General features: G+C 39.4%; 1 protein-coding gene and 1 pseudogene across 7 annotated transcripts; both read right to left on the reverse strand.

Annotated features, from left to right (window-relative positions):
• Positions 1-14,203: 14,203 nt before the first annotated feature.
• LOC129526957 (histone-lysine N-methyltransferase 2C-like) lies at positions 14,204-92,155 on the reverse strand. Of its 7 annotated transcripts, none has more exons than XR_010129837.1 (6): positions 92,098-92,117; positions 90,468-90,629; positions 35,742-35,816; positions 27,054-27,225; positions 25,086-25,200; positions 14,204-17,052 (listed from the first exon to the last, which is right to left on the reverse strand). XR_010129837.1 is itself a non-coding variant. In XM_063695481.1 (6 exons), the coding sequence occupies exons 5-6, from the start codon at positions 25,090-25,092 to the stop codon at positions 16,325-16,327; spliced, it is 735 nt and encodes a 244-aa protein (XP_063551551.1). In that variant the 5' UTR covers positions 25,093-25,200; positions 27,054-27,225; positions 35,742-35,816; positions 90,468-90,629; positions 92,138-92,155; the 3' UTR covers positions 14,204-16,324. The 7 variants fall into 7 exon arrangements, 6 of the variants coding, with proteins under 6 accessions (XP_063551551.1, XP_055218934.1, XP_063551552.1 ...); XM_063695481.1 differs by lacking the exon at positions 92,098-92,117 and adding an exon at positions 92,138-92,155; XM_055362959.2 differs by lacking the exons at positions 90,468-90,629; positions 92,098-92,117 and adding exons at positions 37,325-37,415; positions 39,619-39,713 and having other exon boundaries at positions 35,742-35,904.
• Positions 92,156-137,875: 45,720 nt separating this feature from the next.
• Positions 137,876-139,106, reverse strand: LOC129526874 (putative vomeronasal receptor-like protein 4; annotated as a pseudogene).
• Between the last annotated feature and the right edge of the window lie 5,073 nt (positions 139,107-144,179).

Here is a 144,179-nt window from a genome sequence, read left to right on the forward strand (position 1 = left end):
AGACAGCAGGGCTTTTACATGTACAGGAAGGTCATGGAAGGCTCAGTGTTTTGTTTCAAAAACTGAATCCCAAGCCCACATATTACTATGCTGTGCTTCTTGAAATAAGTTATGAGATGGGAAATAGGGCACTCCAAATATACATATATAAATACATATATATGTGTGTATGTGAAAATATATATATATAAATATATATATGTGTGACTGTGTATATATATGTAATTATATATCATGTAATATATATAACATATATAATATGTATAATATATAAAACTTCCCTTTACATCCTGCATCCGTATATTACATATAATATATGATGAATAATATAATATATAATTATTACATAATGATTATAACATAATACACATAATATGCAATAATATACTATGTAATATATACTTATATAATTATATGATTATATAAATAATTATGCATAGTATATATTATATAACATATAACGTATAATATAAAATATATAACATGTTATATAATGTATAATATCTAAAATCTAATACATTATATGATACATAACGTCTAATATAGACTACATTATATAATATATAATCCATTATGTAATATATAAGATATATAAGATATTTTATATAATATGTAACGTTATATGTAACATGTTAAATAATATGTAATATATTATGTCATAATATAATATATATTATATTATATAGGACACATATGTAATATGATATATAATATTATAGTATGTGTACCAATAATATAACATATATTATGACATATTATATATAATCTACTATGATATATCATATATAATACTTAACATAATCTTTTACAGTACACTGTTATATAATTATACATAATATATAACATATATATGTATCACATATGAAACATAACATATATGGTATATGAAACAATATATATCATACATGATATATTATATTTCATATATGATATATATCATATACCATATAAAATATATTAAATATCAAATATTATATATATAGTATATATTAAATATATGATGTTATATATCCTATATTACATATAATATATATCATATATTATATATCATATATTCTATATAATATATGGAATATCTTATGTTTAATATATATCATATATATATTATATCATAAATCATGTGTTATATCATATATTATATGTAATATATATCATATCTTATATAATCTGTATCGCATTTTAATATATATCTAATATTATATAGCATATATAACGCAAGATATATATTATATATCATATATTATATATCCTATATTACAGAATACCTACCATATTTTATATAAGATGTATCACATATTAAATATATATCAGATACTATATAACGTATATCATATCTTATATATTACATGTGGTATATTTTACACATGATATATAATTTACATATCATGTAATATTTATATATTATATACTAAATAATATATTTTCATTAGTATATGTTATAGGTAATATATCTCTCATATATTTGGTATATACAATATCTAATATATATTAACATTTTATATATTATAAACAACATATATAATATCAATCATATATTCAACATACATAGTATATATTAGATATGTAAGACATGTAATATATACAATATACACTATCTACATGTCAGGAAATATATATATGTCGTTACATAATATATTTTATGTAATAGATTTTTTCATATTTTATCTATTATATATTATGTGAAATATAATATATTATATATTATATGTAATAAATATATATAACATATAATGTGTAATTATATGTAATATATTATGCAGTATATGTAACATTATATATAATATACATTATATATGAGACAAAATATATATTAAATATTTATATTAAGATATATTACATACTATATATGTATTATATACGACATCTATAATATATAATGTATCTAATATATATTATATATATTTAATTTATTTTTAGACAGAGTCTTGTTGTGTTGCACAGGCTGGAGTGCAATGGCTCCATCTTGGCTGACTGCAACCTCTCCCTCACGGGTTCAAGTGATTGTCCTGCCTCAGCCTCCCAGGTAACTGCGACTACACCGCACTGGGACTACAGCAGCTGCCACCATGCCTGGCTTATTTTTTGTATTTTTAGTAGAGACAGGGCTTCACTGCATTGGCCACGATGGGCTTGATCTCCTTTCCTTGTGATCCTCTTGCCTTGTCCTCCCAAAGTGCTGGGATAACAGGCCTGAGCCAAGACACATATTTTTTAAATGAAGAAAAATTTCAAAGGTACTCTGCTTGGTACAATAATCAAATATATAAATTCAGGAATAAAACCTAACCATGAAACATATTTATAACTGCAGATGGAAAATACAGAGGACAATTGTTTAAATAACATCTTTGGGAAGCATTAACTAGTAATTTGAAGAGTTCCCATTGGACAGGCTAGTATGAACATACCTTGAATGCAGCAACACAGGTTCCCCAGAAGAAAAATCTAAATCAGGGAACATGAAACCACAAAGGTTCAATCAGCTCTGACCTTCCAAAAACTCAGCACAGACAGTGGCACTTAGGACCAAGGGCAGGAGATCCCTAACCCCATCACCATGGCGATAGGGCATAAACATTCCAGGGTGAAGGTACAATGCACATTGTGAGGTCCAACTGCTGCCAGGCAGACAGCAGTGCTTTTACATGTACAGGAAGGTCATGGAAGGCTCAGTGTTTTGTTTCAAAAACTGAATCCCAAGCCCACATATTACTATGCTGTGCTTCTTGAAATAAGTTATGAGATGGGAAATAGGGCAACCGCAAATATACATATATACATATATATATGTGTGTATGTGTAAATATATATAATTATGTATCACGTAATATATATAACATATATAATATGTATAATATATATATCTTCCCTTTACATCCTGCAAACTTATATTACATATAATATATTATGAATAATATAATATATAATTATTACATAATAATTATCTATACCATAATACACATAATAATATACAATTATATACTATGTAATATATAACTACTTATATAATTACATAATTATATAATTATGCATAGTATATATTATATAATATATATAACGTATAATATAACATATATAACATGTTATATAATGTATAATATCTAAAATCTAATACATTATCTGATACACAACATCTAATATATAATACATTATATAATATATAACCCATTATGTAATATATGATATATAAGACATTTTATATATGTAACATGTTATATGTAACATCTTAAATAATATGTAATATATGATAATATAATATATATTATATTATATAGGACATATATGTAATATGATATATAATATAGTATGTGTACCAATAATATAACATATATTATGACATATTATATATAATCTATTATGAAATATTATATATAATACTTCACATAATCTTTTACAGTACACTGTTATATAATTATACATAACATATAACATACATAATATGTATCATATATGAAATATAACATATATCGTATATGAAACAATATATATCATACATGATATATTATATTTCATATGTGATATATTATATATCATATACCATATATAATACATTAAATATTTATCAAATATTACATATATTATATTATATATTAAATATATGATGTTATAAAGACTATATTACATATAATATATACCATATCTTATATAGTATACATCATATATTCTATATAATATATATCATGTTATATATAATATATATCATATATATTTTATATCATAAATTATTTTTATATCATATATTATATGTAATATATATCATAGCTTATATAATATGTACCGCATGTTATTTAATATATATCTAATATTATATAGTATATATAACGCATGATATATTACATTATATATCATATATTATATTATATATCATATATTACAGAATACATACAATATATTATATAATATGTATCACATATTAAATATATAACATATTATATAATGTATATCATATATATTACATATGGTATATTTTACATATGATAATTAACATATCATGTAATATTTATATATTATATAGTAAATAATATATTTTATTTAGTATATGTTATAGGTAATATATCTCTCATATATTTAGTATATATATCTCATTTATATTAATAGTTTGTATATAATAAATAATACATTAAATAGAATATTTATCATATACTCAATATACATAGTATATATTAAACATTTAAAACATGTAATATATTATATACAATATACATCATTAACATGTCAGGAAATATATATATGTCGTTGCATAATATATTTTATGTAATATATTTTTTTATATTATATCTATTTTATATTATGTGAAATATACTACATTATATATTATATGTAATAAATATATATAACATATAATAGATTCTATATTACATGTAATAAATACATACAACATATAATGTATAATTATATGTAATATGTTACGCATTATATGTAATATTATATATAATATACATTATATATAATGAGACAAAATATATATTAAATATTTATATTAAGATATATTACATATTATATATGTATTATATACGACATCTATAATATATAATATATAATGTATCTATGATATATATTATATATATTTAATTTATTTTTAGACGGAGTCTTCTGTTGCACAGGCTGGAGTACAATGGCTCCATCTTGGCTGACTGCAACCTCTCCCTCACGGGTTCAAGTGATTGTCCTACCTCAGCCTCCCAGGTAACTGTGACTACACCGCACTGGGACTACAGCAGCTGCCACCATGCCTGGCTTATTTTTTGTATTTTTAGTAGAGACCGGGCTTCACTGCATTGCCCACGATGGGCTTGATCTCCTTTCCTTGTGATCCTCTTGCCTTGTCCTCCCAAAGTGCTGGGATAACAGGCCTGAGCCAAGACACATGTTTTTTAAATGAAGAAAAATTTCAAAGGTACTCTGCTTGGTACAATAATCAAATATATAAATTCAGGAATAAAACCTAACCATGAAACATATTTATAACTGCAGATGGAAAATACAGAGGACAATTGTTTAAATAACATATTTGGAAAGCATTAACTAGTAATTTGAAGAGTTCGCATTGGACAGGCTACTATGAACATACCTTGAATGCAGCAACACAGGTTCCCCAGAAGAAAAATCTAAATCAGGGAACATGAAACCACAAAGGTTCAATCTGCTCTGACCTTCCAAAAACTCAGCACAGACAGTGGCACTTAGCACCAAGGGCAGGAGATCCCTAACCCCATCACCATGGCGATAGGGCATAAACATTCCAGGGTGAAGGTACAATCCACATTGTGAGGTCCAACTGCTGCCAGGCAGACAGCAGGGCTTTTACATGTACAGGAAGGTCATGGAAGGCTCAGTGTTTTGTTTCAAAAACTGAATCCCAAGCCCACATATTACTATGCTGTGCTTCTTGAAATAAGTTATGAGATGGGAAATAGGGCACTCCAAATATACATATATAAATACATATATATGTGTGTATGTGAAAATATATATATATAAATATATATATGTGTGACTGTGTATATATATATAATTATATATCATGTAATATATATAACATATATAATCTGTATAATATATAAAACTTCCCTTTACATCCTGCATCCGTATATTACATATAATATATGATGAATAATATAATATATAATTATTACATAATGATTATAACATAATACACATAATATGCAATAATATACTATGTAATATATACTTATATAATTATATAATTATATAAATAATTATGAATAGTATATATTATATAACATATAACGTATAATATAAAATATATAACATGTTTTATAATGTATAATATCTAAAATCTAATACATTATATGATACATAACGTCTAATATAGACTACATTATATAATATATAATCCATTATGTAATATATAAGATATATAAGATATTTTATATAATATGTAACGTTATATGTAACATGTTAAATAATATGTAATATATTATGTCATAATATAATATATATTATATTATATAGGACACATATGTAATATGATATATAATATTATAGTATGTGTACCAATAATATAACATATATTATGACATATTATATATAATCTACTATGATATATCATATATAATACTTAACATAATCTTTTACAGTACACTGTTATATAATTATACATAATATATAACATATATATGTATCATATATGAAACATAACATATATGGTATATGAAACAATATATATCATACATGATATATTATATTTCATATATGATATATATCATATACCATATATAATATATTAAATATCAAATATTATTTATATAGTATATATTAAATATATGATGTTATATATCCTATATTACATATAATATATCATATATTATATATCATATATTCTATATAATATATGGTATATCTTATGTTTAATATATATCATATATATTTTATATCATAAATTATGTGTTTTATATCATATATTATATGTAATATATATCATATCTTATATAATCTGTATCGCATTTTAATATATATCTAATATTATATAGCATATATAACGCAAGATATATATTATATATCATATATTATATTATATATCCTATATTACAGAATACCTACCATTTTTTATATAAGATGTATCACATATTAAATATATATCAGATACTATATAACGTATATCATATCTTATATATTACATATGGTATATTTTACATATGATATATAATTTACATATCATGTAATATTTATATATTATATACTAAATAATATATTTTCATTAGTATATGTTATAGGTAATATATCTCTCATATATTTGGTATATACAATATCTAATATATATTAACATTTTATATATTATAAACAACATATATAATATCATATATTCAACATACATAGTATATATTAGATATGTAAGACATGTAATATTATATACAATATACACTATCTACATGTCAGGAAATATATATATGTCGTTACATAATATATTTTATGTAATAGATTTTTTCATATTATATCTGTTATATATTATGTGAAATATATTATATATTATATGTAATAAATATATATAACATATAATGTGTAATTATATGTAATACATTATGCAGTTTATGTAACATTATATATAATATACATTATATATGAGACAAAATATATATTAAATATTTATATTAAGATATATTACATACTATATATGTATTATATACGACATCTATAATATATAATGTATCTGTGATATATATTATATATATTTAATTTATTTTTAGACAGAGTCTTGTTGTGTTGCACAGGCTGGAGTGCAATGGCTCCATCGTGGCTGACTGCAACCTCTCCCTCACGGGTTCAAGTGATTGTCCTGCCTCAGCCTCCCAGGTAACTGCGACTACACCGCACTGGGACTACAGCAGCTGCCACCATGCCTGGCTTATTTTTTGTATTTTTAGTAGAGACAGGGCTTCACTGCATTGGCCACGATGGGCTTGATCTCCTTTCCTTGTGATCCTCTTGCCTTGTCCTCCCAAAGTGCTGGGATAACAGGCCTGAGCCAAGACACATATTTTTTAAATGAAGAAAAATTTCAAAGGTACTCTGCTTGGTACAATAATCAAATATATAAATTCAGGAATAAAACCTAACCATGAAACATATTTATAACTGCAGATGGAAAATACAGAGGACAATTGTTTAAATAACATCTTTGGGAAGCATTAACTAGTAATTTGAAGAGTTCCCATTGGACAGGCTAGTATGAACATACCTTGAATGCAGCAACACAGGTTCCCCAGAAGAAAAATCTAAATCAGGGAACATGAAACCACAAAGGTTCAATCAGCTCTGACCTTCCAAAAACTCAGCACAGACAGTGGCACTTAGGACCAAGGGCAGGAGATCCCTAACCCCATCACCATGGCGATAGGGCATAAACATTCCAGGGTGAAGGTACAATCCACATTGTGAGGTCCAACTGCTGCCAGGCAGACAGCAGTGCTTTTACATGTACAGGAAGGTCATGGAAGGCTCAGTGTTTTGTTTCAAAAACTGAATCCCAAGCCCACATATTACTATGCTGTGCTTCTTGAAATAAGTTATGAGATGGGAAATAGGGCAACCCCAAATATACATATATACATATATATATGTGTGTATGTGTAAATATATATAATTATGTATCACGTAATATATATAACATATATAATATGTATAATATATATATCTTCCCTTTACATCCTGCAAACTTATATTACATATAATATATTATGAATAATATAATATATAATTATTACATAATGATTATACCATAATACACATAATAATATACAATTATATACTATGTAATATATAACTACTTAATTACATAATTATATAAATAATTATGCAAAGTATATATTATATAATATATAACGTATAATATAACATATATAACATGTTATATAATGTATAATATCTAAAATCTATTACATGATACATAACATCTAATATATAATACATTACATAATATATAACCCATTATGTAATATTTAAGATATATAAGATATTTTATATAATCTGTAACATGTTATATGTAACATATTAAATAATATGTAATATATAATATTATATTACATTACATAGGACATATATGTAATATGATATATAATATAGTATGTGTACCAATAATATAACATATATTATGACATATTATATACAATCTATTATGAAATACTATAGATAATACTTAACATAATCTTTTACAGTACACTGTTATATAATTATACATGATATATAACATATATAATATGTATCATATATGAAATATAACATATATCGTATATGAAACAATATATATCATACATGATATATTATATTTCATATGTGATATATTATATATCATATACCATATATAATATATTAAATATTTATCACATATTATATTATATTATATATTAAATATATGATATGTTATAAATACTATATTACGCATAATATATATCTTATATATTATATATCACATATGAAATATACATGTTATATATAATATATATCACATATATTTTATATCATAAATTATGTTTTATATCATATATTATATGAAATATATATCATAGCTTATATAATATATATCATATATTATTTAATATATATCTAATATTATATAGTGGGCTTGGGATTCAGTTTTTGAAACAAAACACTGAGCCTTCCATGACCTTCCTGTACATGTAAAAGCCCTGCTGTCTGCCTGGCAGCAGTTGGACCTCACAATGTGGATTGTACCTTCACCCTGGAATGTTTATGCCTTATCGCCATGGTGATGGGGTTAAGGATCTCCTGCCCTTGGTCCTAAGTGCCACTGTCTGTGCTGAGTTTTTGGAAGGTCAGAGCAGATTGAACCTTTGTGGTTTCATTTTCCCTGATTTTGATTTTTCTGATGGGAAACCTGTGTTGCTGCATTCAAGGTATGTTCATACTGGCCTCTCAAATACAAACTCTTCAAATTACTAGTTAGTGCTTTCCAAATATGTTATTTAAAAATTATCCTCTGTATTTTCCATATTCATTTATCAATATGTTTCATGGTTATGTTTTATTCCTGAATTTATATATTTGATTATTTTACCAAGCAGAGTACCTTTGAAATTTTTCTTCATTTAAAAAATATGTATCTTGACTCAGGCCTCTAATCCCACCACTTTGGGAGGCCAAGGCAAGAGGATCACAAGGTGACGAGATAAAGACTATACTGGCCAATACAATGAAACTCTGTCTCTACGAAAAATAAAAAAAATTAGCCAGGAATGGCGGCAGCTGGTGTAGTCCCAGTGTGGTTTAGTCTCAGCTCTCTGGGAGGCTGTGGCAGGACAATCGCTTTAATCCGTCAGGCAGAGTTTGCAGTGAGCCAAGATGGCACCATTGCACCCCAGCCTGTGCAACAGAACAAGACTCTTTCTAAAAACAATTTTATATATATAATGTATATTATATATGGATTATATATTATATATTATATATGTAATATATAATATATGATATATAATGTCATAATATACAAAATATATGTAATATATATTGCCATATAGATTATATATTATATATATTACATATGTAATATATATAATATGACATACAATGTATTTCATATTATATATTATTTATATATTATATAATATAATACATGTATTATATATAATATAATATATAATATGTATATTATATAATGAACTATAATACTTATATTTTATGACTTCTATATAATATGTATTATTATATATTATATATTATATATTAAATACATAATATATAAAACATATAATATTTAAATTTTATATATGTTAAATAAAATATATATTATATAATATATAAATTATATATTATGATATGTAAATAACATGTTGTAGATAATATATATCATAAGTATATGACATATAATATATGATATATATAATGTATGTTATATGATATATGGTATGTAATGATATATGATATATATTATATAATATATGCTATATATTAAATATGATATATTGTATAATTTATGCTATGTATTATATAATGTATATTATATATTACATATGCTATATATTGTTGATAATATATGACATAGCAAATAATGTATAATATATAAAATATATGATATATATTATATATAATGTATGATATACATAATAAATTATAGATTATATATAATATATAATATATGATATATATTGTATATGATATATGATATATTATATACGTTATATATTATATGAAATTAAATAATCTATTATATACGATTATATTATATATTATAAATATCTTAATATATTATATATATTATGTCATATATTATATACAATGTATCAGTATATTATGTATTATATTACTATACGTAATGTGATATATTATATAATATTTAATGTAATATGACACATATACATTTATATATATTATGATATAGTATATGTTTTATAATATATATCTAAGATATAATATGTAATTTATAATATCCAATATATATTATGTGTATTACATATTATGTCATATATAATACATTATATATTATATATTAAATATTTTCTATTATATATGATATACATATATTTTATATTATATAGTATCTTAAATATTCGATATATATTATATATTGTTTTATATATATTATATATTCTTATAGTATATATAATTATATATATAATTACATATTGTTATATATAATTGTATATTATATGTATATTTTATATAATAATATATCATGATATTTTATATTATACATATATATAAAATAAGGATGCAGGATGTAAAGGGAAATTATATATATTTTATACATATTATATATGTTATATATATTACATTATATATAATTATGTATATATATACAAACATATATATATATGTATATATTTCGGGTGACCTGTTTCCGTCTCATAACTTATTTTAAGAAGTGCAGCATAGTAATGTGTGGGCTTAGGATTCAGTTTTTGAAACAAAACAGTGAGCCTTCAATGACCTTCCTGTACATGTAAAAGCACTCCTTTCTGCCTGGCAGTAGTTGGACCTCACAATGTGGATTGTGCCTTCACCCTGGAATGTTTATGCCCTTTCGCCATGATGATGGGATTAGGGATCTCCTGCCCTTTGTCCTAAGTGCCACTGTCTGTGCTGAGTTTTTCGAAGGTCAGAGCAGATTGAACCTTTGTGGTTTCATTTTCCCTGATTTAGATTTTTCTTCTGGGGAACCTGTGTTGCTGCATTCAAGGTATGTTCATACTAGCCTGTCAAATGCAAACTCTTCAAATTACTAGTTAGTGCTTTCCAAATATGTTATTTAAAACATTATCCTCTGTATTTTCCATATGCAGTTATCAATATGTTTCATGGTTATGTTTTATTCCTGAATTTATATATTTGATTACTGTACCAAGGTGAGTCCTTTTGAAATTTTTCATTTAAAAAATATGTATCTTGGCTCAGGCCTCTAATCCCAACACTTTGGGAGGCCAAGGCAAGAGGATCACAAGGTGAGGAGATCAAGACCATCTTGGCCAATACACTGAAATCCTGCCTCTACTAAAACTAAAAAAATTAGCCAGGCATGGTGGCAGCTGGTGTAGTCCCAGTTTGGTGTAGTCCCAGCTACCTGGGACGCTGAGGCGGGACAATCGCTTGAACCCGTGAAGCAGAGGTTGCAGTGAGCCTAGATGGAGCCATTGCACCCCAGCCTGTACAACAGAACAAGACTCTGTCTAAAAACAATTATATATATATAATATATAATATATATGTGTAATATATAATGTATAATATATATTATATAATGTCATAATATATGTAATATATATTATATATATTGTTATATTATATGTAATATATATATTTATTATCTATATTATGTTATATTATATATAAAATATATTATATTTATTATATATATTGTTATATTATAATATATATTTATTATATATATTACTTATAATATATAATATATTATATTTATCATATATATTACATATAATATATAATATAAATATAATATGACATAATCTATATTACATATATATATTATTTATATTATATAGTGAACTATAGTATATATTTTATGGCATGTATATAATATATATATTATATTATATTAAATATATAATATATAATATATATTATATATTAAATATATAATATATGTTAAATAAAATATATAATACATTATATAATATATAAATTATATATTATATGATATGTAAATAATATATTACAGGTAATATATGCCATATATAATAAATATAATATATGAAATATATTATATAATGTATGATATATGTAATATAATGTATGATGTATATTATGATATATGGTATATATGTCATATGATATATATTATATAATATTCGCTATATATTATATAATATATGCTATATATTATACAATATATGATATATATTATATATAACATATGATATATATATTTTTAATATATGATATATCTCAGCACTCTGGGGGACCCGAGATGGGAGGATCGCTTGAGGCCAGGACTTTGTAACCAGCCTGGTCTACACAGCAAGACCCCCATCCCTATAAAAAAAAAAGTATTTTTAAATGCTGAAAAATGAAATACTAAATTATTTATGAATATATAACTTCAATAATAGATGAGAAAATGCAACTAGGTCATTAGGACAATTTGTATGAAACAATATTCAATTTGCTGTCTGTTACTTCTCCTACCTTATCATGTCTAATTTTTTCTCATCTTTGTGAATTCCTGCATCTACAGTAGGCAAAAAAACAAAAATCAAAAGGAATCTTATTCTATTCACAGCCATCAGAAAAATGTGTTACTATTCCTGTAGTCAGTTAGGTTCTAAATCATACATTTGAGATATATTTGAAACACGTCATAAAGAAAATAAGCATCATATTTCTCACTAAATAGCACCTGAAATATTCCATATGAAAGGAAAAATACAGAAAACTAAACTTTTAATTACTAACCTCCTTAAAGAAAAATAATTCTATGCCATTAGATATTTGATAATGGATGTCCAATACCTGAGATATAAATTCCATTTTCTGTGTCCTAACATCTCACCTTCAGAAAATTTCCAATATTGGGTTATTTGGATTATATATTTAAAACTGAATATACTTGAAGACGTGAATGATTTGTTGCTGCAACAAATGGTTTAGCAATTATCTGCATTAAAATGTGTTCCATGAACAACAGAAAAAGAATATTTCTACTTCAGTCCTTAAAAATTGTGAAAGCACAGCCACAGTCTTAGTTTGTCAATCTTGAATTCTTTTGGTATTTTAATTTCACCAATAATTCTGGAACTGCTCTTTTTGTATTTCTCAAAATGTTTTGTCTTGCATCGTGCAATAAGGCAGCCACCATCATATGTGACCACTGAGCACTTCTAATGCAGCTAGCCAGAACTGATGTTTTAAGTATAAAGCATCTTGTTCATTTTTATACTAAATCCTGAAATATTGTTTTGAATATACCAGGTTAAATAAAATAGATTAAAATTTATTTCACCTGTTTTTTTTTTAAGTGTAACCACTGGAAAATTTAAAATTACACATATGGTCTTCATCACATTTCTATTAGACAGCACTGGCTCACCGTTCTACTGGTTGGCTAGCTTGTACCTCCAGATAACATCTGATAATCCAATCACTAACTATCACAAACTAGATCTTTCAGATGTTTCCTATTAAAATGTTCGTTTAATTTTGAAATGAATTCCTACAAAACTCATATAATACTATTATAGAAAATCATTAAAATCAACTTAATAATTTGCCCAAGATGAAACAGAACTTAAGGTAAATCTACATTTCTTTGGTTAGTATTTATTGTACTGGTAAAGACCAAAGAATTGGTAATGTTCAACAAAATATGAAAATGCCAGTGACGTTAACAAAAAATAGCTGGAAACCAAAGAATCTTGCTTACATCACAATCACAGCCAGGAAAATGCAGCTTATTTTACAGCCAGTCCCCAATGTGAAGAATATGTAGAAGCAACAGTAAATAAAAAAAAGAAGTATAATACAGAAATGCCTAATATCAAAGAAATTCATGTAACAGAATACTGAACTTCAGTATTTCTAATACATGTATGTACACATTCCTGCTAACTGTAGAATATTTCCTGCAAGTTATGGTCCCAGTGCCTCACCAATGGAAGATCTATCTTGTACTATTCAATTCATACTCTCCCTAATAACAGCACTATACTAGCAGGTTCATCATCAAGTGAAGGCTGTTTGCTAGATAACCAAAACCAAGATTGGAAAACTAGAAAGCTGGAGGGAGGGAAAACACAGCCTACAAAATGCTTACAAGATTAGCAGCAAATGATGAAGTAGTAACAAGAGGGGCAGAAAAATAGAAAGATTATCATCGGATTTGGGAATTCAAAGACAGCTCAGCAAAATACTAGGACATGGCTCATATAAGATGGAATAAGCCTGGAAATACACCCCGCTCCCCAATATTTCAGAATATAAAATCTACAGAAACAGAGTCCTAATGTATTGAACCTGGTTTCTCAATTGAAACAAAAGTCTTCAAGGAAGGAGAGATACATAAAATTTAACAGGAATACATATGAAGCAGTATCTTTAAAGAATGTAAATATATCAACCAAAAGTAAATTTGAGATTCAAATTTCCATTGCTAAAGTCTTTTCAGAGTCAGAACGACATAATTATTATATAACTGTTCAAAACAAAACAAAAACTTACTGGAAAGGAGAACAACTGGTTTGAGAAGAAAAACTTTTCATGGTAGAGCAGAAATAACTGTCAAGGAAAATACTTAGAAAAAGGCATATATAAAGAGTGGCCTAGTTTTACTGCACACGTCTTTGCCATGCAGAAACAGCTAAATCCCATCTGACAACTACTTTCCCTTTCGTGTACCTTGTCTTTAGAGAATAAAATATATCTGGGTTTGATATACAGGAGACTAATTTTCACATTAAAAAATGATTTTCTTAAAAGCCTGGCCTTACAGTTTAAAAATTATACGATTAAAATCAAGATATTATTCCTATAAAAAGCCAAACTTTAATCCATTTAAATCATGAAACTTAAAACTTAACTTGAAGCAATTTCAATCATGAAACTTAAAACTCCAAATTACTATTGTGAATTAACACTTCTCCACTATCTATCTTGCAATTTTAAAAAACACTTCAGAAAGTAGCAAATTTGTAAAACAATAAATAATTCATACCTATAGTATCCTCATTTTGCCATGCAGTTTTATTTAAATCTCACTTAAAAAGAAATGGAACTCATTCTTAAAGGGTAGAATGTACATGATGTAAAGCACACACAGGAAGATTTATCTTTACTTACTGAAAATCAATAGTACAATTCTAAGATTTTTTCCATGAAACTATTGAAATAAGTCCTACTTGAAAAAAGAAATCCCACAAGAGTTAGCAATTAATAAAAACACCAAAATGAGAAATTCCCCAGCATGGAAAATTCCTGTCATAAATGTTGATGTTTATCCAGTTAAAAATATATACAATGAATAATATCAATAAATAAATGTATTAGAAGGAAATAATAGATGTTAGTTATGTATACCCAAAACTATATGTATTTTAGGCTCTATATTTACTGCGGCACAGAACTAAAAGAATTTTTAAAGTTCTTTCTATTAGAAACTATTATCAATAGGTTGAATCTTTATGGCCCAACTGAGTTGAAATTCCAAATAAGATCCCTTCAAATTTAATAAATGGCATTCTTCATTAACAGCTTTTAAAAAATAATGGCTGAAACACATAATCAACATTACACTGAAGTTCTATCTGAAGACAGAAAAAGTTGCCATCCACACCAAAACTACACATATACCTTCTGATTTTATAGAATTGTTCCAATGTCTTTTCTGTCAACATCATTAAAATCACCCTACCTGTTTGGACCGAGGTCTACCAGGAGAAAATTTTCTCTTAGTAATAGCTGGTTTACCCATGCCAATTTTTGGAGTGACTGAGATGTAAGTTGTTGGCATGATGTTTCCAGCAGAGGAACTAAGAGCTGAAGTGTAATTATGCAGCATGTCATGTGAAGGCAAGTCTGAAGAAGGTGTTGGGGAGGAAGACACATCTGCCTTGCTTATGTCTGCTGATGATGAAAATGATGACTCTGTCTCAGATGATAACTTTATAGATTTGCCTCCTTGGTATGAAACATCTTTCAAACAACCCTCAATTTTAGGAGTCATTTCAGAGTCCATCAATCCAGTAGAAAGTTCAGAATTTTCTTTCTGTTCCTTTTCTCCTTGTAGCCTTTCTATAACCAACTGTTCCTCATGACATAATGAAGTGCTTTCCTCATGTGGGGACAGTAAGGTTTCTAGTGGAAGAGTGACAGATTCAATGACTAATTTTGGAGGCCTTGATTCTTCTTTGGATACCACTGTTTTAGGTTCCTCTAACAACTGCAGTTGCTCTTGCTTCACAGTGATCTGGTGTGTAACGACTTCAATGTTTTCTGTCACTTCCATTTTATCTTCAATTTGATCTTCACCACAAATATGCTTCACTTCAGAAGACATTTTCATTTCTTCACTATCAACCTCATTAGAAATCTGTTTTTCCAATTCGGTATTCACTGTATGTTGGGATGATACTACAAAATTCAGAACATTTGTTATGGTAATGTACAAACAAATTTTAAATTTTCTAACTATAGATATATAAAACATTTGGCTACACTAGAACTTAAATCAGAAGGTATTCATCAAAGCAGACAATTATTAAGTGAACGAAAGCCAAAGTATACAAGGATTTATGGATTAGAATTAGCCACACACCAGAAAACCTAATGAAAACATGTTTTACAACTTAAGTACTTCCAAATGGATTGAAAATTACACAGGAAAAGTTCTCATACTCATTTTTTAGTTAAGAAAATGAGGATCAATCATGTTATGTGAGGTACCTAAGTTAAAAAGTAAAGACTGATCTAGAATGTGTAGGCATTTTCTAATAGTAGATACCCAGATGTAACAAAGTTACTATAGACTCAAAAGCACAGACAGAAAAGATTTGCTAACCACCAATATTTATTTTGCTTAACCATACCTGCCAACCTAGCCAAAATATTCTTTGGATATAATCCTTGCTCCTCATCATTGTCTATAAATTAAAAGACTAATCTCAGGAAATCTATAAACTTAGATATCAGAAACATAGTCACTGGTAAATTTTAAATCAGGATACCAGTATGTTAAACCTTTAACTCAATCTCATCAAGGTAATTTTTAAGTTATAGTAAAAAGACACTGCTAGCCTCATTTACCAATCAGTGACTAAAATTTATCTATTTATCTATGTTCTTTTTTTTTTTGAAACAGGATCTCAATCTCACTCTGTGACCCAAGCTGGAGTGCAGTAGCACAAACATGGCTCACTGCAGCCTCAACCTCCTGGGCTCAAGTGGTCCTCCCACCTCAGCCTCCCAAACTGCTGGGACTGCAGGCATGTGTCACCATGCCCAGATTTTTTTTTATTTTTGTAGAGACAGGGTCTCACTATATTGCCCAGGCCTATACATGTTCTGATACCAAACTGAAATCTCATCTTCTTTCCCACTTTATTGAAAGACTACAGGTAAGGATAAAAGAAAACTACCAAATAACAGATCTGATGGTACAAAATATTTTTAATCATGACCTCCCCCCTCCAAAAAAAAAAAAAACTTTCAAGAGAAACTAACCTACTTTAGATCCATTGTCAATTCTTTTCCAGAATCTCTTAACTAAAAGATTTAGTTACTGTAATGTATATACATACAGCAATTGCAAAAATGTCTTTGGGATAAAGACATTATCTTATAACTCAAACAAATCAGACAATATGAACATACTGCTTACCAGCAATGAGAAGACTATCTGTGTCCTCTATACCCTCAGTGTAGGGAAAGGCTTTCTGAATATGACTCAAAAATCCAGAAGCAAAAGAAGATTAATAAATCTAACTCCATAAAAAAGAAACTTTTTCATGGCAAAAAAAATAATAAAAACAAAGTCAAAAGACACATAATACAGCCTGGATAACATGGTGAGACCCTGTCTCTACAAAAGTAAAAAATTAGCTGGGCTTCATGGTACACATAACTCCTAGCTAACTCAGGAGGCTGAGGCAGGAAGATTGCTTGAGCCCAGGTCAAGGCTACAGTGAACTATGACCATACCACTGTACTATGGCCGGGGTGACAGGGTGAGACACTGTCTCACACAAATAAGCAAAAAAAAAAAAAAAAAAACAAGAACAAATAAGCTAGCAGAAAGTATCTGCATCATGTAACACATATAAAGGCTTACATCCCTCACTTATAAAGAACTCTTAAATTTAGGGAAAAATGCCAAAATCTTCAATAACAGGCAAAACACATGAATAGACAATTCATGAGAAGAAATAAAAACTGACCCTTAAACACATGAAAAAACGATCAACTTCACTCTTAGGATAAACAAAAATTAGAACTACATTGATACACTACTTTTCATCCAGAAGACAGACAAACATTCAAAAGCTGAACAAGTCATCCTGTTAGCAAAGACGTAGGAAAAGTTCTCTCACACATCTCTGGTGGCAATGCAAAGTACCATAAGCCCCAAAAAAGGGAATTTGACAGTATCTCACAAACCTACATATGTGTACACTCCTGAGGCAATAATCCTAGGAATTTACCCTACAGATTTGTCCCTGAGAATTCAAAAACACACATGCACAAAGCCAGGGAGTGTAAAATCATTTATAATGCAAAATATCATAAACTACTGAAATACCAAAGCACAGGCCACTGGTTGAGTAACCCATAGCACAGATACACAATGGAGTGCTATGCAGCTGTTTAAAAGGAGAATGAGATCTCTTGAACTTGCCTAACTTGCCTGGAAGTGATTTCCAGATTTTATTACACGAAAAAAGCAACATGCAAAAGAACATATACAACATGCTACCTTCACTGAAAGAGCAATATATCCTCTTATTCTTAGATGAAAAATAACAGGAGGTTTAAAACAGAAAACAATGAAGTTAGTTACTTCCAAGAGGCTGGGGAAAATGCGGTATAAGTAATAAACAAGAGACTGTGACAATTCTGAGTAAAACTTCATATAGTTTTGAGTTTTGAAAGTATACTAATACCTTCTATATTTAAAAAATTAAATCACTAAGAAAAGAAAGGGGAACAAAATCTATTACTGAGAGCAAACTGAAGCAGACTTGCTTTTTAGATTGAGCAACAGAATAAATGTGCTGTTCTACAACCTAGAATTTTTATTGTAGAAGAACAGACATGCAAGAATGAAAAGGCAAAGAACTCAATGGAGAAAGATAAGAACTGGAGGTGCTGGTATAAATTCATTATTTCTAAGTTATGTATATGTATATGAATATTTATGTGTATATACATAACATGTAGGGGTGTTCAATCTTTTGGCTTTCCTGGACCACATTGAAAGAAGAATCGTCTTGGGCCACACACAAGATACACTAATACTAATGATAGCTGATGAGCTACACACACACACACACCCACACCCACACCCACACCCCCCCAAAAAAGAAACACCTCATAATGTTTTAAGAAATGTTATGAATTTCTGTTGGGCCACATTCAAAGCCATCCTGGACCACATGTAGCCTGCCGGCCATGGGTTGGACAAACTTCTGTAAGTGTATACACATGCATGTATTTCCTGACACCACCTGCTGAAAGGGTGAAGAAGCAAACACCCTCCAGTAGCAATGAGCACACCCAGCACCCATTCCCCACTAAAGGAATCTGGGTTACTTATTTAACAATGGACTTATTCCAGGACTGGGGCACGGGAGGTATAAGATGAGCTTGTAACATCTTGTTACACCAAAAAGTATGAAGTGTTCAAATAAGCAGTCAGGGCAGAACACCAGTGCCAGCTTGAAGGAGCAACTGACAGCAAGTATGGGACTATTTGAGCCAAAAAATAATTAGGTAATGAGTTGTAAATGATTGAAGATAATAGGAGTTCATAAGCCAATATTAATAGTAAGCAAGTTTAACATGTGAAAGAAGTGTTCTTGCTTACAAAAGAAAGCAGAGGGCTAACTGGTAAATGTGGTGGGAGTGCTAGAGCTGGAAATGCATCATTTGCAACCAAAAGAAAGCATGTTAAAATGGCATCATCAGGCAGTAAGTTTGTTGTTGTTGTTGCTGTTGTTGTTGTTGCTGTTTTGTGAGACAGAGTCTATCTCTGTCACCCAGGCTGGAGTGTAGTAGCATGAGTTCGACTCACTGCAACCTCTGCCTCCCTGGTTCAAGCGATTCTCCTGTCTCAGCATCCTGAGTAGCTGGGATTACATGGCACCCACTACCATGCCTGGCTAATTTTTGTATTTTTAGTACAGACAGGGTTTCACCATGTTGGCCAGGCTGATCTTGAACTCCTGACCTCAACTGATCCACCAACTTCAGCCTCCCAAAGTGCTGGGATTACAGGTGTGAGCCACCACACCCGGGCTAGGGAGTAAGTTTTTCAAATCTAGAAGGAAATTCTGAGGAAAAGCAAGATATTTGCATGGTCTTAAAATATCCTCACATACTGCTTTATTAGATACAAAGGAGTGGGGAATAGAAATTGGGCAACAGCCTGACCACATGATTCTCATGAGGGAAAGTGGAATAATGTGTGCTTCCAGCTGTGATACCCTGAGGATGGATCAGCACTTTGCAGTATTCTGGCCAATAATGCATGCCTCTCATCTAATTATAAGGGGTTATCGAAAACAACATGGGGAAATTTCTGTTTGAAAAAAGAAAAAAAGAAGTATATCGAGAAGAACTCTATTCTTCAAAAATACCAATGACAAAAACTAAATCCTAGAATCTACTTGGAGGAAGGGGTAGGCTATGAAGGACATAAGATCAAATGACATAACTGGAATATGGCTAGTACATTAGATAAACATACGACATTGATGTAAGTTTAGGAAGTTGATAGCAGGATTGTGATTTTTTTAAGAATATTCCTACTATTAAGAAATACATACTGAAATGGTGGTAAAAAGGCACAACGTATGTAATTAACCCTCAAATAGTAGGGGGTTGGGGGAATAAAGACACACACACAGACACACACAGATACACACACACACACACACACACACAGAGAAAGCGAGAGAGGGCATGCCCAATGATAATGAAATGCTAACAACTGATAAATCTAAGTAAATGGGATATGCGTATTATTTTCATTTTTTCCAACTTTTAGAGTTTTAACTTATTTTCAAGTAAAAACTTTCTAAAAATGCATAACATACCAACGAACAGACATTCTTGAGATAAAAATAGGAAAAAGAAACCCATCTGACAATGACTGTTTTACAATAAAGATCCTGAAAAGGTCACCCCCACTCCAGCTCACCAGGGAGCAGCCCCAAACTAGACTGACAGCCCTGTGGGGGCACACTGATTTGCCCCAACATCTCCAGCCTTCACTACAGTGATGTTCGCACACAGTAAACACTCAAATGTTAAATGCAAACAAATGAGCAAATTATGACTCAAGACTACAGAGAGAACTACAGAAGAATTCAACAGCAGAGAAAGATGATCATTCTTCAAATGGTTCAAAGGACAAACGTTTCAATCCATGAAAAACTCTATGGTAACTGTTTCTGTACTTACTTTGTGTTAGGCATTGTGCTGTGCACTTTATAGATACCACTTCGTTAAATCCAACATCCCTGTGAGGTAAGTACCGTTAACCTTCTATACACTGACTTAGGGAAGTTCAACAGGTAGCCAAAGATCATCAATTTAGTAACTGAAAAAACTGCAGTTTGACTCCACAGCATAAGCTTTGAACCACCACACTATAGTGCCTTCAAAGAGCAGAATAAAAAGATTAAGTATCCAATAGTATTCCCAGAAATTATGTAATTCTGTCACTCTCAAAAGAGAATAGCAGATTACAAAGAGCAAATCGAAAAGAAGCACACCAAAGGGGAGACAGAACAAGCTGAGAAAGACACTCAGAATTCTCTACCAGTTCTCAAGACAATGAAAACTATAATAAAGAAGATTAAGAGCAAGAGACAAAAATTATCCAGTAGTTACTAGATATTATTAGAGAGTGTAAAGAAGGTAATTTTTAAGTAAATATATATTTTTAAAAAGGTGCTTGGGTGGGGGGTGGGGGCGGGGATGGGGATTCACACATCTCCCAAAGCTTTCAGGAAGAAAAAAAGGATTATGATTAAATTTTTTCAAGTTAAGATTTTTCTCGTGACAGCATAAACTGAAAAAACTGAAGAAAATGTTTTCAGAGTATAAAAAAGAAAAATTTGTAATATGAAACATTATACTGTGCCAAGTTCTTATAGCCTAAAAGGAACAGTCTCTTTCCGACATGTAGGGTTTCAAAAAATTTATAATTATTTTTAAAGGATCACAACCAAGACTCCGAAAGATTGAGGGTAAAGTTGGAATTAACAGAGGCAATATATTTTTGCAAGAAAATTGTGACAAGGTTTACAATCTAGGTTAATCGAATCAGAGAAAAGGGGAATAAAAACTTCATTTTCAGTGGGGAATGGGAGAAAATTTTTATCTTTAATATTTATAATCATTTACATTCACAAAATGAGATTCTGAATTATAAATCATTGCAGGAAGTAAAAGAAGAGAAAAATAGAAAGAAATTATAAGAAAAATTTTGCCTCAAAACAGCCAAGCATTTCAATTGCAACCATCAATCCAAACAGTGACCTCTATTAAGCTTTCAAAAGATACATTTTTATAACACAAAAGAATCCAAAATAAGATGGGAAAAGATAACCATTCAACTGTTAAACTAACACCCTACGTGGCCATAGTGTCAGGCAACGCAAAATACCTGCCCTTCCTGATCCCTCAACAAAAAACACATTACATAGAATAAAGAACAATTTTATACTGGTAAAAAGCACAATATATTAACACTGTTGCTAAATAACAGCCACAAGTTATTTGTTTAAAAATATGATAAATTGATAGGAACAATTAATAGTGGTCAGTTGTAACTTGCTGAATCAACAAGTCAAAAAATAAGGTAAAAGGACTTCATCTAACTAAATGAAATTAATAAACACAAATGCTACACCTTTAAAAAGTCAATACTTCAAGTATCAAAACATTTATTTTAAAAAACCTACCTTAATTAAATTCTCTGATTAAATGAAATGAAAGCATAGATTAACATACTTCAGCACAACTTAAAAAAACATAAAGTTATTAGCTAAGGTATATACATACATAAAGTTACAAATACAATAAACTTGGCTTCAGCCAAAGCTATAGCCTAAGGTAAACTTATAGTCTTAAATGTCCTTTTTCCTTAGGAAAGAAAATGAATTACAAATTCAACTTCGTATTAAAGTAAAAAGGCAAGTAGAGGAACTGAGTGAAGATAAGAGTGTAAATATACAAATCAGTCAAACAGCAGAGTTTTTTCTTTCCAATGATAAGTCATTCAGCAAGAGAAGGAACCTGAACTACCTGAGGAAGCAAGCCAGAGTTCATCACAATCCTTCAGCCCTCAGGCCCCACTTCCCAGGTAGCCACAGCTGAGCACAGTTACCCAGCAGCTCTTTTTCCCCCCAGGAGAGAAAGCCCCTCCCCTCAACCCCCACCACTCAGGCAGATGCCTAGTAGAACTTGCTGAAGACCACAGCAGAACCTGGTAATACTGCTTGCAGTTCTAGGTGCCAAACCTCACTGGCGAGGACAGGGTGCAGGTACAGAATCTCTCTGCGTCTGCTCCCACCTCCTCCCCACGCCAGGGACCTGGGGTTCTGGCCACATCACCCTCCTTTCCCAGGCCCTCCACCTCCTCCCTAGAAAAAGCAGTTCCGAGAAGGGCAATGACAATGCTGTGCCTTCCACTCCCGCACACGGGCCATCACGCCCTCTCCAGCTCCAGGGAAAACCCGCTCCAGGCCCATGCAGCACCTGAGGGTCATCTCCATCCCTCAACCTCGTGACACCAGCAGCCCAGGAAGACTAAGCTTAAAAGCTAAACCGCACCTTGGATTCCAAGGGCTATCTCCACTACCCCACTGCCCCCAACCCGGCTCTGAACACCTCACCCTGAAGGGGCAGAAGCCAAGTGAGGTAGGAAGTTAGTTAATGAGTTCATCGGCATTTTTTATAATAGCTCAAAATTTTAAAGGAACCAAATGTTCACCAACAGGTGATTCAATACACAAATTGTGGTATCTCCAGCACTCAGTAATACAAAAGAATCACTACTGATCTGTGCAGCAATAGGGATGAATTTCAAAATCATTACACCGAGTTAAAGAAGCCAGACCAAAAACGAGTATATACTATATGAAGCTTTTATTAAAAATTCTAGGAAGTGAATACTAATCTATAGTGAAAAAGCAGACTAGGAAGACAGAGGGTTTGGGTTTGAACAGCCACAAAGCAAGCCAAGAGGCACCAGGAAACTTTGACGGTGATGACTATGTTCATTATCTTGAAGAGTGTACAGTTTACTGTATGTCAGTTATATGTCAATAAAGCTGCTTTCAAAAAGGTGATGGTAATGTATAGATTTGAATAGATATCCGATTTTTCTGTTCTCCATATAAAACATACAGAGGATTTAAAAAAGTAAATAAACAACTTACTTTGCATTTCCAGCCATTGGTTGGTACAGATTTCATAATTCGTTGAAGACAAAAAGTATGATACCCTTTGTCACACGTGTCACACACTAGCATCTTGCTATCTTCTCCCGACTGTCTAAAAAGTAAGATAGCATTAATGATGGCTTATCTTTAAACTTATGTTTTGCAACATAAGTAATCATGAAAATCATCAGTCCTGGGAACTGCACAGTTCATAAATACCTCAGTATCTGTTTTGTCTCTGCAGATAGTAACAGAGGTAACCCTGCTATAAGGACTGTCTCCTAAATGGTGATCTTTACTCAATGCTCACCTGTGGTTAACTTACTCTAGCCATTTTAGGATTCCTGCAAAGGAGGAAGGGTTGAGGCAAGATGAATAGCCTCTGATCTTTACTTTTAAAATATAATTTTTGAGAGGAAGGCGGTATAACTGCGAGGTGCTACTGTGTGGAAAGAACAAATCTTGGCACAGCAAATTGAAAAGACTGTCATATAACGTAAAGAGGATCAAATTTGGCATCAGATCTCTATTTGTATTCAGGCTGCTGTTTTCTAGCTGTGTCACTAAACAACTTAGACTAAAGCTCTCTGAGTTTCAGGTATAAAACGGGAATAATAAACTTTACTGTGATAATTAAATGTAATTCAGTTTCAAGTGCTTAGAATGTCTATTAAGCAATTAAACGCTGAATAATTATTTCAAAAGATGAACCTTGTCATAATTATTAAGAATTATAATTGAAAACCTAAAACCTTTCTTTAAACAGTCTTCTGCCCCCAAAGATTGGGCCCCTGTCCTACAGCGTTATCTCTGTTGAGACTTTTGACTATAATCACTTTCAGATACTATGATTTTAAATTCAAGAGGAGGGGAAGAGAAAAAACGGGGAAAGCAAGAAGAGCTGAGAGACGAATCTCTGAATGAAATCTGGGGGATAAACAGAAGTCAACAGGAAGATGGGTCAGTTGGCCTCCAATTATTATTCAGTTCAACCTCTCCATAAACAGTCACATGTTTTATCTCTTCAGCTACATGGAAAGATCTTGGAGGACAAGTACTCTTCCTTCAAGTTCTTTTAATCCTTCCCAAGAAACTGAGTGCAGATACAAGGTATCGAATAAATGTTTACTGAATATTTTATCTAATTTTTACCAAAATACGAAGGTACATATTCCTATTTATGTCACGTAACTCTAAGATATTGACGCTTATTTCTTATAAAACTAAATAATAAAAACAGACTGATCATGGCAGTTGGGCATAATTCTTGCTGGTTACAACAAAAATTCTCAGCCTGTAAATGAAGATGCTGGTAACATCCCCAAATTATCATGCTCATTAGAATCATGGGGGTGCAAGCGGAAATCACAGAAAAGACTGGAGAAATGACCAAGAGATGAAATACAATAGGAAAAGATAACCCCCTTACAAATTTTTAAATGCCACATATTTCATTTTCGAATTATGCTGACCAGGATCTACTCAAGGTGGCTTTTAGAGAGATGCAGATGTACATTAAAATAATAGTAGAAATTGTCCTTCCTGGAATGGAAATTCAAACACATGACTGACGTTTTGGCTCAACTCTAATTCTTCTACGTCTGTAGTAACAGGTTTAAATCCTATCACATCCCCTCCCCGGTGCCCCTGAAGACAAGCTACTTTATTCTTCTCATGCTTGTTTTAAATTGTTAATATCGCTTATTTTTTAAACTGTTGGTAAATTTAAATTAGCTCTTTAGACGACCAGAGCAATTTAAATGATTAAAATCAGTTTTGTTTAGACTTCTTTCAAAATAATATAAACGTTAATATCCAGTAATTTTTTTAAGTATGATGAAGTCACTCTGAATGAATACAGCCAAAATATGAACAACCTCTATTATATTACACAAACCTTTAGCGCCTAGTAATAGGGTCCCTCTTAAACCCAATACACAGCTTTGAATTGAAATGAAAACTTACTTGCAGTTATGGCACACTTTGCACTCAGGACATTGCCAACCTGCACGTTTTAATGGAGTAACCGCTATATCCAGGCACATTCCATGATAGTGCTGACCACAAGTAATACAAAAGAACTGATCTAAGAGGTCTCCCGGGCTGTCGCACACTGCACAGTTTGCATCTTCCTTCGCTATAATTAACAGTAAAACAATGAAATTGTTGTATAAGAATTTAAATTTTTTCTGACTATACAGTAAAATCATTTGAAAGGATTTGCATCATGAACCTTTCAGACATTTGAAGTTATTCACCTTGGATTGTCATCTAATCAGAAAGAGGTATCAATAAAAACACTGTAGAGTATTTAATCTAAATGTAACCACATTAAATTTAATCGTATAGTTTTGCAATTATTTGTGGCTATATCTACTTGAGACCATAAGCAGGTCTTCTTTAATTTTCTATTCCTAATGCCAATGATAATGCTGGACACCTAATTAATGCTCAATATATGCTCACTGGAAAGAACCAAACAAGGAAAATACCAACTAAGAAATGCTTTGCAGTGTAACATAAACATTTTCTTTGAATGTTAAATATATTTTGAAATTACAAAATCAGACAAGAGACAAAATTAAGAAACGTTAATATCAATTAGACTAAGATGCTTCTTAAGCATAAACAGACTATTCAAATCACATAAGGGCTTTTTTTTAATTACTGGAAAATGTCTTATGTGGAAGAACATTAAAGACAGAAGCTACATATTCATACACAAACACATTACTTAATATACTAATTATATATTCTTCTATATTAATTTCTAGTTATAAAAGCATTAAAATCCACATAATTATGGGCATCATCCATCCCTAAATGTGGATTAAAAGAAAATGTACTAACAGTTCTTTTACCATATAAAACAGAAAATATAAGGATAAACTGACCTGCCAAATATACAGTTAAACTTATGCATATTGCAAAATAAGAAGGAATATAATGTATTCTAAAATCATACCAATCTTAGATAATGTATAAAAAATATGCCTGTATATAACAAGTATCACAAAGTATATGAATCTTTTCATTTTTTGAAGGTTTGATCATTCCTATCTACTATTCTGACTCATATGTTCTTTCTTTTCCAGTCAAGCTTATCATACCAACCTTTGATAATATATATAAATATGCCTGTATTTAACAAGTATCACAAAGTATATGAACCATTTTTTTTCCTTTTTTTTTTGAGACAGTTTCACTCTGTCACCAAGGCTAGAGAGCAATGGCGCAATCTAGGCTTACTGTAACCTCCGCCTCCCAGGTTCAAGGGATTCTCACGCCTCAGCCTCCCCAGTAGCTGGGATTACAGGCGTGTGCCACCATGCCCACCTAATTTTTATATTTTTAGTAGAGACGGTGTTTTGCCTCATAGCCCAGGCTGGTCTCAAACTCCCGAGCTCAAGCAATCCTCCTGCCTCACCCTCCCAAAGTGCTGGGATTACAGGTGTGAGCTACCGCACTCAGACTTTTTTCCATTTTTTGAAAGTTTGGTCAATCCTATCAATTTCTCTCTGACTCATACATTCTTTCTTTTCCAGTCAAGCATCTTGAAACAGAGTAAAAATATATTTCTTTTATTTGTACTGGAGTCTGCAAACTTTTCCTGAAAAGGGCCAGATAGTAAATATTTTAGGCTTTGTGAGCCATAGCAGTCTCTGACAAAAAGACCTTTTGTTTTTATTTACACTCTTTTAAAAATGTAAAAATAATTCCTCGCTTGAGGGCAGTACAAAAACAGGCTTCAAAATGTGGACGCTGGCTGGACCTCTGACATACTTCACGAAGGCTGGCTTAGCACCTAATACTCATCTGAAGCTACATTAGTGAGGCTGCCAATGCCCATAGGAAACCCGATTTAGTCTTTGGCTTTTTTGCACTTTGCAGCATTTGCGTTGCTAGCCACTCCCACATTAAAACGCCCCTTTCCTTAGTTTCTATCATGGCAACTCTCTCCTAATTTCTCCTTAGTTTTCCCCCACTTTCATTTCATCCTCCTTTGTTGGCTTTTGTACCTATACAATCTTTCTAAATGCTGGAGTTTCTTAGGATTTCATCCTTTTCCTTCTTTCCTAATCCCCCGTAGTTTCCCTTTGTGATCACATCAACTCTCATGCCATAAAATGCCACCATGATTCCTAAATCTGTATTATTGGCCCTAGAATTCTTTCATAAACCCCAAACCTTTATTCTTCAAGTCTTACTGGATCTCAATAGCCAGGTGTTCCAAACACTCAATCTCAACTGCTCTAAAGTGAAACTTTTTTAAAAACCCGAAACATCATCCATTTTTCTCAAGAATAGATAAAGGCAGAAACCTTAGTATCACTGTTGACTCTGAACTCAGCCCTGACCCAACACATCCAGCCAGATCCCAATTCTTATGTATTAAACTTCCTACACATCATTCTTCCTTATATGTTTATAGTTTAGTCTATCATATTAGGTTGGTGAAAAAGTAACTGCAGTTTTTGACATTACTTTTAATGGCAAAGACTGCAATTACCTTTGCACCTACCTAATACTCTGTCTCGCTAACTGCAGTATCTTCTGCATCAAATCATCTCTACTTACGGTTCTGACATCCTCTCTAAATCATTTTCTACACATCCAGAACAATCTTTCAAAAATGTAAATCTAATTGTTAACCTCTGTATAAATTAAAACTCCACCAATACCTCATTTTTCACCTAAAACAAAATCAGAATTTTCAAGTATGAGGCAAAAAGGTCCTTATCTCCCTTTCCAACTGAATCTCAGAACCACTCACTATTTCATGGTCATGGTGGGTTGTCTGCCATGCACCTCACATAACATGCTATTCACGTCTGTGTGCTTTTACACATTCTGTTCCCTCTGCTTGAAATTTTGTTTTTCTGCTGTGCTCCCAGCCTTCAAAACTCTGCTCATGGCTGGGCACAGAGGCTCATGCCTGTAATCCCAGCACTCTGGGAGGCCAAAGCAGATGGATAACTTGAGGTCAGGAGTTCGAGACCAGCCGGGCCAACATGGTGAAACCCCATCTCTAATAAAAATACAAAATTAGCAGGGTGTGGTGGCACATGCCTGTCCCAGCTACTCAGGAGGCTGAGGCAGGAGAACCACTTGAACCCAGGAGATGGAGGCTGCAGTGACTAGAGTTTGTGCCATGGCACTACAGCCTGGGGGACAGAGTGAGACCCTGTCTCAAAAAAAATCTCTGCACATTATTTCCTGAATACCTATTACCACACCCAAATACCCATTTAGTTGTTGAATATTACTTTTACCCATATGCTTACAAGAAACTTCTGTTAAATAATCATTTATTTACAGCACAACTCTGTGAATCCTTGAAAGACAGGGGCCTTAAGTTTTTTAAATTTTTATCCCCAACTGCCTAACATGAATCAAGTCTTATTGAGCATATTTTAAGTGAAGGACTTACTGCTAAAATAACTTTTAAATGGCTCTTTAAGTGATAGGGATTTAAAATAAATCATTAATCTAACAATGGAAGCATCATAAATTGGTTCATTTTTGATAGAAAAGACATAACTGGGATGTTATGTTTCTTAATATTAAGAGATTACTAGTATTTATCTTTCAAAATATGTACATTGAAAAATTGATCTCTTTTTGCTCACCGTAAAACTTTTAAAAATTGGGGGAATACTCAACTAATTATCAGAAACTAATTATCAGATAATCAATTCATTTTTCTATTATACTCTCCTAGGAACACTAAAATGCTTCTGTGAAACTTTCTAGAGTTTGCTCCCCTGACACTTCAAGTTGCCATGGTAGCTACTAGCGACATGTGGTTTCTGAACAAGTGAAATGTAATTAGTTCAAATCGAGGTATGCAGTAAGCATAAAATGCACACTAGATTCCAAAATCTTAATGGGGAAAAAGTATCTCAAAATTTGAAATATTACTATTTTGGATTACTGAATTAAATAAAATTTACTACAATTGTTCCCAAATGTTTCCTTTTCCTCAAATTTTTAACATACCCACTAGAAAAATTACTTATGTTGCTCACATTATATTTATACTGCACAGCACTGTTATATACAACAAAGTTCACTCTGCAACAAGACAACTGTCATTGTCACAAAAATCACTTTTTAGACTATGATGATCTCCACCAATTCCTTACTGACAACCTTGCTGTCTTATCTGATTACTATGGATCATTGGTAATAAATTAGTCAAAGAAAAACATCCATGTAATACATCTGGTGCAAAAGCACTTAATATGCCTTATGTGGAAAACAATATTATTTTTAAAAGCACTACACAAAGAAATGAGGTTGGTTCCAACCCTCCCAGTCAGGGAGAAGATGTGTGGGAATACTGAAACAACCTTATGGAGGTCATGTATAAGAAGATTATCGATACTACTGGATAGGTTTGGTGCCATCACAGAAATTAAATATGAATATTTAGACACACATGTCTGTAAGCCAGAGACATTAAGTTTAAAGCAATAATCAACTAAGAAATTTTTCTTTAAACAGTTGAAAAAGCAAAAAGACAGGCTATAACTAAAGATAATTTAAGAGGGGAGAGGAGTAAAATCCAGGTCTATTTGGCTTCTAAGATCAGGCTCTTGACTACTAATCAAATTGACTCCTCAGTAAACTTTACTAGTGATCAATGAAAGTGATGAGTATTTGAGTATACACAAAAGTAGACATGAAATGCCAACAGTGGCATACAATGAAGCTAAATGGAGTAAAGGGAGCAAGGTTCTTATGGCAGGAGAAAAGTGAGAGGAAACAAAATGATCATCTTTAGAGAAGGTCATTTCCTAAGAGACAGCTGTAAAAAGAGAAGAGATAAATAAAGAAGACAAAAACATTGAGCTTAAATTAGAACAGAGCTTATCACAGATCCTTAAACTTGATGAAACTATTGCTTAAGAAAGCCCAGACAACACATAAGAATAAAAGCATTGGTGAACAGCAAGAAAAGTCAAAATAGCTGTCATATAGTGTAAATTGAAGAAGGACCAAATCAGCATTGCTTTCTAATTTCCATCACACCCTACCATCTGCCAATTTTCATTACTGGCAGGACACTGGGCTGAGTGATTTGTCTATAAAAGAGAATCTCTGGAAAGAAAAAATAAATCATGGATGTCATCCAAAGAGGCTAGACCATATCATTGGCAGGTAGATAAGAAAGGTCAGAAGACTGACAGAATTTAGGGTAAAAGAAAAGCAGCAGGACTTAATGCCAAGAAATACAAAGATAACCAAAGAAAAGAGGCTGGAGTTAAAGCTTAAGTGAAGTAAAAGGAATTAAAGCTAAATGATGAGTAAATACATTGAGGAACAGGGGGTGAATTAAGATATGTAGCATTTCCATGTTTAAACCTTGCAAAAACTTCTCATTGCAGACTGAACAGAACCCAAACTCCTTCCCTTGCTTACAAGCCTACATGATCTAGCCTTTGTTCACCTTGATGATGTCTCTACTACCCCCACCTAGTAGGCTACTATGCTCCAAGTAAAATGACATGCTGTCTGTTCATGAATCATGCCAAGTCCACTCCTCAAGGTCTGTGTAGTGGTCTGTTCCCTCTCCCTGGAATGTTCTTTCCTCTTATCTTGCATGATTGGCTTCTTACCATTCACTTTTCCTATTCAGGAAGTATATCTGGTTGTATCTCCTAGATGGATTTTTAGTGTAAAATTTCCAGACAAGGTTAATGTATCCTTGTATCATCATGAAAATAATGTTGCAACAATGACCAGCCATTTACCTATGACAGAGCACCCTAAAAGTGTTTCCTGATGAAAATCTTGGCCTTCTTCACAGATGCTCTCTTTAGTGGATTGCTTTATAATGAGATGCATGATTTTGTTAAATTTCTCAACTTTTATAAAAAGATGTCAACCTTACTCCTAACTCAGTCAACTATCACAGCTACTGCTCTGCCCTTTAGGAAGCAAGAGAAAATACATATACTCAATATGTAATATCATTCTCATAACTTAAGCCTTAGATAGGAGGTAAAATAACTACCCTTTTTAAAGCAATTAATATATACAAGGCACAATGTTATGTGAATTCCATTCATTGTTTTCATTTAACCCTCATAATAACACTATGATTTCAGACAGTATCATTTTAAAAGCATAAAAAGTAACTTCTGCCATGACACACAATTAGGATAGGAAGAAATATTTATAAAAGATGTTAAAAAGGTGACAAAACATCCTATCTGCAATATTCTTTAAATTATATCCTTGGAACTTAATCCAAGATTATGATCGTCTTAACAGATGGGTCAGAACGCTGTGTAGTTAGAATGCACTGTTTAAGATCCCCAAGGAGGCCAGGCACGATGGCTCACACCTCTGTATCCCAGCAGTTTGGGAGGCTGAGACGGGCAGATCATGAGGTCAGGAGTCCGAGACAAATCTAGCCAACATAGCGAAACCCCGTCTCTACTAAAAATACAAAAAATTAGCCGGGTGTTATGGTGTGCGCCTGTAATCCCACCTACTTGGGAGGCTGAGGCAGGAGAAATCGCCTGAACCCGGAAAATGGAGTTTGCAGTGAGCCAAGGCCATGCCACTGCATTCCAGCCAGGGTGACAGAGCGAGACTCCATCTCAAAAAAAAAAAAAAAAAAAAGAAATCTAATTTAGTCATTTAGGCCTTGATTTTATACCACTGACTTAGTTTGAAGGCTGCTATAAGAAACAGCCCTATGAAACTGGTATTTTTCTACTGCAAGTTGGCTACTTTAAGACAATTTTTCATTGCATTCTATCAAGGGATGTCTTATTATTATACCATTATATCAAGTGATGTTATAAATACTAAGAATCAGATTAAGGGCTCATATGTCCTTCTTTGTATTGACTGTTGAAAAGGTATGGGGCCAAATTTGTGGTTTGTCTGGAATTACATATTTTTGGGGGGTCTCTCTATTGTCTTCATATTTATCCTATCTAAATTTTCCATTGCCAAATTTCCTTACTTATTTTTAGTTTTATCCTATTGCTCATGTATTTTTATGAGTCTCCATAAGTCTATTTTGGAAAAAGGCAGAGTACTCATAATTTTAGTATATCTTTTAGCTTTATGTTGCCATAAACCTTTCATTATATACATGATCAACAACAGCAAATTATCTCACCTCAGTATTTAGTTTATTATTTTACAAACTGATTTATGATTGCTAACATGTAACTGAAGGTATACACTATTAGAACACAGTTTTCAGTAGAAAGTAGCACTGCCATTGAGTAAAAAAATGTTCTAACATTAGAGCAACATTCTTATACAAGTTTGCATGTTGTTTACTGAGGTCTAAAGCATGACTACACAAAAGGCTGAATAAAATTCAGATTCTTACATACACATAAAATTGTTTTATTGAGATGACAAAGTATATTTATTATGCCACCCAGAATATAATCCACTCTGATAACTGCCAGTTTATGCACTTGATGAAGTAACTCAGTACATAAATAGTAGCCACAACAGTTGCTGTGCATGAAAGTTCTTCTCTTCCAGATTGAAGAGTGTACAATCTAAAGCATTTTAAAACTTTAAATCCCTTATTAGCTTAAATATAATTTAAAATTTTAGTTTGCCTTACCTATAATTTGTCTGTACACTAGGTTACTAAGGGTGATATGATTACATATGTGGACACAAAATAATTTTAATGGAAAATGAAATTAGGTACTCAACAAAGATAAAGGGTAATGATCATGTACACTAACCGTATTTGAGATTAGTTTAAGCCTGGGGTAGCTATACTTATGTTTCACAGACCTGGAGAAGATAGTAAAAAAAGCTTTTATCAACATTGCTAAGGAACAGGTAAAAGCTAACATTAGGTAACTAAGAGGTGACATAAAAAAGACTGAATAAAATATCATGGAGGTTTCATAATAAGATTGGAAATTCAATAGACTAGGAGAAAAAAGATCCCAAAATATACATGCTCATTGGGAAAACACATAGTAAGAAAAAGGAGAGATCTCTATTTAATGATACAATAGTAGAGTTATAATTTCCTGTATAATGTAAATTTCAAGCATTTAAACATTTTCATTGAATTATAAAATACTATTTGGAAAAGAAAGAAAAACAGCACAACTGCAGATTACAGATGACTAAGATAGATGAATCATGAAAATGTGCCAGCAGAGATTTCTATCACACCTATCAGGGATACACAATTTCCAAGAATTTCAGAAGTATTTGGTGTTCCTATTAATGTAAATCCTGAAATAACACCTGAGTGAACTGTCTTCTAATTCTTCAACTGGATGGCTTTTTAGTGTAAAAGATGTTGAATACTGATTGGCTTTTTAATAATTTTATAGTATATGTCAGAAATACTGCACAGTCCCTATTTACATCTTTCTACAGTGGTTTTTAAAATGTTTTAAGAATAAAAAACTTGCAAACTTTATTTGATTTTTCTGAGGAAATAACTTTTTGGATTTAATTTCAATGAAACCGTTGATAACATTTCCCTCCCCAGCAATCTCTGGCAACGATCCCTCAGATTCTAAAGATTATGTATTATTACCTTTTAATACAAGTAGAATAACACTCAGGGAATTTACAACATTTGTTATTTTCAGTAAATATATTGGTTGAAGTTTGAAAGTCTATCCGTAGTAAACTTACATCTTTCAGGAGCTTGGTCAATGTGTTCTGGACAAAGCAGGAAGATGTGACTGAAATCCTGAAAGGAGCCGGCTCCTGCAGCACAAGGATAATGATACATCTGGGTACATTTCTCTTCACAGCATTTGATAGTGGCCCCAAAGTGCTTACAAAATGCACATCGCTGAAAGGGGTAAAGGAGAGAAATCTCTTTATAAAACCTTGAAAAGGAATATTCAAATATAAGCTGGGAAGGTATAAAAAACTCTCTGTACATCACAAGTAAACAAATTGAACCTGCAAAATATTAAACAAAAGATTCGTTAAAAATAATAAAATCTACATTACTCAATTTAGTGCCTCGTGTGCTACGAACTCATCCTTCCATTCAAATTAGAAAGTTAGAATTTCGTTCCTTATATTTTCAAAAATAAATTGTGAAGCATTTTTGAAACAAAACCTAAAGATTTTTTTTTTAAAGCAAATAGTAATATGGTTAAAGGGGCAGGTTTCTATATTGAGGATTATTATAAAGTTTTTAAATCCCACCAAAACTAGTAATAGGAACATATATTATTTATGAGACATATTACTATTTTTTACCCTGCCTAAAAATAAATACAAAATAAACTCATCAATTATAAGTTAACAGGGACACAAATGGTTAAAGACTCACAAAAAAAAAAAACAAAAACAAAACTACATACTTCAGTGTAGCAATCAACTTCAAATTTCTTAACAAAAGATGGAAATGTGGGGGAAAAAAATTAGTCATCTGGTATCTTTCCCATTTCAACCTGCCTCCATTATCTTGCAAGTGGTAAAACGCACAGAAATAAGCCCCAAAGAAGAGGGGCAGTCTAGGGCAAGTGAACACATAAGAAGTCAGAAGAAATTATGTAAAATGTTGCATTTACTTATTCAGTTTTCCCTTAGAATGATTCACAAACTCTTCCTCATTCTCCCAAGCCCATTTTGAGCAGCATTTTCTTTGAAGAGAGTCGGATGGGCCCTGTACTATACAGTATTAAATCTCTCTGTGGGAAATGACTATCTAACATAAATTTTTGTTTACACCGTTACATGGTACCTACTTGCTTATGCCATCACATGATCAGTTTACCTTTTTCTCATCCTAATCCAAGATCCTTCAATTGAGGCACCATACTATCTTTGTATCCAAAGCACCAAAAATGCTGCTTCAAACAGGCCCTAATAGATAGGTGTTCCTATACATATACCAAAAAGACTTAACTTTTGGTGATCTTGTTTGTGAGTGTGGCTCATAAACAGCTTAGCTGAGATAACTGGAGCCTCACGTAGCAGAGACAGTTGGACCCTGCTAACATTACTGTGGATATCTTCACATGTTACTACACTGACTTTATATTCTGCTAATTAACCAGGGACTACAGTAGTTAAAATTATAATTGTTTTCAATGTTTTATGTGTAAATCTGTATCTCACATACTATCAAACTCTTCATCACTGTCATCAGTCTACTGCATTGAATCAACGTAACAAAGCTAAATGACTCCTGAGGGCTGAATCAGAAAGAAGAAAAGAAAGAGATACAAAACTTTGGCCGGCCTGGTGGCTCACACCTGTAATCCCGGCACTTTGGAAGGCCAAGGCGGGCGGATCACGAGGTCAGGAGATCGAGACCATCCTGGCTGACACAGTGAAACTCCATCTCTACTGAAAATACAAAAAATTAGCCGGACGTGGTGGCGGGCACCTGTAGTCCCAGCTACTCAGGAGGCTGAAGCAGGAGAAGCTTCTAAATAACTCATAAACACTAATTACTGTTGTGACACTTTAATTTTATATAATATTTATAAGTATACAGAATAACATTTCAGTGCTATTTTGGCACTCAAGGGTATTAATGCATTAGAAACACAGAAAAAAATAAATATTTGTCTTCATTGATAAAGTGTAATAACCAGCTTTTACAAAACAGGTAATTTTTTATATTGTAACTCCCAAGGTATCTAAATATGTTTAGTGCATTAACAGAACCCAGAATTAACTGCAAATACAACACCTTGGTAGTCTAAATGTCCAAACAGAAAGGTCACGTAAATGTCGAAAGAAAAAGTACAATCTGTTGAAAAATGTTTATAACAGCTCATTAACATAACTAATTTCTGCTAAATTGTTAAAATCTAAAATCGCTTATTTTGATACCATATGGCAAGTTTTGCAGAAGCCTTTTGCACTAAAAATAATCTTGGCAGATAAAATATAATGAGAGGTAAGTATATAATAACACAAAATAATTTAAATTGACCAGCTTCTCAATGTCTTTCTCATTTTAGAAACACCAATATGTTCTCTTAATCATATCTGCAATGAAAAATATTATATTAGCTAAACTATTATGAAAAGTACTGGAATATATCTAACATACTAATTTACAATATCATATAAAGATATCAGCGAATAAAAGAAGGAAAATAAAACATTACATTTAGGGGAACGCCTCAAACCAATATGTTACAATTAAATAGCTAATGAAGAGCACTCAGCATTAAAAGAAAATGTTTACTATATATACACAGTCTGGAATGTATTTTCCTACACCAAATAAAAAGTACTTGTAAAATCATAGACAATATCAAAGAATAGATTTCTACAGGGAACTTCTCAAATGTCAACACTCTTATACACTACACATAAAAGAAATCAAGCAAGTTAAAATATTAATAATATAATAAGTAATATATAATACATAAGTAACAATTACAAAGCAAATTAACATTTGGGGAGGAGGGATAAAGTAAACAGCTCTTGGCCGGGCATGGTGGCTCACGCTTTTAACACCAGCACATTCGGAGGCTGAGGCAGGTGGATCATTTGAGCTCAGGAGTTCGAAACCAGCTTGGGCAACATGGTGAAACTCCATCTCTACAAAAAATACAATAATTAGGTAGGCATGGTGGCATGCACCTATAGTCCCAGCTACTCATGAGCCTGGGGTGGGAAAATTGCTTGAGCCCAGGAGGTTGAGGCTGCAGTGAGCTGTGATCATGCTACTGCACTCTAGCCTGGGCAACAAAAGTGAGAACCTGTCTATAAAAATTTAAAAAAAAAAGCCCTTAAATGGTTTATCAACTAAATGGTTTATTTGAATCAATAATGAAAATTCCTAGACAGCATTTTTTCTTTTTACTTCTATTCATCATTAAAAAGACAGGGAGTAAGAAAAGGAAAAAAAGTAACATGTTATAATAATATTTTCCCATATTAATCCAAGAACACAATAACAACAACAAAAAGTCAGTGAGAACTCATATTACCAATTTTAAGAATGAGTCTGAGGAATTTTGAAAACTTTTAATAGATTGAAATATTCTGTCAAAATGTATCTATAAAACACAACAGAATGAACAAAATTTCTGAGATTAAAGTTGTATCATAAAAAAATACCAAGAAGTTAAATATTCCACAGTTCATTTAATTAATTATCCAGTATTTATTCTGTACCAACTATAGCAATGGTTTTAGGCTACGTGCTCTAATAAATAAGTATTGTAAGGCTCCCCATGCTCCAAATTTGTTTTTAATCTTCACCAATCTGTTTTCAGTGTTAGGCAACTAGGATTCTCCCAGGATGCAGTAATAAAGAACAAAGATGGAAAGCAAGAGAAAGAGGTAGAATGACATGAAAATCTGATCCAGAAGGTGCAACGTCTGTTTTACATGAGTACCAGAAAGGGAGAAAATAGGAGGGATTATAATCACCAAAATTCTAAAGGAAAAGTTATGTATATATCTAATAATAAAAGCTAACATTTAATTAAGCATAATCCTCATTCAACAGATGAGGGACCTAAAACCCAAAGAGTCATTATCACTGTTCCACTTATCTCTATATCCCTACAAAAATACTCACTCTTGATCTGTAACAATGCCTCCTTAAACTCCCTGAATGGCAGCTTCAGGTAAAAACTTCCCAGAAAGTTTGAAATAACAAGGATAAAAGGAAAATTCTTGGAGCCACATAAAAAAGAAAACAGATCATTACAAAAAAAGAAGAATCGGGCATCAGTTCTCATTACCAATACTGAATTAAAAAGAAACCCCCAAAAAATCATTATTTTCCTAGGTCTATAAAAAATTATCTAAAACCAAAATTTTAATGTCTGTTAAGCTAACATTCAAGTCCATGGATAACAAATGTAAATAGGTTAAATTCTCTAGTAAAAGGCAGCAACTTTCAAAATATGCAAAATATACTACTTAACACATACACATATTTTACATGTAACTATACTACAGACTTCATTTATGTATGTGTGTGTGTGTACACATATATAACATAAAATGAATGAAATACTTTGGATATTTGTCCCCGCCAAAATTTCATGTTGAAATGTAATCCCTGATGTTGGAGGTGGGGCCTTATGGGAGGTGTTTGGGTCATGGGGGCAAATCCCTCATGGCTTGGTGCTGTCCTTGCGATAACGAGTGAGTTCTCACAAGATCTGGTTGTTCAAAAGTGTATGGCATCTCCACCCGTCTCCTTTGCTCCTGTTCTTGCTATGTGAGATGCCTGCTCCCCCTTCTCCTTCCACCATTATTTCAAACTTTTTTTTAAAATTTATTATTTATTATTTTTTTTTCTTTTTGAGACAGAGTTTCACTCTGTTGCCCAGGCTGGAGTGCAATGGCCCGATCTCGGCTGACTGCAACCTCCGCCCCCCAGGTTCAAGCGATTCTCCTGCCTCAGTCTCCTGAGTAGCTGGGATTACAGGCACCTGCTACCGCACCCAGCTAAATGATTTCAAACTTCTTGAAGCCCTCACCAGAAGCAGATGCCAGCACCACACTTCCTGTACTGTCTGCAGAATCATGAGCCAATTAAACCTCTTTTTGTTATCAATTACCCAGCGACAGGTATTTATTTACAGCAACACAGGAACGGCTATATATATATATATATATATATATATATATATATATACTCATACATATGCACAATGCACAGTGACATACACAATTCAAAAACAGTCTTGAGGGGAAAAAACACAAACGCTATCCAAAAAATGCAGGTACAGCAATAATTTCAAAGAAACAGAATTTAAACTAAAAAGCAGTGAACAAGTCAAAGATAATAATTCATAATAACGTAAGTTTTATGTTACAGTGTAAATTCCAAAAGAAGCCATAGTCATTAAAATTTATACACCTAATAAATATATGTCACATGTAGAAAGTAAAGCTGAGTAGAAATAACATGCATAGATTAGACTTTAACATAGCTCTCAAATCAGGATATTAAGTAGATATGAAATAAATAATAACAATGATCGGGTTTGATTCAAACAGACACATAAAATACACACAGATCTCTGAATTCCAAAAATAGAGAAAACATTCTATTCAAATGTACATAGAATTTTCAAAAAAAAATTCACTTGTATGGTCATAAAGAAATGTCCACATATTTTAAAAAGCAGGTATTTCCTAGGTTATATCCAGTAAAAGCAGATGCGTCCCTAGACCTAATACAATAAAAATTAGAAATTCTCAATATAAGGATAAACTTCCAAATCTATCCACTGGCAAAATTTAAAAGTCCTTTCTATATAACGGCAGAGTTTCAATCAAGAAGAAAAATCATGTATTATTTTTAAATGATTAAGAAACATCAAAAAAATCTCTGAGACGTGGCAAATGTGGTATTCAGAGGAAAAAAATATAGCTTCAAACATGCAAAACTGTAAGACTAAAGAATTACAATAAATAATGCCCGATTCAAAAATTAAGCCAATAAGAATCAACATATAATCCATGAGATTCGCAATCTAGGGAAGTAAACCCACCCTAATACTGTGTTTATTAAAATGCTGTTAATGAGATCCGAGGTTTAAACAACTGTTCACTTAGGAAAGTGAAATAAAGCTGACTGAAATAAAACCTAATCTATGAAATTATTCTGTATATGAATTGACCTGAAGTAATGAACAGTTCAATGACTGACTCATGACTCTTGTTCTGGTCCAGGCTAATCATTCTAGTTGGCATACTATTAAACACACATTTCTGATTGAAACATCTGCTAAAAAAATAACATCAAACGACATTACAAAATCAAAATGGAGACTGCTAAGAGTAGGATTTTTCTCCTGCCAGTATCTTTCCTTTCTGCCACATCCTCCTCCCTGCTGCCACAGCAATCTTTCTAAAGGAATACAAATATATTCTGAATCACACGCAAACCCCTCAATACAGAATGTGTGGTAGGCAGTATTCTAAAATGCCCGCATACCACCAACCCCACCAAATTTCCTACCCTAATACAGAGGCTGTAAATATGGTGAAATATCATGGCAAGGATAATGCCATTAATATATTATATGGCAAAGGAATTCTGCAGATGTGATTAAAGCCACCAATCAACTGCCCTTCAATTAATCAAAAGGGAGATTTGCCTAATCTAATCAAATAACCTCTTTGAAAGTGGAGTTTTCTCCAGCTAGTAGCAAAAGGGAAATTCATAGCAAGGGAACATTTCAATACACTGTTGCTATCTTTGAAGATAAAAAGAGCCAGGAGCAAAAACCAAAGAGTGGCCTCTAGGAACTGAGAGTGACCCAAGCCAATAGGCAGTAAGAAAATGGTGAGCTCAGCACGGTGTGGTGGCTCATGCCTGTAATCCCAGCACTTTGGGAGGCCAAGGCAGGCGGATCACGAGGTCATGAGATCGAGACCATCCTGGCTAACATGGTAAAACCCCGTTTCTACTAAAAATACAAAAAAAAAAAAGAAAAAAGTTAGCCGGCGTGGTGGTGCACGCCTGTAATCCCGGCCACTTAGGCGGCTGAGGCACGAGAATCACTTGAACCCAGGAGGCAGAGGTTGCAGTGAGCCGAGACTGCACCACTGCACTCCAGCCTGTGCGACAGAGCAAGACTCTGTCTCAAAAAAAATAAAAGAAAAAGAAAATGGCGAGCTCAGCCCTACTACTGCATAGAACTGAATTCCTCCCACACCTGAATGCACCAGAAGAGGATTCACCCCTGGAGCCTCCACCAAGGTAACACCTTGATTTGAATCTTGTGAGACCTTAAACAGAGAGCACAGTTGAGCCTGCCCTGAGTTCTGACCTAAGTAAATGGGTGCTGTTTTAAGATATTAAGTTTATGGTAATTGCTTTATAATAATAGATAACAAATAGAGCAGCATTTCAAGGTCCTCCATGCTTTGGTCTCTGCCAAATCACTATTAGATTTTTAAGATTTTTTTTTACACATTATACTTACATTACACAATGTCTTAACACTATGAAGTAAAAATGTAAATATTTTAAACTCTGGCTTGGAAATGAGGAGGCAGAATCTCAGACATTTTCCTGAAATAAAATAGGAGAGCCAAGCTTTCTGAGTCCACAAAAGTGCCCTCTACCTATTGGGTCAAAGAAAAGTAATTTCTCTATTTGTAACAACATACATAAATTATAAACCCTGAAGAAATAGGTCCCTAATAGCTATAATCTTTAACATAACCATAAATAAAAACATGAATAAATCTGACTACATAAAAATGTAAAAACTTCTATGTGGTGAGAACACACATTACAGAAAAAAAAATCAAATGACAAAAAATAACCTCCAATTTGAATTACAAATATCTGGTATCCTGGATATATACAAATAAAGCATGTAAGTTATAAAAATGAGTATAATTTTAAAATAGACAAGGATATTTTACAGAATTTCATAATTTAAGGAAGACATAAAGTTAGCCAATAAACTATGGGTAATATGCAAGAATCAGTAAGCATTATTATTTGCCAGCAGCTAAGCCAAGTACTTTATAAGAATTACTTTATTCCCATCTATGCCAGGCACAGTGGCTCACGCATGTAATCCCAACACTTTGGAAGGCAGAGGTGGGTGGATCACCTGAGGTCAGGAGTTTTAGACCACCCTGGCCAACATGGTGAGACCCCGTTTCTATTAAAAATACAAAAATTAGCTGGGCCTGGTGGCAGGCGCCTGTAATCCCAGCTACTTGGAAGGCTGAGGCAGGAGAATCAGTTGAACCCAGGAGGTAGAGGTTGCAGTGAGCTGAGATCATGCCACTGCACTCTAGCCTGGGCAACAGAGTGAGACTCCATCTCAAAAACAAAAACAAAAACAAAAAAAAGAAATTACTTTATTCCCATCTAACCACCACCACTTTCGGTAGATATCACTATTTTTCATTTTACAAACGAAGCAGAGAGGTTAAATTTCCTTGTTCAAGTCCATAGAGTCAGGAAATGAAAAAGGAACTGAACTCAAGGAGTTCATAATTATTTATATACAAGTAATAAAGACAAATTCATCGACTATGGAAATGTACTGAGTATTTTGTCTGGTTTACATAATGGTTTTTATTTAGGTTGTAAGAAAATAACATATAACCAGGCACGGTGGCTCGTGCATGTAATCCCAGCACTTTGGGAGGCCAAGGCAGGCGGATCACTTGAGACCAGGAGTTCAAGACCAACCTGGCCAACATGGCGAAACCCCATTTCTACCAAAAAAAAAAAAAATACAAAAATTAGCCAGGTGTGGTGGTGCACACCTGTAATCCTAGCTACTCGAGAGGCTGAGGCAGGAGAATCGCTTGAACCCGGGAGGTGGAGGTTGCAGTGAGCCAAGATTGCACCACTGCACTCCAGCCTGGGAGACAGAGCTGGACTTTGTCTCAAAAAAATAAAAAAGAAAGTAAGAAAAGAAAGTAACCACTTTGGGGTTAGAATCCATAAAATACTCTCAGTGTCAACCAAAAGAAATGTACTGCAGTGTTCACAGAACACAATTCATAATGACCTCAAATTGAAAGTCCTCAAAATGCCCAATGGTAAAATAAAGAAATTATAGTACTCTTAACAGCAGAATACTATATATCAATGAGAAAAATAAACGACTGGAAGGAACAATTTGGATTTATCTCACAAATATATACGTGAAAGATGACAGAAAACAGTACTTAGTAGCTCAATTATACAAAGTACAAAGCCAATTACGCAAAGTACAAACATAGGCAAGACTCACCTATGTTGTTACTAGATGATAGTGCATGTCTCTGGGGAGTTAGGAATAGTAACCAACAGGAGGCTTGAATGGAATGTCTGGGGCACTATTATTTGTTTCCTGATGTGATTTTGGTATACAGTTTCTAATGTTTTGGGTATTCCTAGAAATGTGTACCTATTATTCACTTGCTCTATATATAGCAAAGTGAATTTTATATATAATTCTTCAACATATTTTTAGAAAAATTAAGTTTTTTTTAGAAAACTAAGAGAATTTTAGATAAAAACTCAACTTTTAATGGAAAATATTTTCCTTTTTCTTTCTCACATGAAATCCTATATCAAGGTTAGTATCCTACCTGGCATCTCTCCAATACTGGGTTAACAGTTTTTCTTCTCAAAGTAACCTGTATTATATTCAGATGATATTAACTGAAATAATCAGATAGATGAATGCACCATAAAGCTAATTCTAAGATATCTGTCCTTAGCCAAAAGCAGAAAAGGGATACACATAACTTCCACATAAAACATCCACCCCCATTTTTTTGGTTATTCTTAAAAGCTCATAATGTATACAATGATAAAATTTATTGTTTCAAATTAGGGTTTATTAATTTAACATGTTTATTAAATATTAATTTAAATTAATTTTTATTAATTTAAAATATTAAATTATTAAATTATTAAATATTATTTAATTAATATTAATTTAAACATGTTTGCTTAACACAACTTTAAAGTTAATAAGAAAACACTGCATATTACAGAAGAGTTAAATACTTCAAAAAGTGGGAAAAAATTTAAAAGCTTTCATTTGAGTAGGAGTAAACACAGACACACTAAGAATCTAGTTGGATACACTTAAATCATGTCTTTTAAGAACATAAGAACAGATTATTTGCTTCCTCTTTAGTCCAAAACATTGGTGTAATTTTAGTCCAAATTTGAAACTAACAGAAGAATATTCAGCTTCTTAAAAGTTTTATTTCAAGAACAGTAAAAGAACTTCTGGTCTTACAAACATTACACAGATAAAACGAGTTTCTCCAAACAGATGTATGTAAAAATCTAGTACATATACCCCCAAGTTGAGTCAATAAGGTGAACCAGATTCTGGTTGAATGGAATCCTTGAAATATAACTTTGGTGAACAAACTGTTTGTGTTTTCCACTTTTCTTAAAAAAGAAGTGATAAAGCAGATTTCCAGTACCTGCCAGCTGACAAAATGTTACTTACCAGGTAAAAACCACTACCAAAAATCAGAATCACAGAAGGGCTATCAGTAAAATTATTAATGCCACAAATTAACATGATGTTAACAGCTGAATTATGCATCAAAAGAGTATTTATATAATCACAGCAAATAACTCAAATCTTTTACATCACTAGTAAACTCAAAAAAGATAGCAAAAAGCAACAACATTAAATTTCATTATTGATCTACTATCTTTAACTATTTAATACTAGTACACTTAGTTTTGATTACTTTGAAATTGAAACAAAAACAATAATCTTTTCTTCTTTTAATGACCTTTTCAGTTATAGGAAAGATATTAAAAGAAAATATACAACTATAGCTTAGCTACAGGTATAAAATTGTTTTAAAGATATGTAATTGTGCTACTGAATTAAACTGAAAACATAAATATCAACTCATGATTTTGAAAAAAAAAATCTTTTTTATGTTTGGTTTTAGTAAAAGGAGAGACAAATAAGTCAGAAGAACAGAAAATACAGAAATAGGCAAACTTTCCCATATTCAATTAGTTTTTGACCAAGGGGCCAAGATAATTCAAGAGAGCAATAAATAATCTTTTAGAATGATTTTGGAACTGCCAAATAATTCATATGGAAAACAAAGAAACATGAATCTTATCTCGTATTCTCTTATCATGTGTAATTTAACCATAAATGGATTTTTTAAACCTACAAGTAACACTGCGGCAAGCAAAGATTTTTTAATAAAGCACAAAGAGCATAATTTTTTCAACTTACAAAAAATTAACAAATAACAAATGTCATCAATATGAAACCCTCTGCTGTTCAATAAACATTGCTAAATAAATGAAAACAAGTCACACATTAGGCAAAAATATTTATAAAATGCATCTCCAATAACTGACTTGTGTGAATAATATATAAAAAAAATCTTACAACTCAAGAAGATGACAAGCAAATCAACTGGAAAAAAATGGTGGTAGAGACAAAATACTTTAACAGACGTGTCACCAAAGATACACAAACGGCAAAAAAACACATAAAAAGAGCCTCAATCTAATTAATCATCAGAGAATGCAAAATCAAACCCACAATAAATTGTCACTAAATGCCAACCAGATGGCTAAAATTTAGAAACAGTGGCAATATCCAGTGCTGGCAACAATGTACAACAAATGGAACTCTCAGATCTCTAGAAATGGAAAAGTATACAGACACTTTTTAAGAAACTGTGAAACTGTTTTCCAAATTTAAGAATATTATTTCCAACAAGTCAGAAATTCCAGTCCTAGGTATTTACCCAAGAAACATGAAAAGATTCATCTACAATGAAGCATGTTACATAAATGCTCACAGCAGCTTTATATACTGGCCAAAAATTGAACGAAACTTAACTGTAAGCTAGTGAATGGACCAATGTCAAAACGATTATGCTAAGCAAAAAAAAGGCAGACGGAAAAGATTCTATACTGTATGGTTCCATTCATATATTAGTCTAGAAAAGGCAAAACTATAGGAAAGCAACAGATCGGTGATTGCCAGGAGCTGGAGTGGGAGGTAGGCAGTAACTTCAAAAGGTCATAAGCGAATTTATGGGTAAAGGGTCTATTCTGTATCTTGACTATGATGGTAATTACATGACTGTTCATATTTACCAAATCACATTCAATACACACCTTAGAAAGGGTGAATTATAGTGTATGCAAAATATACCTTAACAAAACAATGACTCTCACACATAAATTTATTTATTTATTGGGTAACAGCATAGGGACTAATATCAGAATAACGTTCTTAAAATGTCTCAAATCTGAAGAAAATGTAAAAGCTAACTAATTGAAGTTACCTGTAAATAACAAAAACTGGCTGGAATGGAAGGACATTTTACCCTTGGAAAAAAAGTGGAATATCATTGGCTAAAATCTATATTTAAATGGAGTTTCAGCCTGGGCGCGATGGCTCCTGCCTGCAATCCCAGCACTCTGGAAGGCCGGGGAAGGTGGACCACCTAAGGCCAGGATTTTGAGAGCAGCCTAGCCAACATGGCGAAACCCCACCTCTACTAAAAATACAAAAATTAGCTGGGTGTGGTGGTGGGCACCTTATAGTCCCAGCTACTTGAGAGGCTGAGGCACGAGAATCGCTTGAACCTGGGAGGTGGAGGTGGCTGTGAGCCGAGATCGCGCCATTGCACTCCAGCCTGGGAGACAGAGACCCTGTCTCAAAAGAAAAGAAAAGAAAATTCTACAACTAATAAGTATAGTAATTTCAATGAAAATTTTAGTGGATGGGCTTAACAAGAGATTGGTAGAAAATTGGTCCATCTCCTTGAAAATACATGAATAGTGTATCTATTCTGAGGAACTAAAAGTAAAAACACTGGGAAGAAAACGAACAGACCCTCAGTAATCTACAAAATATCAAATATACTAACATTCATGTAATTAGAGTTACAGAGGAAGAGGAGAGAGAGATGAGACAGAAAAAGAATAAGAAATAAAAGTCAAGCTTTTCACAAATTTGGTGAAAAATATCAACTTACACTTTCAAGAAGCTCAGCAACCCCCGAGCAGGATGAATACAAAGAAAACCACACCTAGGCACATCATAGTCAGACTGCTGAAAACCAAAGATAAAGAGAAAATCCTGAAAGCAGCCAGAGAATATCAAAACATTATTATATACATGGGAATAATGATACTACTGACACCACACCTGACTTCTCATTAGAAACCATGGAAGACAGGAAAAAATGCAACATCTTTTAAATGCTTGAAGAAGAAAAACATAATCATCCCAGAACTCTATATTCAGGGAAAAATAGGCAAAAATGAATGCAGACTTCCACTTCCAGACAAAATGCAGAAAATGTACTTTTCCCTGTTCTTCCCACTAAATACAGCTTTAAAAACCCTTGGCCGTGATACATAAGACAAACAAAGGAAGACAACAAAATGTAGAGAGACGGCAGACCAATTAGGGCTTCAGGTGCCAAGAAACACAAGAGGATGAATTCCCTAGGTTTCCTTTCTGACTCATATATACAAGAAAAGTTGCTAGAGAAGCAGACAACTCAGAAACACCAACAGGCACACACATACGTAAAACTCCAAGAAAATTCTGCTGTCTCTTGTCAAAAAAGCAGGGAAGCGGCAGGCTACCAAGAAAAAAAAACTCACAGACAACAACCAACCAGTTTAAGCCAAAGGGTACAAATAAAACCCCAAGCCATATACCTTTTGCAAAGACTTAAAAGGAGGACATAGCCATTCCCCACTCCTACCCACAGACAACATGATACCACAGCAGGCCAAGTGGGGACACAGGACACTCATACCCACTGAGCAGTAACGTGGCTTCCTCCCTCTAGAGTGTGGGTGGAAAAAAAGTGGGGAGCCTGAGTTCAACACCCACCCAATGATAAGGACATATCCCTATCCCTCCCTCTACAGAGATATGACAGGAGAGGCCTACTGGAGAATCCAAACTCAAAGCACTGCCCAGTGATAACTTAACCACCCCTCCATCCCAGTGTCAGTGGAGGCCAAGTGAAAAGCAGGAACCTTTTGAGCCAGGGTGGTATTCACAAAGGTATAATGCAAGTCCAGAGTTTTCATTCCGACTCAGCATTTACTAGGTGTACGTCTCCATCAATGAGTCAACAAAGGCCTACTATGAAACTGGAATCTTCACATACACCTGGGAGTAGTAACAAGGCTGTGCCCCACCTCCACCCCAAAAGCAAAGTTTCAGATAAATCCTACTAAAAGGGGGGATTTAAATAAAATGCAGAGCTTCAAAACACAACACTTAAAATGCAAATGATTCAATCAAATATAACATGTCATACCATACTAAGAACCAGGAAAATGTGAACAAGAATTTGAAAATATAGTCAAAACGTGCAAACCATGAGAATTTATAGATGTCATAATTATCTATCAAAGATTTTAAACTATATATTATAAAACTGCTTCAACAAGCAATTACAGCTGGACACAGTGGCTCACGCCTGTAATCCCAGCACTTTGGGAGGCAGAGGTGGTTGGATCTTTTGAGGTCAGGAGTTCGAGACCAGCCTGGCCAACATTGTGAAACCCCATCTGTACTAAAAATACAAAAATTAGCCAGGCATGGTGGTTCACGCCGTGATTCCAGCTACTCGGGAGGCTGAGGCATGAGAATCACTTGAACCCAGGAAGCAGAGGTTGCAGTGAGCTGAGATCATTCTACTGCATTCCAGCCTGGGCAACAGAGCAAGAGTCCACCTCAAACAAAAAAAAAAAAGAAGCAATTACAAACATAATTTTGAAACAAAGGAAACAATACAAAGTTTCGCAAAGAAATCAAGAAAGAAACAAATACCAAGTTGAAAATTAAAAAAATATGCTAGCAATAATAAAATACAAACTAAGCTGAACAACAAAATGGGAGAGATTACCCAACCTAGAGAAGAAAATGAACTGATTAAAAAAAAAAAAAAAAAAAAAAAAAAAAAACAGTGGCCAGGTGCGGTCGCTCAGGCCTGTAATCCTAGCACTTTGGGAGGCCAAGATGGGTGCATCACCTCAGGTGAGGAGTTCAAGACCAGCCTGGCCAACATGGCAAATCCCTGTCTCTAATAAAAATACAAAAGTTAGCTGGGCATGGTGGCACACACTTATAATTCCAACTACTCAGGAGGCTGAGGAAGGAGAATCACTTAGACCCAGGGGCGGAGGCTGCAGTGAGCTGAGATCGTACCACTTCACTCCAGCCTGGGCAAAAGAGCAAAACTCTGATAATAAATAAACAAATAAATATATATATATATATATTTTTAAAAAGGCATTAAAGACACTTGTGGGACTATAATAAATGATGCAACATTCCTGTCACTGGAATCTCAGAAAAGGAACATGATGCAGCTGAACAATTATTCGAAGACCCACAGATTCAAGAAATTGAATAAATCCTAAGAGGATACACAAATAAATCAATGCTAATATATATCATAAACTTCTGAAAACTAATGACTAAACTTAAAAACCTTGAGATAAATAAGAGAAATGACACCTTATCCACAGATGAAAAACAACTCAAATGACAGCAGATTTCTCACCTGAAACGATGGAGGCCAGAACAAAGCAGCATAACATTTTTGCAAGTCCTAAAAGAACTGACAACAAAGAATTCTACATCCAGCAAAAACATCCATTAGTAATGAAAGGGAAATCAAGAAATTGTGAGATGAATGAGAACTAAAAATTAGTCATGAGACAAAACCACACCAAAAGAATAGTGAGAAAAGTTATTGAACCAGAAAGGAGAATGATAAAAAGAAGGATTCTCAGAACATCCTGAAGGAAGAAAGAACAAACAAATAGTAAAAATATGGGCAATAAAACAGGCTTTACTGTTCCTTGAGTTTCCAAAATAATGTTTTACAATTGAAGCAAAAATTGTTACATGATGCAAAAGCTATGGTGGGTAATACTGTTGATGCATTTCCAAAACTGAAGGCAGCTGGCACCAATCTGGTTGTCACATTCTCGACTGGCATTACAACTACAGTAAAAATAATGTAGAGTATCATTGAGAATATCACTGATGAAGCAGCAAAAATCTTTAATGTTTTAAGTCTTGATCCATGAATACACATCTTTTAATTATCTATGTGACAAAACGAGAAATAAAGCGTAAAATAATTGTAACACCATAGTTTTTCTTGAGGAAAGAATTTGTGATCATGTGATTTATAAACTGAAATAACTGCTTTTTTCATGGAACACTGTTTTTACATGTAAGAACAACTAAGAAACCACAATTATTAAAACTTGATTATCTGACATATTTCTTCAAAAATGAATAAAGTGAGCCTGTCACTTCAAGGAAAACAACTTAGAACATGAGTGGACAACAAGAAGATTTGAAAAACTTACAACCAACAATGTAAGCTTAACTAATTCCAATACTTAAAGACTTTTCTGATGAGATCAGTCGATTATAACAAATGTGAATTTTGTTATTTATTAAAAATATGTAGGACTAGGTAAGCTGGCTCACACTTGTAATCCCAGCACTTTGGGATCACTGGAGGTCAGGAGTTCAAGACCAGCCTAGCCAACATAGTGAAACCCCATTTCTACTAAAAATATGAAAATTAGCTGGGCCTGACGGTGCATGCCTATAGTCTCAGCTACTCAGGAGGCTGAGGCATGAGCATCACCTGAACCCAGGAGACGGAAGTGAGCTGAGATCGCACCACTGCATTCCAGCCTGGGCAACAGAGTGAGATTGTCTCAAACAAACAAAACAAAACAAACAAACAAAAACAACCGTATCAATAGTCGGAATATCTGGATCACTCAGTGAACCAATATTTTCCAAAGACCACTTAGTAATCTTATAAAATCATATATGGGTAAAAGATCCCCTGAAATTGCAAGGTAGTCTAATAAATTATATATATATATATATATATATATATATATATTTTTTTTTTTTTTTGTCTGAGATGGAGTCTCACTCTGTCACCCACGCTGGAGTGCAGTGGCACAATCTCAGCTCACTGCAACCTCCACCTCCTGGGTTCAAGTGATTCTCTGCCTCAGCCTCCCCCGTAGGTGGGATTGCAGGTGACTGCTATGATGCCTGGCTAATTTTTGTATTTTTAGTAGAGATGGGGTTTCACAATCTTGGCCAGGCTGGTCTTGAGCTCCTGACCTCGTGATCCACCCGCTTCAGCCTCCCAAAGTGCTGGGATTACAGGCATGAACAACTGCGCCCAGCCCATAAATTATAATTTTAAAGGGTAAAGGTATAAAGTTCATTGATGGGATTGCAGTCTTCAGATTGCACCAAACCACTTGAAAAGCTTGAGAAACTACCACTCCTCAAGCTTTGGTTTAGTATCAAACAGGAATATTCATTAGGGCTTGTGCTTTCATTCTTACAGTATCTTTTAATAAACAGAAGTTATTTCTCAAATGTAGTTGAATGCTCCAATATTTTCCTTTACATTCAGTGCTGTATCTCAAGAACTCTTTTACAAAAATATTATCCTATATTATCTTTTTAAGTATAAATAAAAATAATTATCTTTTCAAAAGCTTATGAGTTTAAGTGGAAATATGAAGGGCCAAAAGGAATTGGAAGACATTTTCCTACTATTTGTTCTTTCTCTTGATTTTCATGATTCATTATTCTTGTAGAAGTGACCTTACCACAGTATAAGGTTCACTTATAATCACTGTTCTGCCTTGTAATTTTAGGTGAATTTGTTACAAAATATTATGAAATCTATAGGAAAAGCCAACTTTCAAAGCTATTAAACATTTGACTTAACAGTTGAGGGCAATATTATTCAGAAAAATTTCAATCTCATTCCTCAGCGCAAAAAAGTGAAATAAAACTTTACCACTGCCAAGTCATTAAATTGCTATGTAGAATGGCAATTCAGTATATTCTGCCTCTATATCTAACAAAAATTCATAGGATTTGATGATGAAGTCCACAAATGCAAGTCAAAATCACTGCTGACAGTATTATATAATAGTTCCCTAAAACATGACAGATTTAAATATTTTCTGCAAAGTACCTGCTAATAAATAAAACAATAAATAATCAGGCTTTAAACACCTGACATTTAACAAGCTTTGTTAATTTGTCCAATTCAAGTCTTTCTGCTCCACAGTTATTTTTGCCACTATCAACTGTAACACATCTTAGCAGATTCCACTTCAGGTTGTACTAAGTTAGCGTTTGCTCAACTTTTCTGAAAATATTTTCTCTTGTAGCTGTTTCACATAGACTATGCATAAACACTAATTCTTCAATCACTTCAAACTCAGCACTGACTTCTGGAATATGTAACAACTGAACAGTACTGGTAACACCTATTCATCCATCAAAAGCCTAAGGAAACCATGAAAAATCATTCACCCTTCTTTCCAAAATGACTTGATATTACTCCCAATGTCCTTAACTTTTAGAGCAATTACTCTCACTGAAAGGCTAATAGTCTTTTTTAAAGTTTATTTTCTATGGAAACATCTTTGGTTACCATAATAAAACATAATTTAATTAACTACTGTTGGTAATGGTTTTCCTTGCTTGGCTAACAGCCATTGAAAAACTTACTTTAATTATAGCCTAATTTCCATTTTTTGTTTTTGAGAAGAAATTCTGCTGTGATAAAATTTTGTTTTAATTTATTATTTTTTTCTGATCTTTAGTTTTATTCCTGTTGGTTGGGAATATTGTGAGAAGTGCCCAGTCTGGCAATGTTGACATATATTGTATTCTTTTAGCACAGCCATAGTCTTCTAGCATAACAAATATAATGCTTTGCTATCTAATTTGTTAATAATAATATACATTCCACTATGCCTCTAAAGTGTTACATATAAAGTCCACTTTTCTCCTTTTCTTGTTTTAACATGATAGGTAGGTATGCACTGGTAATGAGAGAAATAAATAAGATGCCAGGGCAATATGTGTGGCACACACACACACACACACATACTGACAAGCAGTAACTATGTCATTGTGATTCATAGCATGCAGAGCAGCAATTTGAAATATATGTGCTCTCTGCAGCAACCAACTCTGACACTGTAGTGCAACAGAAGTCATATATAATGCCCAAACAATTCAGGGAAAGGAAAAGTCACGTGCCTCTCACTTTAACTGAAAAGCTACAAATGATTAATCTTAGTGGGGAAGGAATATCAAAAAAGTGAGAAAGGCCTAAAGCTAGGCCTCTTGTACCACTCAGCCAATTATGAATGTAAACGAAAAATTCTTGAATAAAATTAAAAGCACTATGTCAGTGAACATGAAACAATCTTATTGCTAATATGAAGAAAGTTTTAGTGGTCCATATGGAAGATCAAACCAGCCACAACATTCCCTTAAGCAAAAAGCCTAATCCACAGCAAGGCTCTAACCTTCTTCAGTTCTATGAAGGCTGAGAGGTGAGAAAACTGCAGAAGAAAAACTGGAAGCAAGTAGAGGAAACTGGAAGCTCATGAGGAAAAATGCTCTTGTCATAACATAAAAGTGGAAAGTGAAGCAGCAAGTGCTGACATGGAAGCTGTAGCAAGTTATCCAGAATATCTATCTAAGATCATTGCTGGAGGTGGCTATACTAAACAAGGTGTTTTATGTAGACAAAAGAGCCTTCCATTAGAAGAAGATGCCATCTAGGACTTTCACAGCTAGAGAGGGAAAATCAAGGCCGTGCTTCAAAGGTCAGGCTGGGGCCACACCTGTTATTCCAGCACTTTGAGAGGCCAAGGTAAGAGAATCACTTGAGCCCAGGAGCTCAAGGCCAGCCTGGACAACAAGGCGAGACTCTTGTCTCTTTTAAAAATAAATAAATAAATAAATAAATAAATAAAAACTGACTCTCTTGTTAGGGGCTAATGCAGCTGGTAACTTGACGTTGAAGCTAATGCTCATTTGCCACTCAAAAAGTCCTAGAGCTCTTAAGAATTATGCTATATCTAATCTGCTTGCTGTCTACATATGGAACAACAGTCTCCTGGATGACAGCACATCTGTTTAGAGGTTGGCTTACTGAATATTTTCACTCCACTGTCAAGACCTACTGCTAAGGAAAAAACATTCATTTCAAAATATTAGCACTCACTAACAATGGACCAGGTCATTCGAGGGCTTTGATGGATATGTTCAGAAAGAAGAATGTTACTTTCATGCCTGCCAGTACAATACAACATCTATCCTGCAGCCCATGCATCAATGAGTAATTTCAATTTTTAAGTCTTACTGTTTAAGAAATACATTTCGGCCAGGCACGGCGGCTCATGCCTGTAATCCCAGCACTCTGGGACGCCAAGGCAGGAGGATCACTTGAAGCTGGGAGTTTGAGAACACCCTGGCCAACACGGCAAAACCCCATCTCTACTAAAAATACAAAAATTAGCCAGGCGTGGTGGCACGCACCTGTAGTCCCAGACACTCGGGGGGCTGAGTCAGGAGAATTGCTTGAACTGGGAGGCAGAGGTTGCAGTAAACCAAGATCACACCACTGCACTCCAGCCACACCAACAAAGCGAGACTCCGTCTCCAAAAAAAAAAGTGATTCCTGTAGTAGTTTTGGGCAAAATAAACTGAAAACCTTCTGGAAAGGCTTCACCACCGTAGATGTCATTAAGAACATTCATAACTCATGAGAGGAAGTCAAAATATCAACATGAACAGGTGTTTGGAAGAAGTTGATTCCAACTCTCATGGATGACTTTGAGAGGTTCAAGACTCAAGTGGAGGAAGTCACTGCAGATGTAGTGGAAACAGCAAGAGAATTAGAAGTGGAGCCTGAAGATGTGACTGAATTGCTGCAGTCTCATGATAAAACTTGCACAGATTAGGAGTTGTACCTTACAGATGACCCAAGAAAGTGGTTTCTTAAAGATGGAAACTACTCCTGGTGAAAAGGCTGTGAAATTATTGAATGACAACAAAGGATTTAGAATACTATATAACCTTAGTTGTTAAAGTAGTGGCAGGGTTTGAGCTGACTCCAATTTTGAAAAAAAGTCCTACTTTTGGGTAAAAAATGCTATCAAACAGCATCAAGTGCTACAGAGAAATCTTTCATGGAAGAAAGAGGCAATCAATATAGCAAACTTCATTGTTGTCTTATTGTAAGAAACTGCCAGAGGCACCCCAACCTTCAGCAATCACTGCTGGGATCAGTCAGCAGCCACCAACATCCTCTATCAGCAAAAAATCTTACAATTTACTGAAAGCTCAGATGATCAGTAGCATTTTTTAGCAATAAAGTATTTTTAAATTAAAGTATGCACATTGGTCTTTTTAAATATAATGCTATTGAACATTTAATAGACTGCAGTAGAATATAAACATAATATTTACATGCACTGGTAAACCAAAATATTTGTGTGCCTTGCTTTATGGTGATATTCACTTTATTGTGGTAGTCTATAATGGAACCTACAGTATCTCCAAGGTATGCCTGTATTTACTTTGGTACCAATTCTAGATATACATCTGCATATACTTGGGTATTTAACTTCCTGGTCTCATGTTCCTTAAATAGTTAATAAGAAAGAGTAATTATGAACCATGCAGACCAATTAACAAGCCTAACTTCCAATGTTTTCTTCACTCTGAAATTAATATTTCCAACAGCGTATTATGTCAGAAGTTCTCGGTTTTGGGGGTGCTATATCTTAATTTTTCTGCACTCTATTTTCAACTTCACTGACATAATACAAGCTCTATCTTCCTTACAAATTTATAAGGAATCAAATGAAATGAAATATATAAAAGTTGTCCTCTTTCTCCCATCTTCAAAAAACTTCCCCCTGCACTTCATTTCCTGTTAGCCCTCTCTCCTTCAACAGCCTGGTCTGTAGAAAGACTCCATACATGGCCTCCCTCCACTCCCTCATCTTCCATTCACTCCTTGTTCCAAGGCCCTCCCAACACCACTGAAACTTTTTTCAATGCCCTTTTTCAATTTTTTTTTTTAAAAGCAAATTCTGCCCCCAACTTTTCATTCTTTCAGTTGAACCACTTTTTTCCAAAACACTGTGCAGATGTAAAAAATAGGTAGTTAAGGCCAGGGTCCAGTGGCTCATGCCTGTATTCCCAGCACTGTGGGAGTCCAAGGCAGGAAGATCACAGGTCTGGAGTTCAAGACCAGCCTGGTCAACATGGTGAAACCTCATCTCTACTAAATATACAAAAATAAGCCAGGCATGGTGGCAGGCACCTGTAATCCCAGCTACTCAGGATGCTGAGGCAGGAGAATTGCTTGAACCCAGGAGGCGGAGGGTGCAGTGAGCCAAGATCACACCACTGCACTCCAGCCTGGGGCAACAAGCAAGACTGTGTGTGGGGTGGAGGGGAACCTGTTAATCAAAAGAAAAGAAAACAACTCAATTTCAAAATGGGCAAAGGAGGCCTGCCATGGTGGCTACTATCTATAATACCAGCACTTTCGGAGGCCAAGGCGGGTGTATCACCTGAGGTCAGGAGTTCAAGACAAGCCTGGCCAACATGGCAAAATCCCGTCTCTACTAAAAACAAAAAAATTGGCCAGGCATGGTGGTGCATGCCTGTAGTCTCAGCTACTCAGGAGGCTGAGGCAGGACAATCACCTGAACCCAGAAAGTGGAGGTTGAGTGAGCCGAGATCATGCCACTGCACTCCAGCCTAGGTGACAAGAGTAAGACTCTGTCTCCAAAAAACAAACAAAAATGGGCAAAGGAGCCAGGCGTGATGGTGCACACATAGAGTCCCAGTTACTCAGAGGCTGAAGTAGGAGGATCACTTGAGCTAGAGGATCACTTGACCCCAAGAGTTCAAGGCTGCAGTGAGCTAGAACTGTGCCACTGCAATCCAGCCTGTGTGACAGAGTAAGACTCCAAAAAAGACAAGGGCAAAGACATGACAAGAGAGAAAAAATAAGTATAAAAGTAAAGACAGAGAGAGCGAGACTTCAAAAAGGAGGACAGGGCAGGGCCCAGTGGCCCATGCCTGTAATCCCAGCACTTTGGGAGGCTGTAATGGGAGGATTACTTGAGCCCATGGTTTCGAGACCAGCCTAGGCAACACAGCGAGACCCCAGTATCTACAAAAACTAGCCGGGAATGGCTGGGCATGGTGGCTCACACCTGTAATCCTAGCACTTTGGGAAGCCGAGGCAGGCGGATTGCCTGAGCTCAGGAATTCGAGACCAGCTGGGTAACAAGGTGAAACCCCATCTCTACTAAAATATAAAAACTTAGCCAGGGGTGACAGCATGCACCTGTAGTCCCAGCTACTTGGGAGGCTGAGGCAGGAGAATCACTTGAACCCAGGAGGCAGAAGTTGCAGTGAGCTGAGATCACACCACTACACCACTTCACTCCAGGCTGGGCAACAGAGCGAGACTCCATCTCAAAAAAAAAAAAAAATTAAGGTGGGCACAGTGGCTCACACCTATAATTCCAGCACTTTGGGAGGCCGAGGCAGGCAGATCACCTGAGGTCAGGAGTTCAAGGCCAACCTGACCACTATGATGAAACCCCACCTCTACTAAAAACACAAAAATTAGCTGAGCATGGGGACATGCGACTGTAATCCCAGCTACTCGAGAGGCGGAGACAGGAGAATCCCTTGAACCCGGGAGGCAGAGGTTGCAGTGAGCCGAGATCACACCATTGCACTCCAGCCTGGGCAACAAGAGTGAAACTCTGTTTTAAAAAAAAAAAAAAAAAAATAGCCGGGCACAGTATTGTGCACCTGTATTCCCAGCTACTTGGGAGGCTGAGATGGGAGGGTCATTTGGGCCCAGAAATTCGAAGCTGCAGTCAACTATGATTGTGCCACCACACTCCTGCCTAAGTAACAGAATGAGATAATGTAATTTAAAAAATAAAAGGATAGGTAGGATTTACAGACTGGAAAATGGGAAAAAGAAGAGAGTGGAAAAAGGAAGGAGAGGTAGCAAGAATGGCAGGCAGGTAGACAGAAAGGTAAAATTCGGCCATGTTCAAAAGGGAACAAATAAAAGCATTGAAAGGTAAGACAGACCTAGTATATTTATGACTTGAATCCCAAGCTAAGAAACTGGAACATAATTTAGCAGAGAGACTCCCAAAGTTTTACAGCAAAAAGCATTAGAATCATTTATATACTGGGAAAAAATAGCCTCCTCATTTTAATAATCCAGATTGGGAAATCAGATCTAAAACAGATGTTCAAAGGACATCCCATTTCTTTTGTAAAAGCAACTTGAAAGGTCAGTCATCAAGTTTTGTTCTGTTTTTAATTCACAATGAAAATCTGACTACTCATTTATTCAACAAATATTTGAGTACCAGCTATGTGCTAGGCACTGTTCTAAACACGCCAATAACATTTATTTAGTGGTACTGATTCTGTACTCTAGAACAATGACTCTTAACTGGAGAGAGGGAGCAATTTTTGCTGCCCAAGGGACATCTGGCAATGTCTAAAGACATTTTTGGTTGTCACGGGGGCAGGGAGGAGGGGAGGGGCGCAGGTGTGCTACTATATCTAGTGGGTGGAGGCCAGGAATGCTGCTTAACATACACGTGGACAAGGAATTAGCTAGCCCAAAATGTCAATAGTGCCAAGGTTGAATAAACCTGTTCAAGAGCAACACATTTCTATTCCCTCTTCCATAGTAACTGTTAATAAACATTAGTTCCATTTTCTACTATTTCTGTTCTACAATAGAGGCTTTAAAATATCTTAAGAAATATAACACCATTTTAATAATTTGGCAAGTAGAAGTAAAGATACCATGAATCCTGAGATTTCACTTTCAAAAATGTATAAGCTACATTTATTTTACAATATAACTTTTAGGAACAAAGTTGTCTTCTCCTTCTGACACTGTTCTCAAAAACTGTGCTAAAAGCTTTGAGTGATGTTTGATTACTCCTTTTATTTTGGGGTCCTTATAGCAGTTAATTACCACATTCTGCCAGTTCTTTCCATGTGAATGCCTCACATTTCAATGGATCTTTTTCTATTACCAATGTATTATCTGAAACATTTTACTAACTGGTTTTTCTGAAGCTCAATGTCCATGTCTCCTTCCCTCCCAAGCTATCCCTACCCATTAATACTGTACTTTTCACCTGCTCAAAAGTCCATATGGTTGCCTGTAACATACCAAATAAGAACCTAATTCCTAAAGCTTGACATTCAAATCCTTTTTTCAACTAGCTACAATCCACTTTTCCAACTCTTTTTTCCACTGCTCTCCCTCAGGAGTAGCCTTTTTTAGCAAAATGACTTATTCTGAGATACACAAACAACCTTTCCAGATCAGAGACATCAAAAGCCATTCAGGCTTCACTGAGACAAAAGATATGCATTCAACTCAGAATAACAGTAAGGAATCAACTTATAGGGAAACCAGATCTAGCCATGTTCTTTAAATATGAGAGATAACCCCGTTGGCTCATGCCACTATCCTTATTTATAACAGCCCCTATTTGCCTTTCTACTTCTCTGAACTCCTTATCCTTCAAATCTACAATCTTTTCAAAAACCCAAACACAGAGTCACCTCAGTCACCACTACCTGCCCTTCTGCTACCCCACCCAATGCCTGTGGCTTTCAGGTCATTTATTTTGCAATAAACTTGTTATCTCAATTTTACTGGTTCTCTTTTAGATTCAGACAGCTGAGATTATGATAGATTCATTAGTAAGCTGAATGGGGAAGAAAAGGATATTTACATTCCCAGGCCAATTTTCAGTGCTTTTTGGAAGATTCTGTTCAATTCACAATTTCCAGAACTGGCAAGGAATAGGTAAATATATACACTCATATATTACTGGTAAGAGTATAAATTGGTATAATTATCCTACAGTGATACCTGCCAACATTGAAAGTCTTTAAAATCTGTATACCCTTTGGCCTAGGAATTCAACTTGAAAATTTATCATGAGTAAATTATAAAATGTACAAAGGTTTAACTATAAAGACACTCATCTCTGCATTGTTTCTAACTCTCAAAGATTGAGGGAGAGGGGAAAATTCCTTGTCCAATAAAAAAAGACTATTCCATGAATCATTTATTTAAGTAATGTAATACTCTGCAACTACTAAAATCCTATAGTATCATGGTTATTGACATGTAACTCTTTTAATGGCTTTCTTTCCTAAGCTAAAAAAAATACAAACATGATTCCACATAATGTATTTCAAATATTTGTATACATTTTTCTACTTTATTTTCTACACATCTATATATAATTTTTGTGTGTGTGTGTGTGTGTGTGTGTGTGTGTGTGTGTGTATGCATGCATGTAAATAAAATATACCTCTAAGTCTTTGTAACCTTAAGATGTTGGGGCAAAATATTTTTATTTTCTGTTGTTGATTATTTAAAATTTAGCTATATTAAATTTTTTCTGATTTAGTAAACATACATAAGGCCTATTTATAGTTGAATGGCAGTCTTACAAAACCTAAGCAACCTTGGTTTACTCTATCTGTGGGAAAAGCATTTTTAGTAGAATGCTTGCGGATCTTCCTACATTCCTGTAATCAAACAGTATTTATCATCAACTATGTTGGTGACTCTCACTTTGACATAGGCTGAACCAGAAATCCTAGGAAAAACTGATGACAGAAAGCTAAGGGGAAGGATAGGAAGCCGGGAAACCCTGGGAAAGGAGGGATTATATTACACATGTTATGGGAACTAGTTTGTATGTGCGGGGCACAGAGCATACACTTAGATAAGAAGGGAGTCATAAAACCAGAAAGGCACTAAATAGAATGTTATGAGCATGAACTCTAGATGCAAACTTTTCAGGTTCAATCCCACCTCTGCTTCTTACTACATTTATTACCTTAAGCAAGTCACTTAACTTCTCCCTGCCGTTTCTGCCACATCTGTATAATGGGGATAACAGACGCTACCTTAGAGGGTTGTCACACTAATGAATTCTGAGAATAGTCCCTGGTACTACAGTTAAGTGCTCATTAGTTGTCCACACTCATCATCGTCGTTACTCCCATTACTATGACGTGAAGAGTTGTGCTGCTAGGACGGGAGCAGCAACTTTTCAACACCAATCACTTTTTTAGATGGCCTCCTTTCTAGCCTTGCTAGTTGCCCAAATTCTGAAAAAAACAAGAACTAAGACTCTAGAAGGAGATCCGAGAGGCAGACGTGTGTCTCTGTGTGTGTTTGTGTGTGTGTGTAGGTGCGTGTGCATGTAGACGGAGGAATCAGGAGTAATGCCAAGAATGAGAATCAAATCTGTATAAGCAGTTCAGAAAAGGGGCATCATGAGTCGCTCTTCTCAGTGCTGCCCCAAGGGTTCCACAGTTTGTTCCTTCCATCATTCACTTGGATAAAACCTTTCAATGTCTCTCCATGGCCTTCAGAGTTAAATCAAAACTATTCCTTCAATGACTTAAAACCCATACTACCTCTAAAGCCTCATTTCTTGACTCTCTCGCACCAAGCTCACTGAGCTTCCAGCCCTACCAAATTTCTTCAGTAACAAACTCTCACATCTCAGAGCCTTTGCACATGCTGCTCCCTCTGCCTGAAAAGTAACCTCTACCTCCTCCAATAGCAAACTGCTACTCAACCTCCTTCAAAACACAGCTCAAGGATAACTCCAGAGCTTTTTCCTGATTTCAAGCTAAATGCCTCTGCTATATTATCCCCCATGTGCATAACACCACCACCACCACCACCACCACCACCATCACCACTACCACCATCACCACTAAAACCACGACCACCACCACCACCACCATCACCACTACCACTACCACCATCACCACCACCACCAGCACCACCACCACCACCACCAGCACCACTACCATCACCACTAAAACCATGACCACCACCACCACCACCACCATCACCACCATCACCACTACCACCACCACCACCACCACCATCACTACCACCACCACCACCACCACCATCACCACTACCACCACCACCACTACCACCATCACCACTACCACCACCATCACCACTACCACCACCACCACTACCACCATCACCACTACCACCACCATCACCACTACCACCATCACCACTACCACCACCATCACCACCACCACCACCACCACCACCATCACTACCACCACCACCACACTGCAATGATCCACCACTAGCCAATAACTTCTTTAGAGATCTTGTCTTTGGGTATTTCCAGATACTGTCCTGTACAGTAACAGATACATTAAAAATAATAATTTAAAAAATTTATTAATCACAGCTGGAAAATACAGTGAACCTACTGACTACACTGGAAACTGGTAAAGAAAGGTAAACAAGCAAACATTTATTCTGCCTTTACCATATGAACGGTTACACTGGGCAACCAAGTAAGAGGTGATGGAAACTTTTCTTTTTATAAAACAGTATTCCAGATAATAAAATGAAGGAGTAACACAACTAGAACATTATCATTTTACAACCCTTAATGAATCAACGGATCTAGGCATTAGTCACCAACAGTTGCTAGTGTCACAAAAAGAGACAATCACATTTTGTGCCTCCTGATGAAAGAATGCACCACAACTACGAAGCAGTCTTGTAAAATAAGACTGAACCTGACTCTGACCAAGCCTCTGGTTCCAACTACTCATTTGGAAATGCAGAAAATAGAGAAACATCAGGGATAAACCTGGTATTGAATCTCAGGAATCAGCAAAATCCTGACTACGGGAAGTCTACAGGGCAAATAACCCATTTGTTTAACAAATGAATTGCAAGAATAAAAAGGAAGGCGGTAACCTACAGATTAAGAGACTTAATCGCAATATGTAAGCCTTATTCAAATACTTTTAAAAACTGAGACATGTTTACCTGAACATAGAATATTTGATGATATTATGCATTTAACTGTCAATTTTTTTTAAGTATGATGGTGGTATTAGGTTTTTCTTAAGCCTTCACTTTTTAGAACTACATTCTCTAATATTTATAAATGATATCACATTATGCCTGAAGCCAGGTGCAGTGGCTCATGCCTGTAATCCCAGCACTTTGGGAGGCTAAGGCAGGTGAACCACCTGAGGTCAGGAGTTCAAGACCAGCCTGGCCAACACAGTGAAACCCCGACTCTACTACAAATACAAAAATTAGCCTGGCATGTTAGCACTCACCTATAATCCCAGCTACTTGGGAGGCTGAGGGAGAAGTGCTTGAACCTGAGAGGTGAGGTTGCAGTGAGCTGAGATCACACCACTGCACTCCAGCCCGGGCGACAGAATGAGACTCCATCTCAAAAAACAATTAATAAAAATAAAAATAAATAAAAGCACAGACCCTACAGAAAAGACTGCCTGGGTTCAAATCCTGTGTCCATGACTCACTCTGAGCCTTAGCTTCCTCAGCTGTTAAAAAAGAAAAAAAAAAAAGGACAATAATAGTCTTTACTTCAGAGGACTTTTGTAAGAATTAAGTGAGTTAAGATGGTTATAACATATAGTTCTCCCAAAACAGTGCTTCATAGAAGTTTTCATTATCATCCCCCTTCCCACTTTACAGAAAGAAACACAGACCTGGAGAGGTGAAAAGTGACTTGCTTAATGACTTGAAAACCATCTTCCAGGAACTGTGCTTAGCACTGGTGGCACAAACTGGCTATTTACCAAAGCATTTCCTTTTCCTCCTGGCATATGACTAAACTACATTTCCCAGCTTCCCTTTCACATGACTGGTCTGGACAATGAAATGTGGGCAAAAGTGAAAGATGCCTCTTTACTACTCCCAGGCCTTGTCCCCAAACCTGCCATGCAATCCCTCACCACTTCTCACCCTCATTTGTCAGGTGGACATCAATGCCTAGGGCAACAGAGAAAAGATTAGCCTGAGTCCCAGTATGACTTAACTGTTACTGTGTTACTCTTGAAATTTCGGCCACCGTAAAGTCAGTAAGACTGTATTTTTTATGGACTCATCACAACAATCATTATTCCTATTCAACAGTTGGGGAAACTGAAGTATAAAGGAGTCATGGTCAATTACTCAATGGTAGATCCAGAACTTGAACCAGCACTGGCTTAATACAGAGCTCAGGATCTTAAGTGACTTCCAAGATCATAAGACCAGTAAGGGCACCAAGATTTCTAACTTAGAGTAGATACATTTTATATAGAATTTGGTTAAGTATTCCTTAAAATATCACTTTAATATGCCACAAGAATAACCACAGAATAGTGTTACTTTAAAGTAAAAAGATATAAATAGAAGCCCAAAATGTTAAGTGGGGTTTTACAATCAAGAAGACACACCAGAATAAGATATTTTTAAAATACCATGTACGTTAAAGAGATCATACTTCCTTACCCTAATAAATAGCCATGTAGTACCAGTTTTAACTTTTTAATTAAAAAATTATTAAAAATATTAAATATACAACTTCTATTTGGTTTTACCTGAGCCATTCCTTTATACTGACAGTTACATAATGTGATTTCAGTTATATATATAGTTATTGGTAATTTTTCAAAAATAGAATATAATGAAAACTTCATTTCAATCATTACTGAACTGCACCTACATTAATCATGATATACCTATGAAAAGATGTATAACATATACTAGTATGCCAAAAAAAAGTAAGTTACAAAACAGTATTTATAGTATAATTCCATTTGTGGTTTTTTTTTTTTGTTTTTTTTTTTTGTTTGAGACGGAGTCTCGCTCTGTGGCCCAGGCTGGAGTGCAGTGGTGCCATCTCGGCTCGCTGCAAGCTCTGCCTCCCGGGTTCACACCATTCTCCTGCCTCAGCCTCCCAAGTAGCTGGGACTACAGGCGCCCACCACCATGCCCGGCTAATTTTTTGTATTTTTTAGTAGAAACGGGGTTTCATCGTGTTAGCCAGGATGGTCTCGATCTCCTGACCTCATGATCCACCCGCCTCGGCCTCCCAAAGTGCTGGGATTACAAGTGTGAGCCACCGTGCCCGGCCTAATTCCATTTGTTTTCAAATAACATATATGCCTATGTCTGTATTTTTTTTCTATGTACATGCATGTCTTATCTACATACAAAAACATCTGGAAAAATATACAAAAAAAGTTTCCAGTGATAACCTCTGGGGAGTAAAACTGAACTTGTGATGTATACCTTCTGTTAGAATTTGAATTTATGAATAGCACATATACCTTTAGAATAAAAAATACTTTAAAATAAAGCTCTATCATTTACAGTAATGCAAAGCGATCCAACTCTCAAATTCCCACATAATCATGTTATGTAGTGAAGCTTTCTAGGTTGGGGGAAAAAATGTAACCCCTTATAATGAATATATAAATATATATAATTTCATCAATTTCATTCATTATGGGTATACATTTATACATCTATTTACAAGTAAGTCTGTTTAAATACACATATCCACACCTGCTAAATAAGTATGTTCTGGCCAGGCGCGGTGGATCACGCCTGTAATCCCAACGCTTTGGAAGGCCAAGGTGAGCAGATCTTCTGAGGTCAGGAGTTCAAGACCAGCCTGGTCGACAGGGTGAAACCCTGTCTCTACTAAAAATACAAAAATTAGCCGGGCATGGTGGTGTGTGCCAGTAGTCCCAGCTACTCGGGAGGCTGAGGCAGGAGAATCACTTGAACCCGGGAGGCCGAGGTTGCAGTAAGCCGAGATTGTGCCACCGCACTCCAGCCTGGGCAACAGAGTGAGACTCTGTCTCAAAAAAACAGAAACAAACGAAAAAAGTATCTAATCAGGAGATTTTGGTAAGTTTTTCAAGCACACCCTTTTTTGTGAAACTGAGTTCTAACCTGAAGAATACCTGGGATTATATGGCGAAAAAACACAATATATTAAAATTTTAAAACAGTTCTTATTTTAGGCTCAAATTTTATGTTTTTGGGACTACTTAGACTTTTTTTTTTTTCCCTGAGATGGAGTTTTGCTCCTGTTGCTCAGGCTGGAGTGCAATGGCGTGATCTGGGTTACTGCAATCTCTGCCTCCCGGGTTCAAGCGATTCTCCTGCCTCAGCCTCCCAAGTAGCTGGGATTGCAGGCATGCACCACCATGCACAGCTAATTTTGTATTTTTAGTAGAGACGGGGTTTCTCCGTGTTGGTCATACTGGTCTCAAACTCCCAACCTCAGGTTATCCGCCCACCTCGGACTCCCAAAGTGCTGGGATTATAGGCATGAGCCACCACGCCTGACCAACTTTTTGTATTTTTAGTAGAGACGGGGTTTCACCGTGTTAGCCAGGACAGTCTCGATCTCCTGGCCTCGTGATCTGCCCACCTCAGCCTCCCAAAGTGCTGGGATTATAGGCATGAGCCACTGCGCCCGGCCAAGTGTCACTCTTAATTTTTTAAAATTAAAAGAAATTAAATTTCTCAATTCTAGAGGCTGGAAGTCCCAGCTACTCAGGAGGCCGAGGTAGGAGGATCACTTGAACCTGGGAGGCTGAGGCTGCAGTGAGCCGAGATCATGCAGCCTGGTGACAGAGTGAGACTGTGTCTCAAAAAAAAAAATAGTGTCACTTATGTCACTCAGTTTGTGGTATTTTGTTATGGTAGCTCTAGCAAACTAATAGGAGAGGCCTCTAGTTTACACTATTTAAATTTTCTAATTATTTACTTTTTTTTTTTTTAAACGCCTGGTGGAGTGCAGTGGCACAATCACAGCTTACTGCAGCCTCGAACTCTTGGCCTCAAGCAATCCTCCCAAGTAGCTGGGACTACAGGCATGCACCACCATACCTGGCTAATTTTTATTTTTTGTAGACATGAGGTTTCACTATGTTACTCAGGCTGGTCTTAAACTCTTAAGCTCAAGTAATCCTCCAGCCTTGGACTCCCAAAGTGCTGGGATTACAGGTGTGAGCCACCATGCTCAGCCTACATGAACTTTTTTAAACTAGCAGGGGTTATTGTGAATAGTGGGATTACAGATATTTTCTTCATTATGCTGGTCCATATTTAAATCCTCTCCCCCTCGCAAAAAAGGTAAAAATATACAGCCATAAAAAACAATGGAATCATGTTCTTCGCAGCAACACGGATGGAGCTGGAGGCTACACTCTTTTTCATCCTTTATCCTAAAAGAAGTAACTCAGAACCAGAAAATCAAATACCACATGGTCTCATTTCTAAGTGGGAGCTAAACAATGAGTACACGTGAACATAAAGATGGAAGTAATAGACTAGAGATTCCAAAAGAGAAGGTAGAAGAGGAGGTACACAAGTTGAAAACTACCTATTGGGTACTAGGGTCACTTTGGATGATGGCTGCGCTAGCAGGCCAAACCTCAGCATTACATAATCTAGCCATGTAACGAACCTGCATGTGTACCCCCGAATCTAAAATAAAATATTTTTTTTAAAAACTGGTAAAGAAAAAAAGTATTAAATGACATAACTAAATATTCTAGACATCATTCTACCATATGTTGTCCAAGAAAAACCACATTTTACCTTACTGTTTATCATTTGAAATAAAATATTATGTTAAGATATTTTAAATTTTTACCAATTCCACAAAGGAACTGGGAAGTAGAAACTGAAGAACACTTTTTTAAACAAGTCCTTGGGGATTAAAGAAGTAATAGCTACGAAGTATACAACAGTGTGATGAGTGAATCCTTTGCATATTGGGGTTAAAATGGTCATTATAGCTACTGCGTACCACAAATCCAATCAAGTTAGGTATTTTGCATACATTATCATTTAATTCTCATTACAACCCATCACAATAGATGTTAATTAGTATGTCCCCTATTTTTCAGATAAGGAAATTCAAGATCAAAGAGATTAAATGGCCAAGGTCATACAACTAAGAAGTGAAAGTGCTGAGACTCAAACCCAAGTTCATGTCTCAAATCCCATGCTGTTTGATATTAAGGACCACGTGTGTTTAACAAATATTAAACACCTGCTACACACACACACTGTGCCAGATGTATAAGATAGAGCCATGAGCCAAGAAACACAGTCACTATTCTCAAAAAACTTAGAATCTCTGCCAGGAGCAGCGGCTCACGCCTGTAATCCCAGCACTTTGGGAGGCCGAGGCAGATGGATCACGAGGTCAGGAGTTCAAGACCAGCCTGGTTAAGATGGTGAAACCCCATCTCTACTAAAACTACAAAAATTAGCCGGGATTGGTGGCAGGCGCCTGTAATCCCAGCTACTTGGGAGGCTGAGGCAGGGAATTGCTTGAACCAGGGAGGCGAGGCTGCAGTTAGCCGAGATCGCACCACTGCACTCCAGCCTGGGCGACAGAGTGAGACTGTCTCCAAAAAAAAAAAAAAAAAAAAAAGCCTTAGAATCTCGTCTTTAACATTCTGCTGCATGTATGTTTTTCCTAGGTTTTTTGTTGTTGTTTGTTTTTTGTTTGCTTTTTGTTTTTGAGACAGAGTCTCGCTGTGTCACTCAGGCTGAAGTGCACTGACTGGTGCCATCTCAGCTCACTGCAACCTCCGCCTCCCGGGTGCAAGCCATTCTCCCGCCTCAGCCTCCCGAGTAGCTGAGATTGTGGTGCCTGCTGCCACGCCTAGCTAATTTTTGTATTTTTAGTAGAGACAGGGTTTTGCCATGTTGAACAGGCTGATCTTGAACTCCTGACCTTAGGTAATCTGCCTGCCTCGGCCTCCCAAAGCAATGAGATTACAGACATGAGCCATCGCGTGCCCGGCCTTTTTTTTTTTTTTTTTTTGACACAGAGTCTCTGGCACACAGGCTGGAGCGCAGTGGCACAGCTCACTGCAACCTCTGCCTCCCAGGTTCAAGCAATTCTCCTACTTCAGCCTCCTGAGTAGCTGGGATTACAGGCACACACCACCACACCGGGCTAATTTTTGTATTTTTAGTAGATAACGGGGTTTCACTATATTCACCAGGCTGGTCTCAGCCTCAACCTCCCAAAGTGCTGGGATTACAGGCGTGAGCCACTATGTCCGTTCTTGTTTTTCCTGTCTTTGTAACTAGACTTTAAAGCTCCTCAAAAGAGCTGGAGTATAAACGAAAATACAAAGAGCTTTGAGTCTCAGATATGGAAAAATTCTAGCTTTATCATATACATACATAAATTTAAATGCTGGATTCCTCACCAGTAAAAGGGTCTTGGATTAAGTGATATAAAGTAGTCCTGTGCTTATCCATAGGAAATACATTTCAACCCCATACCCCACCCCTGCCAGGCTCCCATAAATGCCTGAAACCACGGATGCTACAAAGCCCTATATACACTATGTTTTATATTTTTCTTTGCCTCCAATGAATTCCCTCTCTTGGCAATGCCTTATAAGTTACCATGCAAAAAAATATAAATATATCTCATTTATCTGTTCTCCTCTACCCCACCCCCCACAACCCTATCTACCTCTCACAGGACTAAGAATTAGAAAGGCCTTAGTGCAGCCACCACCTAACCATAGAAATGATCCAAACTCACATACTACTACTTCTTTATTCTTCAGTAAAGTTCTCCAAACTAAAATGAAATATGTAGTTTGAAAATATGTGGTAAAAATACAGCTTTTTAAATATACCCTCTATGCTATTTCATAGCCACTTCACAATGACCCTACTTCCCCATTTATAACTCACCCAGTTAGTTATTAGTAAACAACTCTTAATCAAAAGTAAAAATGAAGGGCTATGGAACTGTTCTCATATCCCGTTAAGTGTCTTAAAGGCACTGTGCTCAGCATCCCACATGCATTATCTTATTGAAAGCACAGTGTTTAATGAACTTGCCTAAAGCCACATCAGAACCACCAGGAAGCACAATTTCATTGTATTTTGTGTGAATGCCCTCCCCAGCACAAGAACGGAGCTGTACAATGAAGTGGTCTGGGTCACACAGCTAATTAAGCAATGGAGTTAAGGCTCAAAAACTCTTCAGTGTCTGATGAGAAAGCTCACACTCAAAACCTCAAAAAAACACTGCTTCGCATCACTGAAATTAAAAATAATAATACAATATAAATAGAATAAAATGAGAATTCCTTGTCATATAATAAGCCAGTTTATCAGCTTTTTTTGGTGAAGGAAGAAAGGGCAACATAGTGATATCTTGTCTCTACTAAAAATTTAAACATTAGCCGGGTGTGGTGGTATGCACTTGTAGTCCCAGCTACTGTGGAGGCTGAGTAGAGGGAGGATCACTTGAGCCAGGGAGGTTGAGGCTGCAAGGAGCCATGATTGCATCACTGCACTCCTGCCTGGGTGACAGAGTGAGATCCTACCTCAAAAAATAAATAAATAAATAAATAAATAAATAAATAAATAAATAAAAATAAAAATTGCCTCTGGCAAAACTGCACATATAGAGGCACAGGGTGTTTTTTTTCCACCACCCCAATGCTACCTCTATAACTCACAAATGATAGTTTTATAAAGATAACTACCTGGCATTCAGGTTAAAATCACAACAGCACTCAGAATAGGAAAAACTATAAATTATGCATTGGACTCTGCAATCACCAGCCCCTACTTGTAAATTTCAATGGAGATTCACTTTATTTCAAAATTAGAAAACTGATCTCAGAGTTTAAAACCTCATTTACAGCTTCAAAATATTTAGAATCTAGAATTATATAACAAATACTTATTTTCTTAGCATGCAAAAATTATTTACAAATCATTTAAAAAGGATGATCAACTTAACAGAAAAATGGGCAATGACAAATAGACTATTAGTTAACTAACCAATAGCCACTCCCCACTCACAACCTGTTCCTTACAGAGTTCACCTCCCATTATCATGGCTGAAAGGAACATCCTTGCTCTCTCACCCTCACTTGTACCTAGGACATGGATGGATACCAGTCACGGTTGATGGGATTTAAGAAAAAAATCTGTTGGCCGAGCACAGTGGCTCATGCCTGTAATCCCAACACTTTGGGAGGCTGAAGCAGGCAGATCACCTGCCTGTTCCAATACGGAGAAACCCTGTCTCTACTAAAAACACAAAATTAGCGGGGCATGGTGGTGCACGCCTGTAATCCCAGCTACTCGGGAGGTTGAGGCAGGAGAATCACTTGAACCCAGGAGGCAGAGGATGCGGTGCAGTGAGCCGAGATCGTGCCATTGCACTCCAGCCTGGGCAACAAGAAGCAAAACTCCATCTCAAAAAAAGAAAAAAATAATCTGCTAAGGGCTTCCAGTAAAGGTTTTTAATTCCAAATAAAAAAGATGTGCATGAACAAATATACTTCATCTTTACTGGTCATTGAACCTGGTGTGAACTACGAATCCTCTTTTTCTCACATGCCTCATCCCTCAACAAATCTTTTCGGCTCTGCCTCAACATATGCAGAATTACTTCAACATTTCTCTGATGCCTATCATGCTTCAAATCATCTGTCACCCTGCTAATATTATCTTAACTAACATGCCTGCTTCTTCCTTGATCTCCTTCATTCTAGTCTCAACACAGCAGCCAGCATGAGAGTTTGAGAGTCTTGGTCAGATAAAGCCAGTCCTCCACTCAAAAGCCCCCAAAGGACTCTCATCTAATCCAGAGTAAAAGTCAAAAGATCTCACAATGGTCTACAAGGCCCTGCACAATCTGACTCCCCACGCTACTTCTCTTATGATGTTTTCTCCATAACTCAGCTCCTGCCACACTGGCCCTTTCAGTTCTTTGAACATGCTAAGCACATTCCTGCCTCGGGGCTTTTGCACTCACTGTTCCCTGCATCAGCAGTACTCTTTCCCCAAACGTCTGCCTTTGCATTCTTATTTCCTTTAATCTATTCAAACATCAGCTCACTGAGGCCTTCTCTGATGGCCCCACTTAAAATAATCCAACCCAGCCCTTCCCGTCCCTTCCATGGCTTTATTTTTTTCCATAAAACTTAACGTCTTCTGACAATCTATAAATTCTACCTATTTGTTTGACTGTCTTCTCCCTTATCCCCACTAAAATATAAGCTCCGTGAAGGAAGACAATGAACTTTGTTTTGCTCACTGCTGTATTTCCTGTGCTTATAGAATATTGCCTAATACATTTTAGGTGCTAAATGATTATTTAAGTGAATTAATTTAGCAACTATCAACAACAAGCTGAGTATAAAACAGCAGGAAAATGAAAACCATCTAGGTCTGTGACAATTTAATTGAGCCACTGAATTACACCTGGACTTCTAGTCATGTGAAGTAAATTTTATTTATAGTTTAAGCCATTTTTAATTAAAATTTTTGTTATTTGAAGCTGCAAAGTACCCAAAATAGGGTACTGGTAGGCAGTTTGCAAAAAAAATGTGACAAATATAATCAATTTAACTCAATCATAAGGCATGCAAATTAAAATAACCATGAAATAATGTCACTCAAGAAAAAATAAGTTTGGTACATGTATAATCCCACTTAATATGACTCACTACATTGGTAGCATTAAAAAAATTTTAAGGGTTTTTGTTTGTTGAGACAGGGTCTTGCTCTGTTGCACTGGCTGGAGTGCAGTGGCACAACCACGGCTCACTGCAATCTCGACCTTTTGGGCTCGAGTAATCCTCCCATCTTGCCTCCCGAGTATCTGGGACTATAGGCACGTGGCCGCACACCTGGCTTTTTTTTTCTCCCCCCAGTTAGAGACAGTGTCTCACTATGTTGCCCAGCAGACTGGTCTCGAACTCCTGTGCTCAAGTGATCCTCCTGTCTTGGCCTCACAAAGTACTGGAATCATAGGCATGAGCCACAGTGCCTAACCATTTTTAAGTTTTGTTTTGTTTTGTTTTTGAGACAAGAGTCTGCCTCTGTCACCCAGGCTGGAGTGCAATGGCACCATCTCGGCTCACTGCAACCTCCACCTCCTGGGTTCAAGCAATTCTCCCTGCCTCAGCCTCCCAAGTAACTGGGATAACAGGCATACGCCACCACGAATTTTTGTATTTTTAGTACAGAAGGGGTTTCACCGTGTTGGCCAGACTGGTCTCGGCCTCCCGACCTCAGGTGATCAGCCCGCTTCAGCCTCCCAAAGTGCCGGGATTACAGGTGTGAGCCACCACGTCCAGCCCATTAACTTTCCAGTATTAAAATAAAGTCATACAGGCCAGGTGCAGTGGCTCATACCTGTAATCCCAGCACTTTGAGAGGCCAAGGCAAGTGGATCAGTTGAGGTCAGGAGTTAAAGACCAGCCTGGCCAACATGGAGAAGCCCCATCTCTACTAAAAATACAAAAATTTGCCAAGCATGGTGGTACGCGCGTGTAGTCCCAGCTACTTGGAAGGCTGAGGTAGGAGAATAGCTTGAACCTAGGAAGCGGAGGTTGCAGTGAACCAAGATCGCACCACTGCACTCAAGCCTGGGCAACAGAGCAAGACTGTCTCAAAAAAATAAATGAATAAACAAACAAAGCAGTAAGGAGTACAATACAGTGCATAACTGTTCTCAACCTTGACAATGTCAATGTTAGAAATGACAGATGTAAGCACATAAAGGGAAAAGGAAAGGTAAAAAGAAGAGTTGCAGCCGGGCGTGGTGACTCACACCTATAATCCCAGCACTCCGGGAGGCTGAGGCAGGTGGATCGCCTGAGGTTGGGAGTTCAAGACCAGCCTGACCAACACGGTAAAACCTCATCTCTACTAAAAATACAAAATTAGCCGGGCATGGTGGCACCTGCCTGTAATCCTAGCTACTCGGGAGGCTGAGACAGAAGAATCACTTGAACCCAGGAGGCAGAGGTTGCAGAAAGCCGAGATCGCGCCATTGCACTCCAGCCTGGGCAACAAAAGCGAAACTCTGTCTCAAAAAAAAAAAAAAAGTTACTGATTGGTAAATCAAGATCGACAGTCTATATAACATGAAGGAAAGTTCTGATATAAACTGCAAAGATAACTAGCAAAGAAATTCAAAGTGATTTTTTAAAAATCTATTGGAGAAGTAGATGTAAAGAAGCCAAATCCTCCTTTATCAGAGCAGAAATCAATCATAAATCATAAATCATAACATACGTATACTATATAGTCACAACAATACCACAGGAAGAAATAATTGGAAGTTTCCTTTGGAAATTGGACCCCTATCTTTCACCATATACAAAAATCAACTCAAGAAGGATTAAAGACTTAATCCAAAGACCTGAAACTACAAAAACCATTAGAAGAAAACCTAGGAAAAACTCTTCTGGACACTGATCTATACAATTCATGACTAAGTATTCATGAATTGAAAGAATTCATGACTAAGACCTCAAAAGCACAAGCAAAAAAACAAAAACAAAAACAGACAAATGAGACTTAATTAAGCTAAAAAGCTTCTACGTAGCAAAAGAAAGAATCAGCAGACTGAACAAATGGCCTACAGAATAGGAGAAAATAGTTTCAAACTATGTATCTGACAGGGTACTAACATCCAGAATTTACAAGGAACTCAAATAATCCCAACAAAAAGCAAGCAAAGGGCTGTTCTGAATACCTCACTATTGATAACTGGTAGTGAGTTATCCCAATTGATGGTTCACAGTCAGTTACCAATCAAACTCCTTGTTCTATACTCTTTACTCCCCTTTCACTACTGCACTTAACTGGTCTTAAGAAAAAATTTAAATAAAAAAATTTTAAGAATTTTAAAGTTAGCAAAGGACATTAATAGACATTTCTCAAAAGAAGACATACAAACAGTCAACAGGTATGTGAAAAAATTGCTCATCACTAATCGTCGAGGAAATGCAAATAAAAACCACAATGACATATCATCTTACACCAATCAGAATGGCCACTATTAAAGAAACAATAATAATAACAGACGTTGGGGAAGATGCAGACAATAGGGAACACTTACACACTGTGGGCGGGAATGTAAATTAGTACCACCTGTATGGAAAACCATATAAAGAGTTCTCAAATGACTAAAAAATAAAACTACTGGCCGGGCACGGTGACTCACGCCTGTAAGCCCAGCACTTTGGGAGGCCAAGGCAGGTGGATCACCTGAGGTCAGGAGTTCAAGACCAGCCTGGCCAACATGGTAAAACCTTGTCTCTACTAAAAATACAAAAATTTGCTGGGTGTGGTGCCATGTGCCTGTAATCCCAGCTACTTGGGAGGCTGAGGCAGGAGAATCACTTGAACCTGGTGGGCAGAGGTTGCACTGAGCCGACATCATGTCATTGCACTCCAACCTGGGCAACAAGAGCGAAACTCCATCTGAAAAAAGTAAAAATGATAAAAAATAAACTGCTATTCAATCCAGCAATCCCACTATTGGGTATCCACCCAAAGGAAAATAAATCATTATATCAAAAAGATAACTGCACTCGTACCTTTATCACAGCAACACTCACAATAGCAAAGATAGGGAGTCAATCTCCATACCCATCAACAGATGACTGGATAAAGAAAAATTGGGACACATATACACACATATACACACACACACACACACACACACACACACACACATGAATACTATTCAGCCATAAAGGAAGAATGAAATCATGTCTTTTGTAGCAACATGGACCTGGAGGCCATGTTCTCACTTATAAGTTGAAGCAAAATAATGTGTACATGTGGGCACAGTGTGGAATAACGACACTGGAGACTCAGAAGGTTGGGAGGCTGGGAGGAGGCTGAGTAACAAGAAATTACTGAATGGGTACACGTACATTATTTGGATGATGGATGCACTAAAAGCCCAAACTGCAGCTCTATGCAATGTATTCATGTAACAAAACTGCACCTGTAGCCCTTAAATTGATACAAAAAAGTTGTTTGGAGAGTGGCACTAAGGAGTGAAACAGAATTCTTGATCCTTATTATAAGCATTCTGGGCTATTAGACTTTTTTCAACCACGTACGTATATTACTATTTGAAGTTTTTAAATGGACTTAAAATCTGGAAGAATACTGATCTTTTAATGAAAAACAAAACCATAAGATACTCTGCCTAAACTTTCCCCCATAATGCAATGAATAAAACTTTAGTTTAACCTTCCTCTTCAGGATAAATAATTTCTGAGGCTTTAGAACCACCTTAAAAGGTATCTGTAGGCCGGGCGCGGTGGCTCACGCCTGTAATCACAGCACTTTGGGAGGCCGAGGTGGGCAGATCTTCTGAGGTCAGGAGTTCCAGACCAGCCTGGTCAACATGCTGAAACCCTGTCTCTACTAAAAATACAAAAATTAGCCAGGCGTGGTGGTGCACATCTCTAAGCCAGCTACTCAGAAGGTGCAGGCAGGAAAATCTCCTGAACCCGGGAGGCAGAGGTTGCAGTGAGCCAGGATCGCAGCACTGCACTCCAGCCTGGGCAACAGAGCAAGACTCAGGTCCCAAAAAAAAAAAAAAGATATTTGTAGACAACTAAATAAGTCAAGTTACATGATATATAGACTATCATCAAAATTACTGGACCGTCACTGCTTATCAAAGTAAAGTGTAACCAAAAATTTAATTCACAGTACTTCGACCAGACCAAAACATCCAATTAATCCGTAGTTTCCTAATTTTAATACTTACTTTACCAGAGTACGAAAATCTTTTTTGTTTTTTTGTTTTGTTTTGTTTTGTTTTTTGAGATAGGGTCTCCCTCTGTTGCCCAGTTTGGAGTACAGTGGCACGATCTCAGCTCACTGCAACCTCTGCCTCCCGGGCTCAAGCAATCCTCCCACCTCAGCCTTCTGAGGAGTTGGGACCACAAGCATGTTGCACCGTGCCTGGCTAATTTTTGTATTTTCTGTAGAAACGGGGTTTCTTCATGTTGCCCAGCTGGTCTCAAACTCCTGAGCTCAAGCAAGCCACCCGCCTTGGCCTTCCAAAGTGCAGGGATTACAGGCATGAGGCACCATGACCCACCAAAAATGTATCTTTAACACCTGTTCTCTAGATTGATTTAGGTTTTGCTGATCTTAGAGGTATGTACAACCATCATTTCAAACTCACCAGACCTAATTTAGTTCAACTTCACTTTTTTTTTTTTTAATTTCTGCCCAGGCTGGAGTAGTGGCTCAATCTCTGCTCACTGCAACCTCCACCTTCTAGGGTCAAGTGATTCTCATGCCTCAGCCTCCCAGGTAGCTGGGATTATAGACATGCACCACCACACCTGGCTAATTTTTTTACTGTTAGTAGAGATGGGGTTTCGCCATGTTAGCCGGACTGGTCTCAAACTCCTGGTCCCATGTGATCTGCCCACCTTGGCCTCCCAAAGTGCTGGGATTACAGGCAGGAGCCATTACACTCTGCCTAGTTCACTTTTCATTCCATTTTTTCCTTTGTACCTTTTAGAAGAAGCTTTTAAGTAATATAAAGATTATTATTGTTTAATCTGTCAGAAATTGACAGGGAAAAGAACTTAAAAGTTTAAATACACGATACAAAAAGATTAAAAGGTTATCACAAATTGGCGGGGCGTGGTGGCTCATGCCTGTAATCCCAGCACTTTGGGAGGCCGAGGTGGGCAGATCACCCAAGGTTGGGAGTTTGAGACCAGCCTGACCAACTTGGAGAAACCGTGTCTCTACTAAAAATAAAAAATTAGCTAGGCATGTTGGCACATGGCTGTAATTCCAGCTACTCGGGAGGCTGAGGGAGGAGAATCGCTTGAACCTGGGAGGCAGAAGTTGCAGTGAGCCAAGATCACATGCGCCATTGCACTCCAACCTGGGCAACAAAAGCAAAACTCTGTCTCAAAAAAAAAAAGTTATCACAAATTATTGCTCATAACAGTTTAGTTAAAATAAAGAATGTATGTAAAACTACAGAGTAATAGCTTGATAGCAAGACAAAATAGTTTTAAAAAAAAATCTAGGAAAAATATGGCTGACTAAACTATGATGAAAGATTTGAGATATCAAAAATGGGCTGGGTGCAGCTGGCATATGCCTATAATCCCAGCACTCTGACAGGCCGAGGTGGGTGGATCACTTGAGCCCAGGAGTTCAAGACCATTCTGGGCAAAATGGCAAAACCCAGTCTCTACAAAAAATACAAAAATTAGCTGGACATGGTGGTGTGTGCCTGCAGTCCCAGCTACTTGGGAGGCTGAGGTAGGAGAATCATCTGATTCTGGGAAGTCCAGGGTGCAATGAGCCATGATCACACCACTGCACTCCCGCCTGGGAGACAGAGTGAGAATCTGTCTCAAAAAAAAAGGCATCAAAAATGGCCAAAAGAAAATCTTAAACAAACCGTGAGTTAACAGATTAAAAAGGTGTTCTTGTTTGTTTTTTGAGACAGAGTCTTCCTCTGCTGCCCAGGCTGGAGTGCAGTAGTACAATCATGGCTCACTGCAGCCTTGAACTCCTAGGCTCAAGTGATCCTTCTGCCTCAGCCTCCCAAATAACTGGGACTATAGGTGTATCATGACACACAGCCATTTTTTTCTTAGTAGAGATGAGGTCTCCTGATGTTGCCCAGGCTGGGCTCAAACTCCTGGTCTCAAGAGGATCCTGCCTTGGCCTTCCAAAGTGCTGGGATTACAGGTGTGAGCCACAGTGTGGGGTCAAAAAAGGGTTTTTTTATTTTTTGGCATTTTTTTTTCTGTTGTTAGAGGTGGAGGTGGTAATGGTTTCTGTTTTGGAGGGAGAAGAGGTAGTGGTGGTAATGGTTTCTTCTTGGGAAGGAGAAGACAGCTGAAGGGGACTGCTGTAGTATTATGGTTTACAGTGTTTACCATTTTGTTTAACAATATTCTACTCTAGAAACTGAAACATTTTAGATGTTAATAAAACATCTAAAATCATACTATGATTTACTTCTCCAAAATACAAATTACATCACAAGTAAGCCTCCACGCAATGACATTTTTATCTTTATGGAGCATCATCAATATCAGTTAAATAAATCAGTGCAATTGTTTCTAAGGAGAAGTTTAGCTTCCACTTCACCATTAAAAGCCAAGTGCCTATGATGCAGATGAATGCATTGTACAATACATTTCAATCAAGTCACAGACTCACTTCCCCACTATCCATGAAATATAACAAAGGGCTAAGAAACATTAAAAAATGATGTATCAAACTTCCCACAAACCAAAAGACAGGAAGCTATTGAATAATCTGACACTTGGATTACATTTTCATTATCATTAAAATGTAGCAAAGGGGCCGGGTGTGGTGGCTCATGCCTGTAATCCTATCACTTTGGGAGGCCAAGACAGGCAGATCACTTGAGGTCAGGAGTTCGAAACCAGCCTGGCCAACATGATAAAACCCGTCTCTACTAAAAATACAAAAACTTAACCAGGCATGGTGACACATGCCTGTAATCCCAGCTACTTGGGAGGCTGAGGCCAGAGACTCACTTGAACCCGAGAGGCGAAGGCTGCAGTGAGCCAACATCGCACCACTGCACTCTAGCCTGGGCAACAGAGCGAGACTCTGTCTCAAAAAAGAAAGGTAGCAAAGGAAAAAAAAATAGGTCAGTGTTTAGAAAGGATACAACTATATCACGTCTTTTACTTATTTTACATTTTGTATTGGTCTAGAAGTTGAAAATATGTGCCCAAAACAACTATACAACTTGAGCAATGATTTTAAAACAAATATGACACTTTATATTAGAAGTAGCACCTATTTATTCAGAAACATATACTATTAGTTACATTTAAAATTTATCGTTAGAATACACTGTTTCCAAATCAACAGTCCTTACAAAACATGGAACATATACTTCAGTATTATTTAGCTTTACTTTTGTAATAGTGGCCAAGGTGGCTGGGTGGGGTGGCTCACGCCTGTAATCCCAACACTCTGGGAGGCCGAGGCGGGCGGATCACAAGGTCAGGAGTTCGAGACCAGCCTGGCCAATATGGTGAAACCCCATTTCTACTAAAAATACAAAAATTAGCTGGGTGTGGTGACATGTGCCTGTAATCCCAGCCACTTGGGAGGCTGAGGCATGAAAATCACTGAATCCAGGGAGGCAGAGGTTGCAGTGAGCCAAAATCGTGCCACTGCACTCCAGCCTGGGTGACAGAGTGAGACTCCATCTCAAAAAAAGAAAAAAAAAATAGTGGCCATGGTGGATTTTGTACTCTGAATATAAACTATATAGTTTATACTATACATATGTCTACTTATAAACTAGGCACTATTGCTTCAATATATTTAAAAAAATTATTCTAGAAGATAGTTTACCATACTCAGGGTTCCCCCCACCTCTAGCTGCAGACCAATACCAGTCGGTAGCCTGTTGGGAACCAGGCCTCACAGCAGGTGAGCGGCAGGCAAGCCAGCATTAACCTGAGCTCGGCCTCCTCTAGATCAACAGCGGCATTAGATTCTCATAGAAGCACAAACCCTATTGCGAACTGCACAAGCAAGGGACCTAGGCTGCGTGCTTCTTATGAGAATCTAACTAGTCTAACTAATGCCTGATGATCTAAGGTGGAAGAGTTTCACCCCAAAACCACCCCCTCCCTGCTCCCCCTGGTGTCTGTGGAAAAAAACTGTCTTCCACAAAACTAGTCTCTGGTGCCAAAAAGTTTGGAGACCACTGACATAAACTACAAGGTTTTGTTAAAAAAAAAAAAAATGTAGCCAGTGTCCCTTGAGGGTTAATATCAAATATCTTAGAATAGGTAACAGTCTAATATGAATTTAATTGTGAACATAATGAAGTTAATTCTACACTATCTGAAAAATAGTTTCACTTAATATGTATCTAATTCATCAAACTGGGTGGGTTTCTTTTTTTTTTTTTTGAGACAGAGTCTCCCTCTGTTACCCAGGCTTAAGTGCAGCGGCACCATCTCAACTCACTTCAGTCTTGACCTCCAGAGCTCAACCTGATCCTTCCACCTCAGCCTCCCAATTAGGTGGGATCACACAAGAATGTGCCATCACACCTGGCTAATTTTTGTATTTTTTGTAGGGACAGGGTCTATGTTGTCCAGGCTGGTCTTGAATTCCTTACCTTGAGTGATCCACCTGCCTCAGCCTCCCAAAGTGCTGGGATTAGAGGTGTGAGCCACCAAGACCCACCTTAAAACAAGTTCTTTGAAAACATACTTGCTACGTAATAGTTATGAGCTTTTTAAAAAATTTCTTCTAATGTCATTAAATTCTGGCAATCAGATTTTCAGAATATGTTAAAATGCTGGTTAAGTGGGCCAGGCGCAGTGGCTCACGCCTGTAATCCCAGCATTTTGGGAGGCCAAAGCAGGCGGATCAGGAGGTCATGAGATCGAGACCATCCTGGCTACCACACAGTGAAACGCCATCTCTACTAAAAATACAAAAAAAAAAAAAAAAAAAATTAGCCAGGTGCGGTGGCAGGCACCTGTAGTCCCAGCTTCTTGGGAGGCTGAGGCAGGAGAATTGCTTGAACCCAGGAGGCAGAGCTTGCAGTGAGCTGAAATCCCGCCACTGCACTCCAGCCTGGGTGACAGAGCAAGACTCCGTCTCAAAAAATAAAATAAAATAAAATAAAAATAAAAATAAATAAAATAAAATGCTGGTTAAGTGACCAGAGGTTTTATTTCTTGGGTTTTTTTTTTAAGCCATCATGGAATTAAACACACATGAAGAAATCTGTTGAAACCCCTCAAACTTGCAATGCTATACCTGAATCAGTGTTCTTTCAGAGACTTTTCAAATTATACAAATATTTCAGAATGCTGAGTTACTCTACTATAGCTAATAAAACTACTTAAACTAAGTGGAAAACCTTGAGAACTAAAGGGGGAGGGGATATTATTTATTCTCATTACTCTTAAATCAACCAACTTCCAAATCCAGAACATAAAACTTTTATGATTATTTGTTCTTTCCCTGTTTACAAACCTAGTTCTGATTTCATTATTAAAAATATAGGCTGGGCACGGTGGCTCATGCCTGTAATCCTAGCACTTTGGGAGGTCAAGGCAGACAGATCATGAGATCAGCAATTCAAGACCAGCCTGACCAACATGGTGAAACCCCGTCTCTACTAAAAACACAAAAAATTTAGCCTGGCATAGTGGCTGGCACCTGTAATCCCAGCTACTCGGGAGGCTGAGGCAGGAGAATTGCTTGAACCTGGGAGGTGGAGGCTGCAATGAGCCAAGACAGCGCCACTGCACTCCAGCCTGGGTGACAGAACAAGACTCCATCTCAAATAAAATAAAAATTTTTTAAATTTTTTAATTTATATATATTACATATATTATATTATAAATATTATATATATTATGTATAATTTTTATGTATGAGATTATGTATATATGTATATGTATATGAGATGTATATATAATATATACATCTCAGCCGGGCCCAGTGACTCACGCCTATAATCCCAGCATTTTGGGAGGTTGAGGTGGGTTGATCACTTGAACCCAGGAGCTCGAGATCCGCCTGGGCAACATCGAGAGATGCCGTCTCTACAAAAAATAAAAGATAAAAAAATTAGCTGGTGGTGATGGCACATCCCCACCGCCCCAGCTACTTGGGAGAATGAGGTGGAAGGATCACTGGGGTCCGAAGGTCGAAGCTGCAGTGAGCCAAGATCTCACTCCTGCACTTCAGCCTGGATGACAGAGTGAGACCAAGTCTCAAAAAATATATATGTATATGGTGTGTGTATATATGTATATGTGTGTATAAGTATATATATGTGTATGTGTGTGCATACACACACAATTCTCTATAACTAGTGCTATCATACTTAATGCTTTAATAAGGTTAAATACATAATAAATACAATCGTTCATTTTGTCTTTAACGGTACAATCCAACTCAAGTCATCCTTCCAAACCAGATACAAAAATATCCTATGAAAAGAAACAAAAACTTTTTATCCTTAGGGTATTTTGGGGTTCTGGCCATTTGTTGTGCCAGATATAATACCACTTGATAAGACTTCCAGCTTCATCCTATCCCATCCTGCAACAATGTTTTCAGTAGGGTGGGATCCGTGGCTCCCAATCAAGTCCTGACAACCTGATCTCATGGCAGGGCCCACACTAGAAAAAAAACAGAGCATTTGATTTCGTGCAACTTTTATGGCCCTGAGAATCTCCGACCTCCCACCCCCTCAACACACAATCAGTCAATTGATCTCCCTCTCCCTCCCTCTGTCCCACCTCCACACCATCTATGAGAAAGAGGAGGGGGAAGAAGGTGGAAGAAAAGGCACAAGTAGAGAAAGTAGATCCGACGTAAAGCAGGCACCTAAAAAATGTGGGATGGATTTCTCCAAAGCCCAGATCAGGGACGCTGCTACAGACAGCCAGTGGAGAATGCCTCTAAGATTAACGCTTTAGTAACCACTTACAAGAACTTCCCCTGTCTACTGCTTAATTTCAAGTAACCCAACAGGTCCATTTAATTACTTTGTATTATTTAAAGAAATCTAGGATTTCTTTAAATAATAAAAGGGAAACAAACGCGTTTTAACATCATTTTGCATCACAATGTTAAAATCTTGGGTTAACTCCCTCAGTAAATCTCTAAATCCTTTCCAATCTACTATCTCTGGCCAGGAAGTCAAAACTTAAATATTAACCAACTAAAATGATCTTCATACTCTGGTCAATTTTGCAGAGCAAAAAATTTAAATAAATAAACGGATCTTCAATGTGTATCACGGATGTCCTACTTGGGCCTCACTCTCCCAAACAGAGCTTATTTTCTTCCATTTAACAAAGGAAAATTTTCATTTAAACAAGTCTAATGAAGATGTTGCAACCTGGCCAAGAGCAGTGGCTCATGCCTGTAATCCCAGCAGTTTGGGAGGCCTAGGCAGGCTGATCACTTGAGGCAAGAGTTTGAGACCAGTCTGGCCAACACGGTGAAACCCGATCTCTACTAAATATCCAAAAATTAGCCGGGCATCGTGGCGGGAACCTGTAATCCCAGCTACTCAGGAGGCTAAGGCAAGAGAATGGCTTGAACCCAGGAGGCGGAGGTTGCAGTGAGCTGAGATCCTGCCACTGCACTCCAGCCTGGGTGACAGAGCAAGACTCCCTCTCAAAAAAAATTGTTTTAAATGTTGCAACCAATTTTTCTTCGTCATATTTATAGATGTTTATCATGGTTTTTCCTAAAAGATTTTTAAACCACCTTTTCCAAACCTCAAAACAAGCATCTATAATTACAGACAATTATTCTCCTGGCTCCATAAACAATTCTATTTTTCCTTCTCCAACTTTCCAATCCTCTCATGAAGCTGGCCAAATGTATTCTACTCCTGACACCAAACAACAAAAAAAGAAACACGTAACTGCAGCCTACTTCTTTTGTTTTAATAAACAAACTAGCTTAAGTGAACAGTGGTCTTGGATCACATAAGAATTTCAAAATAAGTGATTTAAACACTTTAAATATTGTGGGGGGGAGGGGGATGGTGCTGGTAAATAAGGGTCAAGTTCTGACTTTCTCATTGAGGCCAAGGTCAAGAAATTACTTTTTTCAGATCTATAAAATCTTACCAACTCAGAATCCTGATTATAGATTATCATCTCCTACTCAATACTTTCCAAATCTACAATGATACAGGAATCCCACTAAAATTCAGAATAATTAAAAGGAGTTAAGATTTAAGACATAACCAAAAACCAGCCCCTCTCTACAAGGCAGTTGACTGTACAGTTCATGCTTGTATACAGATGGACAGACTAAGAACAAACTCTACACTTCTGAGAAAAAAAACAAAACTAAACTAACAATGTAAATCTATTCTTTCATTATAACAATTTCTTTTTTCGGAGACAGGGTCTCAGTTTGTCCAGGCTGGAGTGCAGTGGTGCGATTTTACCTCACTGCAGCCTCGACCTCCTGGGTTCATGTCATCTTCCCACGTCAGCCTCCTGAGTAGCTGGGACTACTAATGCAGGCCACCATAGCTGGATAATTTACATATTTTTTGTAGAGACAGGGTTTTGTCATGCTGCACAGACTAGTTGAGCTCCTGAGCTCAAGCAATCCACCCGCCTCAGCCTCCTAAAGTGCTAAGATTACAGGTGTAAGCCACTGCGCCCAGCCACAAAATTTTTAAATGTCATTCCAAAGAACCATCTATAATGAAATGTGAAGTTATGTTAAATACATATGTTTAGAAGATACAATGTAACTTTCTAGTTTTTATTTCCACTGTAATGTAACTAACTTCAACTGTGAATAAAATTCTACATAAGTTTCCATCTCAGGATTTTTGTTCTCTTTAAAGTTACAAAAATTGGCCGGACATGGTGGCTCACACCTGTAATCCCAGCACTTTGGGAGGCCGAGGCAGGTGGATCACCTGAGGTCAGGAGTTCGAGACCAGCCTAGCCAACATAGCAAAACCCCGTCTATACTAAAAATACAAAAATTAGCCAGGTGTGGTGGCGGGCACCTGTAATCCCAGCTACTTGAGAGGCTGAGGCAGGAAAATAGCTTGAATCCGGGAGGTGGAGGTTGCAGTGAGCCGAGATCGTGCCACTGCACTCCAGTCTAGGTGATAAGAGCAAAACACCGTCTCAAAAAAAAAAAAAAATTTTACAAAACTCATTTAGAAAATGTATGAGGCCAGACGCGATGGCTCATGCCTGTAATCCCAGCACTCTGGGAGGCCAAGGCGGGCAGACCACTAGGTCAGGAGTTCGAGACCAGCCTGACAAACATGGTGAAACCCTGTCTCTACTAAAAATACAAAACTTAGCTGGGCGTGGTGTCGCACGCCTGTGATCCCAGCTACTCAGGAGCCTGAGGCAGGAGAATCGCTTGAACCCAGGAGGCAGAGGTTGCAGTGAGCTAATATGGTGCCACTGCACTCCAGCCTGGGTGACATAGTGAGACTCTGTTTCAAAAAAAAAAAATGCATATGAAACACAAAAAGCTGGGTGTGGTGGCTCACACCTGTAATCCCAGCACTTTGGGAGGCCAAGGGTGGGGGGGGCAGATCACCTCAGGTCAGGAGTTCGAGACCAGCCTGACCAACATGGAGAAACCCCATCTCTACTAAAAATACAAAATTAGCCGGGCATGGTGGCGCATGCAAGTAATCCCAGCTACTCGGGAGGCTGAGGCAGGAGTATCGTTTGAACCTGGGAGGCGAAGGGTGCCATGAGCCGAGATTGTGCCATCACACTCCAGCCTGTGCAACAAGCATGAAACTTCATCTCAAAAAAAGAAAGAAACACAAAGAGTTGCCAATGTGAAAACTACTCAATAAGATTTAATAAAAATACCGTATTTGGAAAAATTTTTTGTCTTTTTTTAGCTGGGAGTACAGGCGCCCAGCATCATGCCTGGCTCATTTTTGTATTTTTAGTAGAGAAGAGGTTTCGCCATGTTGGTCAGGCTGATCTCAAACTCTAGACCTCAGGTGATCCACCCACCTCAGCATCCCAAAGTGCTGGGATTGCAGGCGTGAGCCACTGCACCCGGCCTTAACTATTTTTCATTAAAATAATGAAATAAGTTAACTTCTCAATACTTTCTTTCTTTTTTTTTTTCTTTTTGAGACAGGGTCTTGCTCTGCCACCAGGCTAGAGTGCAGTGGCATGATCACAGCTCACTACAGCCTCAATCTCCTAGGCTCAAGTGATCCTCCCTCCTCAGTTTCCCGAGCAGCTGGGGCAACAGGTGCATACCACATGCAGCTAATTTTTTATTTTTTATTTTTTTGTAGAGACGGAATCTCACGATTTTGCCCAGACTGATTTTGAAATCCTGAGCTCAAGCTATCAACCTGCCTCAGCCTCCTGAAGTGCTGGGATTACAGGTGATGGCATCCAGCCTTCGATATTTTCTTGATGAAAGAGAGGACTAATTACTAGTCCTAGATTATTATGAAAAACAGCAATATCATGATTAAGTTTTTGTTCCTCCTCCCAGTACTGTGTTCTATTAATTAGATAAGAAATGGGAATGAACAAAAATAGACATTAAATCAAATGTTTTTTACTTTCTAAAAGACAAAAATTCTAATGCTTTGTTTACCTAATCTACAAATATTTATCTTACTACTTCTATAAATAATTGAATAAAATCTTAAAGGAACTAAAAGAAATAATGGGACTTTTCACTACACAAAAGATAATTACCTATACAATGAAATGAGGTGAAATTCTTAGAGCAAATGTCTTAAAGTATGTCATACAACAAGCTTAAATTAATAATACGAAACAGTTAGAATGCCCCCACCCCAATAAACTATGGACAAAACACGACTGGACAATTCACAACAAACACAAATAATAAAATTCAAAAAAAGGCTGATGCAGTGGCTCATGCCTGTAATTCCAACACTTTGGGAGGCCGAGGCGGGTGGATCATGAGATCAGGTGCTCGAGACTAGCCTGGCCAACATAGTGAAACCCCATTTCTACTAAAAATACAAAAAATTAGCTGGGTGTGGTGGTGGGTGCCTGTAATCCCAGCTACTTGGGAGGCTGAGGCAGGAGAATTGCTTGAACCTGGGACACGAAGTTTGCAGTAAGCCAAGATCGTGCCACGGCACTCCAGCCTGGGCAACAGTGTGAGACTCAGGTCTCAAAGAAAAAAGAAAAAGAAATTCAAAATATTCGTTAGTCCTACTAATCAAGTAAGCAAAAACTTAGAACTAAAGTACTTTTTTTCAGTTGTTAAGATAAAGATTTTAGTATATTATACATGACAAAGGTTTGATAAAACTAGACCTATCACACATTGCTAATGACATTACAAATTGATGCAGCCTTTTTAGGGAGTGGCATTTCAAAACTTTAATAAAAATAAGAGATCAGAGCTGGGCATGGTGGCTCATGCCTGTAATCCAAGCATTCTGGGAGGCCAAGGCAGAGGAGATCACTTGAGGTCAGGAGTTCAAGACCAGCCTGGCCAACATGGCGAAACCGTGCATTTTTAGTATTCTACTAAAAATACAAAAATTAGTCAGGCATAGGCCAGGCACGGTGGCTCACACCTGTAATCCCAGCACTTTGGGAAGCCGAGGTGGGCAGATCATGAGGTCAGGAGATCAAGACCAGCTTAGCTAACATGGTGAAACCCCATCTCTATTAAAAATACAAAAAATTAGCCGGGCATGGTGGCAGGCGCCTGTAGTCCCAGCTACTCGGGAGGGAGGCTGAGGCAGGAGAATGGCATGAACCCAGGAGGCGGAGTTTTAGTGAGCCGAGATCACGCCACTGCACTCCAGCCTGGGCAACAGAGCGAGACTCATCTCAAGCGAGACTCATCTCAAAAAAAGACAAACAACAACAAAAAATAATTAGCCGGGCATGGTAGCGCACCTGTAATCCCAGCTACTTGGGAGGCTAAGACAGGAGAACCGCTTGATCTCAGGAGGCGGAGGTTGCAGTGATCGGTGGCCATAGAAGCCCTCCTGAGCAGCAGACAGAACAGAATCCGCTATAGCAATCAGCCTGCCGGAGAAGCCTCTGCCCCTGTGGCCTGAGGTTCCACTTTCCCCAGGTGACACCATGGGCAGGTGGGCTGAAGAAGTGGGAAGGTCAAATCAACTGGCCCAGCCAGGATTCCTCTTTGATGATACAAGTGATACCGGTCTAAGCCTCCCCTCTTCCGCAGGGGAAACTAGGTGGCCCAAAGGGTGCCCAGAGGCAGGGGACCTGCCACAGCAGCCACCTTCCTGAGAGGTTCCCTTTCTTCCCCTTGGTGAACTCCCTCCAACACACAGCTTGCCAGGAAAGCACCCTGTGTCTTACATGGGGGGATCCCACGACACCAAAACCCAGCCAAAGAAGCCTTTTGTCCCTTAAGGGTTATCACAACCAAAAACAAAAAGATACACAAATAGTAAGCCCCTAAATTCTGTTAAGAATGAAACAATGCTGCCACTCACACCTGGCTCAGATGCCAGCAGAAGGAGGGCACCGTCCAGAGACCAGAGACCACAGGAGAAGGGGGAGGACTCCTCCTTACCCTGGCTGCACCTCCACCACTGTCACTGAAGCCTGCAGTACAGAACCAGCAGCTTCTAACCCACCCCAGGCCGGTCCGGGCCCCAAAGCTCTCCTACTTCCCCTTCCTGGCCCCTAGACTTGCTGCTGCTGCCACCATTAGCACCGACGCCAAAGGAATCAGCGCTGCTGTCACCCTCCATGCACCTGCACACCCTCCAAGGCTCCTACCACTTGGCCTCCACGGGTACCCTCCTACCGCTCCTGTTGAGCTGCCGTCTCCATCACCATGGCCGCCACAACTGCAGGAGATGAATCACAGAGCTGTACCATCTTCAGGCTCCAACCTCCAGCTCACCACAGGGGACTCCTGCTTCATCAGCCTGGCTTGGAGCAGCTGGGCAGACAATGCCAGAGAAACCTACAATAGGATGCAGAAAGTGGCAGTGTTAGAGCCTCATCCTGTCATGCTGCCCACTGGGTGGCTGGGGCCAGTTTCAGCGAAGGCACTCACACCCACCCTCCAAAGTCCAGCCTCTCCTCCTAGACCAAGCTGGCCTCCTGACCTGGGGTGGGGACTGGAGACACCACAGTGTCCGCGGCTCCTTGGGGAGCAAGAACAGCAGAAACTCAGACCCAGCCAGTCCTCCCCACCCAAGTACCAGTTCCCATTCCTGACTCCTCCACCCACAGGACCCTGAGCCCCCGTGGTGCCCACTACTCCATGCCTGGGGCTCCTAGATGGTCCCCACAACACAGAGCAAGAGGGCAAGGGCCGGGTAACCATGGTGGGTGTGAGGGCCCTGCGGTGGTCAGAGGATTGCCGCAAAAACTCTGTGCAGCCTCCGCGCTCCAAAACGAGCAGAAGTTGTTCACCCTCTAGAGCCTTGAGTCCGGGAAGAGGAGAAGGGCCCCTTCCTCAGAGGCCACCACGGTCGTGGCCACCTCCACAACCTGCCACTGGAAGCAGCAGTGCAGCTTCCCCCCATATCGCCCCTAACCTGCCCCCTCCACCACAAGCTTAGCCCCCAGATTGTGCCCACAATGCACCCAGAGACTGCTGCAGGCAGTGTAACCCTGATAGCGCCCCCAAACCACCCGTGGTGGACACTCGATAGTGTCCACAACCCATCCCCGCCACGGGTGTTGCAGCACCAAACAGCACCCCATCAAACCCACCCCCCACCCGGACCACAAGCAGTATAGCCCCAGATAGCGCCCCCAGTCTGCGGGGCACTGCGGTTCACTGTCGCGGGCAGTGAACGCCCGGGGTAGTGCACCCAACAAACCCCCTGACCCCACCCCCTTTCCCCCACAGACAATGCAACATTTCACAGCTCCCCTAAAGCACCCCCGACTGCCTGCCAGTTGGCATTGTTGCTGACATTGCAGCTCACGATAGCTCACCCAACCCGCCCCCTGCATTGGCCAGTGTAGCAGCTAATAATGCCCCTAACACCCCACCACCTGCCGCTGGCAGTGCACGATGGCACACACAACCTGCCTCCAACCCCCCGCCACCTTAGGCAGTGTAGACTCTGATAGCGCAGCAAACCTGCCCCACTGCCAGCAATTCAACACCTGATAGTGCCACCCACCAGCCCCCCGTGGCAGGCAGTGCAGCTCCAAAAGCACACCAAACCCGCTCCCCCACCACCCTGCAAGCGGGCAGTGCGGCCGCAGAGAGCGCACCTACCCTGCCACCTTTCTACTACTCTAACAGAGATGCAGCCTCCGTCGCCACCACCAACCGCAGCCAGGCGAGCCGCGGTGGCCAAGGCTCCAGCCGCCAGCGTTGGGCACAGTCCCCACCTTCTCCTAGACCTCTAGCCAGTCAAGAGCAGCTCCAGCTGCCAGCCACCCTCCTACCGCTCAGGCTGCACTCCTACCGCTCCGGCTGCCATCTTACTGCTCCAGCCTCCCCGCTACCGCTCCGGCCGCCATCTTACCACTCCGGCCGCCATCTTACTGCTCCAGCCCCACTCCTACTGCTCAGGCCGCCCTCCTAACACTCCAGCCGAGCTGCCATCTCTGTTGCCACCACCATCCAGAGCAAGATGAGCCACGGTGTTACAGGCTTCAGCCTCCAGCTCCCCCTTCTCCTGGTCCTCTAAGCCGGGAACAGAGCAGCTCAGCGGGAGATACCGGAGACCCTAAACTGGCGTGAGGCCTCCTCAGCATGTACATGGAGTTACACGCATGGTTTCTGGACTACATGTTCTGATTGGGTGAGAGAAAATCTCTAGGCCTTCTCTGATTGGACTTTATTTTCATACTCTGATTGGTTGTCCTAAGACTTTCTTTCATCCAATCAGAACATGATAACAAAGTCCAATCAGAGTAGGCCTCCGGGCTCTCTCTTATCCAATGCTGGAACTTGTAGTCCACGAACCGCATATGCATAACTTCAGTACATAAATGGTGCTGAAGAAGAGTCAGGCTATTCCAGGTCTTTCTGTGTCTGCTCACCGAGCTGCTCCCAGCCCAGCTTAGAGGACCAGGACAGACTGGAGGCTGTAACCTGCTGCACCATGGCTGGCCTCCCTGCAGTTGGTGGCAACAGACACTGTAGCGTGGCTGGAAAGGTAGGAAGGGGAAAATAGTTTTGGGATAGATGGAAGGGTAAAGAGGGTGGTTAGTGTCAAAAGGAAAAAAGGATGGTGAGCCAGAGAAGGCATTGCATAAAGACGGTGAGGAAAAGATGTTGGGAAAAAAAATTGGGGGATAGATGGAGGGGGAAAAACAGGGTGGTGAACAGGAGGGACAGAAGGTTTCACAGAAAGATGGTGGGGAAAAAGTTTTTGGGTAGATGGAAGGGGGTAAGAAAGGGTTGTGAGGGGGGAACGGGGATGAGCAGGAAGGAGAGAAGGTTTGCAAAAATATGGTGGGGAGAGAAGAAAGGGAAAGAAGACTGCGGGTAAAAAGATTTTGAGTAGATGGAGGGGGGAAAGGGTGACAAGTGGGAGGAGAAAAGAGGTTGCAGAGAGGGAGGGGGAAGAGAGAGTGGCGAGCAGGAGGGAGAGAAGGTTTTGCGAAAAGACAGTGAGGAGAGAAGCTTTTGGGTAGATGGAGGGGGGAAAGAGGGTGGCCAGTGGGAGAAGGGTAAAGAGGGTGGCAAGCGGGAAAGAGAAAAGGTTTTGTGAAAAGACGATAGGCAGAAAAGAAAGTGTAGAAAGAAAAGACAGTGGGTAAAATGTGTTTGGGTAGATGGAGGGGGAAAAGAGGGTGGCAAGCGGGAGGAGAATAGAAAGCGTGGCCAGAGGAAGTGGGGAAAGAGGACTGGGAAAAAGGCGATGGGGAAAATAGTTTGGGGTAGATGGAGGGCAAAAAGAGGGTGGCAAGCAGGATAGAGGAAAGAAGAGGGCGAGCGGGAAGAGGGGAAGGCTTTGTGAAAAGATGGCAGGGAAAAATTGGGGAGGTAGATGGGTTAAAAGAGCGTGGTGAGCAGGAGTAGAGAAGAGGCTTTGCAAAAAGACGGCGGGAAAATGTTTTTGGGTAGATGGAGAAGGGAAAGGGTGGCAAGGAGGAAGGGAAAAAAGACGAGAGGGAAACAGTTTTTGGGTAGACGGAAGGGGAAAGAGAGGGTGGCGAGCAGCAGGAGTGGGGAGAAGGCTTTAGGAAAAGATGAGGGAAATGTTTTTGGGGAGATGAAGGAGCCAAAGAGGATGATGAGAGCGGGAGGCGGAGAAAAGGCTGGCCAGAGAGAGGGAGAAAAGACGGTGGGGAAAAGTTTTGGGGTAGATGGGTGGGGAAAACGGAAGTGAGCGGTAAAGTATAGAAGGCTTTGCAAAAAGGCAGTGGGGAAAAAATCGTGGGGAAAATGTTTTGGAGTAGATGGAGGAAGAAAAAGGGTGGCGAGAGAGGGAGCCAAAGACGGTCGGGAAAAAAATTCCTCCTGTTACTGATTTTTTAATACTCTTCCACTCCGGTCAGAAAAAATAATTGATATGATTTCAGGGTTTTTTTGTTTTGGTTTGGTTTGGTTTGGTTTTTTGAGATGGAGTCTCGCTCTGTTGCCCAGGCTGGAGTGCAGCGGTGTGATCTTGGCTCACTGCCACCTCCACCTCCCGGGTTCAAGCCATTCTTTTGCCTCAGCCTCCTGAGTAGTTGGGATTACTGGCATGCGCCACGACGCCCAGCTAATTTTGCATTTTTAGTTCTAAATGGGGTTTCTCCATGTTGGTCAGGCTGGTCCCGACCTCTGTTGATTGCCCCACCTCTGCCTTCCAAAGTGCTGGGATTACAGGTGTGAGCCACTGCAACTGGCAAGGATGTTGGATTTTATTGAATGTTTTTATCTGCATCTATTGAGATAATCATATGATTTTTGTTTTAAATTCTGTTTATGTGGTAAATCACATTTATTGATTTGCGTATGTTAAATAGTCCTTGCATCTCAGGAATAAAACCTATGTAATCACGATGAATTACATTTTTGATACGCTGATGGATTTGGTTTGCTAGCATTTTGTTGAGGATATTTGCATCTATGTTCATCAGATATTGGCCTGTAGTTTGTTGTTGTTGTTTCCTTGCTAGATTTTAGTGTCAGGATGATACTGGTTTTGTAGAATGAGTTAGAGAGGAATTCCTTCTCCTCAGTGTTTTAGAATGGTTGCAGTAAGATTGATACCATCTATTTTTTGTATGTTTGGTAGAATTCAGCTGTGAATTCATCTAGTCCTGGGCTTCTCCTGCTTGATAAATATTTTTATTACAAATTCAGTTTCATAATTAACTACTGGTCTGTTCAGATTTTTTTAAATTTATAGAGAAAAAATATTTATTTGGTTTATAGTTGTGCAGGCAGTAGAAGCATGGGACCAGCACCTGCTCAGGTTTGGGTGAGACCTCAGAAAGCATCCAATCACAGAGGAAGGCAAAGGGAGGGCCAGTGTATCACGTGTCAAGAGAGAAATCAAGAGCAAGAAGGGGAACATGGCAGGGTGTTTTAAACAACCAGCTCTCGTGTGACACAACAGAGCAAGGACTCGCTGATCGCCAAGGGGATGGAGCTAAGCAATTTATGAAGGGTCCACTCCCATGATTCAACACCTTCCACTAGGCCCACCACCAACATTTAAGATCACATTCAACAAGAGATTTGGAGGGTAAACACATCCAAACAATGTTTCACCCCTATGGCCCCCAAATCTCATGTCCTTCTCATATTGCACAATACAATGTCATTTCATCCCTATGGCTCCCAAATCTCATGTCCTTCTCATATTGCACAATACAATTATCCTCTCCCAGTAGTCCCCAAAAATCTCAAGCTGTTTCAGCATCAACTCAAAAGTCCGAAATCTCATCTGAGCTTCAAGGTACATTCCTCCATCTATGAGCCTATGAGATCAAAACCAACTTATTTGCTGCCAATATTCAATGCAGTACAGGTATTGGGTAAATATTCCCATTCCCAGATGGAGAAATTGGGCAAAAGAAAGGGGCAACAGGCCTCAGGCAAATCTGAAACCCAGTAGGGCAGACATTAAACCTTCAAGCTCCAAAATAATTCTTGATTTCATGTCCCGCATCCAGGGCACACTTGTGCAAGGGGTGGGTTCCCAAGACCTTATGCAGCTCTGCCTCTGTGGCTTTGCAGTGTACAGTCACCATGGCTGCTGTCTTGGATCAGAGTTGCATGCCTGTAGTATCTCTAGGCTCAGGATGAAAGTTTCCCATGGCTCTACCATTCAGGGATCTCAAGGTGGTGGCCCCATTCCCACAGCTCCAGTATGTAGTGCCCCAGTGGGGACTCTGTGTGGAGGCTTCAATCCCACATTTCCTGTTGGCACTGCCCTAGTGGACTTTTGGTTTCTTTCTGATTCAGTCTTGGAAGGTGGTGTGTTTGCAGGAATGTATCCATTTTCTCTAGGTTTTCTAGTTTCTGCACACAAAGATATTCTGAGGATCTTTTTTTATGTCGGTGGTATCCTTTGCAATGTCCCATTTGTCATTTTTGATTGTGTTTATTTGAATCTTCTTTTTTCTTGCATAATCTAACTAGCAATCTATCATTTGTATGTGTCCTTGCAAAGAACCAACTTTTTAATTTTGCTGATTCCTTGTATGGTTTTTGTGGTCCTGATTTCATTACCTTATTCTCTAACCTTTGTTATTTCCTTCTACTAGCTTTGGGTTTGGTTTGTTCTTTTCTAGTGTGTTTGGCTATTTTAGCTTGTTAATTTGAGGTCTTTCTCTCTTTTTATGTAGGCATTTAGTGTTATAAACTCTCCTCTTAACATTGTTTTTTCTGTATCAGAGATGTTTTGGTATGTTATGTTTCTATTTTCATTTGTTTCAGGAATTTCTTTAAATTTCTGCCTTAATTCTGTTATTTACACAAAAGTCATTCACGAGCAGATTGTTTAGTTTCCGTGTACCTCTGTGGTTCTGAGAGTTCTCGATATTGACTTCTAATTTTATTCCACAGTGGTCTGAGAAGATACTTAATATAGTTGTGATTTTAAAAAATTTATTAAGGCTTATTTTATGACTGAGCATGTGGTCAATTTTAGAGAATGTTCCATGTGCAAATGAGAAAAATGTACATTCTGTGGTTTCTGGGTGGAGTATTCTGTAGATATCTATTAGGTCTGTTTGGTCAAGAGCCCAATTTGAGTCCACAGTTTCATTGTTAGTTTTCTGCCTAATAATCTGCCTAACTAATCTGCTTACTGCTGTCGGTGGGGTGTTGAAGTCCTCCACGATTATTGTACAGCTGTGTGTCTCTTTTCTTAGGTCTAGTAATATTTATTCTAAAAATCTGGGTGCTCCAATGTTGGCTGCATATATATTTAAGACAGTTAAGTCTTCTTGTTGAATTGAACACTTCATCATTACATAATGTCATTCTTTGTATTTTTTTTTTACTGTTGTTAGTTTAATGTCTGTTTTATCTGACACAAGAATAGCAATACCTCTCCCTTTTTGTTTTTCATTTATGTGATGAATCTTTTTCCATCCATTTACTTTGAGCCTGTTTGTATCATTACACATGAGATGGGTCTCTCAAAGGCAGCAGAAGTGTCTTGTTTTTTTAATCCAGTTTGCCACTCTGTGTCTTTTAAGTGGAGCATTTCAGCCATTTACATTCAAGCTTAATATTGATGTGTTAGGTTTTCTTCCTTTTATAGCATTAGCTAGTTACCTCGTAGTCTCAATTGTTTAATTGCTTTATAGGTTCTGTAAATTTTGTATTCACATATGCTTTTATGGTAGCAAGTATCATTCTTTTATTTTCACGAGTCAAACTCCTTTAAACATTTCTTTTAGAGTCAGTCTGGAGGTAATGACTTCCCTTAGCATTTTCTTGTCTGGAAATATCTTATTTTCCTTTCTTTATGAAGCTCAATCTGGCAGGTTATGAAGTTCTTGCATGGCTGGGTGCAGTGGCTCATGCCTGTAATCTTAGCACTTTGGGAGGCTGAGGCAGGCAGATCACCTGAGGTCAGGAGTTCAAGACCAGCCTGGCCAACATGAAGAAACTCCATCTCTATTAAAAATACCAAAATTTGCCAGGTGTGGTGGTGGGCACCTATAATCCCAGCTACTGGGGAGGCTGAGGCAGGAGAATTGCTTGAACCCAGGAAGCGGAGGTTGCAGTGAGCTGAGATCACACCACTGCACTCCAGCCTGGGTGGCAAAGTGAGCCTCTGTCTCCAAAAAAAAGAAATTATTGGATGGCACTTTTTTTTCTTCTTTAAGAAGGCTAACGCTAGGCCCCAATCTTTTCTAGGTTGCAGGGTTTCTGCTGATAAGTCTGTTGTTAATCTAATTTAATTTATAGGTAATTTGGCCCTTTGTTTGGGCTGCCTTTAATATATTTTCTTGTGCATTGACCACGGCTATTCTAATGACTGTGGATGCCTTAGGAATGGGCATCTTATTTACTATCCCACAGGTGTTCTCTGAATTTCTTATATCTGAATGTCAACCTTTCTAGCAAGACTAGAGAACTTTTCCTAAATTATTCCCTTAAATATACTTTCCTAGTTGGTTACTTTTTATTCTTCTGTTGTAGGAATGCCAATAAGTTATAAGTTTGGTCACTTTACATAATCCCATATTTCTTAAGGGCTTTGTTTTTCAGTTCTTTTTTCTTTTATTTTTGTCTGGGTTACTTTGCAAGACCAGTTTTCAAAGTCTAAAATTATTTCTTCTGCTTAGTCTAGTCTATTTGTTAAAGATTCCAACTGTGTTTTGAAATTCCATTAGTGAATGTTTTAACTCCAGAAGCTCTATTTGTTTTTTTCTTAATCCAGCTATTTATTTTTCCATATTTCAAATTGTACTTAATGATTGTTTTGCACATAAAATTAATGTATACATGATTAATGCTTTAAAGGAACTAAGCACCCACCAGACTCAAGAAAAAATGATGCCCTATGATACATCTGAAAAAAATTTAATCTTTCTATTAAATACAGTTACGCAAATTAAGATAATATGTATTTTTGTCTAGCAAAATAAAATATAGGTATCAGTTTTGGTGAAGCAAAAGCATAATGGACATTAATTTGCCGATTGGTGCTGAAAGTATAAATTGATTCAACATTTTGCAGGGATGTTAGTCAATATGTGTGAAAATTATACACTAATATCTCTTTACACAGTAATTAAAGTGCTAGGACTTTTTGAAAAGAAAACATGTCTCAATGTGCCCAAATTTGTTTCTGTGAAAATGTTTATAAAAAATGTTGTTCATTGAAAGCAATACAGTATTTAACAATAGAGAGAGTAGGCCTGTAAATCATGGAACTTATTCAACAGGGGATGTCTGAAGAGGGTCTAAAAATAATCTATATGTTTAAATAAATAAATTAAAAGAAATTTATTTTAAAATCCTACATTTAATTATATTAAAAATTATCAATTTAGGTGATAGGATTATTGGTAAATTTTAATTTTTTAGCATTTTTGTTTCTTTATGTGCCAATTTTTCTATTACTGTCTTTTACCCCTTTTGTAGATAAAATATACTGTTTTAACATAAAATAAATGTCATTCATAATTTCTTATACAGTAAGAACATTTTTTTGAGACAGATTCTTGCTCTGTCACCCAGGCTGGAGTGCAATCGTAGCTCACTGCAGCCTCAACCTCCCAGGATCAAGCTATCCTCCCACTTCAACCTCCCAAGTGTCTGGGACCATGGCTGTGCACCACCATACCTGGCTAACTTTTAAAGAAAGATTATTGTAGAGCCAGTGTCTCACTGTGTTGCCCAGGCCGGTCTCAAACTCCTGGGTTCAAACAGTCCTCCTCCCTCAGCCTCCACAAAGTGTTGGGATTACAGGCGTAAGCCAATGAACACAGGCAGAGCTTTTTTTAAAAAAAAAATATGCAATATATTTGGTCTTCAAAAAATGTTTTTGTTTGAAGAGCAAGGTACTCATGCAGGAAAATAATCCAATTTATGGTGCAGTTTAATTTAAAATGAAATCACTTGGCATTATTAAAAAATAAAATTTTGCCCAGGCGCAGTGGCTTACTCCTGTAATCCCAGCCTTTTGGGAGGCCAAGGCAGGTGGATCACCTGAGGTCAGGAGTTTGCGACCAGCCTAACATGATGAAACCCTGTCTCTACTAAATACACACACACACACACACACACACACACACACACACACACACACAAATAGCTGGGTGTGGTGGCGCATGCCTGTAATCCAAGCTACTTAGGAGGCTGAGACAGGAGAATCACTTGTACCCGGCAGACGGAGGTTGCAGTGAGCCGAGATCGCGCCATTGCACTCCAGCCTGGGCAACAAAAGTGAAACTCTGTTTAAAAAAAAAATAAAAGTAAAATAAATAAAATTTCGAGTGTCCATTTTTTACCGAGAAAACAATTTTAAAAAACATTATTCTAATGCAATCTACAATTGTGTAGAATCATTGTAGAATATACCACAGCATACTGTTGAGTTTTATTTGCTATTAAGATTAAGTGGGGCTGCACGGCCAGACAGGCCCTGCTCCTGAGGCCGGGCGGGCTGCGCGCCTGCGATCCTGCGCCTGTGGTCCTGGGGCAGCCCGGACCAGCTCAGGAGAACCCGCTAGCCCAGCGGCGACTGCTACGGGCTGGAGCCCCACCTGCCGGCGCACCGCCTGGGAGCGGCTTCTGGGAGCCGGGCGGCCCCCGCCGTGCAAGGGCGCTGCTAATGCCCTTGCGAGGCTCACTGAGTCTAAGAGGTCGGAGGCCGGGAGTGTCGCTGCTGAAGGTTGTGGTGGACCCGGCTGGATCGCGGATTCTGGGCCAGATTGCAGATTTGGGATCGCGGATGGGGGATTGGATCGCGGATTGGGGGCTGGAGCGGGGATTTGGAGCTGGATTGGGGATTTGGGGCTAGGTGAGGGGCGGTGAAAAGGTGACACGGAGTTGCCGCGGCTCAGGAGCCGGTGGTTGGGTGTCTGAGAAGATTACAGGCACCCGCCACCACGCCCAACTAATTTTTGTATTTTTAGTAGACATGGGGTTTCACTGTATTGGCCAGGCTGGTCTCAAACTCCTGACCTCGTGATCTTCCCGCCTCGGCCTCCCAAAGTGCTGGGATTACAGGCGTGAGCCACCGCACCCGGCCTTATCACTATTATTATGGGTTTTTTTGTTTTGTTGTTGTTGTTGTTGTTTGTTTTCTTTGTTTTTTTGTTGTTGTTTTTTTTTGTTTTTTTTTGTTCTTTGAGATGGAGTCTCGCTCTGTCCCCAGGCTGGAGTACAGTGGCGCGATCTCGGCTCACTGCAAGCTCTGCCTCCCGGGTTCACGCCATTCTCCTGCCTCAGCCTCCTGAGTAGCTGGGACTACAGGCGCCCACCACCACACCCGGCTAATTTTTTGTATTTTTAGTAGAAACGGGGTTTCACCGTAGCCAGGATGGTCTCGATCTTGTGATCCATCTGCCTCGGCCTCCCAAAGTGCTGGGATTACAGGCATGTGCCACCACACCCGGCCGAGCCCAGGAGTTTGAAACCAGCCTGGGCAACATGGCAAAATCCCATCTCTACAAAAAATACAAAAAAATTGGCCGGGCATGGTGGCACATGCCTGTAGTTCTAGCTACTTGGGAGGCTGAAGTGGTTCTGCCTGGGAGGATCACCTGAGCCTGGGAGGTTGAGGCTGCAGTGAGCTGTGATTGTGCCACCGTGCTCCAGCCTAGGTGATGGAGTAAGACCCTGTCTCAAGAAAAAAAAAAATCAGAACAGTTTCTCCCAGGAAGGTATACAAATGGCCAATAAGCACATGAAAAGATACTCAACCTCATTAGCCGTCAGAAAAAATGCAAATCAAAACCAAAATAAGGTACCACTTCAGGGGAGCAGTGGTTCACACTTGTAATCCCAGCACTTTGGGAGGCCAAGGCAGGCCAATTGCCTGAGGCCAGGAGTTCAAGACCAGCCTGGGCAACATGGTGAGACTCTGTCGCTGCAAAAAAATGAAAAATTAGCAGCTGGGCACGGTGGCTCATGCCTGTAATCCCAGCACTTTGGGAGGCCGAGGCGGGTGGAGCACGAGGTCATGAGTTCAAGACCAGCCTGGCCAACATAGTGAAACCCTGTCTCTACTAAAAATACAAAAGTTAGCCGCATGTGGTAGCACATGCCTGTAATCCCAACTACTCAGGAGGCTGAGGCGGGAGAATCACTTGAACCCAGAAGGCAGAAGTTGCAGTGAGCTGAGACCACACCATTGCCCTCCAGCCTGGGTGACAGAGTGAGACTCTGTTTGAAAAAATAAAATAAAATAAAATAAAGTAAAATAAAATAAATAAAAATTAGTAGGGTGTGGTGGCATGCACCTGTAATCCCAGCTACTTGGGAGGCTGAGGTGTGAGGATCACCCCAGGAGGTCAAGGCTGCAGTGAGCTGTGATCATACCACTGCACTCCAGCCTGGACGACAGAGCGAGACCCTGTCTCAAAAAAAAAGAGCTATCAGGCTGGGCGTGGTGGCTGGCGCCTGTATTCTCAGCACTTTGGGAACACAGTGCTGGGAGGTGGGTGGATCACCAGGTCAGGAGTTCAAGACCAGCCTGGCCAAGATGGTGAAACCCCGTCTCTACTAAAAATACAAAAATTAGCCGGGCATGGTGGCAAGTGCCTGTTATCCCGGCTGAGCCAGGAGAATCATTGGAACCCAGGAGGTGGAGGTTGCAGTGAATCGAGATTACGCCATTGCACTACAGCCTGGGCAACAGAGCAAGATTCTGTCTCAAAAAAACAAAAAGTTCTGATTTCATTTTAACCAGTACAAGATACAGGAAGGGAAGCTGCCCAGTGACGTTCTTGCTATTCAGCCATGGCCTCAAGGCAGCCTTATTCATAACCATGAGTAGCATGGCCTTTCTGAACAGCTTCTGAAAAGCACGTTTGTTACTGCAGATTTGCAGTTTACCTCCTTCTACGTTCAGGGCTCAAACCCCGTTTAACACACGCCCCCTACTGGGCCATTGAGAACTGCTAGTCTCTTCAGGTCCCCTTCCACGCAGTGTGCAGGCTCCCTGTGCGCAACTCCCCTCCTCCTGTCCCTAGGGCTCCGCCTGAGTTCACATTCTGGCCTGCACTGCCAGATCTCCCTCCAGCCTCTCACCAGCTCCGTCATCCTCTGATCTGCCCCAGAGGCACATCTCTAAGAACACTAATGCCATCACTCAAAAACATTTGGCTGGAAGCCAGGCACGGTGGCTCGGGCATGGTGGCTCATGCCTGTAATCCCAGCACTTTGGGAGGTGGAGGCTGGTGGATCACTTGAGGTCTGGAGTTCAAGACCAGCCTGGCCAACATGGTGAAACCCCATCTCTACTAAAAATAAAAAACTAGGCCGGGCACCGTGGCTCACGCCTGTAATCCCAGCACTTTGGGAGGCCGACATGGGTGGATCACGAGGTCAGGAGATGGAGACCATCCTGGCTAACACAGTGAAACCCTGTCTCTACTAAAAATACAAAAAATTAGCTGGGTATGGTGGCAGACGCCTGTAGTCCCACATACTCGGGAGGCTGAGGCACGAGAATGGTGTGAACCTGGGGAGGGGAGGGGAGATCAGGTGAGTTAAACTGGAGTTGGGGGGGAATGTTCACCAAGTGGCAGGCAGGGTGGGCCTGGGCCTGAGGGAAGCCATGGGCCCCTAGACTTGTTCCTGCTGACAGAGCGCCAGCGGCTGGGCAGGAGCATGAGCAAGGTGGGTTTGCATCTGTCACTGGAGGAGCACTCCGAATGCTTCTCAGGACAAAAGCAGGAGGCTGCCATTGTTCACAGGATGTGAGATCTAATATGGTTCAGGCTGGGGCAAATCAGTGAAGATCAAAATCCCTCATCTTCCACAATGAGGGACTAGAATCAAAGGTGGATGTGCTCCTGCCTGCTCACAAAGGGTCCTCACATGCCCCAGGGCCCTCCACTGGGGCACAGTCCACATTAGGTGACACACAAATGGCCTGAGGGTGCCCAGTCGCTGAGCAGCCCCAGACGCTGTGCCGTTACCGGCAGGCAGGGCCCTGCAGGAGACCTTCGCCTGCCCGGACCAGAGAGGCTGCAGGGGTGCTGTGGGGAGAGGGCCAGACGGCCGCAACACAGCTGGGAATGGCTCCAGAGGGGAGGGTGGAGAGTGCGCTGGCCCCTGGGAGGACTTAGAGAGGAGCTGCATGTGTTTGGCGCTTGTGGACATGGTGTGTGGCAGTGTGAGCCAACAGGCCAATGGGCGGCAAGCACTGGAGGCTTTATGGATCCCCCTGAAGAACCACTGTGTGGAGGGGAAATGGCCCCCTATGAGGAAAGTCCTAGCAGCCGGTGGAGCGCAACCGGAAGCGGGCCCAGACTGATGGGGTCTCCATGGGAGCCCAGGTGGGAGGTGGAGGAGAAGGGAGACAGTGAGAAGGATGTCACCAGGCCCTCACTAATACCCATGGAGAAGCCCATGTGCAAAGGAGGTGAAGGATCGTGGTTTTGTTTTGTTTTGTTTTGTTTTGTTTTGTTTTGTTTGAGATGGAGTCTTGCTCCATTGTCCAGGCTGGAGTGCAGTGGTGCGATCTCAGCTCACTGCAACCTCCACCTCCTGGGTTCAAGTGATTCTTCTGCCTCAGCCTCCCAAGTAGGTGGGATTACAGGCATGAACCACCACACCCAGCTAATTTTTGTATTTTTAGTAAAGATGGGGTTTCACCATGTTGACCATGCTGGTCTCAAACTCCTGACCTCAGGTGATCCACCCACCTCAGCTTCCCAATGTGCTGGGACTACAGACGTGAGCTACTGCGCCTAGTGGAGGATGGATTTATATTGGGAAAAACCAATCTTATCAAATTTGGTGAAAATGACCACAGGATGCAACCATCTGGCCTGGGACCCACCCCATCAAGTTGGTGGGGGCTGACAAGAAAACAACAGCGGCTCCTGGACAGCTCCCAGCAGGGCTCACTGCTCGGGCCCGGCCTAGCGCTGAGTGGGGCTGTTCCTGGCCCAACAGCCTCCCGAGGCTGGCTGCCAACACCACACCCTTCCCACCTGTGTCCTGGAAGTGCTCAGAGGAAACATCTGCCCAGAACATGACATCAGTAAATCATTAATGAGACAGTCACTATATGACATAAATCCACCTAGCAGAGCCTCACCCTCACCTAGCAACTGGGTCACCAGCAAACTAACCACTTGGTGTGACTCTTCCATTAGGACTACATGGCTCCAGAGCCTCAGAGGCCAACGTTCCCAACCAGGGACTCCACCCTTCTCCCAGAGGGAGGCAAAAACAAAACAATGTAACTGAAAACCGGGTTGTAAAAACCGGTGGAAGAGCTGGGAACAGTTAACAGGGTGTCTTTCACCTGTGTGTGTAGGAGCCAAGGTGGAGCCGCCAGCTGTTCAAAGGACGCCCCCTCCTGGGGGGTAACAGGGCTCACCAGAGCCAGTGAGGCGGGTGGGCAGGGTCCCTGTGCAGTGACACTGGTTGTTTCTGAGGCAAGCAGAACTCCTCCTCACCCTTTTTTTTTTGAGACGGAGTTTCGCTCTTATTGCCCAGGCTTGAGTGTAATGGCGCCATCTCGGCTCACCACAACCTCCTCCTCCTGGGTTCAAGCGATTCTCCTGCTCAGCCTCCAGGCTAATTTTTGTATTTTTAGTAGAGATGAGGTTTCACCATGTTGGCCAGGCTGGTCTCGAACTCCTGACCTCAGGTGATCCACCCTCCTTGACCTCCCAAAGTGCTGAGATTACAGGCATGAGCCACTGCGCCTGGCCACTGAACTCCCCATTTTATACAGTGGGAAACAAAGGTGCAATGACCCCAGGGACAGGCTTGGGAAACAGCTAATAAACAGCAGAGTCAGGCCACAAGGCCAAGTCTGACTCGGGGATCTCCATCCCACACCCGCCATCAACAGAAAACACATTAAAACTAAATGCCAGGGCTGGGCACAGTGGCTCACACCTGTATTCCCAGCACTCTGGGAGGCTGAGGCAGTCAGATCACCTAAGGTTGGGAGTTTGAGACCAGCCTGGCCAACATAGTGAAGCCCCATCTCTACTAAAAATACAAAAATTAGCCAGGCATAGTGGTGCACATCTGTAATCCCAGCTTCTTGGGAGGCTGAGGCATGAGAATCTCTTGAACCCAGGAGGCAGAGGTTGCAGAGAGTTGAGGTCGCACCACTGCACTCCAGCCTGCTGGATGACAGAGCAAGACTCTGTCTCAAGAAACAAAACAAAACAAAAACAAAAACTTAAACACCAGGGAACACACACAACACACATGCCAATAAGATCATGAAGAAGGAACGGCTGAAAAGTCCACCAATTGCAGTTTATTTGGAGTCTAGCCAAGTACCATTTGTATGTAAGTTTCTCTCACTTTCTATTCTACCATATGTGTTGAAAAGACCTATTTTTCCCTAACTGGCAGTGAAACATCATTAAATATACGTACACATATATACACACACACAATATAGCATGTACACTTAACACACGTCCATGCATGGGTACTGAGAGAGCTTGGGCAAGTCAGGGAAGACCCTTATCTGAAGGACATACCCTTGGTGCCATTTGGGAGAATACACTCCTGTTACTAGCATCATAAAGAAACAGGTGGCAAGCTTTAAAGATAAACTCAAGACAGCGAGTGAAACTTCAGCAAATACGTGTTAATATGACCATGAGTAAAAGGCCCTTCCTGGCCAGGCGCGGTGGCTCACGCATGTAATATCAGCACTTTCGGAGGTCGAGGCAGGAGGATCACCTTAGATCAGGAGTTCGAGACCAGCCTGGCCAACATGGTGAAACCCTGTCTCCACTAAAAATACAAAAATTAGTTGGGCGTGGTGGCGGGCGCCTGTAATCCCACCTACTTGGGAGGCTGAGGCAGGAGAATCACCTGAACCCAGGAGGTGGAGGTTGCAGTGAGCCTAGATTGTGCCATTGCACTCCAGCCAGGGTGTTAAGAGTGAAATTCCACCTCAAAAAAAAAAAAAAGACCCTTCCTAAGAACAGCACTGTAACTCATAAGTTATTACTCAGATGCATCTGTCCATCTACCCGCCAACTCAGGTCCTCTCCATACACGCCTGTAAGTCACTGGGCTACTGGGAAACTGCATGGGAACACCATGTTCATGCATCCTGTCCCCACAGCCATCACTCCTCCCACAGCTCCTGGCTGCCCATGGCGCTTCCCTGCAGCAAACTCAGCTGCTGACTTCATAAAAGGCACACAGCTGGACCTGTCTGCACTCATCTGCTTCAATTTACAACAGACTCATCCACAAAACTGAAGTGGTAGAAACAGGTCTTTTTGAATCCAGGCATGGTGGCTCATGCCTGTAATCCCAACACTTTGGAAGGCTTAGGCAGGAGGATCACTTAAGCCCAGGAGTTTGAGACCAGCCTGGCCAACATGGTGAAACTCTGTCTCTACCAAAAGACTTTAAAAATTAGGTGGGGGTGGTGGTGTGTGCCTGTGTTGTCCCAGCTACTCTGGAGGCTGAGGTGGGTGGATCACTTGAGCCCAGGAAGTTGAGGCTGCAGTGAGCCATGATCGCAACACGGCACTCCAGCCTGGGTGACGGGGAGAGATTCTGTCTGAAAAGAAAAAAAAAAAAGAAAAGAAAAGAAAACAGGTCTTCCTGGGAGCACCTAGACAAAGGCCTTTGTAAAGACATATTACAAAGGAATATTTCTAGTGACCTCTTTTCTTCAAAATCACAGTCAAGTAAGCTGGGCATGGTGGCTCACATCTGTAATCCCAGCAGTTTGGGAGGCCGAGGTGGGCAGATCACCTGAGGTTAGGAGTTTGAGACCAGCCTGCCCAACATGGTGAAACCCCGTCTCTACTAAAAATACAAAAATTAGCCGGGTGTGGTGGTGCATGCCTGTAATCCCAGCTACTTGGGAGCCTACCCAGGAGGCAAAGGTTGCAGTGAGCCGAGATTGTGCCAGTGCACGCCAGCCTGGGTGACAGAGCAAAACTCTGTCTCAGGACAAAAAAAAAAAAAAAATCACAGTCAAGTAAAAAGAAACGCAACTAAAAGAGCTGTCAGTTAAATACATTCCTCTCTAATGGCATGACTAGTCTATAAGATTTGTTTTGTTTTTAATTTAGAGTTTTTTTTAATGTTTAAACCTTGTGAAACATCAAATTATATGCTGAAGCTGTTACTTTCTGTCAAAAATAGTGAGCTTTAATATGAAAATTCTGCTTAGGTTAAATTTTTTTTTTAAAAAAGCAAGTTTTATACATCTGCATGAATTGTTTCCTTTAGCACTAGTCAAACAGACTCCATAACCTTCCAAAGAAGTGCCTTCATTTATTTATGGGGCTTAGGACAGGAAAAAAGCTCTGGAAAAGGGAAATTTCAAAATAGAGCTTCAGCAGGGGCCCAGGTGGAGTGAGTAGTTTTGATAAGATCTGGGTGGGACTCACTTCCAGGTGGTGAGGACAGCTCTCCCCGATCTCTCTATCGGCCTGCTCTGGGCCACAGAGACTGGCCCTGATGACTTCTCAGCTCCCAGTCAGCCTGTCACCCTGGGCCAGTTCTTCATCATACCTGGAGACAGAAACAGCCAGGATCATGGCAGGCTCTCTTTCGAAAGCAACAGGCAGGGCCACCAGGCTGCTGTGTGGCAAATACGACACTACCCAGAGAAGTGGCCTGAGGGGGCCCCCCGACTCCTGCTGGCTCCCACCCACCTCCCACCTGGCTCCAGCCTACCTACCTGCCAGGTGGCTTTTGCAGCCTGGCAAACGCTCCCCAAGGCCACCATGCCTATGTGTACAACCTTGTTGTTATTGTGGACAGTGTTCTCCCCTCAGAAGCTGACATTTTATACAGGTCACCAGATCAAATTTGGCAATGACTCGTTTTATAATGTCAATATGTATTTACAATTACTCACATTATCTTGAGTTCTCACTGCTGTTGTGTCCTTCCTGAATTTTCATGTCGCATTGGGTCAGCTTCTCTTCTGCCTTTGGAGTCCCTGTTTAATATTACCTTTAGGGGCAGTCTGTCGGTAGCATATTTTTCCAATATTTGCTTTTGGAAGAAGGCTTTGCTTCAACCCAGTGGTGAACACATGTGAGGCTGTTGTTTATTAATCGAATATTTCCCCCTTTTTTTTTTTTGAGACAGAGTTTCGCTCTGTCACCCAGGCTAAATTGCAGTGGCGTGATCTTGGCTCACTGCAACCTCTGCCGCCCGGTTTCAAGTGATTCTCCTGCCTCAGCCTCCCAAGTAGCTGGGATCACAGGTGTCTGCCACCATGGCCAGCTAATTTTTTGGGTTTTTAGTAGAGACGGAATTTCACCCTGCTGGCCAGGCTGGTCTCGATCTCCTGACCTTGTGATCCACCCGCCTCGGCCTCCCAAAGTCCTGCGATGACAGATGTGAGCAACTGTGCCCAGCCTTCCTCTCCTTTTTTTTTTCCCCCAAAAGAAACGCGGAGTTGGAGACAGACTTATTAGCATTGAAGGGAGAGATCTGATGAAGAGAAATGGGGCCATATTGAGGCAGTGTCCTGGGAGGAGCTGTGATTTTTACGTCTCTCGGTGTTAGGGGGAAAGACGTGGACCAGGGTGGTAGCCAGTGGGCTAAGGGTGAGGCTCCCACCTCACAGGGAGGTGGAGAGAAAGACATGGAGACAGAGAGACAGAGACAGAGAGGCAGAAACAGACAGACACACAGAGAGAGAGGGAAACAGAGATGAAGAGACAGAAACAGACAGACAGTGATAGAAAAAGGGAGACACAGAAACAGAGGGACAGATACAGAGATGGAGAGAAAGACAGAGACAGAAAGACACTAAGAGAGACACACAGAGAGAAAGAGATGGAGACAGAGAGACAGAGACAGAGAAGCAGAAACAGAGACAGATACACAGAGAGAGCGAGACAGAGATGAAGAGACAGAAACAGAGAGACAGTGATAGAAAGAGGGAGACACAGAAACAGAGGGACAGATACAGAGATGGAGAGAAAGACAGAGACAGACAGAGAGACACTAACAGAGACACAGAAAGAGATGGAGACAGACAGAGATAGGCAGAAACAGAGAGACACACAGAGAGAGGGAGACAGAGATGAAGAGACAGAAACACACAGAGAGACAGTGATAGAAAGAGGGAGACACAGAAACAGAGGGACAGATACAGAGATGGAGAGAAAGACAGAGACAGACAGAGAGACACTAAGAGAGACACAGAGAGAGAAAGAGATGGAGACAGAGAAGCAGAAACAGAGACAGACACAGAGACAGAGAGGGAGACAGAGATGAAGAGACAGCAACACAGAGAGAGACAGTGATAGAAAGAGGGAGACACAGAAACAGAGGGACAGATACAAAGAAAGAGAGACACTAAGAGAGACACAGAGAGAGAAAGACTGACATATACATAGAAAGAGGGAGAGAGGCCGGGCACGGTGGCTCACACCTGTAATCCCAGCACTTTGGGAGGCCAAGGCTGGTGGATCACGAGGTCAGGAGATCGAGACCAGCCTGGCCAACATGGTGAAACCCTGTCTCTACTAAAAATACAAAAATTAGCCAGGCATGGTGGTCATCCTTTTTTATGGCTGCATAGTATTCCATGCATATGTGGCACATTTTCTTTAAGGGTGCAGGTTGGGAGGAGGGAAAGGATCAGAAAAAAATAACTTATTGTGTACAAAGCTTTGTACCTGGGTGACAAAATAATCTGTACAACAAACCCCTACGACATGAGTTTACCTATACAACAAGCCCACACATGTACCCCTGGACCTAAATAAAAGTGTTTTTGTTTGTTTTTTTGTTTTTGTTGTGTTTGTATGTTTGTAATCCCAACTACTTGGGAGGCTGAGGCAGGAGAATTGCTTGAACCCGGGAGGTGTAGGTTGCAGTGATCAGAGATCGCTCCAGCCTGGGTGACAGAGTGAGACTCCATCTCCAAAAAAAAAAAAAAAAACTCGTCTCTCTACCTACCTGCTCTCTTTCCCCATTCCTGTTACATAGATTACTTCTTACCTCCCCAGGTACCCTGGAAGGTCAGGGTCTTCCCTTCTTCCTTCTATTTAAATAAAACAATATGAGAAAACTGCTTGACAGGTGGTTCCAAGCATCAGTGGGGTGAAAAAACAATATTCTTTGTGATGTGGGTAACACCAGGAAAAAAAAATCAGTGTCTCTTGTCCATAGGTTCTCATCATTTAGCTCTCGCTTTTATTTTTAATTAATTAATTTTTTTTTTTGAGACAGAGTCTCACTCTGTCACCCAGGCTGGACTGCAGTGGCAAGATCTCGGCTCACTGTACACTCCACCTCCCGAGTTCAAGTGATTCTCCTGCCTCAACCTCCCGGGTCACTGGGATTACAGGTGTCTGCCAGCACTCCTGGCTAACTTGTATTTTCAGTAGAGACGGGACTTCACCATATTGGTCAGGCTGGTCTAGAACTCCTGTCCTCAAATGATCTGCCCTCCTCGGCCTCCCAGAGTGCTGGGATTACAGGCATGAGCCACTGTGCCCGGCTGGTAATGCTCTTTCATGATAGAATCTTAGTTTTAAATTTATTTATTTATTTTGAGACTGAGTCCCACTCTGCCGCCCAGGCTGGAGTACAGTGGCGCGATCTCGGCTCACTGCAACCTTCACCACCTGGGTTCAAGTGAGTCTTCTGTCTCAGTGCCCCCCGAGTGTCTAGGATTACAGGCACGCGCCACCATGCCCAGCTAATTTTTGTATTTTTAGTAGAAATGAGGTTTCATCATGTTGGCCAGGCTGGTCTCAAACTCCTGACCTTCAGTGATCCACCCACCTTGGCCTCCCAATATGATGGAATTACAAGTGTGAGCCACCACACCCGGCTTGGCTCCCACTTTTAAATGAAAACGTGTGGTATTTAGTTTTCTGTTCCTGCATTGGTTTTCTAAGCATACCACAGCTCCAGCTGTGTTCCTGCAAAGGATATGAGCTCATCCTTTTTTATTGCTGCATAGTATTCCATGCATATGTGGCACATTTTCTTTAAGGGTGCAGGTTGGGAGGAGGGAATGGATCAGAAAAAAATAACTTATTGTGTACAAAGTTTGTACCTGGGTGACAAAATAATCTGTACAACAAACCCCTATGACATGAGTTTACCTATATAACAAACCCACACAGGTACCCCTGGACCTAAAATAAAAGTGTTTTTGTTTGTTTGTTTTTTTGTTTTTGTTGTGTTTGTATGTTTGTTTGAGATGGAGTCTCTGCCTTTGTTGCTCAGGCCAGAGTACAGTGGTGCAATCTTGGCTCACTGCAACCTCCACCTCCCAGAAAAAGAAAGCAAATACGGCAAACAGCATCAGCTTTTTAGAAGAAGCTGGAGCTTCTGGTGGGTGGACCATGCTGGAGCTTCTGGTGGATGGACCATGCTGGAGCTTCTGGTGGGTGGACCATGCTGGAGCTTCTGGTGAGTAGACCATGGTGGGAGCTTCTTGGAGGTAAATTATGCTGGAGCTTCTGATGGGTGGACCATGCTGAAGCTTCTGGTGGGTGGACCATGGTGGAGCTTCTGGTGGGTAAATTATGCTGGAGCTTCTGGTGGGTGGACCATGTTGGAGCCTCTGGTGGGTGGATCATGCTGAAGCTTCTGGTGGGTAAATCATGCTGAAGCTTCTGGTGGGTGAATCATGCTGGAACCTCTGGTGGGTAAATCATGCTGGAGCCTCTGGTGGGTAAATCATGCTGGAGCCTCTGGTGGGTAAATCATGCTGGAGCCTCTGGTGGGTGGGGTATCCACAGACCTGTGGGTGCCCATTGATAGTGGGGACTTCACCCCATGTCCCAGAATCCTGCAAGGAGGCCACATGCCCCATACATTCTTTCCGGTAAGTTAATACGTCCACAGCACGCTGTGCATTTCCCCAAAAATGACATCGGCCAATTACACTTTCAAATCACATGCCTTCCTGATGGGCAAAACTGGAAATGTGAACACACTTTAATCCTCAGATAATGTAATGGTTTACATCTGGGGCTCTTCAGGCAGCCCATGGCTGATTCACGTTGCTCCCTTCCAAGAAATGTTTTGCAGTATGTGTCTTGTTTAATAACGATTTAAACATGAAAAATAAATGCTTTCCTCTTAGGGGTCCACCTGTCTATCACCCGGAGTCTGGGAGGACGGCCCTTCTTTTCAACGGCATTCGCCAAGCCAGTCTCCATGAATCACTGACAGAATCCTCTAATGGTTTCCTTTTTTGTTGTTGTTGTTTAACACTTAAGCGTTGTTGTTGTTTAACACTTAAGCTTTTTTTTTTTTTTTTTCCCCCCCAATAAGGAGTCTTGCTCTATCACCCAGGCTGGAGTGCAGTAGTGCGATCTCGGCTCACTGCAACATCCGCCCCCTGGGTTCACACCATTCTCCCGCCTCAGCCTCCCAAGTAGCTGGGACTACAGGCACCCACCACCACGCCCGGCTAATTTTTTGTATTTTTAGTAGAGATGGAATTTCACCGTGTTAGCTAGGATAGTCTCAATCTCCTGACCTCGTGATCCACCCACCTCTGCCTCCCAAGGTGCTGGGATGACAGGCGTGAGCCACTGTGCCCAGCCTTTTTTTTTTTTTTTTTTTAGAACAGTCCATTTGTCCCTGGAAAGCTGCATATATATTTGTATATAATAATGTTGGAATTTCATTTATTTATTTATTTATTTTTTGAGACAAAATCTCACTCTTGTCCACCAGGCTGGAGTGCAGTGGTGTGATCTCGGCTCACGGCAACCTCCACCTCCCAGGTTCAAGCGATTCTCCTGCCTCAGCCTCCTGAGTAGCTGGGTTGACAGGCATCTGCAACAACGCCCGGATAATTTTTTTGTATCTTTTTTTCAGTAGAGACGGGGTTTCACCATGTTAGCCAGGATGGTCTTGATCTCCTGACCTCGTGATCCACCTGCCTCGGCCTCCCAACCCAAAGTGCTGGGATTACAGGCATCACCCACCATGGTGGCCCTTTTTTTTTTTTTTTAGAACAGTCCATTTGTCCTTGGAAAGCTGCATATATATTTGTATATAATAATTTGGAATTTCATTTATTTATTTATTTATTTTTTGAGACAAAATCTCTCTCTTGTCGCCCAGGCTGGAGTACAGTGGTGTGATCTCCCGCCTCATGGGTTCAAGCGATTCTCCTGCCTCGGTCTCCTGAGTAGGAGGTTTGTTACATGGGAATATTGTGTGATGTTCGTGTTTGGGGTACAAGTGATCCCCTCACCCTGATACTGAGCATAGTAACCAGGAGGTTGCCCTGCCCTGCCCTGCCTTGCGTTTCTTTTCTTTTCTTTTCTTTGCTTTTTTTTTGTTTGTTTTCTTTCTTTCTTCTTCTTTTTTTTTTTTTTTTTTTGAGACAGACTCTCACTTTGTTGCCCAGGCTGGAGTGCAGTGGTGGAATCTCAGCTCACTGCAACCTCCAGCTCCCGGGTTTGAGCAATCCTCACCCCTCAGCTTCCCAAGTAGCTGGGATTACAGGTGTGCACCAGCACACCTAGCTAATTTTAAAAATAAAATTGTAAAGATGACGTCTTGCCATGTTGCTAGTCTCAAGCTCTTGGGCTCAAACCTTCCACCTGCTACAGCCTCTTAAAGTGCTGGGATTACAGGTGTGAGCCACCTCACCCGGCCAAACACGCCAGACACTTTGCATTTGCTCAATAAGGCTTCGTGACTATTTGAGGTTTTCAACCCTAGCCTCCCTCCCTTCCTCCCTCCCTCCCTCTCTTCTGCTAGTCCCCCAGTTTCTGTTGTTCCCATGTTTATATCCACGTATATCCAACACTTAGCTCCCACTTATAAGTTGAGAACATGCAGGATTTGTTTCTGTGTTCCTGTGATAATGATCTTAGGATAATATTCCCCAGCTGCATCCAGGTTGCCACAAAGGACATGATTTCTTTCTTCCTTATAGCGTATTCCATGGCAAAGCTACATATTTCAAAGTACTTCAGTGATATAATTCACACCAATACATCAATAACGAGATAAATAAATAACCTAAGGCATTTTTTTCCGTGTTTGCCATCGGAGTAATGGGCACACCCAATCTGGTTGTAATTTTTCTCTCCCAGTTTGCCGAGCAGAGAGGCCCAGCTTTTTCCAATGTGAGTTGGGGCAAATTCACCTGGCTGGTCAGCTCGAAAGACAGAGATTAAGCCGCACTACAGCCAGGTACTGTTTCCAAGAAACTCAAGACTCCTTCCTCTGGCCCTGTGCACAGAGACAGCTGAGGGCTTTACTTTAAGGGCACAAGACGTGCAGAAATGAACAGGTAGCATTCCATAGGAAGAAATATCCTCAGGACGTGTGTGTGTGTGTGTGTGTCTAAGTCTCCTGTGTGTGTATGCATGTGTGTGTGTGTGTGTGTCTAAGTCTCGCTGTGTCGCCCAGGCTGGAGTGCAGTGGCACGATCTCAGCTCACTGCAACCTCCGCCTCATGGGTTAAAGCGATTCTCCTGCCTCAGCCTCCCGAGTAGCTGGATTGACAGGCACCTGCCACCACAACTGGCTAATTTTTTGTATTTTTTTAATAGAGATGGGGTTTCACTGTGTTAGCCAGGATGGTCTCGATCTCCTGACCTCGTGATCCACCCGCCTCGGCCTCCCAAAGTGCTGGGATGACAGGCATGAGCCACTGGCGCCTGGCCTATTTATTTATTTTTGAGACAGAGTCTTGCTCTCTCACCTAGGCTGGAGTGCAGTGGAGTGATCTCGGCTCAGTGCAACCTCCGCCTCCTGGGTTGAAGTGATTCTCCTGCCTCAGCCTCCCGAGTAGCCGGGATGACAGGTGTCCACCACCACTCCCGGCTAATTTTTATATTTTTCGTAGAGAAGGGGTTTCACCATGTTGGCCAGGCTGGTCTCGAACTCATGACCTCACGTGATCTGCCCTCAGGGTACCCTCTGGACTTTTAAATAGCAGAATCCCCCTCAAAAAGCACCAGCCACTGTCTCTATAACTGGCCCACAGGGTCTCTTTGGGATGATTTTAAAACCCAGCACAGCGAAGGGCCGGGCGAGGTAGCTCATGCCTGTAATCCCAGCACTTTGAGAGCCCAAGGCGGGTGGATCATCTGAGGTCAGGAGTTCAAGACCAGCCTGACCAACATGATGAAACCCCGTCTCTACTAAAAATACAAAAATTAGCCTGGCGTGGTGGTGGGCGCCTGTGACCCCAGCTACTCGGGAGGCTGAGGCAGGAGAATCACTTGAACCTGGGAGGCGGAGGTTGCAGTGAGCCCAGATCGCACCATTGCAGTCCAGCCTGGCGACAGCAAGGCTTCATCTCAAAAGATAAATAAGTGAATAAATCGCACCATTGCAGTCCAGCCTGGCGACAGCAAGGCTTCATCTCAAAAGATAAATAAGTGAATAAATAAATAAATATAATATAAAATAAAATAAAAACAGTAAAGGAGTGAAGCTCTGAGACAGGCTACAATGTTCATGAATCTGAAAAGATAGCATTCTGTGAAAAAAGGCAAGCCCCAAAAAAACCACAGATTGGGCCGGGCGCGGTGGCTCATGCCTGTAATCCCAGCACTTTGGGAGGCCGAGGTGGGCGGATCACTTGAAGTCAGTAGTTCGAGAACAGCCTGGCCAACATGGGGAACCTTCGTCTCTATTAAAAATACTAAAATTAGCCTGGCGTGGTGGCTGGTGCCCATCAACCCAGCTACTCGGGAGGCTGAGGCAGGAGAATCACTTGAACCCGGGAGGTGGAGGTTGCACTGAGCCGAGATCGTGCCACTGCACTCCAGCCTGGGTGAGAGAGCAAGACTCCATCTCAAAAATAAATAAATAGGCCGGGTGCAGTGGCTCACACCTGTAATCCCAGCACTTTGGGAGTCCGAGGTGGGTGTATCACGAGGTCAGGAGATCAAGACCGGCCTGGCCAACATGGTGAAACCCCATCTCTACTAAAAAAACAAATACAAAATATTAGCCAGGCGTGGTGGCAGGTGCCTGTCAACCCAGCTACTCAGGAGGCTGAGGCAGGAGAATTGCTTGAACCCAGGAGGCAGAGCTTGCACTGAGCCGAGATCGTGCCACTGCACTCCAGCCTGGGTGAGAAAGTGAGACTCCGTCTCAAAAATGAATAAATAGGCCAGGCATGGTGGCTCACGCCTGTCATCCCAGCACTTTGGGAGCCTGAGGCAGATGGATCACGAGGTCAGGAGATCGAGACCAACCTGGCTAACATGGTGAAACCCCATCTCCACTAAAAAAAAAAATACAAAAAATTAGCTGGGCATGGTGGCCAGTGCCTGTCAACCCAGCTACTCGGGAGGCTGAGGCAGGAGAATGGCTTGAACCTGGGAGGTGGAGGTTGCAGTGAGCCGAGATTGCGCCACTGCACTCCAGCCTGGGCAAGAGAATGAGACTCCGTCTCAAAGATAAATAAATAACAATAAATAATTAATAAACACAGTGGAGATGCTCCAAACCCGCTAAGACTAGGCTGTTCCTCCTCGGGGAAAACGTGGGCAGAGGCTGAACCGGGAAGGCCCCGAGCCGTTGCAGGGTGAGTAATTTCCAAGCGTGCAATTTTAAAGAACCGGAGTGCAACAGCTCCCCAAGGCACCCCCGGATTCCCGCAGCGTGCACGTAATTGCAGCCAGACAGTAACCTCGCTGTGGCCTGTGTCCCAGCCCTAACCCTGCACCCTGCTTGGCACTCCCACATATGGGACAATTTTCCCAGCTGATTGCTGGAAACTGATGAAGGGAAGTTATGTGGCCTCTTGTGACGGGCGGTCCCACAGCTGCTCTGGTTGGAGAGAGAGAGAGAGACAGGGGAGGGGGGGAAAGAGAGAGAGACAGGGAAGAGAGAGAGAGAGACAGAGAGGGGAGAGAGAGAGAGATGGGGAGAGAGAGGGGAGAGAGAGAGACAAAGAGGGGGAAAGAGAGAGGGGAGAGAGAGAGACAGAGAGAGGGGGAAAGAGAGAGGGGAGAGAGAGAAAGAGAGAGGGGAGGGGGAGAGAGAGAGAGAGACGGGAGAGAGACAGGGGGGGAGAGAGAGAGACAGGAGAGGGAGGGGAGAGAGAGACAGAGAGAGAGAGATGGGAGAGAGGGAGACGGGATAGAGGGAGGAGAGAGAGAGAGACAGAGAGGGGAGAGAGAGAGACGGGAGAGGGGAGAGAGAGAGACAGAGAGAGAGAGGAGAGAGAGGGGAGAGAGAGACAGAGAGAGAGAGACAGGGAGAGAGAGACAGGGGAAAGAGAGGGGGGAGAGAGACACAGAGAGAGACAGCTCTCCTGGAAGATATTTTCTCTCTGCTTCAATTCCAGGGCATCTTTTGAAAGAAAAGGGATGACACTGGTGGTTTTGCGGAAGGTCAGTGCCAGAGTTGAGGAAGATGTCATTTTGGCAACTCATTGTCGAGTTCTCCAAAAATCAGGGAGGTGGGGAGCTGGAGTCAGGGAGGGAGGAGAGGAGGAAGCACCAGCCACCCACAGTGGGAAGGATCTCTCCTGTCTTCCTCTCCATCTGCCTCACCGTGACCCCATCCCTTGACTTTGTCTTTGCAGAGGGGCATCCTGCCTTTGTCTACAGCTGTTTCTCTCTTTCTTTTGTTGAGAGACAATCTTGCTCCATCACCCAGACTGGAGTGCAATGGAGCAATCATAGCTCACTGCAACCTCACGCTGCTGGACTCAAGCCATCCTCCCACCTCAGCCTCCCAAGTAGCTGGGACCACAGGAGCGTGCCACCATGCCCTGTTAACTTTTAAACATGTTTTGGAGAGAGGGGGTCTCACTATGTTGCCCAGAGCACCATCATGCCCCATTAATTAAAAAAAAAAATTGTAGAGATGGGGTCTTGCTATCTTGTCCAGGCTGGTCTCAAACCCAGAGCACCACCATGCACCATTAATTTAAAAAAAATTTGCAGATGTGGGGTCTTTCTATGTTGCCCAGGCTGGTCTCAAACTCCTGGGCTCCAGCAATCCTCTCATCTCAGCCTCCCAAGTGGCTGGGACCACAGGAACACACCACCATGTCCCATTCATTAAAAAAAAAATCGGGGCCGGGCACAGTGGCTCAGGCCTGTAATCACAGCAGTTTGGGAGGCTGAGGCAGGTGGATCACGGGGTCAGGAGTTCGAGACCATCTTGGCTAACACGGTGGAACCCCGTCTCTCCTAAAAATACAAACAATTAGCCGGGGTGTGGTGGTGGACAGCTGTAGTCCCAGCTACTGGGGAGGCTGAGGCAGGAGAATGGCATAAACCCGGGAGGTGGAGCTTGCAGTGAACTGAGATCACGCCACTGCCCTCCAGCCTGGGCAACAGAGCAAGACTCTGTCTCAAAAAAAAGAAAAAAAAATTTGGAGAGATGGGGCCTCACTGTATTGCCCAGGCTGGTCTCAAACTCCTGGGCTCCAGTGAGCCTTCTACCTTTATTTTATGGAGAGAAATATGCAATTTTTACATACTGCTTTTGTTTTAAAATGCAGCTTGATCCTCAGACAATGAGAGGCAGGCATTTTACAGAAGAGACATCAGAACTTTCTAGAAGGTGGGTGATTTTTCAGTGAGTATTCAGAGAATAAGTTGCAAAACAGAGGAAATGGCAACTTCTGAGCCTAAACTCAAGGGTTGGCCAAGCACAGTGGCTCACACCTGTCATCCCAACACTTTGGGAGGCCAAGGCGGGCGTATCACCTGGGGTCAGGAGTTCGAGACGAGGTTGACCAACACAGTGAAAACCTGTCTCTACTAAAAATACCAAAATTAGCCAGGCATGGTGGTGGGTGCCTGTAGTCACAGCTACTCAGGAGGTTAAGGCATGAGAATCACCTGAACCTGGGAGGCAGAGGTTGCAGTGAGCCGAGATTGTGCCACTGCACTCCAGCCTGGGAGACAGAGCGAGACTCCATCTCCAATACATACATACATATATACATAAAATTAAGAGTTGTTCAGCCATGCTGTCCCCGGTCCCCAAACTCTTAACTTTTTGCGTTTCATAGAAAGTGCTAGGATTTACAAGGATGCCACTGCCCTCGGCAGCCCACTAAGATGAAAGTGAGATGCCACCTGTGATGGTCATTGGAGCACCTTGCCACCCTCCTCAATGGGCACCGGTGAGGAGGGTGACAGGTGCTTGGAGTTCCTGTGGGTTCTGGGATTCCAAGCTGTCACAGCGATAACCCAGGGTCGATGGTTTCCTGAGGAGTTTGGCAAGCCTCAGCCCTTGGATTCATTCCTCAACATTCGTGAAGCAAAACAGACCTTTCAAATCATGTTTAAAACAATTAGCGTGTTTACCCAAACAAAGGTTAAGCCTGCAAAGGAAAAGCGTCTGTAAATGCGATCAAGCATTGCGGCTTTTACAGTTTTCCATGAATCCTTCAAAGCTCATCTTCTTCTTCTTCTTTTTTTTTTTTTTTTTGAGATGGAGACTCGCTCTGTCGCCCAGGCTGGAGCGCAATGGTGTGATCTCAGCTCACCGCAAGCTCTGCCTCCCGGGTTCAAGCAGTTCTCCTGCCTCAGCCTCCCAAGTAGCTGGGATTACAGGCACCTGCCACCACCCCCGGCTAATTTTTTGTATCTTTAGTAAAGATGGGGTTTCACCATGTTGGCCAGGCTGGTGTTGAACTCCTGACCTCAGGCAATCCACCAGCTTCGACCTCCCAAAGTGCTGGGATTACAGATGTAAGGCACCAGCGCCCAGCCTCAAAGCTCATCTTCTAAGGCATGCAGAAACTCAGTCAGCTCCACAGATCTGAGGTCTAAATGAGCAGTGCAACCTTGCTTATGGAGACTCGGGCAGGCAGGGAGAACACAGTCTTGGCCCAGGCCACCAAGGAGGAGGCAAGATGCCAGATGGAGAAGGGGTTGCCCCAAGCCCCAGGTTGACATGGAAGTTGGGAACAGCCAAGCAGAGAATCTCAGGATCTCCATGGAAGCTAAGAACCTTTCATTGGAGATTCAACTTTTGCAGTAAGCAGTGCTGGGTTACATAAGTGCCTAATTAAGACCCTTGGAACTAATTATATAGGACAGAGAGGAGGTGACGGTGAAGACATGAGATTCTAAGCTGTGATGATACTTACCACATGAGAGGATCAAGACCCACCGATGAACTCCTGGTAGTAGAGAGAGGATAGGCAGATAGACAGCTAGCTAGACAGATAGATAGATGACAGATAGATAATTGGTACATAGATTATAGATTCAATAGATAAATACACAGAGAATACATTAGATAGATGACTGGATAGATGGATGAATGAATAGACACAGACATAGATAGATAGATAGATAGGTGGTCTTCATGTAAAGACAAGGTGTTTCTTCTGGAAGATTCATCAGGAAGGCGCCATCTTGGAGGCAAAGAAGAGCCCTCATCAGGGCTGTTTATCTATCCACCTACCTATCTATCAATAGATATTGATAGATAGGTAGGTGGATAGATAGATACATAGATGATTGATTGATAGATGATAGGTGATGAATATATAGATAGATGATAGTTGATAGATGATTGATAGATGATTGATAGAAAGATGATAGATGTTAGATACATAGATGATAGATTGATGATAGGTAGATGATAGATGAATATATAGATAAATGATAGATGATTGATATATAGATGATAGATGATTGATAGAAAGATGATAGATGTTAGATATATAGATACGTAGATAGATAGATAGTAGATAGATCAATTGATTGATAGATGATAGATAGGTAATAGACAGAGAGGAACTCTCCAGTCAGCCTAGACTTAGCTAGTCAAGGTCCCATCTGTGGAGTTTCCAGGTGAACATCATCTCTATTAGCCATTGAGTCCACGTAAATCATGTATCTGCATCTGCCTGGATTTGTTTTCACTGCTAGAACAGAGTGTGTGGTTTATAAAGAGCAGAGATTTATTTACTCCTGGTTCTGGAGGAGAAGTCCAAGATGGAGGCACCAGCAGATTCCATATCTGAGGAGGGCTGTTCTTTGCCTCCAAGATGGCACATTCCTGCTGAATCTTCCAGAAGGAAGAAACACCTTGTCTTTACATGAAGACCAAGGCACCAGCAGATTCCATATCTGATGAGGGCTGTTCTTTGCCTCCAAGATGGCGCCTTCCTGATGAGTATTCCAGAAGGAAGAAACACCTTGTCCTTACATGAAGACCAAGGCACCAGCAGATTCTATATCTGATGAGTGCTGTTCTCTGCCTCCAAGATGGCACCTTCCTGCTAAATCTTCCAGAAGGAAGACACACCTTGTCCTTACATGGTAAAGGTGGAAGACCAAGGGAACTGAATGTTACAGGAAGCCTGTCTCTTTCTGTGCTTCTTTCTTTCTTTCTCTTTCTTTCTTTCTTTCTTCCTTTCTTTCTTTCTTTCTTTCTTTCTTTCTTTCTTTCTTTCTTTCTCTCTCTTTCTTTCTTTTTCTTTCTTTCTTTCTCTCTTTTTTTCGAGAAGGAGTCTTGCTCTATCACCCAGGCTGGAGCACAGTGCTGTGACCTCGGCTCACTGCAACCTCCACCTCCCGGGTTGAAACAATTCTTCTGCCTCAGCCTCCTGAGTAGCTGGGATTACAGGTGCCTGCCACCACACCCGGCTAATTTTTGTATTTTTAGCAGAGACGGGGTTTCACCATGTTGGCCAGGCTGATCTTGAACTCCTGACCTCATGATCCACCCGCCTCGGCCTCCCAAAATGCTGGGATTACAAGCATGAGCCACCGTGTCCGGCCAGGAAGCCTCTTTCCTAAGGACCTTAAGCCCATTCATGAGAAAGATGCCATCATGGCCTGATCACCCCTTTTTTAATTCATGTTATATTATGTTATTTTGGTTTTGTTTTTTATTTTTTTGACACAAGGTCTGGCTATATCACCCAGGCTGGAGTGAAGTGGTATCATCTCAGCTTACTACAACCTCTGTCTACTGGGCTCAAACGATCTTCCCACCTCAGCCTCCCAGGTAGCTAGGACTACAGGCATGCACCACCATGCCCAGCTCACTTTTGTAGTTTTTATAGAGACAGGGGGTTCATGATGTTGCCCAGGCTGGTCTCAAACTCATGAGCTCAGGCAATCTTCCTTCCTCCGACTCCCAAAGTCCTGGGATTACAGGCCTGAGCCACTGTGCTGCCCCTATTTTTTTTTTAGTTTTAATTTAATTTTTATTTATTTTTTATGTATTTATTTATTATTATTATTTTGAGACGAAGTCTTGCTCTGATGCCCAGGCTTGAGTGCATTGGCATGATCTCGGCTCACTGCAACCTCCACCTCCTGGCTTCAAGCAATTCTCCTGCCTCAGCCTCCCAGTAGCTAGGATTACAGGCACTTGCCACTACGCCCGGCTAACTTTTGTATTTTTAGTAGAGACAGGGTTTCACCACGTTGGTCAGGCTGGTCTCGAACTTCTGAGCTCAGGCAATCTGCCTGCCTCTGCCTCCCAGAGTCCTGGGATTACAGTCCTGAGCCACTGTGCAGCTCCTCTTTTTTATTTCAATTTTTATTTATTTTTATGTATGTATTTATTTTTTTTTTTTGAGACGAAGTCTCACTCTGTTGCCCAGGCTGGAGTGCAGTGGCATGATCTCGGCTCACTGCAACCTCCGCCTCCCAAGTTCAAGCTAGTCTCCTGCCTCAGCCTCCTGAGTAGCTGGGACTACAGGCGCCCACCACCACGCCCGGCTAATTTTTGTATTTTTAGTAGAGACGGGGTTTCACCACGTTGGTCAGGCTGGTCTTGAACTTCTGACCTCTGGTGATGTGCCCACCTCAGCCTCCCAAAATGCTGAGATGACAGGCGTGAGTCACCGCACCCGGCCTCTTTGCTTTTCTTAAGTGACTCCATGGGGGACCCATGCAGCCAGCAGCATCTCGGCTTTTTCTCCCTGGCAGGTGTCTGCGGGAAACCAGCATCCCAGTTAACTTCAGATGCGAGCGTGTTGATTATACACGCTCAGGGCCCCACATTAGGGAAGTTTGTGAGTCACAGCCCCACACGGGGTCGCCCAGGGATCAACAAGATCCACAAACCAGCATGGTTAGGATAAGTGGTTTCACAGTCCTTTTTTTTTTTTTTTTTTTTTTTTTGAGATGGAGTCTGTCTTGCTCTGTCACCCAGGCTGGAGTGCAGTGGCGTGATCTCGGCTCACTGCAACCTCAACCTCCTGGGTTCATGCCATTCTCCTGCCTCAGCCTCCTGAATAGCTGGGACTACAGGCTCCCACCACCACGCCCGGCTAATGTTTTTTTGTATTTTAGTAGAGACAGGGTTTCACTGTGTTAGTCAGGATGGTCTCGATCTCCTGACCTCATGATCTGCCCGCCTCGGCCTCCCAACGTGCTGGGATTACAGGCGCGAGCCACTGTGTCACCCTTTTTTTTTCTTCTTTTTAATTCCTTTTTCTGAGACGGAGTCTCGCTCTGTCACCCAGGCTGGAGTGCAGTAGCGCGATCTTGGCTGACTGCAACCTCCGCCTCCCAGGTTCACTCCATTCTTCTGCCTCAGCCTCCTGAGTAGCTGGGACTATAGGTGCCCGCCACCACGCCCGGCTAATTTTTTTTTTTTTTTTTTTTTTTGGATTTTAGTAGAGATGGGGTTTCACCGTGTTAGCCAGGATTGTCTCTATCGCCTGACCTTGTGATCTGTCCGCCTCGGCCTCCCAAAGGGCTGGGATTACAAGCATGAGCCACAGCGCCCAGCCCCTTACAGTCCTTTTTAACTCACTTCTAGAAGAAACCATCTCAGCCGCTTTTACACATCTGCAGCTGAGACAAGTGTGGGGCACAGGTTTCCCTGCTGACCCAGGGAAGGGATCAAATTGCTGTGTCCACTTTGCAACACCAGCATCTACCAGGTACTGCGAGGCAGAAGCTCAAAACCATGCATGACTTTCCTTGGCTTTTTTTTTTTTTTTTAAATAAACCTCTGTTCAAAAATAAACAACACGTTTTTCTGAGCAGCCTGAACCTGTTCCCAATTTCTTGTCCACAGAATAAAAAATATACAAGTGCATTATTTTAAGGGTGACTCTAGCTGCCTTTCTGGGGGGAGAAAAACGGCACCTGCCTGGAGCCAGAAGCGTGTTCGGAGTGTTTGATGGCGTTTGATGTTAAGGCAGGGGCCACCTGGGTCGGCCTGTCATCGAATGACGTTTTCACACCAGTCCCCAAAACAGGAGATCTGGAAAATCTGACATCCAAGGTTTTAGATCTTGGCTTAGAAAAATAGACATTCCAAGATGCCTGAAGTGTTTAAGCGGCTATTGCTAATTGGATAGTGTTGACTGTGGAAGTAATGGATCCGAAATTGAAATGGGAGATTAGATGATTAGACGTATTCTCCAGACGCTTACAAAAACAATTATGTGTGTGCCTGTGTGTGTGGAGAGAGAGAGAGAGAAAGGTATATAGACAGACTGGGCGCAGTGGCTCACGCCGCTAATCCCAGCACTTTAGGAGGCCAAGGCGGGCAGATCACCTGAGGTCAGGAGTTTGAGACAAGCCTGGCCAACATGATGAAAACCTGTCTCTACTAAAAATACAAAAATTGGCTGGGCGTGGTGGTCTGTAAAAAATTGGCTGGGCCTGTAGTCCCAGCTACTCGGGAGGCTGAGGCAAGAGAATCACTTGAACCCGGGAGGTGGAGGTTGCAGTGAGCTGAGATCGCGCCACTGCATTCCAGCTTGGGTGGCAGAATAAGACTCTGTCTCAAAAAAAGCAAAAAAGGATATATAGATAGACAATAGACATATTCTATTACAGATGGAAAGAAATAAACTAAATAGGTTAAACTAGATAGGAATAGATAACTGTTAGAACGAGATAGATGGTAGGTATATAATTAATAGAAAAGACATAAATTAGGACAATTAAATGATGGACCTAGGTAAATACATAAGTGATAGATAGATAACAGATATATTATTAATACATAGGAATAGGTGAGTTAGATTACATAAATGATAAGAGATAGGTAGATAAATATATGACAGATATATATAGAGATAACTGGATAGATGCATAGATGATAGAGAGCTAGATAGGCAGATAGTAGAGGGATGATAGGCAGATAGATACAGGGATAGATGATAGGTAGACAACTGATACATAGATTATAGATTTGATACATAAATATATAGATAAATGGATGGATAATAGAGGATGGATCTATAGTAGATGATAAATAGTAGAGAGCTGATAGGTAGATAGACAGCTAGCTAGCTAGATGGATAGATGATTGGTAGACGGATAATTGATACATAGATTATAGATTCAATAGGTAAATACATATATAGATAGATGGACAGCTGGATGGATAATAGATAGATGATGGATATATAGTAGACTATAGATAGTAGAGAGATGGTAGGTAGATAGCTAGCTAGATGGAGAGATGATAGATAAGTGATACACAGATTATAGATTCAACAGATAGATAGATAATGCATTAGATGGATAGATAGATGAATAGATAGCTACAGGGATAAATGATAGGTAGATAGATAATTGATACATAGGTTACAGATTCAATAGATAAATGCATATATAGATAGACGGATGGATAATAGATAGATGATGGATATATGGTAGACTATAGATAGTAGAGAGATGGTAGGTGGATAGACAGCTAGCTAGCTAGATGGAGAGATGATAGGTAGATAAGTGATACATAAATTATAGATTCAACAGTTAGATAATGCATTAGATAGATAGATAGGTGGATAGATGGCTACAGGGATAAATGATAGGTAGATAGATAATTGATACATAGGTTACAGATTCAATAGATAAATGCATATATAGATAGATGGATGGATAATAGATAGATGATGGATATATAGTAGACCATAGATACTAGAGAGATGATAGGTAGATAGACAGCTAGCTAGACGGATAGATGATAGGTAGATAATTGATACATAGATTATAGATTCAATAGATAAATAGATAATACATTAGATGGATAGATAGATCAATAGGTAGATAGGTAGATAGCTACAGGGATAGGTGATAGGTAGATAATTGATACATAGGTTATAGATTCAATAGATAAATATATAAATATAGATAGGTGGATAGATTGATGGATGGATCATAGAGGATGGATATATAATAGATGATAGATAGATGGTAGAGAGATGATAGATAGACAGCTAGCTAGCCAGACAGATAGATGATAGGTAGATAATTGATACATAGATTATAGATTCAATAGATAAATACATTATATAGATAGATAGGTAGATAGGTAAGTTGATAGATAGCTACAGGGATAGATGATAGATAATTGATACACAGATTATAGATTCAATAGATAAATACATATATAGATACATGGATGGATGGATGCATAGATGGATGGATGATAGATAGATGATGGATATATAGTAGATGATAGTAGAGAGATGATAGGTAGATAGACGGCTAGCTAGCCAAACAGATAGATGATAGGTAGATAATTGATACACAGATTATAGATTCAATAGAGAAATACATAGATTAGATAATACATTAGATAGGTAGATAGGTAAGTTGATAGCTACAGGGATAGATGATAGGTAGATAATTGATACGTACGTTATAGATTCAATAGATAAATACATATATAGATAGATGGATGGATGCATAGATGGATGGATGATAGATGATGCATATATAGTAGATGATAGATGATTGACAGATAGATGATAGATGTTAGATAGATTATATATAAATAGATCATTAGGTCGATAGATGATAGATGGGTAATAGATAGACAGAAACTCCCCAGTCTGCCTAAGATATTTTCTGTTATTTTATAAGACATAACCCTCATGAGTTCTTTTGTATCTGCTGCTGCTGTTATTCTGAAAATAGTGTAAAGTTTTGGAGTTTCAGGTACAAGAGGACCCTGCAGATATCAGCCACCTGCTTTTCCCTCCCTTCCTGGGGAGGTTCGGTTCTGCCTAAGATGCACTCTCTGGTACATCCCTGTGGGTCTCAGAGCCGCCCCCTCATTGTCTGCAAAGAGGGAGGTGCGGTACCCACTCCGGGGACCCCCTCCATCCTTGGGGCACTCAGCGTGCGAGTCAGCTTGGCCTTCTCCTTCACAGACAAGTGGCATTGTCACAAGAGAGCGTGGGCCATTCAGAGGACTCTCACCCTCATGAGGCTGGCATTGCATGACACTGCGTTGGAGCCAGAGGCAACCTCAAAACGCATGGGCCCTGCTTCCCTCTTCTCAGAAATGAGGAGAACCTCTGGTAGAGATGACTTTTTGGGGCTCACAGGGTCGGTGCAGGGGGGGTGTCTGGGGCCGAGGTGGGACCCGGCTCTCAGGAGCCTCTTTACACTTCAGGTTGCCTCTGCCGAGCAGATCCTGGGCTGTTGAATCATGGTAGGCAAACCACAGAATGATCTTTTGGGGTGAAACCTCAGGCTTTGTTCACTCACTGGCGTCGTCAAACCACACCTGCAAAGAGCTGGCAAACTATTCCCTAAGCACAGAAATCCTCATGCTTACTTGCGGCCATTCCGAGACCCGCAGGTGGCTAGGGAGAGAGCCATAAGGTATTTCTTGTGGCGGGGGCGGGGGGCCCTCCCTGGCATTCCCAGGGCTGCCCCCAGAACCTGGAATCAAGCAGGAGAAAGAAGGACATAACCGAGAGAAGGCTTCCTCTCCGTGAGGCCGTGGAGTCCGGCCCCGGCGGAAAATAAACTTCTTAATACGATTGAGATCAACAGACAGGGCTTTTCTCTGTGATACATTTAAGCAAATTGAATGCAATTACCTCAATTGAATTCAGAGCAAGGCCTGCCCTGACTTTCCGCTGAAGCGTTCTGCCCGCTTGGAGAGCAGGCTGGGGCACACATGACATCATTTGGACAATTTGCACATATTTATACAATTTGTCATGATGCCGTCTGCACAGGCTGGAGGCTGCGAGGTTTGCCTCCAGCACCGCTGTGAAATCAGGCCTCTGAGAATCACGTGCTGGACATATCTCTTGTGTGTGCTATTTACTTCGAATTCAAGTGTACCTAGTCACTAGTGGGGGGAGTGGGATGGATGTGTCTGTGTGTGTGTGTGTGTGTGTGTGTGTGTGGCGAGCAGAAGATGCAAATCCGTTGATACAAATCAACAAGCAATATTATGGTATAAGGGAGGGAAATAAAGCCAGCAGGTGCTATAATACATGTCAAAAAAAAATCTGTTTTATGCTTATGCCACTGTAAGACAACAGACAGCTGTGTAGAGGTGTGGCTTCAGCGACTGCCGAGGAAGGGTTATTTGCAGGTACAGCCATGGGATGTCAGAGGTGTCTCTATTCTGACCTCAGGCACTGAGGTCCTGCCCACGAATGGCATGGTAGCGTGGGGAATATTTGAAGGAAAACAGAGAGGTGTCTGGATGATCTGTTTTGTTGCAGGGAGCAAACCAGCATAATGCAGGCAGCCTGAACTGAGAAAAGGAGGTTTCCTGATTTCCAAAGACACACTGAGTTCGCTGACATGTATCAGGGAGAAAAGCTCATTCAGGGATCTCTGCTGTATTACAAATTTTAATTTCTCCTGGCGTGGGAGTTCACAGCAGCCTTATGGAGGGAAATTCCTCCAAGTCTGCGTGTCATAAACTGAACTACAGGGTTTAGGGTCCTCAGGCTGCCCAGGGATGCTGGAGGTCCACAGGTCAACTGCAGGGAGATGGATTCCCCAAATGAGCAAGAGGGTTCTGATGCTCAGGAAATAGATTAGTGGCTCCAGGCAGGCGTGGCTTCATGACCGTAAGGAAATGGAAGCAAAGAGTTGTTGGGCATGTAGAACTTTCATTTCTTGCACATTTATTCAGAGACAGAGCGTATGCATTTTTGGTAGAAAATTCAATATTGCTGTTGATCTCAAATTCAAGTGTAGCTGGGCACACATGCATACAGCTGTTTACCTTGAATTCAAGTGTACCTGGGCTGCTGTTTACTTTGAATTCAAGTGTATCTGGGCATGCATGCATACTGCTGTTCACCTCGAATTCAAGTGTAGCTGAGCACACATCTGTTCTCCTGCTTATCTCGAATTCAAGTGTTATCTGGGCATGCCTCGTGCTGCTGTTCACCTTGAAGTCAAGTGTACCTGAGCACGCATCTGTTCTGCTGTTTACCTTGAATTCAAGTGTAGCTGAGCACACATCTGTTCTGCTGTTTATCTCCAATTCAAGTGTATCTGGGCGTGCATCGTGCTGATGTTTACCTCGAACTCAAGTGTAGCTGGGCACACATCGTGCTCCCGTTCACCTTGAATTCAAGTGTACCTGAGTATGCATCCATACTGCTGTTTATCTCAAATTCAAGTGTACCTGGGCACGCATCTTTTCTGCTGTTTATCTCGAATTCAAGTGTAGCTGGGCACGCATGCATACTGCTGTTCACCTCGAATTCAAGTGTAGCTGGGCACGCATGCATACTGCTGTTCACCTCGAATTCAAGTGTACCTGAGCACGCATCTGTTTTGCTGTTTATCTCCAACTCAAATGTACCTGAGCATGCATCTGTTCTGCTGTTTACCTCGAATTCCACTGTACCTGGGTACGCATGCCATAGTTTTATTGGTTAACTAGAGCAATTTGTAAAGCAAACTATCATCATTTTCCCCAAGTTGTAACCCTTGGCAAATCATTTCCCCCAAGTTTCAACTTTGTTGAAATGGAAGCTAAGAAATTCCACACAATGTATATATTCCTGGTAAAGTTTGCCCAGTACCTGAGCCAGCACCTAGGGATGTAAGAGCAGACAGTGGAGGTTGGGGTACAGACAGATTTGGGTGACCCAGACCAAATCTGATCTTCTAGAACCAAGAAATCCCACAGAGACAGGACAAATTGGCCCGTTCGGGGCCAGCGTCCTGCAGGATCCCAGATGCTTATGTTATGTGTATTTTAACACAATTTTAAAAATTGGAAAATAAAACAAAACACCTAGAGCCATGATCTCTAAGGCCATATGTGTTCTGCCCCTATTACTCCTCACTCACTCCATTCCAGCCCCACTGGCCTTTTTCTGGCTCCTCAGACATGCCAAGCACTCCCTGCCTCGGGGACTTTGCAGTGTCTGTTGCCCTCACGTGGAATGCTCTTCCCACAGATCTCTCTATGACTCTCTCTCTCTCACTTGCTCTGCTCTAATGTCTCTTTTTCAGTGAGGCCTTTCCTGATCACCCTACAGAAAAGCACCCAGCAATATTCGCTATTCCTTTTCCTTGCCTTGACTTGGTAGCACTTGCTCCTTGCTGACATATAGAAAGAATATGTGTTTATGCAATGGTGAATGTGATGACCACAGATTTTTCCCCAGCCCTGTTCTAGGCAGAGACTGGGAAATGGGTCATTCCTGTCCCCTATTCCAATTCTCTCCTTCTATAATGGCTTATTTTTCCTTTTTAATGTTCTAACCTAATGTCGAGCAATTTCAGTTGATTTTTTCATAAGCTGGAAGGTCCATGAAATCTCTTTCTATGGCCATTATTTTCTCAAACACTGCAGTGTCTTTTTTCAGTGTTTTCCATATATAATGATATTCCTAGGAATATCTCCTTGGCCTTCCTATCTAAATTCACCCAATGTGGTGTTCTTCATATTTCAAGTGAATTCAATACTGCCTTCATAATTGTTGGCACCTTTAAACTTTTATTGTCCCTGATAGGTAGGTGCTCGTCTTATTGGTTAAATGAATGATTTTGGCAATTTTGCTTTTTAAATTATTTTTATTTTTATTTTGAGACAGGGTCTCAGTCTGTTGCCCAGGCTGGAGTGCAGTGACGTGATCTCAGCTCACTGCAGCCTCGACATCCCAGGCTCAAGCAATCTTCCCACCTCAGCCTCTCAAGTAGTTGGGATTACAGACATGTGCCACAGCACTCCACTAATTTTTTTCTATTTTTGTAGAGACAGGATCTTGTTATGTTTCCCAGGCTGGTCTGTAACTCATACACTCAAGTAATCAGCCCATCTGGGTCTCCCAAAGTGCTGGGATTACAGGCTTCAGCCACAATGCCCAGCCTAAAATGTCTTTTTGATAGAGTGATTTTGAAGATTAAGCAGGCTAGTGGGTCAAGCACGTAGTACAACATTTGAAGCCCAAAGGCAGGGAGTGTGAGCCCCAGGTGGTGGTGGCGGGGATGAAAGGAGAAGCAGGAGGCAATGGGGAATGAGACACTTGAGACTGGGACTCAGGGCTCTTCAGAGAGAGAAGCTTCCAGGTCCTGGAGAAGGGGCGAGACCCATGCGAGTCCCCTGGACGCTCAAAAGGAAGGGCCAGGTTTCCCTGACACAGTGGGCTCCGTGGTCTCCTCCCCTCCTTTTCACCTCAGGAGGGAGGGAAAGAGGGGAAGAGAAGGTCCTGCAGAGGAGGCAGGATGGCCGGTTGAGGGGGGCCTTGGGTGCTTTTTCCCAAGGGCTGCCTCCTGCGGCTGCCCCAGGGGCTTCCTTGAACAAGAATTCCCTGCTCTCCCACTGAGAGCCAGGGTGGGTCCTCTGTCCCTCACCATGAAGTTCAATGAGTATTGGAGAGTCCCCATGAGGTGAAGGGGCTTCAGCCCAACCACTGGTCCCTGCTGCACTCACTCTTCAAGAAGGACCACCAGCTGCCTGATGGTGAGCATGGAGCAGGTCTGAGTGGACCAGACTAGGGCCAAGAAACACACCAAAATTGAAACACAAAGAAATACAAAACATGAACAGACCAATGACAAATAATGAGATCAGAGCTGTAATAAAAAGTCTCCCAGTAAAGAAAAGCCCCAATATTCTATGGCATCACTACTGAATTCTAACAAACATTTAAAGAACTAACACCAATTCTACTGAAACTATTCCACCAAATAGAGATGGGGAATACTTCCAAACTCATTCTATAACACCAGAATTACCTTTATACCAAAATCAAAGACACTTTAAAAAAAGAAAACTACAATATCTCCAATTAATATTGATGCAAAAATCCTCAACAAAATGCTAGCAAACCTTTAAGCAATACATTAAAAATATCATTCTGCATGATCATGTGTGATTTATTACACCCTTGTGATTTATCACAAGGATGCAAGAATGGTTGCAAATCAATCCAAATGATACATCACATCAACAAAATGAAGGAAAATATTATATAATCATTTAAGGCATTTTAAAAAAGCATTTGATAAAATTCAACATCCCATCATGATTAAAAACCCTCAAAAACCTGGGTAGAGAAAGAACATTATTAACATAATAAAAGCCATATATGACATACCCACAGCTAGTATCATACTGACAAGGGAAACACTGAAATCCCCTTCTCTAAGATCTGGAACATGACCAGGATGCCCACTTTCACCACTGTTATTCTCCATAGTACTGGAAGTCCCAGCAAAAGCAATCAGACAAGAGAGAGAAATAAAGGGCATCTAAAGGGAAGAAGACAAATTATCCTTGTTTTGCAGATGACATAATCTTATATTTGTAAAAAACCTGAAGACTCCACAAAAACTACTAGAACTGATAAATTCAGTAGAGTTTCTGGATACAAATCAATATATAAAAATCAGTAGCTTTTTTTTTTTTTTTGAGACAGAGTCTTGCTCTGTCACCCAGGCTGGAGTGCAGTGGTGCAATCTTGGCTCACTGCAAGCTCCGCCTCCTGGGTTCACATCATTCTCCTGCCTCAGCCTCCCGAGGAGCAGGGGCTACAAGAACCCACCATCACACCTGGCTAATTTTTTTTGTATTTTTCGTAGAGACGGGCTTTCATCGTGTTAGCCAGTATGGTCTCGATCTCCTGACCTCGTGATCTGTCCACCTCACCTTCCCAAAGTGCTGGGATTACAGGCGTCAGCCACTGCGCTCAGCAGGAATCAGTAGCATTTCTATATGCCAAGAGTGAACAATCTGAAAAAGAATATAAAAAGAAATACCGTTTATCATAGCCACAAATAGAACTAAATACATAGAAATCAACCAAAGAAGTAAAGGATTTCTACAACAAAAACTATAACACAATCATAAAATAATTTGAAGACACAAAAATTGAAAGATATTCCATGTTCATGGATTGATAGTGTTAGTATGTTAAAATGTCTATATTACCCAAAGCAATTCACAGATTAAATGCAGGAATCACATTAACTGACTTCAAATTATATTACAAAGCTATAGTAACTGTAGCAGCCTGGTACTGGCATAAAAATAGACACATAAACCAATGGAATTGAACAGATAACCCAGAAAAAAATTTTATACATTTTCACTGAACTCATTTTCAACAAAGGTGCCAAGAACTTAAATTAGGGAAAAGACAATCTCTTCAATAAATCGTGCTTGGAAAACTGGATATCTACATGCAAAAGAATGAAATTATAACCCCAACTCTTGCCATATACAAAAGTCAAATCAAAATGGATTAAATACTTAAATCTAAGACCTCAAATTAAAAAACTACTGCAAGAAAACATTGGGGAAAGTCTCTCCAGGTCTTGGCAAAAATGTCTTGAGTAATACCCCACAAGCACAGGCAACCAAAGCAAATATGGACAAACGAAGTTACATCAAGTTAAAAATCTTCTGCATGTCAAAGGAAATGATCAATAAAGTGAGGAGACAACCCACAGAATAGGAGAACATATTTGCAAACTATTCACCTGACAAAGGATTAATAACTAGAACAGATAAGCAGCTCAAACTACTGTATAGGAAAAAAATCTAGTAATCTGATCTTTAAAATGGGCAAAACATTTCAATAAACATTTCTTAAAAGAAGGCATATGAATTGCAAGCAGTTATATTATCAGAAACATGCAAATCAAAACTACAATGAGATATCATCTTACCCCAGTTAAAATGAATTTTGTCCAAAAGTCAGGCAACAGCAAATGCTAGTGAGAATGTGGAGAAATGGGAAGCCTGGTACACTGTTGGTGGAAATGTAAATTAGTACAACCACTATGGAAAACAGCTTGGAGGTTCCTCATAAAACTAAACTAGAGCTTCCATATAATCCAGCAATTTCACTGCTAAGTATATACTCACAAGAAAGGAACTCAGTATGTTGAAGAGATGTCTACATTCCCATGTTTGTTGCAGCATTGTTGAAAATAGCCAAGATTTGGAAGCAACGTGTCAATCAATAGATGAATGGATAAAGAAAATGTAGTATGTATACACAGTGGAGCCAGAAAAAAAGAATGAGATTCTGTCAGTTTTAACAACATGGATGAGGGTTATTATGTTAAATAAAATAAGCCAGGCACAGAAAGACAAACTTTGCATGTTCTCACTTATTTATGGGCACTAAGGATCCCATTGAGTTGAACTCAACGGAGATAGAGAGTAGAAGGATGGTTACCAGAGGCTGAGAAGCATAGTAGGGGGGCAGTTTGGTAGGGCCATGGAGGGAAGTGAGGATGGCTAATGGGTACAAGAAATAGTTAAAAAGAATGAATAAGAGGTAGAGGTACTATTTGATTGCACAACAGGGTATTTGTGCTGATAGCACAACAGTAGTATTTGTACTGATAACAGTTTGTACTGGTAGCACAACAGTAGTACTTGATACCACAACACTGCAATTGTCAGTAATTGACAATTATTATAATCAATAATAATTTAGTTGTACCTTTGAAAATAACTGAAATCATATAATTCAATTTTTGTAATACAGAGTAAATGCTTGAGGAGATGGATACCCCATTTACCATGCTGTGATTGTTACACGTTGCATGCCTGTATCAAAGTATCTCATGTACTCCATTTATACACACAACTACTGTATACCCACAAAAAATAAAAATAAATGTGATATAATAATCAGGTATGGTTTTGCTGGGGTATATATTACATTGTTGTATTTTGCATAGTTTATAGGATTAGGGGGAATAGCTGTGGTAAATTCCCACAGAGGCAGTTGCAAAACTCCCTACACTTCTCTCTCCCATTTGCACTTTAGGTTGTTAAAATCTGCTAAAGCTGTTTCTAATTCACTACTTTGTAGCATTCTTTGGCTTTGTTTTGGAGGACTAGTAAATCAGTTAGCTGATATTGGTTTGAAAACCCTGAATCATAGGTCTTAAGCATTATTTGGAATTCCTTGGCAAACCTAAGGTGTCTTGAATCAGATCAGGAAATCCAAACATCAGAGCACTTAATTCGGACTTGGTGTAAGGTGTATATCTTATGTTTGAACCCACTCTTCCTGTGGGTTTTGTTTTAAAAGAAATGGCTACTATTTTGTCTTCTCCTGTAGCTATTTCTGGACCCTTTGTGGTTTAAGAAGGAATACAGGGAGGAGAAAGAGAAAAAAAATGAAATCATCTGGGCAAGGAAGTTTAGAAAGCAGAGGTTTAGGAGAAGAAAAAGAAGAGACAGTTTCTGGCAGCTTCCTGATTTTAGAAGCTGATTTTGCTACTTTTCTTTAATTCTGAGATAGTTTCAAATATTTTGTTGTTACCTTTCTGGAAAGAAATAAGTTTATCATTTCTACTTTTGGATGTTTTTAGGTGCCAGCTAAAAAACAACCCTCTTTTATTTTCCTTGATGCAGAAACCTAACTTCTCTAATTTAGCATATGAGAAGACCAGTTTGGGAATATTTAAAGTTCTTCACTTTGGGAACCTTAGATGTTGCTCGTCCTTAGTAAAATCCTCCCTTTACATAAATGTTTGCAAGAAGAGGTGCTATAATTATCACACATAAAACCAGCTGGGGTGCCCAAAGGGGGACACTCTCCTTGCCTGTCCTCGATTTTAGAGATTTTTTTTCTCATTTTTCTTTAAAAGGAGTAGTTGAACTGTGGCTTGTCATTTGGTTAGAGGATCAGAGTGTGCCGATTGTGGATGAGACTCCATGGTGTCTATCACTGAGTCATTTCTGTCCTCTTGTATCTCCCAGTTTCTCTGTCTTGGTGTTTATCACCTCCAGGGAGATGCAAATCAAAACAATACCAGACATTACCTTATCTTAAGTAGAATGGCTATAATCAAAATGACAAAAGAGAACAAGTGTTGGCAAGGATGTGGAATAAAGGGAACTCTTATAAACTGTTGGTTTGAATACAAATTAATACAGCCACTATGAAAAACAAGTATGGAAGTTTCTCAACCTAAAATGGAACTTCTGTATGTTCCAGCAATTCCACAACTGGGCATATAGCCAAAAGAAATAAAATCAGTATGTTAAAGAGATAGCTACACTCCCATGTTTATTACAGCACTATTGACAATGGCCAAGATATGGAATCAATCACAGTGCCCATCAAAGAATAAATGGATAAGACAACATGGTATGTAAACATAATGAAGTGCTATTTGGCCACAAATATATGGCATAATAAAATAAATGGCAGAATAAAATTCTGCCATTTAAGACAACATAGATGAACCTGAAGGACATTATGTTAAGTGAAATAAGCCAGACATAGAGAGACAAATAACACAGGAATTTATTAAATGTGGAATCTAAACAAGCTTATCTCTTAGAAGTAGAGAGTAGAGTGGTGGTTACCAGAGCCTGTGGTGGTTAGTGGGGAGGACAGGATGGAAAAATGTTGGTCAAAGAAAACATAATTATTATTAGATAGAAGAAATATATTTTACAAGATCTGTTATGCAGCACTGCAGCCATACTTAATTATGATATATTGCAGTCCTGAAAAATGAAAATGTAGTTGATGTTAAGTGTTTTCACCATAAAAAACAATAACTTTTAGATCATGCATTTGTTAATTAGCTAGATTTAATCATTTTATAATCTATATGTAATTCAAAACATACATAATAAACTTACACAATGTTATTTTCAATTAAAAACAAATTTTTAAATTATGCTTAAAAATTTTTTATTCAAGCTAGAATTTGAATATAGCTAAATATCTTCAATAAATAAGAAAAATTAAAATAATTTCAAAAATTAAAACTAAGAGATTTGCTTGCCAATAGGAGCTGCGTAAGAGTGTACTCAAGAAGAAAATAACATTTTCCTGTATAAAGGTAAAATTAAAATGAAGGGGTGAGAGACAGACCTTGAGAATACAAAATCATAGTGGACATTGAACTGAGGAAAGCACACAGTTCTTGGCACCAAAAAATTAAAAGATATTGAGATATTATAAAAGTACAATTCACATGTTTTATTTAAATCAGAAAGAAAATTATGTGCTTTTTGTATAATTTAATTGATTACAAAGAAATAATTTTTAGAAAATTTTATCACCAACTTGTTAAAAATAGATGGCACTTCCATTGCAACTTTTGCAGAATATTGATGATTCTTTTATCAGATCTGATTAGCACCAGAGGACTGACAGTGGCATAGGCATTGACCACAAACTTGTGGACACCATAGGTGACAGGGCCAATTACCCATAACAGCACTGTGGATGATGACAGGATGAAGTCCACTGAGTACATCAGCACAAAGAAGTTCACCGGCATCAGGATGGTCTTGGTGGCCATTTTCACTAGAGAGGTCCTTAATATAAGGCTGCTGCTGTGAAAGTGCTGGGAGTGCCTCTGATGCCTGGACAAAAGAATGACCATGTATATACTTGAGAGCAGCGTGATTCCTATGAAGAAGGCATCTCTGGATAATGACAGCATAAGAAATAGCGCCCTGATGAGGACATTCACTGGGAAAAATGTGCAATATTTGCTGATATTCAAAATCATCTGGGTCATTGGAATAACCTACAGTGTAGATTATCATGTCACTACTGAAAGACAAATTGCTAAACCAAAAAACGAATAAGCACAGGATATCGTATTTTGTAAATTTATGTTTAAATCTCACCAACCAGGAGGTGCTGGGGCAGATGGTAATGGCCTGGAGCATGCTCAGGAGGCAGGTGGTGCAGATTGAGAGGCCCCTCATCACCTTGTGCAAATAGAAGAAAGCTTTAGGCCGGGCGCAGTGGCTCACGCCTGTAATCCCAGCACTTTGGGAGGCCGAGGCGGGTGGATCACGAGGTCAGGAGATCGAGACCATCCTGGCTAACATGGTGAAACCCTGTCTCTACTAAAAAATACAAAAAAAATTAGCCGGGCATTGTGGCAGGCGCCTGTAGTCCCAGCCACATGGGAGGCTGAGGCAGGAGAATGGCGTGAACCCGGGAGGTGGAGCTTGCAGTGAGCTGAGGTCGTGCCACTGCACTCCAGCCTGGGCAACAGAGTTAGACTCCGTCTCCAAAAAAAAAAAAAAAAAGAAAGCTTTACATCTAAAGTTATTCTGAAAATTCAGTGACTCAAACATGTCTGGAGACAAAAACTCCATTGCAGTGAAGAGCATTACTAGGTGGACAAAGGCCAAATGACAGGTGACCAGGTCATGGGTCTTAGGCCTGTGATCCTGAAAGAATGTAAAAATGTGGAAGAAAAGATGGAAGATGTTGGCTGAGATTCTAATGCTAGCTTGACAATTAAAGGCATTTTTAAAAGATAACATAAGTGAAAACTGTGTTCATCCTAATGGCATAGAAGAAACATATTTTGTAGATCTGAAAAAAAATGACTTCATATCATCAATGTTCTTTCTTCAGTGTTTGAAATTATTACCATCATTATTATTTTTATTTTACTCACTTATTCTTGATTAACCTAGACGCTAAATTCTTGATAATGTACCCCCTGCACTCTTTTCTAAGCCAAATAATTATATATATATATATATAATTATTACTCTCTATATATAATGAATACATTTACAATCATGCCTGTATAGGGTGCACACTATCTATATTCCTAATGCCCTTTGCCCTCCATCTTTAGAAATCAATTTTTGTTATTTTGTGTTCTCTCATTTTATTTTTAGCACCCAATTCAGTGGCAGGCATATAAAATGAATCACATTTGCACAGTTGAATTGAATAAAATGTATGCTAAAGTGGAAAGACTCACTAAAGCAAACAATTAAAATATATCCAATTGAGTCTTTCTCATGATCTATCACTTTGATACGGTTTATTCTTCACTCTTCCATGGTTTTTGATGCTTATGATTCTACTGGGCCCACCATGATAATTCATAATAGTCTTCTTATTTTTCATCAGCATATCAGCAATTTTGATCCCATTTGCAACCTTATATTCTCTTTGCCATGAATTGTAATGTATTTCCAGTATCTAAGAACTTGGATGTAAATATCTTTTTTAGGGAGTGGGGAACATTATTCTGTTTATCCAAACCCTAATTAACTGTATGTCTTAGAAATGGTCCTGATGCTTTCCCAGTTTAGTTCACACCCCAGAGACTTATCATGTGAACTCTCTTCATCTCAGAACAAAATTTTTAATATTTGCCTCTCAGTTATCAACAAGATAAACACTACTTTTAATCATTTTATTTCAACCAAGAGGTTGCATTAAAATAGTCACATGGTTCTTTTTCCTGAGACTTTACTTGATACAGGAATGTCAGTCTCCAATGAGAAAGATAATGCCTCTCAAGTTTTCTTGGGATATCCTCAATACCATAATACCTTGTAAAATTTTGCAGAACAATTTTGCAGTTGCCATTTCATGTTATTTGGCCAGGATTCAGGTATCATTGTATCATTTTGCTTTAATCCATGGGTAAAAACAATTTAGCTTCATGAATGAAATATAAAAAACAGTAAATTAGCACAGATTTGGGGGTGTATGAAGTTGTGTCTGGTTATATATTCAAAGTCATTTATCATTACACTGTCCCCTAAATAAAAATATGAAAGGCAATGCAAACATCTTGACACTTAGTATTCTTGTCTAATAAACACAAGTGACTGAGGTAAAAAATATTGCTCTAAAACCACCAGATATGTTTGATTTTATAAAGGAAATATCATCTAGGTGATTAAATGGTTATTACTCTCTCTACAAAACTTTAGTAAGTGAATCCATGTATCATAAATGTCAGAATCAAACAATGAAAAGTTCCCACCAACATGCGTCTGCACCATCAGCATGGTTGAGTTCTGCTGTCAAGTTGAAATCAGAAAAAAAAAAAAAAAAACAAGGGGAGGCACCAAGATGGCCAAATAGGAACAGCTCTGGTCTACAGCTTCCAGCACTATCAACACAGAAGACAGATGATTTCTGCATTTCCAACTGAAGTACCTGGAACTGGTTGGACAGTGGGTGTAGCCCACGGAGAGGGTGAGCTGAAGCAGGGTGGGGCATCACCTCATCCAGGAAGTACAAGGGGTTGGGGGATTTCCCTTTCCTAGTCAAGGGAAGCCATGACAGATGGTACCTGGAAAATTGGGACACTTCCACCCTAATACTGCGCTTTTCCAACAGTCTTAGCAAATGGCACACACGGAGATTATATCCTGCACCTGGCTCGGAGGATCACATGCCCATGGAGCCTTGCTCACTGCTAGCGCAGCGGTCTGAGATCGAACTGGGAGGCAGCAGACAGGCTGGGGGAGGGGCATCAGCCATTACTGAGGCTTGACTAGGTAAACAAAGCCACCGGGAAGCTTGAACTGGGTGGAGCCCACCACAACTCAATGAGGACTGCCTGCCTCTGTAGACTCCACCTCTAGGGGCAGGGCATAGCTGAACAAAAGGCAGCAGAAACTTTCTACAGCAGAAGTTTCTACAGCCATAAACTTCCCTGTCTGACAGCTCTGAAGAGAGCAGTGGTTCCCACAGAATGGAGTTTAAGCTCTGAGAATGGACAGACTGCCTCCTCAAGTGTGTCCCTGACCCCCAAGTAGCCTAACTGAGAGATACCTCCCAGTAGGGGTCAACTGACACCTCATACAGCCAGGTGCCCCTCTGAGACAGAGCTTCCAGAGGAAGGATCAGGCAGCAACATTTGCTGTTCTGCAATATTTGCTGTTCTGAAGCCTCTGCCAGTGATACCCAGGCAAACAGGGTCTGGAGGGGACCTCCAGCAAACTCCAACAGACCTGCAGCTGAGGAATCTGTTAGAAGGAAAACTAACAAACAAAAGCAATAGCATCAACATCAACAAAAAGGACATCCACACCAAAACCCCATCTGTAGGTCACCATCATCAAAGACCAAAGGTAGATAAAATGACAAAGATGGAGAGAAACCAGAGCAGAGAAGCTGAAAAGTCTAAAAACCACTGCACCTCTTCTCCTCCAAAGTGTCACAGCTCCTCCACAGCAATGGAACAAAGCTGGATGGAGAATGACTTTGATGAGTTGACAGAAGTAGGCTTCAGAAGGTTTGTAATAACAAACTTCTCCAAGCTAAAGGAGGATGTTCGAACCCATCGCAAGGAAGCTAAAAACCTTGAAAAAAGATTAGATGAATGGCTAACTGGAATAAACAGCACAGAGAAGACCTTAAATGACCAAATGGAGGTGAAAACAATGGCACAAGAACTACGTGACACATGCACAAGCTTCAGTAGCCAATTTGATCAAGTGGAAGAAAGGGGATCAGTGATTGAAGGTCAAATGAATGAAATGAAGTGAGAAGAGAAGTTTAGAGAAAAAAGAGTAAAAAGAAATGGACAAAGCCTCCAAGAAATATGGGGCTATGTGAAAAGACCAAATCTACTTATGATTGGTGTACCTGAAATTGAAGGGCAGAATGGAACTAAGTTGGAAAACACTCTTCAGGATATTATCCAGGAAAACTTCCACAACTTAGCAAGGGAGGCCAACATTCAAATTCGGGAAATACAGAGAACACCACAAACATACTCTATGAGAAGAGCAACCCTGAGACACAGAATTGTCAGATTCACCAAGGTTGAAGTGAAGGAAAAAAGGTTAAGGGCAGCCAGAGGGAAAGGTCGGGTTACCCACAAAGGGAACCCCATCAGACTAACAGCGGATCTCTCAGCAGAAACTCTACAAGCCAGAAGAGAGTGGGGGCCAATATTCAACATTCTTAATGAAAAGAATTTTCAACACAGAACTTCATATCCAGCCAAACTAAGCTTCATAAGTGAAGGAGAAAGAAAATCCTTTACAGACAAGCAAATGCTGTGACATTTTGTCACCACCAGGCCTGCTCTACAAGAGCTCCTGAAGGAAGCAGTAAACACGGAAAGAACAACCAGTACCAGCCACTGCAAAAACATGCCAAATTGTAAAGACCATCGATGCTAGGAAGAAACTGCATCAACTAATGGGCAAAATAACCAGCTAACATCATAATGACAGGATCAAATTCACACGTAACAATATTAACCTTAAATGTAAATGGGCTAAATGTTCCAATTAAAAGACACAGACTGGCAAATTGGATAAAGAGTCAAGACCCATCAGTGTGCTGTATTCAGGAGACCCATCTGACATGCAGAGACACATATAGGTTCAAAATAAAGGGATGGAGGAAGATCTACCAAGCAAATGGAAAACAAAAAAAAGCAAGGGTTGCAATCCTAGTCTCAGGAAAAACAGACTTTAAGCCAACAAAGATCAAAAGAGACATAGAAGGCCATTACATAATGGTAAAGGGATCAATTCAACAAGAAGAGCTAACTATCCTAAATATATATGCACCCAATACAGGAGCACACAGATTCACAAAGCCAATCCTTAGAGATGTACAAAGAGACTTAGACTCCCACACAATAATAATGGGTGACTTTAACACCCCATTGTCAACATTAGACAGATCAACGAGACAGAAAGTTAACAAAGATATCCAGGATTTGAACTCAGCTCTGCACCAAGAGGACCTAACAGACATCTACAGAACTCTGTACCCCAAATCAACAGAATATACATTCTTCTCAGCACCCCATCTCACTTATACTTAAATTGACCACATAGTTGGAAGGAAAGCACTACGCACCAAATATAAAAGAACAGAAATCACAACAAACTGTCTCTCAGTCAACAGTGCCATCAAATTAGAACTCATGATTAAGAAACTCACTCAAAACGGCCCAACTAGATGGAAACTGAACAACCTGCTCCTGAATCACTACTGGGTACATAATGAAATGAAGGCAGAAATAAAGATGCTCTTTGAAACCAACGAGAACAAAGACACAACATACCAGAATCTCTGGGACACATATAGAGCAGTGTGTAGAGGGAAATTTATAGCACTAAATGCCCACAAGAGAGATCAGGAAAGATCAAAAATCGATACCCTAACATCACAATTAAAAGAACTAGAGAAGCAAGAGCAAACACATTCAAAAGCTAGCAGAAGGCAAGAAATAACTAAGATCAGAGCAGAACTGAAGGAAATAGAGACACAAAAAGCCTTCAAAAAATCAATGAATCCAGGAGCTAGTTTTTTGCAAAGATTGACAAAATAGATAGACCACTAGCAACACTAATAAAGAAGGAAAGAGAGAAGAATCAAATAAACACAATAAAAAATGATAAAGGGGATATCACCACCGATCCCACAGAAATACAAACTACTATCAGAGAATACTATAAACACCTCTATGCAATAAACTAGAAAATCTAGAAGAAATGGATAAATACCTTGACACATACACCCTCACAAGACTAAACAAGGAAGAACTTGAATCCTTGAATAGACCAATAACAGGCTCTGAAATTGAGGCAATAATTAATAGCCTACCAACC

The sequence above is a fragment of the Gorilla gorilla genome, chromosome 12, assembly GCF_029281585.2.
Source record: "Gorilla gorilla gorilla isolate KB3781 chromosome 12, NHGRI_mGorGor1-v2.1_pri, whole genome shotgun sequence".
NCBI classification, from domain to species: Eukaryota; Metazoa; Chordata; class Mammalia; order Primates; family Hominidae; genus Gorilla; species Gorilla gorilla.